The 144,179-nt window shown below is 45.2% G+C and overlaps 3 protein-coding genes across 5 annotated transcripts; 2 read left to right on the forward strand and 1 right to left on the reverse strand.

Annotated features, from left to right (window-relative positions):
* The first annotated feature begins 4,741 nt into the window (after window positions 1-4,741).
* LOC143942432 (olfactory receptor 2K2-like) lies at window positions 4,742-12,459 on the forward strand. Its single transcript, XM_077463730.1, has 2 exons — window positions 4,742-4,787; window positions 10,698-12,459. The coding sequence occupies exon 2, from the start codon at window positions 10,699-10,701 to the stop codon at window positions 11,626-11,628; it is 930 nt and encodes a 309-aa protein (XP_077319856.1). The 5' UTR covers window positions 4,742-4,787; window position 10,698; the 3' UTR covers window positions 11,629-12,459.
* A 9,574-nt stretch (window positions 12,460-22,033) lies between these two features.
* Window positions 22,034-45,836, reverse strand: RAG2 (recombination activating 2). Of its 2 annotated transcripts, none has more exons than XM_077463156.1 (3): window positions 45,614-45,836; window positions 26,190-27,685; window positions 22,034-22,179 (listed from the first exon to the last, which is right to left on the reverse strand). In XM_077463156.1, the coding sequence occupies exons 2-3, from the start codon at window positions 27,678-27,680 to the stop codon at window positions 22,156-22,158; spliced, it is 1,515 nt and encodes a 504-aa protein (XP_077319282.1). In that variant the 5' UTR covers window positions 27,681-27,685; window positions 45,614-45,836; the 3' UTR covers window positions 22,034-22,155. The 2 variants fall into 2 exon arrangements, with proteins under 2 accessions (XP_077319282.1, XP_077319273.1); XM_077463147.1 differs by having other exon boundaries at window positions 26,102-27,685.
* IFTAP (intraflagellar transport associated protein) lies at window positions 32,896-107,816 on the forward strand. 2 transcript variants are annotated; one of them, XM_077463169.1, is made up of 8 exons: window positions 32,896-33,002; window positions 56,334-56,482; window positions 73,442-73,566; window positions 76,229-76,294; window positions 83,563-83,632; window positions 96,397-96,509; window positions 96,667-96,738; window positions 107,511-107,816. In XM_077463169.1, exons 2-8 carry the CDS (start codon window positions 56,350-56,352, stop codon window positions 107,676-107,678), a joined length of 747 nt encoding a protein of 248 aa, XP_077319295.1. In that variant the 5' UTR covers window positions 32,896-33,002; window positions 56,334-56,349; the 3' UTR covers window positions 107,679-107,816. The 2 variants fall into 2 exon arrangements, with proteins under 2 accessions (XP_077319295.1, XP_077319305.1); XM_077463179.1 differs by lacking the exon at window positions 96,667-96,738.
* Window positions 107,817-144,179: the final 36,363 nt, after the last annotated feature.

The following is a 144,179-nucleotide window of genomic DNA, read 5'->3' on the forward strand; positions in this document are numbered from 1 at the left end:
AAAGGTGATGGACTGGCCAAGCATGTCTCCAGAACTAATCCCTACTGAGCATCTGAGGGGCAGCCTCAAATGGAAGGTGGAGGAGTGCAAGGTCTCTAACATCCATCAGCTCCGTGATGTCGTCATGGAGGCGTGGAAGAAGACTCCAGTGGCAACCTGTGAAGCTCTGGTGACCTCCATGCCCTAGAGGGTTAAGGCAGTGCTTTGGGTCCAATCTGGACATTTTCACTTAGGGGTGTACTCACTTTTGTTGCCAGCGGTTATGACATTAATGGCTGTGTGATGAGTTATTTTGAGTGGACAGCAAATTTACACTGTTATGCCGCGTACACACGGGCGGACTGTATGGCCTACTTAGTCCGCCGAAACACATTTCAGCGGACAGTCCGCTCGTGTGTGGGCTTCAGCGGACTTTTTCAGAGTGCAGTCTGGCGTACTAAGTATTTCGGAATTTCCGTAATTCTGTCCGTCATACTTTGGTTTCAGCGTACAATACGGTCGTCAGTGTGCTAGTTGGACGGACTAAGAATGGCGCATGCCCAGAAAGGATTTACACGGCGGAAGGGTGCTTTGCTGTGTATTGGACTTCCTATTTCTAGTCCCGTCGTACGTGATGTACACATCATCGCGCAAGCTTTCGAGGGACTGTTCGTGTATCCGTGTGTGGTCAAGTCCGTTCAGTGGAAAGTATGACGGACTGTCTGTCGGATTGTATGACGGACTAAGTACGCCATACAGTCCGCTCGTGTGTACGCGGCATAATACAATCTGTACACTCTACTTTACATTGTAGCAAAGTGTTATTTGTCACATGAAAAGATAAACTATAATATTTACAAAAATGTGAGGGTGTACTTACTTTTGTTACATACTGTCTATATATTTTTTATTGATTTTATACACACAAGACAGCGCATATCTTTTATATTTTTAGTACAGTGTACAATGGCAGCCTATATTTAGTGGGATTGTTTTTGGTTCACGCACAGCAGCAGTAATCCAATCATCACATCAGCAATTCTACATTTCAGTTTGGGGAAAAAAAGCGTTTTTTAGGTATCTTCAGCAGCGACACATTGAGTGATGAAAGGCCCAGTTTGACCAGTAGTGCATTGAGGCTATCCCTCTTTCCAATGATGCAAATCTTTCTTGCTGCTGGTCAATCGTTATCAAACTTTCACTGAGAATTAAGAGAACATGAATTATACCACAGTGTAAAATTGGCCAGCAGCAGGACATTTTTAGTGAGGGAGAATCTAGCAAAATGTACTAGAAAATAGGAATACAGGCAGAGCTACAAGAATTCAAATACCAGAGATGACACAGAAGTGTCAGGTAATAGAAAACAAAGGAGAAGATTTGATTTATTTATTTTATTATATTACATGGCCTCAAAAAAAGTAATGTAGCCCTGACCCCCGAAGGAGCTGCTGGTTTTATTGGGCTTACCGTTACCTTCTTGACTGCTTCTCCGTCTAGGGGTTCCCGTGGTAGATGGCCCAAAGAAATGTGTAAACTGACACTGAATCTTCTTTTGGGTTATTTATTTGAAACAGAAACAGAGTCTCGCAGGTTAGGGTTGAGGGTTAGGAGTAAGTTCAGGTACTTTAGACTGCAAAAAATGGAAAGTCTCTTATAGGAAAAAATCTAGAGAATAAAGAGCGTTTCACAACTGGATTTTACAACCCCCGGATAGACCTTCTCTCACCAGGCCTAGCAGCCGGTAGGGTGTTTGACCAAGTCTCTGCCACAGACTTGTGATGAACACTTGAGCATTACTGAGGGGCGTAGACAAATTTAAAGAGCTATCATACTGTACCGGTATCTCTCAGCCGATCCGGCGATATTGTTTGAGTGTTGATCCAGGTATTGTCCTCCAATATAGCCTCCAGGCTTCTTCAGAGAAGCCAGCCTTGCGCACGACCTTCTCCTGAAGAGTCCTCCCCTCCCCTGGGGTTTTCCAGTTGCTGAGCCTCTCCCTTCAGTTGAGGCGGCACTGGACCACCTTTGGATCAATAGGCCCCGAACTCCATTCAGGCCTGTCCCTGCAGTTGCGTCACCTCGGGCTAGCCAGCCCCGAGACTTGGAATGCATGGTTCTGCACCCCAGGCCAAGAGGGTCATGGAGCTGGGTCAGGAGGACCACCCAAACCGAACAGGCAGAAAATCTCCTCCGGAACAGACCCCTAGACATGTGATGTCGGTACCTTAAATAACACCCCCCCCAGCATGCACAGCAGGAGAACACTCCCACTGGGCTGGTTCAGAGGGAATCAGTGGCATTCAATACACCCAGCTAGACTGCGCTTCTAACCTTGCTGGCAGTGACAGCGACACCTGCGGTCAAGGAGAACCCAGTGCAACCCAGCTGGACTGGTACTGAAACCAGAAATTTAAAAAATTAGCCTCAAAACCCAACTGTGGTTTCAGGAAAATTTACTTTGAAAAAAACCCATAGCGCCTGCTCGTCAGGAGCCAGCGCTACATACTCCCCCTCCCATTTAGACGATGTCCTCATCGACTAGGAAGAAAAAAACAAAAACTTTTAGTCCCGAAAGTCGAGTACCTGAACTTAAAATTTGGGAATGGGGAACGGAAAGGAAAAACAAAAAAAAGAACATGTAATACATTAACAGTTGACATAAAACAAATCACATTATGCACAAACCCCAATGCCTGACTATCTACACCACCTATTCTCCGGTAGCTTGATAGGTGATCATGGTGATTCCTGAAAAGAAAATGCACAAAAAGAACAACAAAGAACAACACATACTATGTGTACAATCCTAGGAGGCAAAATCCCATTCTCAGCAGAAAATGAGACTCGCTCTCCAATGCTGTTGACCTACATGTCTGCGTGTAATAGTCCAAGTGTTTGTGCAGACTCCCACCACCTAGTGGTAAAAGTAACAAAACGCAAGTCCTTTCATACAAGTGCTATGGCTGGTAGTTGACCTTGACACTGAGCTCTCATCCTGTAGACCTAATACTTGCTAACTAGCCCCACAGTCCTTGCACTTGTTGCAGGGCATTCCCAGCTCCTCGACATCTCCTGCCTGCGGTCTCAGGCGAATTCCTGTATCTGTGAGTAAAGTCCCAGGCAGTCTCACACTTGTGGGGTTTGCCACTGAAGGCATCCTGGGTCCCATGATGGACGATGTTCCTGGAATCCGGAACATTTTCTTTTCTTTGGCAAAGAAAACAACCTCTTTCTTCTTTCTCCTATGACACACTCACGCGTTGCCTCCTTGCAGGCAAAAGAAACAGACAAGACTCCTCCCACTGGTTCCTCCGGTCATGCAACTCGCTGGCTTTTTACGATTCCACCCACAGTTTACGCGCCAAACAGTGACCGTCAATCACTCCTTGTAAAATGGAGCAGTCGAAAAAACGAAACCCTCTACCATACAAATTCCACATAGGCAATTCTCCTTAGTTGCAAGAGGTAACGGAAAATCCCGGACTCGAGCCCCCATATGTAGCACTGAGCCCCAAAGGAGCTGCTGGTTTTATTGGGCTTACCGTTACCTTCTTGACTGCTTCTCCATCTAGGGGTTCCCGTGGTAGATGGCCCAAAGAAATGTGGAAACTAACACTGAATCTTCTTTTGGGTTATTTATTTGAAACAGAAACAGAGTCTCTCAGATTAGGGTAGAGGGTTAGGAGTAGGTTCAGGTACTTTAGACTGCAAAAAATGGAAAGTCTCTTATAGGAAAAAATCCAGAGAATAAAGAGTGTATCACAACTGGATTTTACAACCCCCGGATAGACCTTCTCTCACCAGGCCTAGCAGCCGGTAGGGTGTTTGACCAAGTCTCTGCCACAGACTTGTGATGAACACTTGAGCATAGGATGTTTGACCAAGTCTCTGCCACAGACTTGTGATGAACACTTGAGCATTACTGAGGGTCATAGCTATCATATGGTACCAGTATCTCTCAGCCGATTCGGCGATACCGTATGAGTGTTGATCCAGGTAGCGTCCTTCAACCTAGCCTCCAGGCTCCTTCAGAGAAGCCAGCCTTGAGCACGGCCTTCTCCTGAAGAGTCTTCCCCTCCCCTGGGGTTTTCCAGTTGCTTAGCCTCTCCCTTCAGATGGGACGGCACCAAACCATCTTTGGATCAATAGGCCCCAAACTCCATTCAGGCCTGTCCCTGCAGTTGCGTTGCCTCGGGCTAGCCAGCCTCGAGACTTGGAATGCATGGTTTCACACCTCAGAGCAGGAGGGTCATGGGGCTGGGTTAGGAGGACCACCCGAACCGAACAGGCAGAAGATCTCCGGAACAGACCCCGCGACACGTGATGTTGGTACCTTAAATAGTACTCCCCAGCAAGCACACCAGGAGAACACTCCCACTGGTCTGGTTCCTGAGGGAATCAGTGGCATTCAATACACCCAACTAGACTGCACTTCTAACCTTGCTGGCCGTGACAGCGACACCTGCGGTCAAGGAGAACCCAGTGCAATCCAACTGGACTAGTACTGAAACCAGAAATTTTGAAAATTAGCCCCAAAACCCAACTGTGGTTAACTATGAAAAAACCATACTGCCTGCTCATCAGGAGCCAGCGCTACAGCAATACTAGATAATTTAGAGGTTTGTAAGTAATTTCTGGCACCTGATAAATAATTAGTTCAAAGTGGAATTATTCATTTGGGACATACAATCCCAAGGAATTAGCTATTCTTGTTTTAATGCAGCTACATAAAACAAAATATCGCTTTAAAACAGCCCATTGATCTTTGAGGCATGCCATATTCCTGAAAGTTGCTTACCTTTTTGGTTTGTTAACATTTACATTAAATGAATATGTTTTCATAATGATGTAATTGGAATTGTTCATTATTTAATATGTGATTTTAAATGCCATTTTAGTATAAAGAATTTATTGGCTAGAGGGTTGATAATCTGCATTATAGTTTATTTTTTTCTTCTCTTGTAACTACGGTAGTTGTTTGTGATTGTCTACTACTGAATGCATACATCTTTCATTTTTTATGTTTTGTTAGTGTCAGTGTGTTTTAGGTAAGATAAAAAAATCAAAATGAACACCATTGTTTCTGGGCCATACTATGGGTACAAACAACAAATAACATACACATATGTGGTATTGCTGTGATCAGCAGGAGCAGGATAATTTATTTTTGGCTTTTCTTTGGTGGAAGATTATGGTAGTAGCAAGAAATATACAGCTAAATTATTATTATTATTTATTTTTTTACTATTTTAGGCCAATTTTCCTTTGATAATAGAAAACTGTCAGGAGATATCCTTTACCATTTTCCATCAAATGAAAGCCCAATTTGTCCTGAAAAAAAAAAAAAAACAAGGTATAATCTACCTCGATGCACAAAGTAGATGTGATGATATATACGGTTTTACTAGCACATGTCAAAGTTTTAAAATTGTGTTTAAGCATTAAGATTTGTTTTATCCTTAGGTGGGAAGGGGTTAAATAGCAAGGCTAGGCCTAAACTTACAAGAAACAAAGAGCACAGGCTGGGGAATGAAGATACTGTAGAGGATAGAGGAGTCTAAATGTGGCCAGCAGCAAGACTATTTTAATCATGGATATTAGGTCTAACTGGTGTGAGCCTAACTTCTCTTTTATTTATGAAAATAGAGAGCTGTGGTGGATTTGACTGATATAAAGTGGTTTTGGTGCACACTGATCTTACAGTTTTATTTTCTTGCAAATGATGCAGCCGTGTTCTGTGACAAAAGGCTGCACAGCCTGCTCCAAAAACGGATGGTCAATTTGAGAACCCCATGCTTAAAAAAGGCCCTATCAAAAAATAAATAAAATAAAACCCTGAAAATAGCACCCCTAAAAAAAAATTCCAATTTTTTAAAAAAGGAAACCCTGCTGCAAAAAATATCCAAAAAAAATTGGCCCTATCAACAAATACGAATAAACCCTGCAAATACTGTAAATGAAAGCCCCCAAAAAGCCCATTTTTGTTTTAAGAGAATCCTACTTCACATCTAACCCATGGTAATGGTAAACCTGGGTTTTAAGCTAAAGCTTTAATAACCTGATATAGGTGTAAAAGGTTTCATAGGAAATACAAAACGAAGGATAATTTATTTATTTAATTTAAATCATTATGTTACAGGGTCTCAATAAAGAATATTGCTAGATAATTTAGATGTTTGTAAGTAATTCCTGGCACCTGCTCAGATAATTAATTTGCTCAAAGCTTAAATTATTCATTTGGGACATACAACCCCAAGGTATTAGCTATTCTTGTTTTAATGCAGCTAGATAAAAAAAAAATATCAGTTTAAAACAGCCCATTGATCTTTGAGGCATTCCATATTCCTGAAAATTGCTTACCTTTTTTTTTTTTTTTTTTTTTTTAACATTTCCATTAAATGAATATGTTTTTATAATGATGTTATTGGAATTGTTCATCATTTAATATGTGATGTTACATGCCATTTTAGTATAACAAATTTATTGGCTGGAGGGTTGATAATCTGCTATTGCATTATAGGTTTTTTTTTTAATGCCTTGAAAAAGTATTCATACCCCTTGAAATTTTCCACATTTTGTCATGTTACTACCAAAAACGTAAATGCATTTTATTGGGATTTTATGTGATAGACCAACACAAAGTGGCATATAATTGTGATTTAAAGAAATAAATATATAAAAAGTGTGGGGTACACTGAGTCAATACTTTGTAGAACCTCCTTTCGCTACAATTACAGCTGCAAGTCTTTTTGGGGATGTCTCTACAAGTTTTGCACATCTAGAGAGTGAAATTTTTGCCCATTCTTCTTTGCAAAATATCTCAAGCTCTGACTGAAATCTATGAATAAATTAGATTTTTAAAATTCTTATTGGATTTGTTTTGTAGCAAAAAGTAAAAAAATTGTTTGTTTGTTCAAAAATGTTGGTCTTTTTTCACTTATAGCACAGAAAATAAAAAAACGCAGAGGTGATCAACTATCACCAAAAGAAAGCTCTATTTGTGTAAAAAAATTATATACATTTTATTTGGGTACAGTATATAGTTTTGAAATTTTGCTTCACCGATGATAGAGTACACATGTACGAGTGACGGTGGTTGGACAGGGGAGATTTAAAACAAAAAAGGAGGGGTGCCAATTAGGAGATCATGGCAGTCACAGTCTTGAGACACAAAGCACTCAGCAGGAGACCTGGGCAAATGCAGCCCCTTAACAGAAGTTTGTGCATATACTGTATGTACAAACTAGACTGATTTACTAAAGTCTGAGATGAAGTGAATCTTGGTCTTCTTTACATTAACCACGTAAGCTCCAGAAGGTTTTACCCCCTTCATGTTCAGGGCATTTTTTTCTATTCAGCACTGTGCTACTTTATTTGGCAATTGCACGGTCATGCAACACTATATGCAAATTATTTTTTTTCACACAAATAGAGATTTCTTTTTGATCCCCACTGGATTTTTTATTTTTTTTCTGATATAAATGAAAAAATACTATACATTTTTTTAAAAAAAAGGATATTTTTAACATTCTGTCATTAAACATATTCAATAAAATCAAATGTTCTCATGAATTTGGGCCAAAATGTATTTTGGTACAATTCTGTGGTAAAAAAAATCCCAATCAATGTATATTATTTAGTTTGTAGAAAAGCTATAGCAAACACAAACTACTGTATGGTATACACAGTATATTATAAAAATTATCCACCCTGATGTACTGTTTCTTTATACCCTCAAAATGCCAGGACAGTACAAATACAGCCCAAATTATCCCTTTTTGGAAAGTAGACAATCCAAGGTATTTAGTAAGAGACATGCCAAGTTTTTGGAAGTTGTCTTTTTTGTCACAATTTTTTCGGTAAATTATTAAATTAACCACTTAACGACCGCCAATACACTGCAGCAGGGCAGCCGTTCTGCACTGGTTTATGTACCTGGTCACACAACTGGGTAGGCTCAGGGCACCATGCTCTGCTCCCCCGAGCCCACCCTTTTTGAAGGCAATTAGAGCCTCAGGCTCTAATCACATGCTTCAAAAAAAAAAAAATGTTGAAATCGATGCATCCGGCGCCCTGCATATAGATTAGGGGCCAGGTACATGGATTAGAGGGGTGGCGCCCCTGCACCCTGTATGGACGGGTTGCCACTATGTATATCACAGAATGGGTAGGCTGGGTCTAAAAAGCCCGGGAACAGAAAAAAATGAATTTACCCCCTTTCCCAGCATGGGCAGAAGTCTGCCTAGCTTCCTAATATAGGCAACCTCCCTACACACAGCGTAGCCGACAGGTATTGCAAATTGCAAAAAACTGAAGGTTTATATAAAACAGTATGTTAAAGCGGGGTTCCACCCTAAAGTGGAACTTCCGCTGATCGGAAACCCTCCCCCCCTCCGGTGTCACAATTGGCACCTTTCAGGGGGGAGGGGGGTGCAGATACCTGTCAAAGACAGGTATTTGCACCCACTTCCGGGCATAGACTCCCACGAGAGTCTATGCCTCTTCCTGACCCTGCGCGCTGTCTGCTGGGACACACACGGGTCCCAGAGACAGCGCGGACAATTCCTATTGCGCTGCGCGACTCGCGCATGCGCAGTAGGGAACCGGGAAGTGAAGCCGCTTCGCTTCACTTCCTGATTCCCTCGCCTAGAAGGGTGGTGGCAGCAGCCGAGAGCCGAGCGATCGATCGGCCTCGGCTGCCGGCATCACTGGACCCCAGGACAGGTGAGGGTCCATTTATTAAAAGTCAGCAGCTGCAGTATTTGTAGCTGCTGGCTTTTAATATTTTTTTCCGCAGTGCAGTCCCGCTTTAATTACAGGTTAATTTGGTGATTACCAGCCAAGAATCTATTAGAGGCACTGTGACAGACCCAACTAACTGAGCTCTTGTCTTGCTCTGACCAGAAGAAGCAGATAAAGACCCCAGTCTCTTCATGGCCCATAATCAGAGAGTAGGAGGCTTGCCCCTAGTCCCCTCCAAAAGCCCTTGTCCCGGTTGGGTCTGTTACTAGACATGTGCATTCGTTTTCGTCCGAATGCATTTTCATCCAAATTTCAGGTATTTTCGATGTCGTTTTGACAAAGGATAATGAAAGCGCAGAATCCGAAAAATGAAAGATCCGACATAAATAAATGCTTTATTTTCGTTTTCATTGTAACAGTTCGATATAGAATAGGAGATATGATGTGACCCTGACAATAACAATCTGTGTCTATTGAACTTGTATCATTAACAGTCCATTCACACAGGGGCAGCACGACTTCCAGCGTGATTTTGGGAGGCAACTTGGTCACGACTTGAGTGTGAATCACAGCGCGACTTGGGGCGACTTACAACATGACTTTAATTTAAAAAAAAAATGGAGGTTCCCCTTTAAGAGCATACCAGGCCCTTCAGGTCCAATATGGATATTAAGGGGAAAAAAATGGCGTGGGGGTCCCCCTCAAAATCCATACCAGACCCTTCAGGTCTGGCATGGATTTTAAGGGGAACCAAGCACCAAAAAAAATGGCGTGGGGGTCCCCCTTTAAAATCCATACCAGACCCTTATCTGAGCACACAACCTGGCAGGCCACAGAAAAAGAGGGGGGACGACGAGAGAGCGCCCCCCTGAACCGTACCAGGCCACATATAAGAACATATAAGAACTGTCAGAAGAAGAGAAGCGTCACACAGCGGGAGCCTCCCATTGCGCGGAGCGGCCCGAGAACGAAGAAGAGATGCCGCGGATTAAGAAGAAGCGGATCGGAGGAAGAAGAAGATGGAGGAAGAAACCGAAGGATGAAGAAAGGAAGAAGGAAGAAGACCTGAAGAAAGAAGGTGAAAGAAGAGTTTAATAAAGGAATTGTCAAAAACTGTCTCTTGTAATTTTTAACACTTTTGTCACTTTTTTGGTGAAATGGTATTGGTACTTTTTTACCCCCTTACCATTTCACACAGGGGGGGAGGCCGGGATCTGGGGGTCCCCTTGTTAAAGGGAGCTTCCAGATTCTGATAAGCCCCCGCCCACAGACCCCCACAACCACCGGCCACGGTTGTGGGGATGAGGCCCTTGTCCTCATCAACATGGGGACAAGGTGCATTGGGGGGGACCCCAAAGCATCCTCCCAATGTTGAGGGCATGTGGCCTGGTACGGTTCAGGAGGGGGGGCGCTCTCTCGTCCCCCCCCTCTTTTCCTGCAGCCTGCTAGGTTGCGTGCTCGGATAAGGGTCTGGTATGGATTTTGAGGGGGGACCCCCACGCATTTTTTTTTTCTTAATTTTTTTTTTCTTAATTTTTTTTTTCTTAATGCTAATGCTAACATGACCTGTGTGCAATGCAAATAGCCTTAAAAAACCCATAGAAGACGTACAACATTAGAATGCTTGTAGTCAAAATATTCAACCGGGAATGTATGATCGCAGCATCTTACAGTGAGTTTAGCTGCTCCGTCGAATCTTCTTTAAACATTCGACAGACACGATAAGCCTTCAATGACAGATTAATTTCGATTTTTGGACGAATGCAATTTTTTTTTAATGAAAAACAAAATAAATAAAAACAAATTTCGGGAGTAACTAAATAAATGTATTTTTCGGACGAACACGAAATTCCGAAACGAAATATTTCAGTGTGCACATGTCTATCTGTCATAGGCACTAAAAAGTATTAAGGATGCAAAATCTTTGTTGTCCGGTGTAATAAATATTATTTTTGTAACTTTTTGCTTTACAGAATGGCTTGGATAAATGGCACAATCATCAAAGAATTTATCCTTCTTGGACTCTCCAGTAATCCCAATATACAAACCATGTTTTTTCCGATAGTTTTGATCATGTACCTGATCATTTTAATTGCAAATTCTCTTATTATCTTGGCTACGATCACGGACAGCACTCTTCGCACTCCAATGTATTTTTTTCTCACTTATCTATCTATCTTGGATATCTGCTACTCATCCTCACTTATACCACGGATGCTGAGAGATATGTTGTCAGTCAAAAAGATTATTTTGGTTGGAGAATGTGCTACACAAATGTATGTGGCTCTTTCATTGGGGATTACAGAATGTATTCTTTTAGCCATAATGGCCTATGACCGCTATATAGCAATTTGTTATCCTTTACACTATTCTACAATCATCAACAGATCCTTGTGTATAAAGATAGCTGCAGGAGCATTGTTTTTTTCATTTCTCCTATCTAGTCTTCCTGTAACCCTAGCGTTAAATGGGGATCTTTGTGTAAATAATGTAATTGACCATTTTTTGTGTGAACTACCAGGAGTCATATCATTGGGATGCGGGAATGCTAAAATCGTTGAACTTGTGGTTTTTGTTAGTGGTGTCATTATTTTAATTGTACCTATTAATTTTATTATCATTACCTATGTTAAAATACTTAGAGCCATTTTTAGAATAAGCTGTTCTGCGGGACAAAGAAAGGCCTTTTCCACTTGTGGCTCTCATATAACTGTTGTTACCATGTACTTTGGCTCAGCTATGGCCACTTATATGAAACCTCAATCCGAGGTATCTCCTGAGATAATTAAACTTTTTGCTGTCTTTTATGCAATAATTATACCGATGTTGAACCCATTGATTTATACACTACGAAATAAGGAAGTTAAATCATCTCTAAAAAAGGTTTTGTGCAATTGTGTATAGCAGTGCTGGGACAAGGTCATCCAGAGCTCAGGGTGAAGGTGGCAAACTGTGCCTCCTCACCTTTTGGAAGAGGGGATGGGGCTAATAGAGGCAATGCGCTCAGCAATGTATCTGATGTTTTTGGTATCGGCTGAAATAATACCAATGTTTGTGGTAGTGACAAAGAAGAAGCTAACAGTGGTGACAGGGTCGTAGATAATTTTTTTTCCTGGGGGGGGGTTCAGGTCTTTCAAACTCACAGGCATCATTTACACTTTTATGTTGGGGGAGGAATGCTAAAAACATGTGACAGCAAAGTGGGGCCATGAGGCTTTGCAATGCAGCGCAGCAAAAATGATCCCCATTCAACTGAATAGAACGCAATGCACGTAGATGCGGTGTGGTAGTGTACTCATTAGTACAGCTGTAGCCCTAGTTTTTTTTTCCATTCAGCCAACTGGGTTTAACTAAAAAAGACTCACCGTGTGAATCAGGCTTTAGATCTCATTCATATGTTCTAAATGGGCATGGAATGGCAAATATACCATGAATACCTACAGCCAGGATCCCAGATGTTCCAATTTTTGTCAGCTGTTCAGCCTGTTCACCTGAGTGATGGGCTGAAAAGAGCCACTGCTGTTAACATGTATCTGTACATCTAGTGGTCCCCATGTTTAAGCTCCAGGGGACAAAGCAAAACACATTGGGGTGTGGCCTGGCGGGAACCCAGACTGAGGTAGTCTCTCCCATCACTACTACATTACCATAGGACTCCGTGGATGTGTGGCACCAGGGATGTTTTTTTCTCTCTTTCCTTCAGTGACTACAGGAGCTGGGATGAGCTCCATCCCTTGCCAGACACATTTGGTATTATCTACATTACTCTCTACATCAATTGAGCCTGAGCAACACACTAAGAAACCATGGGTCACAGCGGTTACCTGCTGTTGGGGACAAATTTCTGACCCTGGATGCAGAGAGATTTTATCCAAGGGCAAAAATGTATCCCTGTCTGCAGGTAACCACTGGATGTGCAGATACATGTGGATTCATGTTTACAGCAGCAGACGAGATGACCCTTTTCAGCCCATCACTCAGGTGTACAGGCTGAGCAGATATTGGAACATCTGAGATCCCGGGTTCAGGTATTTGCAGTATACTTGCTGCACCATGGTCATGTAGGATGTATGAATGAGACCCAAGACTAGATTTGAGCTAACCTTACTGTGCAAGTTGAGCAGGTACAAGAGACAACATATTGTGGTAGGCAGTAAATTCAGTGATACCTTGCAGTAATTTCTTGCCTTTAAGGGGGACCTCGTATTAAACTGAGGGGATTGGGCACAATAGAAGGGGGACCGGCTGCTGCACTCCGAAACTCTGATTGCTTCTGATTGCTACTGTGCTCTTACTCAGACTAAACAGCAGGGACACTGTCTGGACATTTTGCCAGGATGCTCGGGGGGGGGGGGGGGGGGTTGGGTTTAAACACCCTGACCCCCCTTATCTAAGCCCCTGAGTGGTGAAGGACAAAATGTCCCAGCATCAATGGTGTCACTGAAAGGAAAAATGTCTACATTGTTGGAGTGATTGTAAAAAAAATTCCTGTGTTGGTGGGATCACTGGAAGGAAAAATGTCCCTGTGTTGGTGGTGTTATTAGAAAGAAAAATATCACTATGTTGGTGGTGTCACTAGAATGAAAAATGTCCCTGTGTTGGTGGGGTCACTGGAAGGAAAAGTGTCCCTGTGATGGTGGGGTCACTGGAAGGAAAAATGTCCCTGTGTCGGTGGGGTCACTGGAAGGAAAAATGTCTCTGTGTTGGTGGGGTCACTGGATGGAAAGATGTCTCTGTGTTGGTGGAGTAACTGGAAAAAATGTCTCTGTGTTAGTATAGTAATTGTAAGAAACAAATGTCCCTGTGTTGGTGGTGTCACTAGAAAGAAAAATATCCTTGTGTCGGTGGTGTCACTTAAAGGAAAAATGTCCCTGTGATGGTGGGGTCACTGGAAGGAAAAATGTCCCTGTGTCGGTGGGGTCACTGGAAGGAAAAATGTCTCTGTGTTGGTGGGGTCACTGGAAAAAATGTCTCTGTGTTAGTATAGTAATTGTAAGAAACAAATGTCCCTGTGTTGGTGGTGTCACTAGAAAGAAAAATATCCTTGTGTTGGTGGTGTCACTTGAAGGAAAAATGTCCCTGTGTTGGTGGTGTTATTAGAAAGAAAAATATCACTATGTTGGTGGTGTCACTAGAAGGAAAAATGTCCCTGTGTTGGTGGGGTCACTGGAAGGAAAAGTGTCCCTGTGATGGTGGGGTCACTGGAAGGAAAAATGTCCCTGTGTCGGTGGGGTCACTGGAAGGAAAAATGTCTCTGTGTTGGTGGGGTCACTGGAAGGAAAAATGTCTCTGTGTTGGTGGGGTCACTGGAAGGAAAAATGTCTCTGTGTTGGTGGGGTCACTGGAAGGAAAAATGTCTCTGTGTTGGTGGGGTCACTGGAAGGAAAAATGTCTCTGTGTTGGTGGAGCAACTGGAAAAAATGTCTCTGTGTTAGTATAGTAACTGTAAGAAACAAATGTTGGTGGTGTCACTAGAAAGAAAAATATCCTTGTGCTGGTGGTGTCACTTGAAGGGCAAATGTCCCTGTGTTAGTGGTGTCAATGGAAGGAAAAATGTCCCTATGTTGGTGGAGTAACTGGAAAGAATGTCTCTGTGTTAGTGGAGTCACTGTAAGAAAACAATGCCCCTGTGTTGGTGGTGTCACTAGAAGGAAAAATGTCCCTGTGTTGGTGGTGTCAATAGGGGGAAAGAGGTCCCTGACTTGGTGATGTCAATGGAAGGAAAAAGGTCCCTGTATTGGTGGTGTCAGTGAAGGTAAAAGGTCCCTGTATTGGTGGTCTCAATTGAAGGAAAAAAGTCAATTTGTTGGTGATGTCAATGGAAGGAAAAGGGTCCCAGTGTTGGTGGTGTCAATAGGAGGAAAGAGGTCCCTGATTTGGTGGTGTCAATGGAAGGAAAAAAGTCCCTGTGTTGGTGGTGTCAATAGAAGGAAAAAAGTGCATTGAACTAAAGAAGAGATCTGGGGGTGGGGGCTCTGGGGGGGGGGGGGGTGACAAGCTCTAAGGAAGGGAGGAAGCTAAAGGACTCTTGGAGAGTTCTGAGGAGAAGAGGGGAGGTCTAGGACTGAGTTTCCCATCCCCACTGTGTACTCACAAAACAGAGGTTGGCTCTTTTCTGCCCACAGTAGGCTGCAATTTAAGGTAGAAGAGAGCAGAGTCCAGCAGCTCCAGTAGCTATTAAGCCCCCTGCTCCTTCTGACAGGAGTGACACTGCAGTCACTCCTGTCAATAAAGCTCAGGAGAACAAAGAGTCTGAAGCTCTTATGCCGCGTACACACGGTCGAACTGTTTGACGTACTTAGTCCGTTGAAACACATTTCAACTGACAATCCGCTCGTGTGTGGGCTTCAGTCCGGAGTATTAAGAATTTCGGTTTTCCAAAAATCTGTCCGTCGTGCTTTGGTTTCAGCGGACAATATGGTCGTCAGTATGCTAGTCCAACGGACTAAGAATGGCGCATGCCCAGAACGGATTTACAGGGCTTTGCTGTGTCTTGGACTTCCTATTTCTAGTCCCGTCGTACGTGCTGTACGTCATCGCGCAAGCTTTCGTCGGACTGTTTGGGTATCCGTGTGTGGTCAAGTCCATTCAGGGGAAAGTACGCCGGATTGTACGTCGGATTGTATGACGGACTAAGTACGTCAAACAGTTCGACCGTGTGTACACGGCATTAGTGTATCTCCCTCCACACTGTGCCCAGGGCACATGTCCATTTTGCCCTCCCCACCTCTTGTTTCAGCCCTGGGCCATTGCCAATGATATAACAAGAAAAAAAAAGTCACCATAGTATTGCAAACATAAAAGTTGTCAACATAAGATCATGAAACAGAAATAGTTGTCTGGAATACATCATAGGCTCTTCTACATGGTATCTCACGCATAAAAATTTAATTTTGTCATTGGGAATTAGCTATCATGAAAGCATAGAGTGAGGTGAACTAACTTATGCTAATGAATCAGCCCAGAGATGCAAAAATTGTGACTAAAGGATGGGGCAATCATGTGCTACACAGTGTATTGGTTATGACAGCAAAAGCACAAACAGGTACCACCTATTTTGATGCCAAATCCTCTATATCAGGACAGCTTCTCACTTATACCCTCTCTATCCTATGGGAATCTAAACAGTTCTGAAAATCGAAATAAATACAAAAGTTGTAACCAATAACTCTTGTAATTTTTTATGACCTGCTTTTGTATCAGGTTGAAGAGGCAGATGGTCTATGTTGAATTCACCAATTACCATTGAGGAGCTACAAAATGCAGTGACAGAATCCTCAAATAATAAAGCACCATGGAATGATGGCTTACCGATAGATATCTATTAAAATTATGGAGAAGTTCTGCTCCTGGAGCTGCTCTTTATATTACTGAAGCCAATAAACTAGGGGCACTACCCACCTTCACAAAAGAAAGCCGATGAATGAGACTACAATAACAGTACTACCAAATCCAGAAAAGGACCTATTACTACCCAAATCTTATAGGCTGAATTTACTATTTGCCACATAAGGCCTGCTTCATCCAGGGGAGGCTATCTCAATCTAATGACATAGAGGTTCCGACCAAGGGGGGCACCCGGGTTAGGGATTTGATTGTCCTGTCTTGTGCCAAATTCTAGAGCTGTTTGCATAACCTGGTGAAAGCCTTGACTACCTACAGCAAGATTGTACGTATTATGTTTTTATGCAGCCACAGTGTTTAGTGCTGGGACTTTTGGATATGTGTGCAGGCTTTAGACAGACCAGATCAAGCAAATAGAACAGATTCGAATTGATAACATTGGCTTTTGAGCCATCCTGTCACTACTAGATATCACCAAGGAATGTATTAACATGAATTGGCAAGTTCTCATTGGCTTGTGCCAGAGTGAATAATCTGTCAGAACAACTCTGCTTGCAGGAAGGTACCAGCCAGGGGTGTCTATGACTATTTGACTATTTGCCCTGACAATTGAGAATAAATGGCAGCCCCCGCATCTCTTAAGAGCAGTGCAATTTGGCTGTGGGTGATTGCTGGTGCGTGAACAGATGCAATTCCCACACCCACAACCAGCTTGCACAGTTTGAACCATGGCTTAAAGCGTATTTCTACTTTTGTGGGTAAAAAATAGAAAATTAAAATAAATATATAGCATATACAATTGCTACTCAACCCAAAATGTGATATTAATGATTAGGGATGAGCTGAATGTACCTGGATTTTCTTTGAGGCAGGTTTAGCTAACATTACAAATGTACTAGTACTGAATTTGAACCCCATTAAAGTCAATGAGAGCTGAATGTTAAAAATAAGTCTTGGCCATTTTCTAGGCTAGGGGTCCCAAACTTTCAATTCAAAGGGCCAGTTTACGATCCTTTAGACATTAGGGAGACCGGACAGTGGCCATTGAGCATAGAAAAGGTCCTGATGTTAGTAGGAAAAAACAATGCCCCCTCATTGGAGTCAGTGGAAGGAATTGTGCCCCATCATTGGTGTCATTGGGCCCTATTTTTGGTGTCTAAGGGAGGAATTGGGCCCCATTGTTGATGTCATTGGGCCCTCATTGTTGACCCCAATGGGAGGAATTGGGGCCCATCTTTGGTGTCATTGGGAGAAATTGGACCCCATCATTGGTGTCATTGGGAGGGATTTTGCCCCTTCATTGGTGTCAGTGGTGGGAATTATACCCCACTGTTAGTATCAGTAGCTGAAATAGGGCCCAAGGGCTGGATAAAAGCAAGAAAAGGGCCACATCTGCCCACCCCCCCTCCCCCCGGGCCCCAATTTGGAGACCACTGTTCTAGGCTAATAGGCAAAGAATTGTTAAACAAATTATATGGAAGGGTGGGCACTGCCCTGGGGGTCATGTAACAAAGCACAAAGAAAGATGTAAGAAAAAATTCTGCTTGGTGGGAGCAGTAATTTTAACAATGCTAAAGGTGAAACAATAAAAATGCAAAATTCCTTTAAATATCATGCCTGGGGGATGCCCTTAACCTGTCGGGCTTTGAGCAAGTGCCCCTTCCCAATATTGAAAGGCATGTGGCCTGGTATGGTAGAGCAAGTAAGCACATGCTCTTTGCTCTCTCTTTCCTGGCCACCTGGGCTGCATGGCTACTTTGAATTTTAAGAGAACCCCAAAAATTTTTCCACATTTTTAAAATATGTATTGTTCCTTTTAAAATTTGCTTGGGGTCTCCTTAAAGTTACTAATTTCAAAAAAGATTAAGTTGACCATACTATGATAAAGTCCTTTAATGTAAATAAAATAAAAAAATTCAAAGCCCAATGTCAATTACGAAGGCTTGCCATTTACCAATCCTTCCATGCTGAAAACCAACAATGTTGACACTTATAGATAGGAACTTTGTTACATGTCCTTGTTGCTAGTTTGCTACCTTCACTGAACATGTCATTCATCTTCTGGTTCATTCAGTAGTTACTCTGAACTAGCCCTTTTCATTTTCAAATCAAACCTTCAATTCTCCTTGGTTTCCTGATTGTAAGACCTGTGGCTGCTATGCCTTCTATTACCCCAGCCACTGGCCTTGGCACATCTCTTCTGTAGTTCTTTCTCCAGGAAGTAGTGATGTAATTCAGCCTCGCCTTGCTGTGGTGGGCAGACCGGGACTCTCAGACTCCCTGACGCATTCAACATATGCAGGCCTATTGTACCTGCCCACATTCACTACCAATCCCTGTGGTTGATGGGAACTGTAGTTTTCTTTAGAGGAGAGGATATGATAATCCCTGCTTTTACCGCTCTTCCTTGACAGAGAAAATGCTGTTATCTTTTTAATGTATATACTCGAGTAAAAGCTGAGTTTTTTTAGCCCATTTTTTAGGCTGAAACCCCCCCCCCCTTGGCTTATACTCGAGTGAGGGTGCCCATCTGCAGCCGAACCTTTGATTACTAAAGCAATGGGTGTCTCCTGTTGTGTTATGCAGTCTGTTCGACGGCTGTCCATTGTAACAAAGCCCTGCCTCCTCCTCGTTCGCGATAGAGGAACACTGATACAATGCTGGGAAACTGTATCAGTGTTCCATCTATCATGGACGAGGAGGAGGCGGGACTTTTTTACAATGGACGGCCACCGAACAGACTGCATAACACAGTGGGAGACACCCGCTTTTTTAGTAATCAAAGGTACGGCTGCAGATGGGCACAATGAGGCTTAAAATGGGCACAGTGAGGCTGCAAATGGGCACAATGAGACTGCAAATGGGCACAGTGAGGTTGCAAATGGGCACAATGAGGCTGCAAATGGGCACAGTGAGGCTGCAAATGAGCACAATGAGGCTGCAAATGGGCACAGTGAGGCTGCAAATGGGCACAGCAAGGCTGCAAATGTGAACAATGAGGCTTCAGATGGGCACAGTGAGGCTGCAAATGGGCACATTGAGGCTGCAAATGGGCACAGTGAGGCTGAAAATTAGCAAAATTAGGCTGCAAATGGGCACAGTGAGGCTGCAAATGGGCACAATGAGGTTGCAAATGGGCACAGTGAGACTGCAAATGGGCAAAGTCAGGCTGCAAATGGGAACAATGAGGTTGCAAATGGGCACAGTGAGGCTGCAGATGGGCACAGTGAGGCTACAAATGGGCACAATGAGGTTAAAAATGGGCACAGTGTGGCTGCAGATGGGCACAGAGAGGCTGCAAATGGGCACAATGAGGCTACAAATGGGCACTGTGAGGCTGCAAATGGGCACAGTGAGGCTGCAGATGGGCACAGTGAGGCTGCAAATGGGCACAGTGTGGCTGCAAATGGGCACAGTGTGGCTGCAGATGGGCACAGTGAGGTTGCAAATGGGCACAGTGAGGCTGCAAAAGGGCACAATGAGGCTGCAAAAGGGCACCGTGAGGCTGCAGATGGGCGCAGTGAGACTGGAAATGGGCACAGTGAGGCTGCAGATGGCCATTGTTTACCCAGCAGCTGCTGCATTTTCCCACCCTAGGCTTATACTCGCATCAATACATTTGCCCAGTTTTTTGTGGCAAAATTAGGTGCCTCGGCTTATATTTGAGCCAGCCTATACTCTAGTACATCACAATAATTACAGAGATAAGAGCATAAGAATTCAATTAGACTTTTCCCCTCAATGGTAAGGATTTTCAGCATGAACGGTTTAGAATTTTGTGTACGGGGGTTTGCTATTGGGTGATTTTTTTGCCTATCCTGGAGTTCTTCTATAAGCCTTCTATAAGCCTTTTCTCTCTTGCGTCAGCTCACAAAACATCCCTGCTGCTGGTCATTTTTTTGGCTGCTGTCTCTGGGATGATACACTTACTAGTTTCGCTAAACACCCGCCTTGTTTGTGTGTACACACTTTAGCCTATTCTACCTGGTCACCTCCATGTACTGTTCTGGTGCTGGCAACTTTTTAACCAAACCACATCTAAGGGCTAGAGTTCTGATACTTTTAAAAAATTGGATATATGGGTGTAATATTGGATAAAAAAAAAAATGATGTCATTGCAGCTTGGACATGAGCACAATATGGCCTCTCCAAAATGCAATGGGCTCTGTATTAAGGCCAACATCAAAGAAGACTAGATGAATGTATGAGATCATTATCATTCGACCAGTAGGAATCCTGAAGCTATTCACTGACCCCACACCTGGCCAGCATGTTTCCTGAAGGGGAAAGGATTGGATAGATATCCTGTGTGATCATCTGCTCAAAAGAAACTCAACTCTGTGCAGGGGACAGGAATGAATTTTTGTAACTTTAAGACCGGACAAGGGGTTAGTTGGTGACAGGATGATTGCTAGGGTCACTGTAAATGGGCACTATGATATAAAGGGGACTGCATTTTAAAGAGGAAGTAAACCCTGATGAGTTTACTTCCTCTTTGATTCCCTGCAAAGGTAAAGCATAATCGACTACTATGCATTGCATAGTAGTCCATTATGTGTCACTTACCTGACACAGGAGCCAGCGATGTCACCGCTGTCCCTTGTACTCCAGCGCATCCATCTTCTCGGTGGGTCTCCTGCTCCGCCGCTGTCATTCGGCGAAGCCGCGATGACGTCACTCCCGCGCATTCGCACGGGAGCCGCCACTCGCGGCATATCGCCGTTGACCGCGGCGCGCTCAGTGCTGCAATCATTATATTGCCCCTTTACAGTGCAGTCCCCTTTATATAACCGTGCCCCTTTACATTACAGTCCCCCTAACAATCACACCCCTCATCATAGTGCCCCTAAGTAGCGGCTGGTGGGTTCTTCATTAGGGGGGGCTGCAAACAAATAACACATGCCTCCCCAGCGGTGTGGCACTGACAGCACCTACCCCCCCCCCCCCCCGGACGGTCCAGCACTTACCCACTCATGTGGTGGGGCCGTATTGTCCTCTCTTCCTCAAGCTTGTGCCTTGTGTCTCCACTTCCGCCAAAGCGCTAGGCCTCCAATAGGATTGCCTGACGCTATGGCCAATCGGGACACATGTTTCACGACCTGCCTCCTGACTGGCGGGGAGGAACTTTAGTCTACAAAATAGCGAAAAATTATTTTCTATCATCACACAACAGGGTGGGAACGGAGTGCAATGCTCTGTGCTCCGGAGGCTACCCTTTTTTGAAGCCTATTAGAGCCTCTGGCTCTAAAAAACACCCACTCTGCATTGGAATCTATAGTCCGATGCCCTGATATGTAGATCAGGGGGCCCGACTTATACATAGGGGAGGCGGTGCCCGTGCGCCCTCTAAGGACAAGCCGCCCCTTGCAGTCATGACCCCCCCACCCCCTTTTCTCTCTAATCACAGTGCCCCCTTTTACTCTCTGCCTCACCTGCACAGTCCTACCTTCGACAGGGCAGAGGCAAGATTCAGCCTGTGTGTCCTCTCCAGGGTCCCACTGACTATTTCATCCAATCAGCAGGGCAGGGGGCAGGAGGAGCTGCAGATCTGGATCCTATTATCAAGCGGGTGATTTCCTTTTTGCTAATATGAAAAGACTCCCATTCTCTGTGCAGATCTCCAGTTACTCCCGCCCCCCCCACTCTGCTGATAGGATGACATAGTTGGCAGGAGAGCTGGTGGGAGGAGACACAGGCATAGCCGTATAGTGGGAGGTGAACCTAACAAAGAAGAAGTACTCCAATTATTGGAAAGTAGCTAAGGTGTTGACCACTGGAAGTAGCTAATATGTTGACCACTGAAGTGCTACTAGTTGTTGTAGACAGATATTGGTCTTTCAAGGAATTTTTGGGTTTGCAGGTCCGTTCAAACAGATAGGAAACAAAAATGTACGCTAGTACTGCAATTCAAAAGACTCACTAAGAGTTTAACGTAGTTAACCCTCAAAGGATCCAACACACATAGTATTTTTGTTATTTTTTTTATTGAGTTCTCCTTTAAATCCACTAGAAGATCCCCCGAGACTAGTAGGCTTTGCCAACATTTCGACCCAATCAAAACACAGAAAATCTTGTCGGGATCTGAGGTCAACATTTGCTATTTGTAGAATCCTATAAAATATAAATAAAAGAGAAATGTCACAGTATTCTGTTTACTTAAAAAGTTCATATTATGTCCAATTCAAGTGTCTTATTTTAACCACTTGAGCTCCGGAAGATTTTACCACCTTTATGACTAGGCCATTTTCTGTTATTCGGCACAGCGTTACTTTAACTGGCGATTGCGCGGTCATGCAACGCTGTACGCAAGTGAAAATTATATCATTTTTTTCACACAAATAGAGATTTCATTTGGTGGTATTCGATCACCACTGTTTTTTTGTTTTGTATTTTTTGCACTATAAACAGGATAAGACCAAAAAAACAAACAATATTTTTTACTGTCTGTTATAAAACATATCCAATAAATCATAAATTTTGGCTTAAATGTATTCTGCTACATTTTTGATTGAAAAAAATCTCAATACGTGTATATTGATTGGTTTGCGCCTATAAATTATGGTATATATACTGGAACATTGAAAAAAAATCATACCACTAATGGCAGCGATCAACAACTTATAATGGGACTGCGATATTGCGGTGGACAATCTGACACTAACTGACGCTGGGAGGGGGGACTGACTAACTGCCACTGACATCACCAGTGACATTAATACAGTGATCAGTGATAATACTATACACTGTCACTGAACTAATGACTGACTGGGAAGGGGTTAAAATCTAGGGGTAATCAAGAAATTAAATATGTGCTTAACTATATGTAATGTGTGTACAATGGGCTGATTTTACTAACTGATATTTCAGTTTCTCATCTTTGCCATGCAGGGTGCCCTAAACCCGGAAGTCGGCAACGACATATAGGTACGCTGCTTTGCCTGCAGTAGCCACATACCTCCCAAAGTTTTGAGATGGGAATGAGGGACACCTATTAGCAAAAGTATGTAAGCATAGGACACATACCCTGTCCTGCCCCCTTAAAGGAGAATTATATAAAAAAAAAAATGAATAGTTAAACCCACAAGTTTATGAGCATTTCGCAATACGAGCTATTTAAAAAAAAAAAACTGACTCATTCTGCGAGCACTGTCTCGCAAGACAAGCTGGATTTAATCCATTGGGGTGTGCAGTACCGCATTTGGCCAGAAATGCGGGGGCATCGGTGAAGTGTGTCTCCGATCATCTCTGAGTGCCTCCGAGTGTCTCCGCCACCCCCTGTGACCTTTTGGCTACATGCGGTACTGCATACACCGGTGCCCCCGCACCTCTGGCCACATACAGTACTGCATACACCAGCAGTTACTGTGGAACGAATTATCTGAGTTTCCGTTGATTTCTATGGGGAAACTCGCATTGATATTTGAGTGCTTTGGATTACAAGCATTCTTCTGGAACGGATTATGCTCGTAATCCAAGGTACTACTGTACTGGCTTTTGTCTCTTACAAATGCAGCAATTTAGACATTTAGCACTGAGAAACACTTTTTGATAGTGCATTTTCTATACAACTTTATAGACCAGACCAAAATAAGGGACAAATGAGGAGGAAAGAGGGACAGAAGGACTTTGTTCCAAATCGGGGACAGTCCCGTGAAATCAGGGACAGTTGGGAGCAATGCGGCCACTCGCCCGCAGTACATTGCAGGTGGGCGGTCCACAAGTGGTTAAGTCCTGATGAAGATTGTTTTTTTCCGAAATATGTGGTATTTTTTTAGTGTAAGCCAATAAATACATTTGCACTCTTTTATCCTTTGGTCGGGCATTCCTTCCACAAAGCAAATGAAGTAAATGCTACATCTGCCCTTACTCAAGATGGCCACGGCCAGAAATGCTAGGGAGGTGTTTTTCAAAGAGATTTCTCAACAAAATAAAGCATTGGGACATGTATGGATGGGGGAATTTGCCTTAAATATTAAAAATGAATTAAATAGCTGTTTTGGTTTGTGGTGCTTAGATGCAGTGAAGATCGGCTTTAAGTAAGGCTGGCCATAGATGGGCCATATTTTGGTTGATCGGTCAACTGGCTGATTGAAAAAAAAAAAAAGCAAATAGATTTCCGATTACCCCATCCATGGAAGTGGGGTGGATGGAGGAATCCTTTCCACTGTCCCTTTGTATTTTGATAGTTGAACACACTGATCAGTGGCTGAAGCTGATTGGCTGCAACCACTGATCGACAAAAGATTTCCAACATTCCCATTCTACAAATGTCGACTGTTAGATCGACTTTTATCGAGTTGGAGCAGCCATATATGGATTGAAATTCGATTGGTCCCTGCAGAATTTCAATCCATCTATGGCCAGCTTTAGGGCTCCTTCACACCATACACACATGAAATCTGATGGAAACTGATGGGAAAATCGACATCAGTTTAACATCAGTTTCCATCAGTTTTCATGCACGTCAATTATGTGCCCTATTTACAACAATGTTGATGTCATGTCAGTTTTTTTCCTGTGCAGAAAAAATCTGCATGTGATACTGGTGTTGTAAACAGGGAACATAAAGATCAATTGTTTTTTTGTGCCCTTGCAGAAGGCGTACGGAAAATGGACGTCTCTGCACCATGGTGGGAACGAGGTCTTACACAGGCAGGTCTTGTCCCCAGCCTGTGCCTGGACTGTAAAAGAAGAATGAGTAGACTGATAAGTTCATCTTTCAGTCACTCTGTTCTCTTCTCCTATCAGCATGTCCATTGTAAGCACCCAACTGGTTCCCTCCACAGCCCTCTGCAGTGCACCCAGCCCCCACCACAGCTCCCCAGCCCTAGTCCACCTTCTTACAAATTCACAGCTACAATACTTAAAAAAAACATTAGGGGTTAGCTATGGGGCATGCATACACAGGATTTACACAACTTAGAACTCCTTAGTTTGTATGAAAAATGTAAGTTCTACTGGCTGGAGACTTCATCGGGTAGATGCTCACCTTATTTTGTCTGTATTACCAAGCTACAAGCTACGATAAATTGTTTCTCTATGGAGAGGAGCAAAGCTAGCCTATATAATCAGCGGCGTCACTAGGGTGGGTGTCACCTGGTGCGGTAAAACATGGTGTCACCACTCACCTCAATCATTTTGTTCCCCTATAATATGTAAGAGAGGCCGAGACCTGCAGGTTAAGCTTTACAGGGGAGGGGCTTAAGGGGCATAGTTAAACAAAAGCCAGGTTTTGGATATGTGCTGGGGTGTAATTTTGGGAGGGTAAAGGACTCGTGCTACAATGTGGGGTAGAGTGGGGGACAGATATACACTGGGCGGGGGAGGCACTTTGGGAGGTGAAAGGAGGTGGGGTGGAGGGGTGGTCATATATGTACTGGGGGGTACTTTGGAACGGGAGAGGACTTGTGCTAGAGGGTGGATTGGGGGGGTCGAATATGTGCTGGGGGTGCTCTGTGAGGAGAGAGGACTTGTGCTGGAAGGTGGATTGGGGGTGGAGTATGTGCTGTGGGGTTCTCTGGGAGGGGAGGGGACTTGTGCTAGAAGGTGAGGTGTCGGAGCGGATATATACTTGGGGATGCTTTGGAAGGTGAAAAGACTTGTGCTAGAAGGTGGAGTGGAGGGGATGATATGTACTATGGGGCATGTTGGGATGTTGGGATAGGAGAGGACTTGTAATAGAAGGTGGGTTGCAATAAGGGGGGGAGGTTGCAAATATGAATATGCTGGGGGGGGGGCTCTGGAAATAGAAAAGACTTGTGCTAGAAAGTGTCCCCAGTACATATCCTCTTACCTTCAACCCCCCAGATCACTTGTCCACATGTAAACTGTTTTTTTTACCTGTCCCCCTTCATCCCCCCTTCACCCCCCCAACCCAGTCCGTCCCGGATATAACGCCTCTGGCAGGTGTCACTCAGGTGTGGTCTGTACCCCCATAGTGACGCCACTGTATATAGTCAAGAAAGTATTTACTGTTTTAGTACACTTTCTATACTACCAAATTCCACATTTCAACAAGCTTCTTTCTGATCACCTAGACAGCAAAGACTTTAGTCAAACAAGCGTCTAAGAAAAGATTTCTTCATTGTTGACATTCTGTTGATAGACGCTTTTCGACCTACTTTCTTCATTGATGGCTTCAAGACGGGGACCATCTTTTTGGGAGTTTGCAGACCTCTTTCCAATTTAGCATGGTCATTGCAGAAATACTTGGTATCGTTTTCAGACAGATAGACTAGCATGCTTTCTGAGAGGTCCATACACTGGGCATGGACCCAATGTCCTCCATCTCTGGAGCAGTAGATCATGGCTGGTTTGTTAAGTTCTGTGGAATAATATGGGACCCAGGTGTTTATGTTCAGATCACAACCATCACAGCATGTGATCCAGTAACCCGTCACTGACTCATCTTCTTCGTCATCTTCATTGTAGGTGTCATCATCAAAGGCTCCATCATCTCCTAAGAAGGTGAACTCTTCTGAGTCTTCTAAAGGCATGGAGTCTTCTTGTTCTTCTAAAGACCCTTGGCTGCAGGACTGCATCAAATCTTCTTCTCCACCAAGGTTCAGTACATAAAAGAAGAAGCTACCGTCTGAATTCTGATTCTTGTTGTCTCCTGGAATTCCAAAAAGAACAGCTCCATGTCCCATATCAGCACCAAACCAAGTCTTGCTATGCTTAATATCTCCTGTCCAGTCAGGTGTCTCCACTTCTTGGATGTTTATGGTGTCATTACTTAGGGAGACTTTGTTACAGATCATTCTTTTCTGGCTGTCAGACTCATATCCGCCAACAATCAGGAATTCATCTGGGCAGGTATAAGTCACGATAGCACTTGAGACAGAGAGATGACTTTGTAAAACTGTACAAGTTATGTCTGGGCTTCCAAGTGGGAGGTCCACTTTAACCTTGTAGATGTTTGGAGACCTTATGTTACTTTCAAGGGTATGACCACCTATTATGTAGACTGTATCATTTCTTGATACTGAAACATGAAAACAACGCCCATCTTTTATCTCTTTGATGGTGTAAGCAGTAGAACAGCCAAACTGAAGATCAATAAGGTAAACTGTTGGCTGACAGTCAGTGACACTGTTCCATTTTTCTGTAGTCCTTTGATTCAAAGGTATGAAGGATCTTCCACCAAACAGTACCACAGCAGTTTTGCCTCTGCTGTGGACAACATTTATGGAATGACCATACCTTGCTCCCGGAAGGTCACCAACCAAATCTTTTTCTGAACAGCAAAGTACTGATTTCTTGTTGGCTGACGGAACAATAGACATGACGTACAATTTTTGGGATATTTCATTGTTTGGTGTCTTTCCACCATGGATGAGATATTGACTGACTTCACCTCCTGGATTGTCACGTAAGCTGGTCACAGCTGGGTGTCTCAGCGGAGGGAGGTAACAAGATTCACTGGTGAATGTAGTAGGTCGTAGTTTCAACTCATTTGCTTTCAAGTCCACCAGGAACAGGCCCGTTGGACATACCCTCTTCGGCCAACCTTTCTGACCAAAGAAATAGACATGGCGACCAAACCGAAACAAGGAAAACCCAGGCTGGATTAGAGAAGTGTTAGATGTTGCAACAAGTGTTTGAAGAGTCATCACACCTAAAGACCAGAAGAAAACTTGTTATATGATCATAAATAAGCAATGTTCCTTTATCATTCATAAAACATTTACTGTATGTATTTTAACTTTTTCCTGCAGGGTCCAATTTTTGATCAGTATTCACGTAGTTTCTTTTCGAAATGTTATTTTTTCACAAATACTTTGTAACCCTTGGCAGCTCGCTATACGCCCACTTACATTGTCCTACAGGCAGACGTGGGCTTTCATTGTGACAACAACCTTCCCCGCACATGACACCTCTTATCACTTCAATACAATCCTAAACTCAAGCTATTTCACAATTTTCACTTCCAGCTAAAGTATATATATATAGCTGACACTTTTTTTTTTCTAGTTTTGAATAGAATAGGGGTGGGTTAGAACACTGGTCAGAGCATTTATTGCTTTTTTACACCCCCATGTGTAGATTCACCCTCTCTTTTTGTCCAGACAACCCTAGTCAATAAGACAGAAAGGGATAGGCAATTCAAATATTTTTGATATTTTTGACTTGTCATCCAAGCAGCAAAAGAGGGGAAATCTTCTAATGGGGACTCAGGTTCAGGTGACAACTGTCTAAGCCCCTGTACACACGGTCGGAGATTTCGACAAACAAATCCGTCGGATTTTGTCCGTCGGATCTTGTCCGAAACTGTTGCATACACACGGTCAGACAAAGTTGTCGAAAAATCTGATCTTTCAGAACGTGATGACGTAATTTCGTAATTTCGTTACGATGGGACTACATTCAGCCTTAGTAGCCAATAGCTTTGATGTAGGAATTTGATCTGATGCATGGTCCGATCAATATTCTCTACACATGATCGGAGTATGTCCGATCGGCCCAGGTGGTCGGGAAATATTTCCAACAAGTTGGAAAATTAGGTCCGACGGATATTCCGACGGAATCAGTCCGATACATACCACACACAGTTGGATTATCCGACAACACGGTTCCGAGGTTCCGATAGGACACATTCCGACTGATTCTCCGACCGTGTGTACAAGGGCTTAGACTGGAATTCCTTACTTCAAACCTGAAATCAGAATTCCAGGCTACTGTCTAAGCTTAAACCCACATTGGACATAACGGCTGGTAATCCAGCACGTTGTACAAAGTTGTGGGATTCCTGGAGTTTACGCGGAATTTCAGGCTTTTGCCTAACTATGCTAAAACCTACTCCCACTCCTACCCTTCTAAATCCTATTCTAACTACCCTGTGTAAGGAAGATGTTAATACTTACCTGTTCTCAGGGAGCTTCAGTACGGTCATGTGATCGGCTTCAGAGGAGAAGAGGGACAGCCAACAATGGATGCCCCATAGCAAGCCGATAGGTGATGTGACCGCCCAAGCATTCAATCTGTTGTTGGCAATCTCTCCTTTTCTCTGAAACCGGCTGGTGGGGAGATAGCGTGATCGAACCAGAGCTCCCTCAGAATAGGCAAGTATAAGCAGCTTCCTTTTAAAGGGTAATTAGGAAAAAATTTAGAAGGGGGGTGGGAGTAGGTTTCAGCATAGTTAGGCATTAGCCTGGAATTCCACTTGAACTCCAAGAATTCTGCCACTTTTTACAATGTGCTGGATTACCAGGGGTTAAGTCCAATGAGGTGCATGCAACCTCCTGAAATTATTTCTTTAATTTAAAAATTTTATTTTTACTGAGCACCGGGAACATAGCTATGGCTATTCTTCTGGCGCTCTGATGCTGAACCTTCTGGTCTCAGCTACTGCAGCTGCAGAGTTGAATGCAGCCACTGTACCCATCCCCCTCCTATCTTCTTGCCCAATCACAGAGTGTTTTGTATTATGTAAACCAATGCTGTGAATTAGCAGCAGAGGGGAAGGGAGGACAGACCTGTTGCTGTATGAGAGAGTAGCATCTCTTCTGTCTGAGCCCCAGTAGTATAGTGATAGCTGTACTCCCAGTACTCCGTAAAACTCTCAGTTGTAAATAAAATATATAAATCCATGTGGTGGCATGAACCTCATTGGACTTAACCATAGTATACCAGCAGATTAAAAAAAAAGTGGCTGAATTGCTGAAGTTTAGCTTAAAGTGGTTCAAAAACGTAAAAATGTTTTACCTTAAAGCGGTTGTAAACCTCTGGGTGCATTTTTTATTTACCTGCAAGGTAAAACCATAATGTGCTAGTATGCATACTAGCACATTATGTGAAACGAACCTAAAAATGAAGCATTCCAGCTTGAGGCTGCTTCCATCTTAACCTGTCTTCCTTTCGGGTCCATGTGCGGGAGGGCGGCAATTTACAGCACAGGATTCTAAAGGAACAGCCAATGGGGCCATTCCTTCAGAGAGCATATGCCGATGAGGTCATCAGCTTCATATATAGTAAATATCTCCTAAACAGTGCACATTTAGGAGATTTTTACAGTACCTACAGGTAAGCCTTATTATAGGTTTACCTATAGGTACAAGTACAAGATTAAAGTTTACAACCACTTTAATACATTCCTTGCATTGAGATTAAAAATGATTAGGTGTCAGCATCTCCCCTCGTCCCCCTTTTACATACCCGAGCCCTCATTTAATCCAGCTGTTCTCTCCCCTCACTTCCAGGTTTCGCTGGTTTTACTGGGGCACCGGGAGCCATTAGCTCCCAGTGCTGTCAATCAAAGCCAGTGATGAGTCCCTCTGTGTCAATGGATGCAGAAGCTGGCTTGGGAGCGAGCATGTATGGGTGCCCCCATGGGAAGCGTCCGTGGGTAGGGGATGGAACCAAGGGACAGTGCTCGGAGGTGGGTAGGGGATGGAACTGAGGGACAATGCTCGGAGGTAGGTAGGGGATGGAACCAAGGGACGGTGCACTGAGGTGGGTGGAGGATGGAACCAAGTGACGGTGCTTGGAGGTGGGTAGTGTGGATGGAACCAAGGGATGGTGCTCGGAGGTGGGTGGAGGATGGAACCAAGTGACGGTGCTTGGAGGTGGGTAGTGTGGATGGAACCAAGGGATGGTGCTCGGAGGTAAGTGGAGGATGGAACCAAGTGACGGTGCTTGGAGGTGGGTAGTGTGGATGGAACCAAGGGATGGTGCTCGGAGGTAGGTGGAGGATGGAACCAAGTGACGGTGCTTGGAGGTGGGTAGTGTGGATGGAACCAAGGGATGGTGCTCGGAGGTAGGTGGAGCATGGAACCAAGTGACGGTGCTTGGAGGTGGGTAGTGTGGATGGAACCAAGGGATGGTGCTCGGAGGTGGGTAGGGGGTAGAAGCAAAGGGATGGTGTTCGGAGGTGGGTAGGGGATGAAACCAAGTGAAGGTGCTTGGAGGTGGGTAGGGGGTGAAACCAAGGGATAGTGCTTGGATGTGGGTAGGGGATGGATCCAAGGGATGTGCTCGGAGGTGGGTAGGGGGTGGAACCAAGGGGCGGTGCTCAGAGGTGGGTAGGGGGTGGAACCAAGGAGTGGTGCTCTGAGGTGGGTGGGGGATGGAACCAAATGACGATGCTTAGAGGTGGGTAGTGGATGGAACCAAGGGATGGTGCTCGGAGGTGGGTAGAGGGTGGAACCAATGGACGGTGATCAGAAGTGGGTAGGGGGTGGAACCAAGGGACGGTGCTTGGAGGTGGGTAGGGGGTGGAAGCAAGGGATAGTGCTCGGAGGTGGGTAGGGGATGAAACCAAGTGATGGTGCTTGGAGGTGGGTAGGGGGTGAAACCAAGGGATAGTGCTCGGAGGTGGATAGGGGATGAAACCAACGGATGTGCTTGAAGGTGGGTAGGGGATCGAACCAAGGGACGGTGCTCGGAGGTGGGTAGAGGGGTGGAATCAACAGACATGCTTGGAGGTGAGTAGGGGGTGGAACCAAGGGACGGTGCTTTGAGGTGGGTAAGGGGTGAAACGAAGGGATAGTGCTCGGAGGTGGGTATGGGGTGGAACCAATGGATGTGCTTGGAGGTGGGTAGGGGATCGAACCAAGGGACGGTGCTCGGAGGTGGGTGGAATCAACGGACATGCTTGGAGGTGGGTAGGGGGTGGAACCAAGGGACGGTGCTTTGAGGTGGGTAAGGGGTGAAACCAAGGGATAGTGCTCGGAGGTGGGTATGGGGTGGAACCAACGGATGTGCTTGGAGCTGGGTAGGGGATGGAATCAAGGGACGGTGCTCGGAGGTGGGTAGGGGGGGAATCAATGGACATGCTTGGAGGTGGGTAGGGGGTGGAACCAAGGGACGGTGCTTGGAGGTGGGTAGGGGATGGAACCAAGGGACGGTGCTTGGAGGTGGGTAGGGGATGGATCCAAGTGACAGAGTTTGGAGGTGGGTAGGGGTCAGAAAAAAGGGTGACTTGGAAAGGGGGAAATAGGGGCACCTGTTCTCTGAGATAAAAGCCCTGGTCTTACGTATAGGTAAAAGTCAACAATGTGACTTTACTGCCACATTAACGCCAATGAGGTCTCCTAGCCAACATTCTGTTTCTGTCTGCCTGGGAGTTTTAGGTGGGAGTTTTTAACCAACTGTGTGTGTTTGTTAGCTTTCCTCTGTTGCATTCCCCATCATAGAAAAAAAAAAAAATACATTTTCATTAAGAGAATCCTTGAGAGATTTAAGATTCCACCAGGAGGCTTAACTTTCTGTATCTGCCAACATAATTTATTTGGTTGGGTAGAGTGATCCTTTAACATGATGGCAAAAAAACAAACAAAAAAAAACCCTCATCTCTTTTTTTTTTTTTTCTTCTTTTTTTTTTACTCTAACCAAAAATGTCTTTTAGTTGTACCATAATATTTTTTGAAAAAAAAAAGAAAAAAAGAAGAGCAAAAAAACTAGAATAAATACAATTAAACCAACAGTATACAAATAATCAAATACACAAAAAAGAAAAAAAATATTCTTAGTGTGTATATATATATATATATATATATATATATATATATATATACACTAAGAATATTTTCTTTCTTTTTTGTGTATTTGATTATTTGTATACTGTTGGTTTAATTGTATTTATTTTAGTCTTTTCTCTCTTCTTTTTTTTTTTATATCCAGAATCGTTTTACTCAGCGATGACATCACTGCAGGCTGCACTGCCAAACTATCTGCCCCCCCCCCTCCCCCCTCTGCAGCACTCATGAGGTTAATCCAAGGCTTGGTTGACAATTGTTTCCAAGGCAGCAGAGAGCTGAGCCCCGGAGGTGCGGTGCATCATGGGAGTTGTAGTTTTAGATCCTCTTGCTGCAGTGCAATGCTAACAGGAAGAAACTAAATTTCCCAGCAGCCTTCTCTTCTCCGTCTGTAGGTTTTGTGTTGAGCGGAATATGTTTTGGTGTGGATCTGGTAGCTTCACTGAGGAGGAATTTCAGGTATGATGAATGAGTGTAAATGCAGGTAAATGATGGGTACAAGGGGCTACGATGGAACTACAAGAGCCAGCATGTTGTGTCTGCAGTTGCAAGGCCATGCCTGTTAGCAGGTTCCCCTGGACTTCTCTTGGACAGTCCAATGACTGACTGTCCCATCTAACGATGGCGTTTCAGAATTTCAAATTAACAAAGATATTTAATTTTCAGTTATCTAAACATACAGTTGGGCTCCGTTCACAATGGCGCTGGTTCAAAGTCACGCCGCACAGCGCAACTTCATAGTGGTTTGCATATGACTTCTTTAACCACTTAAAGTGGCTGTGGGCAGAAGTGATGTTTTGACGTCGCTTCCGCCCTGCAATGGTATGGAGACAGGTGGGGCCCATCTTCCCCTCACTCAGCTCCATGCCATGCAGGGGAGAGGACCTGATCGCCTCCACCGCTGCCCGCAGCTTCGGTAAGCAGTAGAGGGAGGGGGCCCTCTCCCACCACAGATAAAAGTGATCTCTCGGCGAATCCGCCGCTCAGACCACTTTTATCTGAAAGCGGACCGCCCGCTGAAGAAGTGGATACCAAGTTATGGCAGCTAGCTGCTGCCCTAACAACGATATTCTGCTTCAAAGTGCCACTGTATAATGACGGCGTGCAGTCCGTAAGCGGTTAACAAAAGTCAATGCAAGTCATCAGGGAAAAAAGTGTGGGAACTCCCACCCAAGATCCACTCCCCCACCTCAGCTAGCTGTGATTGACAGGTAGATCAAAGCAGAAGCTCTCATGGGGCCCCCTACTGGCAATGCCTGAATGGTCAGGTGTGCGGCACTTACTATTGCGAGCTGTGTCGGCGGATGCTGGTGTAGCACCTGCGCACATACTTCAAAGTCTTGCAGGACATGGCTGCTAATGGGAACTGAGTTCCTGTTGTGTAAAAAGTACAGGAACTCCGTTCCCGCAGGACTTGAGCCCTGCAAGTCATTGTGAAGTTGCCCCCATGTAGTGCAGGAACCTCGAGTCACTCCAATTAGAACGGTTCCATTGCACTTAAAGTGGTTGTAAACCCTTACAAATCACTTTGACCTACAGGTAAGCCTAGATTAAGGCTTACCTGTAGGTCCAAGCAATATCTCCTAAACCTATACGGTTTAGGAGATATTTGCCTGAACACAGGCACCGCTGTCTACGGCGCACGCGCCGTAGACAGCGGCGCGCAGGCGCACTGAACGCTGCAGTTCCAAAAATGGAGCTGCCGCATTTGTCGACTCCCGTGCGCATGCGCGGGAGTGACGTCATCGCGGCTTCGCCGAATGACAGCGGCGGAGCTGCGAGACGCCACCAGCAAGATGGATGCGGCGGACTACAGGGGACAGCGCGACTTCGCTGGCTCCTGTGTCAGGTAAGTGACACATAATGAGCTACTATGCGATGCATAGTAGTCCATTATGCTTTACCTTTGCAGGGAAAAAAAGAGGAAGTAAACTCATCAGGGTTTACTTCCTCTTTAATGGCGCGCGACTTCCTGACAAGTCGTACCAGTATGAACCAAGACTAAGGCTGGGTTCACACTTATGCGAATTGGATGTGGGTTTCCTCACATCCAGTTTGCATTTCCAGAGGGTGTGCCCGGCTCTCAAAAGAGCCGGTTCACACAGCTCTGGGGGGGGGGGCTGCGGTTTGCATTTGGAAAGGGTCCTGTGCGTCTTTGGTTTCCGATTCAGGTGCGAATTCAGGCAAAAATTCGGACCTGTTTCGCACCTGAATTGGTGAACTGAATTGGGGACGCATCGGACCCCCTACTGTGAGCCGCAGCATGTGTGAGCCCGGCCTAAAACTCAAAAACAAATAGTTATGCCATTGCAGCTTACCAATTCGTACATGTGATGGCTGCATTGGTTTTCTTATTTAAGCCTCGTACACATGATCAGATTTTCGGACGATCATCCGTCCGTTTTTTTTTTTTTTTTGTTGCATGCTAATCTCATGTCAAAAGTGAAGAGGCCACTCCCCATACGAAAATTCTCATACGACAGAATGCAGCATCAGAAGTGATGTCATGTGTTGAATAGTTTTGTATGTATTCTTTCATTTCTGAGCATGCGTACGTTTTTTTCCGGACGAAAACCATACTAGTTAAATGAAAATCGGGCGTTGAGTTCACATACGTGCAAAAATGTTATCGTCTGCACCAATCACGGCGGTCACGTGATCTTACCCACTTCAATACAGGGCCTATTCTGGCACTTCTCTCCTACATGTAAAAATCATAACTTTTTTTGCTATAAAATTACTCAGAACCCCCAAATATTATATATGTTTTTTTAGCAGACACCCTAGGGAATAAAATGGCGGTCATTGCAACTTTTTATCTCACACGGTATTTACGCAACAATTTTTCAAACATTTTTCTTTGGAATTAACAAAAAACAGTAAAGTTAGCCCAATTTTTTTGTATAATGTGAAAGATGATGTTACGCCGAGTAAATAGATAGCCATGTCACGCTTTAAAATTGTGCACACTTATAGAATGGCGCCAAACTTCCGTACTTAAAAATCTCCATAGGCGACGCTTTGAAAATGTTTACAGGTTACCAGTTTAGAGTTACAGAGTGCTAGAATTAATTGTTTTTTTGTGCGTTGCGCTGCTGGATTATATATGTCCTGGATGGGGGGAGTGAGGAAGGAAAAAAGAGAGGGGGGGGGGGGTTTGGGGGAGGGGGAAAAGGTTTGGGGGAAAAAAACAGCTGAAGTTGATAAATTGGCGTGGCGGATTTAGGGATGTCAAGTCTGCTTATCACAGAGTTTTGCAATCCTTGCTGTGTATGTCAGTAAATGCAGCAGAAGTAATGGATAGCTGGCAGGATCACAAATTATAGTCCACAGTTACTGGTTGTGGAAGATAGCCATAGAAAGGGGATGATTTCTTTAGCACAGGCAGGTAGGCAGCATGTTCAAGGGTAGAAGGTACCTTGTAAAAGACATATAAACAGAAGAAAAAACAGCGCCAATCTAAGTGCAGTATTGTTGAATCAAAGACATTTAATTTGTGAAGTTATGCACTCACACTCTACCAGAAGGTTTCAGGCACATCATGTATCTAGAGGGCATCGGCAGGGCTCTCGAGGAGAAGCGGTAACTCGTTCGGCTGTATCTCTCGTCCGGTGGCGCCGGTGGTTCCCAGCGTCGCACGGCTCGGTGTAACAGCGTCAGGGAGGTCCGTTCGTCCGTTCGTTGTTACGTTGAGGGGCGCACTGCAATGACGTTTCGTTGTGGTTTACGTTGCACGCGTTCGGAGCATGCGTGCTCCTTCATCAGGCATCAGGAGATGCCTGATGAAGGAGCACGTAACAACGAACGGACGAACGGACCTCCCTGACGCTGTTACACCAAGCCGTGCGACACTGGGAACCACCGGCGCCACCGGACGAGAGATACAGCCGAACGAGTTACCGCTTCTCCTCGAGAGCCCTGCGATGCCCTCTAGATACATGATGTGCCTGAAACTTTCTGGTAGAGTGTGAGTGCATAACTTCACAAATTAAATGTCTTTGATTCAACAATACTGCACTTAGATTGGCGCTGTTTTTTCTTCTGTTTATAGAGTGCTAGAATTGCTGCACACGCTCTAACGCACGCGGCGATACCTCACATGTGCGGTTTGAACGGCGTTTACATGTGTGGGCGGGACTTACACATGTGTTCGCTTCTGAATGCGAGCTACCAGGGACAGGGGCATTTTTAGTGGGTTTTTTTGTCTTTTTTTTACTTTAATTTTTTTATTTTTACACTTTTTTTTTTTTTACATTTTTGTTTTTTAATCACTTTTATTCCTATTTACAAGGAATGTAAACATCCCTTGTAATAGGAATCTATTGTGACAGGTCCTCTTTATGGACAGATGCGGGGTCAATAAGACCCCACATCTCATACTTTCCAGCCTGGAGGAGAGATCGAGAAAAAAAATTCACCGATCTCATGCGGACAGCTGCGGTCGTGGCTTTGTTTGCTTCCGGGAACCCAGGCGCAATGTTATGACGTCACACTCGGGCCCCGATGGCCATAGAGATGACTGGTGACCATCTGGTCACCAGAAATCTCTATCGTCGTCATCTGGTGCCGGCCCAATTCTTTCTCGTGGGCCCCCGATGGCACAGGAGAGCCCGGAGAAGCACTGGATGGTGGCGGGAGGGGGGGGGGCATCCACCTCCCGTCACCTATAAGAACGATCAAGTGGCGGAACTGCCGCTATGATCGTTCTTGTCGTGCACAGAATTGCCGGCTGGAAAGAATGATATTTGAGTGATGCCTCTAGCTGCAGGCATCATTCAGATATCACCGCACAAAGTCAAGTACGTCATATGACGCCCTAAGGCATGGTTGCTCGACCTGTGGCCCTCCAGCTGTTGCGAAACTACAAGTCCCATCATGCCTCTGCCTGTGGGAGTCATGCGTGTAACTGCCAGCCTTGCAATGCCTCATGGGACTTGTAGTTTCAAAACAGCTGGAGAGTCACAGATTGAGCAACCATGCCTTAAGGCAGGGGTCTCCAAACTGCGGCCCGAGGGCCAGATGCAGCCCTTTGCTAGCCTCTATCCAGCCCTTGGGGCACTATTCGTCCCACAGATTCCAACAATGGAGCACTATTTCTTACACCAATACTAATGATGGGATACTATTCTTGCTACTAATTAGGGGCAGTACTCCTCCTATTGGCCATATTTATTCTCAGTGATGCCAGGCCCGGTACATTTTCTGTCCCCGCTGGGCACAATCTGGCCCTCCTAAAGTCTGCAGGCCAAAAAAAGGGCCCTTCGTTTGAAAAGTTTGGCGACTTAAGGCAGGGATCTCCAAACTACGGCCCTCCAGCTATTGTGGAACTACACATCCCATGAGGCATTGTAAAACTCTGATATTCACAGACATGACTAGGCATGATGGGAATTGTAGTTCCTGAACAACTGGAGGGCCGTAGTTTGGAGACCCCTGCCTTAAGGCATCATATGATGTCCTTGACTTTGTGCGGTGATATCTGAATGATGCCTGCAGCTAGAGGCATCATTCAGATATCATTGCCCTAAGGTATTGAAGTGGTTAAGCTCCGCCCCACCTCCCGGCATCATAAACCTCTTAAAGGGCCAGGAGACGCCGCCGCGAAGAGGTTAGGATTAAAGTGGCTCCTTTATAACAAACGTCTGAGCGTTCCGACAAGTAAAATATTTTTCAGGTAGACCTCGGCCCTTCTAATTGCTCCAAAACAGCTTTGCCATTTTGGATTGGAATACCTTTTAAATATTAACAGGCTGCTTCCTCCATACCAGACTCCGCCGCTCCATTATCGGCGGCATCAGCCGTTCATTAAATCCCCAAAATAACTTCCACGCCGTATGTACCGGGCGCACATTCTATCTCCTAATTTAATACTTTCCCCACTAATTGCATGTTTGCTCCATGACGGTGCATGGCTTTAAATAGCTGAGCGGTGAGCGGCGTACTGTAAACAGCGGCGGAGCGCTGCGTTTTATGTGAAATGTTATGCCATGAATAATTTATCGGGCCCAATTTACTGCGCTACTGAAATAAATACTCTGAGATAGTGAAAGACAGTGTAGAAAGGTCAGGCGGTTGGTTATGTTGGGTTAGGTTCGCCTTTTTTTCAGGTTCCTAAATAGACGAAAAATTGAGCTGCGTTGGCGTTTCGTCTCCCCATGGTAATGCTACCTCTGGTCACCCGTTGTGTAGCTAAGCTGAAAACAGAGCGCTGTACAGAAGCATGGAGGAGAGGATAACAAGTGTATTAATGGAGAGGAAACTATTCCGGTGACTAAGCAATGGACCATGTACTGGGATATTTAAAAGGACCTCTGCTGGGAATTCCAACTTTTGGTCTTTAACCACTTGTCTACCGGGCACTTTCACCCCCTTCCTGCCCAGGCCAATTTTCAGCTTTCAGCGCTGTCACATTTTGAATGACAATTGCGCGGTCATGCTACACTGTACCCAAATGGCATTTTTATCATTTTTTTTTCACACAAATGGAGTTTTATTTTAATAGTATTTAATCACCACTGGGTTTATCCCTTTCATGACTAAGCCTATTTTTGACATTTGGTGTTTGCAAGTTAAAATCTGTATTTTTTTTCTAGAAAATTACTTAGAACCCCCAAACATAATAAATAAATATATATATATATATATATGTGTGTTTTATTTATAATATTATATATAGTCTCTATATCCATTGCCATTTTTTGTTCTCTAGGTTCTCTGCTAAACTATATATATATATATATATATATATATATATATATATATATATATATATATATACACACAGTGGTGTGAAAAAGTGTTTGCCCCCTTCCTCATTTCCTGTTCCTTTGCATGTTTGTCACACTTAAGTGTTTCGGAACATCAAACCAATTTAAACAATAGTCAAGGACAACACAAGTAAACACAAAATGCAATTTGTAAATGAAGGTGTTTATTATTAAAGGTGAAAAAAAATCCAAACCATCATGGCCCTGTGTGAAAAAGTGATTGCCCCCTAAACCTAATAACTGGTTGGGCCACCCTTAGCAGCAACAACTGCAACCAAGCGTTTGCGATAACGTGCAATGAGGCTTTTACAGCGTCCTGGAGGAATTTTGGCCCACTCATCTTTGCAGAATTGTCCTAATTCAGTTACATTAGAGGGTTTTCGAGCATGAACGGCCTTTTTAAGGTCATACCACAACATCTCAATAGGATTCAGGTCAGGACTTTGGCTAGGCCACTCCAAAGTCTTCATTTTGTTTTTCTTCAGCCATTCGGTGGTGGACTTGCTGGTGTGTTTAGGAGCATTGTCCTGCTGCAGAACCCAAGTTGGTTTCAGCTTGAGTACACGAACAGATGGTCGGACATTCTCCTTCAGGATCTCTTGGTAGACAGCAGAATTCATAGTTCCTTTTATCACGGCAAGTCTTCCAGGTCCTGAAGCAGCAAAACAGCCCCAGACCATCACACTACCACCACCATATTTTACTGTTGGTATAATGTTCTTTTTATGAAATGCAGTGTTCCTTCTACGCCAGATATACTTGGACACACACCTTCCAAAGAGTTCCACTTTTGTCTCATCGGTACACAGAATGTTGTCCCAAAAGTCTTGGGGATCATCAAGATGTGTTGTGGAGAAATTGAGACGAGCTTTGGTGTTCTTTTTGCTCAGCAGTGATTTTCTCCTTGGAACTCTGCCATGCAGGCCATTTTTGCCCAGTCTTTTCCTGATGGTGGAGGCATGAACGCTGACCTTAACTGAGGCAAGTGAGGCCTGCAGTTCCTTGGACGTTGTTGTGGGGTCTTTTGTGACCTCTTGGATGAGTCGTCGCTGCGCTCTTGGGGTAATTTTGGGCGGCCGGCCACTCCTGGGAAGGTTCACCACTGTTCCATGTCTTCACCATTTGTGGATAATGGCTCTCACTGTGGTTCGCTGGATTCCCAAAGCTTTGGAAATGGCTTTATAACCCTTTCCAGACTGATAGATCTCAATTACTTTCTTTCTCAATTGTTCCTGAATTTCTTTGGGTCTCGGCATGATGTGTAGCTTTTAAGGATCTTCTGGTGGACCTTACTGTGTCAAGCAGCTCCTATTTAAGTGATGCCTTGATTGTGAACAGGTGTGGCAATAATCAGGCCTGGGTGTGGCTATAGAAATTGAACTCAGGTGTGAACAACCACAGTTATAGTATGTTTTAACAAGGGGGGCAATCACTTTTTCACACAGGGCCATGATGGTTTGGATTTTTTTTCACCTTTAATAATAAACACCTTCATTTACAAATTGCATTTTGTGTTTACTTGTGTTGTCCTTGACTATTGTTTAAATTGGTTTGATGTTCCGAAACACTTAAGTGTGACAAACATGCAAAGGAACAGGAAATGAGGAAGGGGGCAAACACTTTTTCACACCACTGTATATATATATATATATATATAGTGCCCCGACTTGTTCATGCCCCGACTTAGTTGGGGTAGGCGGAACACTTTGGTGGGGGTGGGTCAGCCTGACCCTTGACCGTTGACCTCTGGGGGACACGCCTGCTGACCTTTGGGGGAGGTCCCTATTCCAATCCCTAAATCCTAACCTTGTTCTTCTAGGGGAAAGCCTAACCCTATTATATATATATATATATATATATATATATATATAAATAGGGTTAGGCTTTCCCCTAGAAGAACAAGGTTAGGATTTAGGGATTGGAATAGGGACCTCCCCCAAAGGTCAGCAGGCGTGTCCCCCAGAGGTCAACGGTCAAGGGTCAGGCTGACCCACCCCCACCAAAGTGTTCCGCCTACCCCAACTAAGTCGGGGCATGAACAAGTCGGGGCACTATATATATATATATATATATGTATGTATATGTATATGTTTGGGGTTCTAAGTAATTCTCTAGAAAAAAACAAGGATTTTGACTTGCAAACACCAAATATCAGAAATAAGCTTAGTCTTGAAAGGGATAAGCCCAGTGGTGGTTAAATACTATTAAAATAAACTCTATTTGTGTGGAAAAAAAATTATAAAAATTTCATTTGGGAAATTTAATTTATAATCCCAAATTTCATTATATATATATATATATATATATATAAATGAAATTTGCCATAGGTGACGCTTTCAATTTTTTTTTTTTTACGGTAACCAGGTTAGAGTTACAGAAGAGGTCTAGTGCTACAATTATTGCTCTCGCTCTGACGATCGCAGTGATACCTCACATGTGGGATTTGAACACAGTTTACATATGCGGGCGCGAGTTCCGTATGCGCTTTCTTTGCTGCACGAGCTCGCGGGGGCGCTTTATAAAAAAAAAAAATTCTTATTTATTTTTACATTATTAAATTTTGTTTAAAAAAAAAAAAAAATTGATCATTTTTATTACTGTCACAAGGAATCCCTTGTGACAGTAATAGGTGGTGACAGGTACTCTTTATGGAGGGATCGGGGGTCTAAAAGACCTTTGATCCCTCTTTTACACTTTAAAGTATTCAGATCGCCGAAAACAGCGATTTTGAATACTGTATATTTTATATATAAATCAAAAGGGATGTCGCTTCCCTGTTTACATTCAGGAGCCAGGAACAAAGCTGTTTATGGCTTCGTTCCAGTCTGTCCCTAGGCGTCGGAAGTGGTGGATCGAGGATCGGGTCTCCCGGTGGGACAGGAGGCCCGGTCAGAGTGGCGGGAGGCGGGTATGTCCCCGTCCGCTCCTCCGGGATAACAGTCGAGCGGCTTTTAGCCGCATCTGTTGTTATGCCTGGAAATCGATCACCCGTTCTAAAGAAATGCCCGCAGCTGTGGGCATCATCACGGTATAACCCCCAAAAGCCGAGGCCGTATATCTGTGTACGCTCGGTGGGAAGGGGTTAATATGGGCGGCACAGTGGTGTAGTGGTTAGCACTCTCGCCTAGCCGTAAGAAGGGTCACTGGTTCAAATCCCAACCACGACACTACCTGCCTGGAGTTTGCATGTTCTCCCTGTGTCTGTGTGGGTTTCCTCCGGGTACTCCGGTTTCCTCCCACATTCCAAAGATGTGTTGGGAGGTTATTTTGGATCCTGTCTAAATTGGCCCTAGTATGTAAGAATGTGAGTTAGGGACCTTAGATTGTAACCTCCTTGAGGGTAGGGACTGGTGTAAATGTATAATATATATGTAAAGCGCTGCGTAAATTGACGGCGCTATACAAGTGCCTGAAATAATAATAATAATAATAATAATATTTTTTGCTAAACAAATGAAAAAAAGACCAAAAATTTTATTTAAAAAAATAAACGAAAAAAAAACATTTTTCATAGTTTTACTATAAAATATTGCAAACAGGTAATTTTTTTTTCCTTCACTGATGGGCACTGATGAAGCAGTACTGATAGGTGGCACTCATGGGGTCTGATGGGTGGCACTGGTAGGTGGCACTGATAGGTAGCACAGATGAGGCTGCACTGATGGGTGGAATTGGTAGGTAACACTGATGGGCACTGATGGGGCAGTACTGATAGGTGGCACTCATGGGCACTGATAGGTGGCATTGGTAGGTAGCACTGATGGTGCAGTACTGATGGGTGGCACTGATGGGCACTGCTAGGTGGCATTGATAGGCACTGATAGGAGGCACTTATTGGCAGCACTGATGGGCACTGATTGGCAGCACTGGTTGGGACTGCACTAATAATCAGGAGACTTATAATCATTGCTCGGATTATTAGTGCCCATGTCCCAATCACACAAGCCGGTTATCGGCTTTCTTCTTCTCTCCTCCGCTGTCAGCATGAGAAGAGAAAATCTGGTAACCAGCTTGTGTTTACTTCCATGATCAGCTGTCATTGGACACAGCTGATCATGTGGTAAAGGGCCGCTGTGATTGGACCTTTACCCTGATCTGTGATCAGCAGACTCAGCAGTCACAGAGCATGCCACAGGGGGTGCGCAGTCAGCGTGATCACAGGAAGACGTCAATAGCCAACCTCCCGGCAAAGGAAGCCCATGCAGTAGCTGTAATTCGGCTATAGCACGGGCGGGAAGGGGTTAAGGACTCGTTCCACCAGAACGTGGTGCTGGAAACTCGCGCCCCTTGAGCATTTACCGCACCGCTTTCAAAATGCACTGCAGTGATCTGCAGCATGTGTTAATAATAAGTTATCTAGGTCTGGACCGCAATGGACAGGCCGCCCATACAGGCAAGACAACGTTCTGGTACATCACTGCCTGTTTTGGTGTTTAGGGCGCCCATACTTTCTATATATGAAGGTAAAAAAACCTTCTGTGTGCTGTTCCCCCAATACTCACCCGAGCCACTTCTCGATCCAGTGATGTGCACGAGAGCCACGGCTGTCCTGGGACTCCCTCTGCTCGGGGTTGGTGGGTCGGAAATCATCTAGCAGAACCAACCAGCAGTACCAGCCCTGGAGGACCTCCAGCAGTGCCAGCCAACAGTACCAGCCAGCAGTACCAGCCGTGGAGGACAGCAGCAGCCAGCGATACCTGCAGGACTCCTGAGGAAGAAGTGAAGATTGAGGTCAGTTAAGGTGCAGGTAAACCGCTGTGCATCAGTGTGAAAGCAGCCTTAGGCCCCTTTCACATGATCGGTCCAATCGGGTCCACCTGTCGGTTTTTCAGGCGAACCCAATCGGACCCTCCATTCACCTCTAAAGAGTGGCAGATGTAAACGGACTTGTGTCCCTATACACCCACCTATCTTCACTCCGGTCCACTTAAAAAAACCAGAAGGGAATTCGTCCCCTTCTGTTTGGGCGGATTGGAGGACCCATAAAGTAGAGGGTGCTGTGTCCGTGTCTGCCCTGCACATGCAGAGCGGATACTGACCTGTCATCCTCCCGCTCTGCTCATTGTGGCCGCTTACCAAGTCGCTTAAATGGCCCTCACTCCTCAAAAGGTTGGGCAGCCCCGGAGCCGGGGCGGGGTCATCTAGAGCCCAGGGCAAACATACCGAAATGCACCCCCCCCTCCAGATGCATGAGCATTATGTGTGTGCAAAAATCCCCCCCCCCCCCAAAAAAAATGGCAACTAATCTGCACGATTACCCACTAAGCAAAAATCCCCCCTCTTCCCAGGACAAATCTGCCTCCCTGCTGAAATTTCCCCTCCCAGAACAAATATTTGTCCCTCTACCCCAAATCCCCCAGCACAAATGCCCTCCCCCCCCCCTAAAAAAAAATTAAAAAAAAATCACCCCTCCTAGCATAAATCCTCGACCGCTAAAATTTCCCCTCCAAGTACACATCCTCTTCCCCCTACTCCAAATCCCCCAATTTCCCTTCCTAGCACAATTCCCCACACCATATCACCTCTTGTAACACAAAACCCCCCAATCTCCCCTCCTAGCACAAATCCACTTCCTCTATCCCCGTCCGTCCCAACACAGATCCCCCTAAATCTCCACTCCTAGCACCTCAAATTTCTCCTCCTAGAACAATTCTTATTGCCTGCCACCCCCTTCAAACAAAAATCCCCCTCTCTCCAATCTCCTCATGGCCCCCTCCCACCTCACATGGTACCAACGTGCCCAGGGTAGCCTCCCCTCCTGCCCACCCCTTGTCCCAGCCATGGGCACCCCTGATGATGATGAAAAGGCAAAAAAAAAAAAAAACTGTTTGCTGTAACTGATTATAAAGTGTGAGCTGGAGATTGGCTTCAATTTGTTAGTGTATCTTAATCTGCTAATACATTTAACACCCCCTCCCCCTCCTACACTAAAAACCCCTGTGCTCATTCCTCTAAAGTTGTATCACTATCTTCTAATACAGGAGGTGTGTTATTGGCCAGATCACCAGGCGAAAACAGAGTGGGGGGGGGGGGGAGACTAAAAAAAGAAAACTAATGCAGCCACCACATCTAATGATTGGTAAGCTGCAATATATAAATTTTTTTTTTTTTTTACAGCTTTAAAATAATGAGCATTTTTACATTTGGAAGCACTGGAATAGGTGATCAGAACATCTGTGTACATGTCCGCCCTGATATGGGGACCGTACTGTTCTATTGGGGGGGGGGATAGAATTCTGTCCTATTATATATGATTATATACACATAGAAATGGGTCTGGTTCTAGAATCAGAGGCCACTTACCTGCCCCCTGTGTGTCCTCCTGCAGGTCCTGTGTCTGGCAGCACTGAGCTCCCTGTATAGTAGTGAAGTTTGTACGATGGCTCTGTGCAGATGTGCCCCAACCCCAGTGCAGTGTGGGTAACCGTCTGTGACCACTTTTACCTCGCTCTGTACTCTGCGACTTACTTAACCCTTTCCAGCCCAGCCTCAGAGAATATCGCAGCTGGGAACCTTCACCACAGAAGAGCCGAGGGGGAAGAGGAAGGAGCCTGTTGTGCATGGGGTTCATGTACTGCCACTGTACAATGATGGCGATTCGCAGGAACGAGCCAACCTGCCGCAGTTCAATGGCGGCGATTTGCAGGAACGTGCCGACCTGCCGCAGTTCAATGACAGCGATTCGCAGGAACGAGCCGACCTGCCGCTGTACAATGATGGCGATTCGCAGGAACAAGCCGACCTGCTGCAGTACAATGACGGCGATTTGCAGGAACGAGCCGACCTGCCGCAGTACAATGACGGCGATTCGCAGGAACGAGACGACCTGCCGCAGTACAATGATGGTGATTCGCAGGAACGAGCCGACCTGCCGCAGTACAATGACGACAATTCGCAGGAACGAGCCGACCTGCCGCAGTACAATGACGGCAATTCACAGGAACGAGCCGACCTGCCGCAGTGCAATGACGGCAATTCGCAGAAACGAGACGACCTGCCGCAGTACAATGACGGCGATTCGCAGGAACGAGCCGACCTGCCGCAGTGCAATGACGGCAATTCGCAGAAACGAGACGACCCACCGCAGTACAATGATGGTGATTCGCGGGAACGAGCCGACCTGCTGCAGTACAATGACGGCGATTCACAGGAACGAGCCGACCCGCCGCAGTGCAATGACGGCGATTCATAGGAACAAGCCGACCCGCCGCAGTACAATGACGGCAATTCGCAGGAACGAGACGACCTGCCGCAGTACAATGACGGCGATTTGCGGAAACGAGCCGACCCACCGCAGTACAATGATGGTGATTCGCAGGAACGAGACGACCTGCTGCAGTACAATGACGACAATTCGCAGGAACGAGCCGACCCGCCGCAGTACAATGACGACAATTCGCAGGAACGAGACGACCTGCCGCAGTACAATGACGACAATTCGCAGGAACGAGACGACCTGCCGCAGTACAATGACGGCAATTCGCAGGAACGAGACGACCTGCCGCAGTACAATGACGGCGATTTGCGGAAACGAGCCGACCCACCGCAGTACAATGATGATGATTCGCAGGAACGAGCCGACCTGCCGCAGTACAATGATGGTGATTCGCAGGAACGAGACGACCTGCCGCAGTACAATGACGGCGATTTGCGGAAACGAGCCGACCCACCGCAGTACAATGATGATGATTCGCAGGAACGAGCCGACCTGCCGCAGTACAATGATGGTGATTCGCAGGAACGAGACGACCTGCTGCAGTACAATGACGACAATTCGCAGGAACGAGCCGACCTGCCGCAGTACAATGACGACAATTCGCAGGAACGAGCCGACCTGCCGCAGTACAATGACGACAATTCGCAGGAACGAGACGACCTGCCGCAGTGCAATGACGACAATTCGCAGGAACGAGCCGACCTGCCGCAGTACAATGACGGCGATTTGCGGAAACGAGCCGACCCACCGCAGTACAATGATGGTGATTCGCGGGAACGAGCCGACCTGCTGCAGTACAATGACGGCGATTCACAGGAACGAGCCGACCCGCCGCAGTACAATGACGGCGATTCATAGGAACAATCCGACCCGCCGCAGTACAATGACGGCAATTCGCAGGAACGAGACGACCTGCCGCAGTACAATGACGGCGATTTGCGGAAACGAGCCGACCCACCGCAGTACAATGACGGCAATTCGCAGGAACGAGACGACCTGCCGCAGTACAATGACGGCGATTTGCGGAAACGAGCCGACCCACCGCAGTACAATGATGGTGATTCGCAGGAACGAGACGACCTGCTGCAGTACAATGACGACAATTCGCAGGAACGAGCCGACCTGCCGCTGTACAATGACGACAATTCGCAGGAATGAGCCGACCTGCCGCAGTACAATGACGGCAATTCGCAGGAACGAGACGACCTGCCGCAGTACAATGACGGCGATTTGCGGAAACGAGCCGACCCACCGCAGTACAATGATGGTGATTCGCAGGAACGAGACGACCTGCTGCAGTACAATGACGACAATTCGCAGGAACGAGCCGACCTGCCGCTGTACAATGACGACAATTCGCAGGAATGAGCCGACCTGCCGCAGTACAATGACGGCAATTCGCAGGAACGAGACGACCTGCCGCAGTACAATGACGGCGATTTGCGGAAACGAGCCGACCCACCGCAGTACAATGATGGTGATTCGCAGGAACGAGCCGACCCGCCGCAGTACAATGACGGCGATTTGCGGAAACGAGCCGACCTGCCGCAGTACAATGACGGCGATTGGTGGGAATGAGTCAACCTGCCGCAGTACAATGATGCCGATTTCGTGGGAAGGGGCCGACCTGCCGCAGTACAATGACGACAATTCGCAGGAACGAGCCGACCTGCCGCAGTACAATGACGACAATTCGCAGGAAGGGGCCGACCTGCCGCAGTACAATGACGACAATTCGCAGGAACGAGCCGACCTGCCGCAGTACAATGACGGCGGCTGGTCGGCAAGTGGATTAAAAATCTGTATTTTTTTTGGTAGAAAATGACTTGGAACCCACAAACATTATGCATATTTTTTTTTTTTTTTTTTTTTTTTTTTTAGCAGAGGCCCTAGAGAATAAAATGGCAGTCATTGCACTTTTTAATGTCACGCGGTATGTGTGCAGCGGTTTTTCAAATGCATTTTTTTTTTTTTTTTTTTTTTAACAAGAAATACACTTAGAAAAAAACACAATATATAACCAATCTTTTTTTGTAACATATAAAAGATATTACGCCGAGTAAATAAATTCCTAACATGTCATGCTTTAAAATTGAGCACGCTCGTGAACTGACGCCAAACTACGGTAAAAAAAATGTGGCTGAACCACTAGGTTTTACCGCCCCCTTCAACCAAGTGAATGAGCCCCAATCATAGATAAATGATTGTATGAGATATAAAAAAGAAAAAGACGTGAGGTCTTTATTACAGTACGTGTATATTTAAAAAAAAAATGACAGTCACGGAGTGTGTCTGTGATTTTTATTTATTTTAAAAAAAAATTATATATATATATATATATATATATATATATATATATATATATATATATATATATATATATATATATATATATATATATATATACATATACATATACATATACATTTTTATTTTTTATTATTACTGAAAATAGAGAACTTTTTAAGAGGTGACGAGGCTTATTTTGAACATTCGGCACTGTTTTTGCTATAGTAGTCGAATAACATCAAAGTGAGCCCTGTGTGTCTGCACAGACGTGTTGTGTTAACCGCTATGAACCGAAACTTGAAAAACAAAAGGAATAAAAACACACATTTCCTTCCTTAAAACACCAAAATTTACATAATAACCACCAAAAATCTGCGGTTAGTGCGGTCTGCATGCTGAAGCCCGGGGGGGACAGCAACTATAAGGCTGCGATCGAATGGAGGATGCCTGGACAGAAGGAAAACACTTCCTGTTGTTGTTTATTGGAAAAAAGGGTAGAAGGCTTTGTTAGGGCTAAAGAGCAACTTTCACCTAAAGGTATATTAAACCTAAAAGCAAATATTTATTATATTGCTGCTTACCAATTTTTAGATAAGAAAAAGAAAATATATTTTTTTTTATTTAATTTTTATTTATTTGTTTCTTATATTGCCGCTTACCAAAAAAAAAAAAAAAATAGCTTTCTCTTTTTATTAATTTTTTTTTTTTAACTCAAAAGCAAACATTTTATTATATTGCTGCTTACCAATTCTTAGATAAATAAAAAAAAAAAATTATTTTCTTTCTTTTTTTTTTTTTTTTAGGCTTTTTTTTTTTTTTTTTTGTCTTATATTGCCGCTTACCAATTCTTTTTTTTTTTCTTATTTTTTTTTAGGCCTTTTTATTTATTTATTTATTTTTCTTTAGGCTTTTTTATTTTTATTTTTTTTTTTTAACCCAAAAGCAAACATTTATTATAATTCCGCTTACCAATTCTTTGAAAAATAAAAAATGTATTTGTTTTTTTTCTTATATTGCCGCTTACCAATTCTTAGATAAGAAGAAAACAATTTTTATTTTTTTGGGCTTTTTTTATTTTTACTTTTTTATATTGCTGCCTACTAATTCTTACATAAGAAAAAAACTATTTTTTTTGTTTTCCTTTTTAGGCTTTTTTTTTCACCTGGTGATCCAGCCAGCGAGTCTGTTGCTTTTCAAAATAACACCTTGTCCTGCAGATGTATCGGTTACAGTGTTTGAGAGAAAGCATTTACCACCGACAGCGGTGCTTACAATGATTAGCTTTTATTTATTCATGATAAACCTTTAACCCAACAGGGAGAAAAACTGTTTGCTGTAACCGCTCATAAAGTATTAGCTGGAGTCTGGCTTCAATTTGTTAGTGTATTTAGAACTGCTAGTACATCTAACACACCCCTTCCCCCTCAGAATGATAATGCTGCTGTCTACTGTGCTCCCCCCCCCCCCCCCCCCCCTGTGCTCCTTCCTCCAGAGTGAAGGAGCTCTAAAACAGGAGGTGTGTTACTGGCCAGATCACCAGGTGAAAATAGAAGGGGAAAAAAAAGCCTTAAAAGAAAACAAAAAAAGAAAACAAATGCAGCCATCACATCTAATGATTGGTAAGTTGCAATATATTAAGTTTTTGGTTTGGGGTTTAATACCGATTTAACCATTTGACCTCTGGAAGGTTTCACCCCCTACTTTCATGACCCGGTCATTTTTTGTGATACGGCATTGCGTTTGTTTAGCTGACAATTACACGGTCGTGCGATGCTGTACCCAAATAACGCTTGTAGTTTTTTCCCCACAAATAGATCTTTCTTTTGCCGGTTTTTATTTTTTGCGCTATAAACAAAAAAAGACTGACAATTTAAAAAAAATATATATATTTTTTTACTTTATGCTATAAAACACATCCAATAAAAAATAAATAAAAATTAAAAAATCTAAGTTCGTCATCAATTTAAGCCAATATGTCTTTGTCTTCTGCTACATGTTTTTGGTAAAAATCCCAATAAGCATATATTGATTGGTTTGCGCAAAAGTTCTACAAACTATAGGATAGATTTATGGATTTTTTTTTTTTTTTTTTTAACATTTAATAATGGCGAACAGCGCCTTATAGTGTGACTGCGATATTGCGGCGGACATATCAGATACTGACCCTTTCACACTTTTTTTTTGGGGACCAGTGACACTAATACAGTGATCAGTGCTAAAAATATGTACTGTCACTGTACTAATAACACGGGCAGGGAAGGGGTTAACCATAGCTCCCAACTGTCCCTGATTTGGAGCAATGTCCCTCATTCCTCCTCATTCGTTCCTCATTTTGGTCTGATCTATATAGTTGTATATAAAATGCACTTTTTATGTATCAAAAAGTGTTTCCCAGTGCTAAACCTTTCATCTGATTTCTAAATTGCTGCATTTGTAAATTCCAAAAGCCAATATAAAGGAATAGTAGTGGTAAAAAAAGCACTTTTGGGTTTAAAGAGGGAGTCCCCCGAGACTCCGCGCTTTTTTTTTTTTTTTTTTTTTAAAAGCCAGCAGCTACAAATACTGCAGCTGCTGACTTTTAAAATAGTGACACTTACCTGCCCAGCGCGCCCGCGATGTCGGCACCCGAAGCCGATCTCTAGGTCGCCTGTCGGGTGCTGCCGCCGCCATCTTGGGTATGGGAATCAGGAAGTGGAGCCTTTCGGCTTCATTTCCCGGTTCCCTACTGCGCATGCGCGAGCTGCGCTGCGCAATAAGGACGCTCCCCGCTGCCTCTGGGATCTGTGTGTTTCCCAGCAGGCAGCGGGGCACTTGTGGAAAGGGGCGTAATCTACGCCCCTTTCCGCAGAGAGTTATCCCGAAGTGGGTGCAGAATACCTGTACTGTACAGGTATCTGCACCCCCCTCCCCCCTGAAAGGTGCCAATTGTAGCGCCGGAGGGGGGGAGGGTTCCGATGAGCGGAAGGTCCACTTTAGGGTGGACCTCCGCTTTAACCAATCTTTTTTTATTTATTTTTTAACAATTCTCCTTAAAAGGGGGCGTGGCAAGGGGTGTGTCTGTGCCTGCATAATTTTGCTGATAGGTGTCCCTCATTCCCATCTCAAAAAAGTTGGGAGGTGTGGGTTAACACCAGGGGCGATCAAAGGGTTAAAGGTGTTCCCTGTGATTGCTTGCTAACTGTGGCGGAGGTGCCTGTACTGTGGGAAGGCAGAGATCCATGTTTTTTTGCTTTCCAGGAACACAGGATCACTACCTTCCCTAATAACAGAACGGTGATCTGCCTTGTTTACATAGGCAGACGCCGTTCTGCTTCTCTCGGGAACGATCGGTGGGTCCAGCTGGGCATTGAGTCCGCCGGACCCACCGATTGGCTCCCGTTGTTTCCAATCACAGCTGGAGCGGGTTGCCGGGCACAGAAGTGCAGGAACAGGTACGGGATTCTGCACAGGAGAGCCGCCGCCGCCCTGCAATTGGTTAAGCCTTGAGGTTCAAGTAGCGGTGAGGGCCTACTGTACCTGTTCAATATTTCTGATTTTCAGCCAGGCATATATGTAGATTCCCAGACCACATGCCTAATAAAGTAGATATAATCCATATCTGAATGATTTGTAGGGGTCTATTAACCACTTGCCGCCCGCCCTATAGGGAATTGACGGCGGCAAAGTGGTTTCATAATCCTAACCGGACGTCATATGACGTGATTAGAATTATGAGCCGCTGCGCGCCCCCGGGGGCGCGCATCGCGGCGATCGTTGTTGCGGGGTGTCAGTCTGACACCCGGCAACTACGATCTCGGTAAAGAGTCTCCGACGGAGACTCTTTACCACGTGATCAGCCATGTCCAATCACGGCTGATCACAGTGTAAATGGGAAGAGCCGGTGATCGGCTTTCCCTCACTCGCGTCTGTCAGACGCGAGTAGAGGAGAGCCGATCGGCTGCTCCTCTGACGGGGGGGTCTGTGCTGATCGATTATCAGCACAGCCCCCCGAGGATGCCCACACTGGACCACCAGGGACACCACTAGACCACCAGGGAAAAGGTAATAAAATCCATAATCCTCCCTAGACCACCAGGGATGCCAGTCGGCACAATGGGTGCCAATCAGTGCCCATAATGGGCATCACTGATTGGCATGCATTATTGTTTGGCACTGATTGGCATCCATTACTATAACACCGATGCCGCCTATGAGTGCCCACCTGTGCCGCCTATGAGTGCCCACCTGTGCCGCCTATGAGTGCCCACCTGTGCCGCCTATCCATGCCCACCTGTGCCGCCTATCCATGCCCACCTGTGCCGCCTATCCATGCCCACCCGTGCCGCCCATCCGTGCCAGCTATCAGTGCCAATTTGTGCCACCTATCAGTGTCCGTCCGTGTTGCCCATCCGTGTCGCCCATCCGTGTCGCCCATCCGTGTCGCCCATCCGTGTCGCCCATCAGTGCCGCCTATCAGTGCCACTTCATTGGTGCCACATTGGTGCCCATCAGTGCCACCTTATCAGTGCCCATCAGTGTAGCCCCATCAGTGCCCATCAGTGAAGGAGAAAACGTACTTATTTACAAAGTTTTGAAACTGAAACAAAAAAAAACATTTTTTTTTTCAAAATTTTCGGTATTTTTTTATTTGTAGCGCAAAAAATAAAAACCGTAGAGGTGATCAAATACCACCAAAATAAAGCTCTATTTGTGGGAAAAAAATGATAAAAATGTCATTTGGGTACAGTGTAGCATGACCGCGCAATTGTCATTCAAAGTGCGACAGCGCTGAAAGCTCAAAATTGGTCTGGGCAGGAAGGTGTTTAAGTGCCCGGTATTGAAGTGGTTAAAAAAAAAAATAGTCATTTATCCAAATTATTATTATTATTATAATACAGTATTTATATAGTGCCAACATTTTGTGCTGCGCTTTACAACATGAGGGCAGACAGTACAGTTACAATACAATTCAATACAGGAGGAATCAGAGAGCCTTGCTCATTAGAGTTTACAATCTAAGAGGATCAAGTGATACAAAGGCAAAAAAAAAAAAATTTTGTGTTCCATAGGATAGGAGAGGCTCTGGAGAAGTCCTGGAGGCGAGGGACGAGAGGAGGTGACGAGGGAACTAGAGAAGCAGTAGACATGTGCAATTTGTTTAGTTCCGAATTATTATTTTTTTAACGAATGTTGACAAATTTGTTAACTGCAAAATTTCAAAATTTTTAAAAATTCGAAATTTTCGGAAATTCTGAATTTCAGAAATTCGAAATTTCCGAAATTGGAAAATTCAAAATGAGGAAATTCAAACACTGGAAATTTCATAAATTTGAAAATTCAAAAGTTTGGAAATTTGAAAATCCTAAAATGAAAACCTGAAAATCTGAAATAATAACTAATAATAAATATTTTATAGGTATTGGAATTTCCTTTCAAATTTGGCTGTTAGTGACTATAACGAATACGAATTTATCCGAAGTTACGAATTATCTGAAATAAAAAATTCTGCATCAAATAATAATAATAATAATAATATTAACAATAATAATATTATAATAATAATAATAACGATAAAACCTTTTTATTATTATTATTATTTATTATTAATTTGTTCCATTCCATTTGTTTAGAGGCGGCATTCGTTATTTTGGATAATTTGTAACTTCAGATAACTTTGTATTCGTTACATTCACAAACAGACAAATTTGAAAGGAAATTCCAATGCCTATAATTTAATAGTTAGTTATTATTTCGAATTTTACAGATTTTTTATTTTTTTTATTTATTTTTTTTTCAGATTTTCGAACTTCGGAAATTTGAAAATCTGAATTTTTGGATTCCAAATTTTCGGATTTCCGAATTTTCAAATTTTCGAAAAAAGCAAAAAAAAACAAATGAAACAAAAACTAACACATTTTTTGTCACTGTACATGTCTAAGCCCTTGTACACACGGTCGGAGATTCCGACGGAAAATGTCCGATCGGACCGTGTTGTCAGATAATCCGACTGTGTGTTGGCTCCATCGGACTGTTTCCGTCTGAATATCCGACGGACAAAGTTTTAGAGCTGGACTATAAAACTTTCCGACAACATGATCCGATCGGACTTTGTCCGATTGTGTGTAGAGAATTCCGATCGGACAAAGTGCCACGCATGCTCAGATCAAATTCCTAGACCAAAGCTATTGGCTACTAGACTGAACAAAGTCACGTCATAACGAAATAACGTCATCACGTTACGTACGATCGGATTTTCCGACAACTTTGTCCGACCATGTGTATGCAACACAAGTTTCGGACAAAATCCGACGGATTTTGTTGTCGGAATGTCCGACCGTGTGTACAAGGGCTTAGAAGGAGGTTTTGGGAGGAATGAAGAGAATGAGTAGGTTGGTATTTTGAGACAAGGTTAGTGATATGGGGGGGGGGGGGGGGGGGGGGGGCTGAGTTGTGGATGGCTTTGTAAGTTATTGTTAGTATTTTGAATTGAATTAGTTGGGTGAGCGGAAGCCAGTGGAGGGATTGGCACAGAGGGGTAGCAGAATGTGAGCAGTTGGTAAGATGGATGTGCCTGGCAGCAGCATTCATGATGGTCTGAAGTGGGTAAAGCCTATATAAAGGTAATCCCGTGAGGATCGAGTCTGCATGTACTTTCATTGTGTGCGAATTGGGCACAAAAGTAATTTGCTTTAGGATATTTTCTTTTCTGAACAAACATGGGTATTAGTAAAATACCTCATTATAGCCACTAGATGGAGCTGAGAAGCATATTAAATTCATATAAGAGCTACAATTTAAAGCGGAAGTCCACCCTAAAGTGGACCTTCCGCTCATCGGAACCCTCCCCCCCTCCGGTGCCACAATCGGCACCTTTCAGGGGGGAGGGGGGTGCAGTTACCTGGATAATCCAGGTAACTGCACCCACTTCCGGGATAGCTCTCTGCGGAAAGGGGCGTAACTTGCGCCCCTTTCCGCAAGTGCCCGCCCCTTCCCGCAAGTGCCCCGCTGCCTGCTGGGAAACACACAGATCCCAGAGGCAGCGGGGAGCGTCCTTATTGCGCAGCGCGATTCGCGAATGCGCAGTAGGGAACCGGGAAATGAAGCCGAAAGGCTCCATTTCCTGATTCCCATACCTAAGATGGCGGCGGCAGGACCCGACAGACGACCTAGAGATCGGCTTCGGGTGCCGACATCGCGGGTGCGCTGGACAGGTAAGTGTCACTATTTTAAAAGTCAGCAGCTGCAGTATTTGTAGCTGCTGGCTTTTAAAAAAAAAAAACGCGGTGGACTCCCGCTTTAACAATTCTAGAGAACGCTAGAGGGAATTGGCTTTATTTATTTGTTAACTCCCTCTAGCAATCTATAGAATTGCTACATTGTATCTCTTGTTGCAAAGGCCTTAATCCTACACTTCATTGATCTCAATCCTAACAGAATGCTATTGACAAGAGCTTTGGTTTTTTGCTTCAGTTTGCAAATATTGCTGTTTGCATTGATATGATTTGTTCTAGAAATGAACATATTTTTGTTTTTGGTTAGACCTGCAGTTGAGGCAATGCCGAGTTCTTGTGACGAACGCCCTGCGGTGACAGATGAGGAGATGGCCTGCACTGTTCTTAATAGGTTTGTCGGCATCCCAGAGCAGACCTATGAAGACTTCCTAACCACATTCACCTATCTTCCCCAAGGTGAGCGTCATTCACATCAAAGTGAGATTTCGAGATCATTTATTAGTGTTAAATTGCTGCCATTTTTTTATTTATTTTTTGATTTGGTTAGAGTGGGGAGCGAGAAATAAAAAAACAGCAGAGCTAAGATATCATAGACTCATATGTAACAGCCAATCACAATCGTCAGTAAATAGTAGGTCATTCCCAAATGTCTGTATGAGCCAATGGCCTAAGCCTTCATTAGAACCTTTTGGATAGATTACTGTCGTCATCCCAGTTATCAGATCTGCCCACTATATTGTCAGAAGTACTGGGACACTTACCTTTACACGCACATGAACTTTAATGGCATCCCAGTCTTATTCCGTAGGGTTCAATATTGAGTTGGCCCACCCATTGCAGCTATAACAGCTTCAACTCTTCTGGAAAGGCCGTCCACAAGGTTTAGGAGTGTGTCTATGGGAATGTTTGACCATTCTTCCAGAAGTGCATTTGTGAGGTCAGACACTGATGTTGGATGAGAAGGTCTGGCTCGAAGTCTCCACTCGAATTCATCCCAAAGGTGATCGGGTTGAGGTCAGGACTCCGTGCAGGCCAGTCAAGTTCCTCCACCCCAAACTCGCTCATCCATGTCTTTATGGACCTTGCTTTGTGCACTGGTCCAAATCATTTGGTGGAGGGGGGATTATGGTGTGGGGTTGTTTTTTTAGGGGTTGGGTTTGGCCTCTTAGTTCCAGTAATGGGAACTCTTAGCCCTTGTACACATGGTCGGACATTCCGACAGAAAATGTCCGATCGGACCGTGTTGTTGGATATTCCGACCATGTGTGGGCTTCATCGGACTGTTTCTGTCGGAATATCTGACGGACAAAGTTTTAGAGTTGGGCTATAAAATTTTCTGACAACATGGTCTGATCGGACTTTGTCCGATCGTTTGTAGGGAATTCCGATCAGACAAAGTGCCACGCATGCCCAGATCAAATTACGAGACCAAAGCTATTGGCTACTAGCCGCAACGTAGTCCTGCCGTAACGAAATAATGTCATCGCGTTACGCACTATCGGATTGTCCGACCGTGTGTATGCAACACAAGTTTCGGACAAAAAAGATTTTGTTGTTGGAATGTCTGACCGTGTGTACAAGGGCTTAAAGTGTTACTAAACTCAAAATATTTTTTTAAATGAAAATAACTAACATTTTATACTTACCCACTCTGTGCACTGGTATTGCTCAGAGTGGCCCGATCCTCCTCTTCTGGGGTTCCTGGCAGCGATGTTGCCTCCTCCTCTCCTTCTCCGGGACTACAATAGCCAGCCGCTGGCTATGGGAGAGGTAGTCCCCGCGCTCCCAAGCTGTGTATCTACGGAGCCGCACTCCATATATTTACACAGCGGGACTTAAGCCTGCCCCTCACTTCCTCTGACAGCAGCAAAATGGCTCCTGCTGCTGCTCGAATGCAGTGTAGAGAGGCAAGGGGAGAAAAGATGCAGCCCTGCACAGCGCTGATCTCTTCTCCCCTCTCTTCCCCTTCAAACAGGAAGAGGGGGCACAGGGACACTGAAAATGTTTTTTACCTTTAGGGCCGGTTCACACTGCGGGCGATGCGAGGCGACACGACTCGCCTCGCCGCTATCTTACAAGTCGCCCCCGTTCTGTACAATGGAACCGTTCTGAGAGGAGCGACTCGAGCCGCTCCGACTCAGAAAAAAGGTTCCTGTACTACTTTCGGGCGACCTCGGGGCGACTTGCATTGACTTCTATACAGAAGTCATCTGCAAGTTGCCGCTGAGGTCGCGGCAGGTCGCGGCGAGGCAAGTCGGTGTCACCTCGCATCGCCTGCAGTGTGAACCGGCCCTTAATGTAAGCAATGCATTGAGGTATACAATGTTTCTAATTTAAGTAACATTAAAGGTGTCAGCATACCAAGCTTTTTGGACAATTTCCTGCTCTCAACTTTGTGGGAACAGTTTGGGGATGGCCCCTTCCTGTTCCAAGATGACTGCACACCAGTGCACAAAGCAAGGTCCTTAAAGACATGGAGTTTGGGGTGGAGAAACTTGACTGGCCTGCACAGAGTCCTGACCTGGAAAAATTGTCAAACATTCCCATAGATACACTCCCTTTTACATCAGAGGGCCAGATTTGGCTTGCTTGCCAGAGTTTGGAGACCCCTGCTTTAAAAGATAGGAGGGTTTAATTCCGCTTCAGTGGACAGTGGAACAGCAGTTGGAAGGCTTTACTACAAAGTATTAATTGGACTATTGCCATTGATTTAGGATTATGGATAACCCATTGCAAGGAGCCTGACACCATCATGTACACTATATTACCAAAAGTATTGGGACACCTGCCTTTACACACACGTGAACTTTCATATTATCCCAGTCATAGTCCCTAGGGTTCAATATTGAGTTGGCCCACCCTTTGCAGCTATAACAGCTTTAACTCTTCTGGGAAGGTTTAGGAGTGTGTCTATGGGAATGTTTAACCATTCTTCCAGAAGCACATTTGTGAGGTTCCTCCACCCCAAACCTGCTGATCCATGCCTTTATGGAACTTGCTTTGTGCACTGGTTCAAATCATTTGGTGGAGGGGGGATTATGGTGTGAGGTTGTTTTTCAGGGGTTGGGCTTGGCCCCTTAGTTCCAGTCAAGGGAACTCTAAAGGCATCAGCATACCAAGACCTTTTGAACAATTTCATGCTCCCAACTTTGTGGGAACAGTTTGGGGATGGCCCCTTCCTGTTCCAACATGACTGTGCACCAGTGCACGAAGGTCCATGAAGACATGGATGAGCGAGTTTGGGGTGAAGGAACTTGACTGGCCTTCACAGAGTTCTGACTTCACCCCGATAGAACATCTTCGGGATGAATTGGATCCGAGACTGCAAGCCAGGCCTTCTCAGTGCCTGACCTCACAAATGCCCTTCTGGAAGAATGGTCAAACATTCCCATAGACACACTCCTAAACCTTGTGGACGGCCTTTCCAGAAGAGTTGAAGCTGTTATAGCTGCAAAGGGTGGGCCAACTCCATATTGAACACTACGGAATAAGACTGGGATGCCATTAAAATTTATGTGCGTGTAAAGGCAGGCGTCCCAATACTTTTTGATAATGTAGAGACAGGAATATGAAATGTTGGGGCAACATATTATTTATTGCATGGAATACCGGTATTTAAACATTTACCGTATTTATCGTTGTATAACACGCGGCGGCGTATAACACGCACCCCAAGTTTAGGAGGGAATTTTAAGGAAAAAAAACATACCTTTAAATGCCCATCAATGCAGCCTTATCAGTGTCCATCTGAAGCCTTGTCAGTGTCATTTGCAGCCTTGTCCATCATTGCACCCTTGTCCATCATTGCAGCCTTGTCAGTGTCATATGCAGCTTTGTCATGCAGCCTTGCCCACTATTGCAGCCTTGCCCACCATTGCAGCCTTGCCCACCATTGCAGCCTTGCCCACCATTGCAGCCTTGTCCACCATTGCAGCCTTGTCCACCATTGCAGCCTTGTCCACCATTGCAGCCTTGTCCACCATTGCAGCCTTGTCCACCATTGCAGCCTTGTCCATCATTGCAGCCTTGTCCATCATTGCAGCCTTGTCCATCATTGCAGCCTTGTCAGTGTCATATGCAGCTTTGTCATGCAGCCTTGCCCACTATTGCAGCCTTGTCCATCATTGCAGCCTTGTCCATCATTGCAGCCTTGTCCATCATTGCAGCCTTGTCCATCATTGCAGCCTTGTCCATCATTGCAGCCTTGTCCATCATTGCAGCCTTGTCCATCATTGCAGCCTTGTCCATCATTGCAGCCTTGTCCATCATTGCAGCCTTGTCAGTGTCATATGCAGCTTTGTCATGCAGCCTTGCCCACTATTGCAGCCTTGTCCATCAATGCAGCCTTGTCCATCATTGCAGCCTTGTCCCCTTGTCAGTGTCATTTTCAGCCTTGTCAGTTTTATTTTTAGCTTTTATTTTTAAAAATGGCGCCGCTGAGATGTCCTGTGTATCGGCGGCGCTCGGTAGTTCCCGGCCACCTTCGGCCCTTCTCGTCGGCTTTCGGCCGTTCTCGGCTGTATTCGGCCACCAAGAAGGGCTGAAGGCGGCCAAAAGCCGACGAGAAGGGCTGAAAGCCGCTGAGAAGGGGCGAAGGAGGCTGAAAGCCACCCAGAGGCTCCAAAATGGTGAAGGATCGGCGTATAAAACGCACCCGCGATTTTCCCCCGATTTTATGGGGAAAAAAGTGCGTGTTATAAGCCGATAAATACGGTATATTAAAGTAAAACATGTCCTGCCTTTGTAACCAGGAGACGGCAGCATTGAACGTTGTAACCTGCAAATGCTGGGGTAAGAATTTGACCAAATACTTTACTGGGTGGATGTTTATTATATTATTCTCAATGTGTTAAACTGAAAAAACTAAAAAGGGGGTTTAATACGACTTTAAGGCCAGTTCTTGGAATGCATGGAATGGAGAACAGCAGGTAGAAAGTTGTGGTTTCATTGTCTGATCATGCGGAGTCTCCTGAGAATATTTAAAGCTGTTTTTTAGTTTTTGGTTTACAGCCCACTAGATAACATCTGCTCCTTCTAGCTCCGCATGTTATTGTTTTGTCAAGCATGCATAAAAGTACTGGAAAGGCTGTGTTGTTCAAAAGTACAAAAACATCTTTGAAACTGCAGAACATTACATGAAAAACGGAATGGCCGACTCCGAAGATTAGCCGTGGTGCAGGAAATGAAAACAAAAAATGTAGAATGTTCAAGAAAAAAAATGTATATAGACAATTTGGTTATTACCGAAATGTTTGTTAAAATATAAAGCGATATACTAGCAGAATTTTGTTTATGGAAAATTTGTTCGACTTTCTAATAGTTATAGAATTTTTTTTCTTGAACAAATGAAATTCTTGGAATGTGGATTTCATTTGGGCACAAAACTGTACATATTGTAATGTATATGTTCTAGGTACAAAAGATACACTTCGGGGTGTATTTACTAAAGCCAAATCCACTTTGCACTACACGTGCACTTGGAAGTGCAGTCATTGTAGATCTGAGGAGGACCTGCAAGGACCTCCTCATAAAAAACAACATTTTTGCTTGTGCATGATTGGATGACAAAATCAGCAGAGTTTCCCCTCATTTCATTTCAGATCTAAAGCGACTGCACTTCCAAGCTGTAGTGTATTTAGGTTTTGTGCTGCCCTAGGCCTAACTAAACTTGTGCACCCTCTAATTTAAATAAGACCCACCCCTTCCTGTCAAGACCACACCCCTTGCTGTTTAAGACCCGCCCTGAAATTTTCAAGTGCGGACACTAGTTCTGAGGGCCTGGGGGGCCAACGGATTCCCTTAATTTGCACAGATTTCCTCTCACTTCCTGTTTGGCTATGGGGCAGGAAGTGAAGGAAAATCTCTGCTATGGGACAGGGATGGTAAAAAAATAAGCTGACAGGGGCTATAACCCTCCCTTATTCTATCGAAAATGGAAAAAAAAAAAAGTGTTGCCTATAGTTCTACTTTAAGCACAAATTTCTGATCATTTTATGGAAAGAACTAAGAAGATATAACAGAAGATATAACCATGCCAATGGTGCAGCAGAAAACATATAGCACAGTGAGGAAGGTTTGTGGTCCAGGATGATAGGTCAAAATTAGAAGCAGCCCCCCCCCCCCCTACAGTTGCGGAATGCCGGCCGCCCGCATACCAGAAGCAGTGCGGCTGCTAGACTAATTTGCCTCTCAGCCCAGTCCGCCCCATAAGACTCTAACAGTGTAGCGCAAGCCGGCGGGGACTCTTTCCATGCTGCCCCCCTGCAAAGTGCTGCCCTAGGCCTGGGCCTTGTCAGCCTAGGCCAGGATACAGCGTTGCTTCCAAGTGCACTTGTAGTGCAAAGTGGATTTGTCCTTAGTAAACCAACCCCTATATTGCCAAAAGTATTGGGTCATCCCTCCAAATCATTGGATTCCGGTGTTCCAATTGCCTCAAGGGCCACAGATGTATAAAATCAATCACCGAGGCACAAACATTTGCAAAAGAATTGGTCACTCTAAAGCCGCGTACACACGGGCGGACTGTCTGGCCAACTAAGTCCGTCAGACAATCCGACGGACAGTCCGTCCTACTTTTGAATGAACAGACTTGACCACACACGATGAACAGACAGTCCGTTGAAAGCTTGCGCGATGACGTGTACAGCACGTACGACGGGACTAGAAATAGGATGTCCAATACACAGCAATGCAACCTTCCGCCGTGTAAATCCTTTCTGAGCATGCGCCATACTTAGTCCGTCCAACTAGCCTACTCACGAGCAGACTGTCCGCTGAAACCAAAGTTGGACGGACAATATTACGGAAATTCCGAAATAATTAGTCCGCCAGACTGCACGCTGAAAAAGTCCGCTGAAGCCCACACACGAGCGGACTGTCCGCTGAAATGTGTTTCGGCGGACTAAGTTGGACAGACAGTCCGCCCGTGTGTACGCGGCTTTAGACCCCTTTCACACTGGGGTGGATTTCAGGCACTTTAGCGCTGGAAATGGCCTCTGATATGCGCCTGAAAACTGACTCCCATTCATTCCAGTGTAACTTTTCACACCCAGGCAGTGCGCTTGCAGGACATTAAGAAAAGTCCTGCAAGCAGCATCTTTGGGTGGGTTGTGAGCGCTGTATTTATCGTTCCCAAAAATAAATAAATAAAGAAAAGCGGTTTGAAAGCGCCGCAAAATGGGAGTTTTGAACCCCTTTTTTGGGATTAAAAGCACTCCGCTAGTGGACAAAAACAGCGCAAAAGTGCTGCTAAAACGAGTAAGCGCTGTACCGCGAATGCGGCCATGGCCCCAGTGACAAAGGGGTCTTAGGATCTCAGTAAATTCAAGCCTGGTATGGTTATAGGTTGCCACCTGTGCAAGAAGTCCATCCATGAAATTTCCTTGCTAATAAATATTCCATGGCCAACTGTTAGTGGTATTATAACAAAGTGGAAGCAACTGGGAACAGCAACTTGGCCACAAAGTGGTAGGACACCTAAAATGACAGAGTGGGGTCAGCGTATCCTGAAGCTCACAGTGTGCAGAAGTCGCCAACTGTCTGCAGAGAATAGCTACAGACCTCCAAACTACGTGTGGCCTTCAAATTAGCACAACCGTCCGTAGAGCTCTCCATGTAATGGCTGAGAAGCTGCATCCAAGCCTTACATCACCAAGTGCAATTCAAAGCGTTGGATGCAGTGGTGTAAAGCATGCCATCACTGGACTCTAGAGCAGTGGAGATGTGTGCTCTGGAGTGACAAATCGCACTTCTTTGTCTGGCAATCTGATGGACATGTCTGAATTTGGCGTTTGCCACGAGGGCGGTACTTGCCTGACTGCATTGTGGCAAGTGTAAAGTTTGGTAGAGGGGCTGTCTTTCAGGGGTTGGACTTGGCCCCTTGGTCTTAAAGCGTTGGCATACCAAGACATTTTGGACAATTTCATGCTCCCAACTTTGTGGGAACAGTTTGGGGATGGCCCCTTACTATTTCAACATGACTGAGCACCAGTGCACAAAGCAAGGTCCATAAGGACATGGATGAGCGAGTTTGGGGTGGAGGCACCTGACTGGCCTTCACAGAGTCTTGACCTCAACCCGATAGAACACCTTTGGGATGGATTAGAGCGGAGACTGTGAGCCAGGTCTTCTCGTCCAATATCAGTGCCTGACCTCACAAATGCGCTTCTGGAAGAATGGTCAAACATTCCCATAGACACAAATCCTAAACCTTGTGGACAGCCTTCCCAGAAGAGTATGGCTGCAAAGGGTGGGCCAACTCAATATTGAACCCTACAGACTAAGACTGGTATGCCATTAAAGTCCATGTGCGTGTAAAGGCATCTGTCGCAATACTTTTGGCAATATAGTGTATTTGTACAAAGTATAACTAAAGGCAAAACTTTTTTTTTTCTTTTGGATAGAGTGAAGAGGGATTAGAACCCCTGTTGTTATGGCTATCTCTGTGTATGTTAAGTAGATTCACCCTCTCTCTTTGTTATGTTTGCGGTCAACACCAGAAGACAAGGCAAATCACAAATTTTGGGTTGTCAGCAGGATCAAGAATGGGGATGGGCATTTCTAATGGTTCTGGTGACAGCCCAGGATTCCCTCACTTTCAAGATCTTTCCTCTCATTTCCTGATTTGGCTATGTGATAGGAAGTGACTGGAAATCTCCACAATGGGACACCGATGGCAAAAATAAACCTGGTGTTATACCCCTTCTTTACTCTATTCAAAATTTAAAAAAGGTTTTGCCTTTTAGTTCTGCTTTAATAAATCTGGAATTCCATTATAGTAGCAGGTTTGAACAAATTGTAAGGGCTTTCCTATACAATTAGTTGACTTGATGGTAAATTTAAATGCTCCTGACGATGCTCACAATTTCTATAGGAATGTTTGAACAAAATTCTACTGGTCTATAGCCAACTTAACTCTGGGCATTTCCAAAGTAAATAAACATGCCACCCCATCAACTGATGTTTCTGTTGCTTGCTTTGTCTAAAGCTGTGTTAATCAACTCCAGTCCTCAAGGTGCCCCAACAGGTCATGTTTTCAGACCTTCCATTATTTTGCACAGGTGATTTGATCAGTTTCACTACCTTAGTAATTACCACAGCTGTTTCATCTGAGGGAAATCCTGAAAACATGACCTGTTGGGGCACCTTGAGGACTGGAGTTGAGAAACATTGGTCTAAAGCAGTGGTCTCAATGCCGGGGGCCAAAGGCATTCCTTTGCTTGCCTTTATCGACTCTTGAGGCACTATTCCTTCCACTGACATCAACGATGAGGCAATGTTATTCCTACTGATACCAGCAATGGAGCACTATTCCTCCCACTGACACCAACGATGGATCACTGTTCCTTCCACTGACACCAATGATGGATCACTGTTCCTTCCACTGACACCAATGATGGATCACTGTTCCTTCCACTGACACCAATGATGGATCACTGTTCCTTCCACTGACACCAATGATGGATCACTGTTCCTTCCACTGACACCAATGATGGATCACTGTTCCTTCCACTGACACCAATGATGGATCACTGTGCATACCAATGATGGAGCACTATTCCTCTCACTGACACCAATGATGGGGCACTATTCTTGCCACTGACACCAACAATGGGGTACAATTCTTCCCACTGACACCAACAATGGGGCACTGTTCATCTCACTGACAGCAGCGATGGGGCACTAATTCCAAAGATAAGGCATTGTTTACTCCCACTGATTTGAGGACATTTTCTACTTCCGCTGGCCATGCTTCGCGCCTTTAAATTCTGAAGGACAGTAAACTTGGCCCTTTGATTAGAAAGTTTGAAGACCCCTGGTTTAGAGGATTGGAGTATTATCTTAATCCACATTCTGATGGTTTTCCTTACTGCTGATTCCAACTGAGATGACCGATCGAACCCCTGAAGCCACTCTTTCTGCTGGTCATCATGTACGTTGCAAGACCAGTGGCCTTCTGACCTCCTGGGTTTTTACCAGCAGCGATTCCCAGTTTTGTTTTTTTACGAGTCTTATTTGCTTTCAACCTTAGTCTGTGCCCGCACCATCATTTTTCATAAGTGCTGCCTGTTGCTCGTTTTTATAAATTTTCGAGTAGACCTGTCACCACATATATTATACATATATTAGTAAACCCAACAATAACTTAAATTCAGTAACTTTTTGATCTGTAATCTTCATTCCCCGTATACTCGTTGTATGGCACTGTGCATAAAAATTATCAAAATGCTACCAGCACCAACCTCTTCCTGTCTTATCATGGGAACTCTAGGAATGGGATGTTTTCTACGGTATCATTGTCCTGATATGTGCTCTTCGTGATTGAACCTACAGATGCCACGATGATGCATGGTGCCCTGTAGAACACGTTTGTGTGATTACAGAAAGCCATGCCTCTTGTCCAGCCCATAGCTGTTATTTGACAGCTACTCCTGTAGAAAGTATCTGTATGACGGAGCATTATTTCTAGTCTAAATCCAATGGAAAAAGGCTGAAATTAAAGTGAGTGGTTTTGCTGTGAAGGATTACACCACAGTGCCTACAGCTACAGAGGTCAGTGAATTTTTTTTTTTTTAAACTCATATACTGCCTGGTACAAAAAATCTGCATACTTTGGACCTTCTTTGAAGTTCTGCTTGAACCACCTCCATATTGTTAACAACAGTGGGGAGGTGGACATGTATTTCTGCTGTGTTGTTGTGCTTCATAAAACACTTTTGGGCACCAATGCACCCATGAATTCCTGGTTGGTCTGCTAGGGTCTCCCTTTCCCTTTTAGAACAGGGTATATACAATCGCCGGCCACTTTATTAGGTAAATCTTGCTAGTACTGGGTTGGACCCCCTTTTGCTTTCAGAACTGCCTTAATTCTTCATGGCATAGATTTGACAAGGTGTTGGAAACATTCCTCAGAGATTTTGGTTGGTTGCTGCAGATTTGTCGGCTGCACATCCATGATGCAAATCTCCCCTTCGACCACATCCCAAAGGTTCTCTATTGGATTGAGATCTGGTGACTGTGGAGGCCATTGGTGTACAGTGACCCATTGTCATGTTCAGGAAAGCAGTGGTGAGATGATTTGAGCTTTGTGACTTGGTGTATTATCCTGCTGGAAGGAACCATCAGAAGATGGGTACACTGTAGTCATAAAGGGATGGACGTGGTCAGCAGCAATACTCAGTACCAAATGAGCATTGTTTAAATGCCAACAACCTTCCTAAGGGGCCCAAACTGTTCCAAAAAAATATCCCCCACACCATTACACCACCACCAGCCTGAACCATTGATACAAGGCAGGATGAATCCATGCTTTCATGTTTATGCCAAATTCTTACCCTACTATCTGAATGTCGCAGCTGAAATCAAGACTCCTCAGACCAGGTAATGTTTTCCCAATCTTCTATTGTCCAATTTTGGTGAGCCTGTGCAAATTGTAGGCTGTTCTTAGCTGACAGGAGTGGCACCCGGTGTGGTCTTCTGCTGGTGTAGCCCATCTGCTTCAAGTATCGATGTGTTGTGTGTTCAGAGATGGTATTCTGCATACCTTGGTTGTAACGACTTTGTATTTGAGTATTTGATTGGGTATTTGAGTTACTGTTGCCTTTCTATCCTCTTGAATCAGTTTGCCCATTCTCCAAGGCATTTCCTCTACACAACTGCTGCTCACTGGATATTTTCTCTTTTTTGGATCCTATAGATAGTTGTGCATTAAAATCCCAGGAGATTAACAGTTTTTGAAATATTCAGACCAACCTGTCTGGCACCACCAACCATGCCACTTCCAAAGTCACTTAAATGCCCTTTCTTCCCTATTCTAATGCTCAGTTTGAACTTCAGCAAGTTGTCTTTACCACATATAGATGCTTAAATACATTGAGTTGCTGCTATGTGATGATTGGCTGATGAGCAATTTGTGTTACCAAGCAATTGAACAGGTGTACTAAAGTGACCGGTGAGTGTATAAACCTGTTACTGTGGGTAACTGAGCTGGAGAGGAGTATTTCAGCCAGCTGCTTTTTCATTGATTATAACTCCAGATGAACCCCCCCTTTTTTTTAAAATGATAAAGTTGCCTGAAGTTGAATTTTTATTTAATTTGAAAAAGTTATTCTCAATAATTTTCCATTAGGTTCCTTCCTCCCCTGCATTGGACGGTCTCTCTTCAGGAGAGCTCCCCACCGAGGAACTCATTGACTTTAGCTAATCATGAGGAGAGGGGTCCACAGGGCCTTTTGGCTAGGTGGACTCGACTATATCTTACACCCATCAGGGGCCTTGCACCCTTGGGGGGTTCAGGGAAGGGTCTTTCCTTTTTTGGGAGGGGACTATATGACATACGCAAAGTGCACTTTTGGACAGCCAATGTACCCATGAATACCTGTTGATCCGCTAGGGTTTGCCTTTCCCTTTTAGAACAAGGTATATAAAGAGCTACCCAGGATAGAGGAGGGAAGGTTGGAGGAATGAATGCACCTTGATGGCAAGGGAGTGCATTGTATCTGTTATGGCCCCCATGGGATTGCTTTTTCTGCCAGATGTAGCAGCTCCAGATAAAGACTCGTCAAGAGTATCCTGAAAATGGACAAAAGTTGGACACTGTGGTTTGGTGAAGGATATTATCGAAAGTTTATTGGACAATTGAAATATTTCCAGTTATGCTTTAGTGAAAGACAGTAAAAAGGAAAGACTTGGACTTGTCTCTTCTTTTTCACTTTGTGTGAGCCTATACCTAGAGGAGTGATCATTCACTTGGCTCAGCCAGGAAGGGGCAAGTATATGTGGGAATGAGAACGAACAGCCCAACAGCCATTGTTACTGGGGTATGCTTTCTGTACCTAACCCCCCCCCCATGGCTTAGAGGTTGGATGTGTAAGATGGCCATGAGAACTGTTTTGAGTAGTTGCTCCTTATGGGAGTGTGGGTCTATGCCAGCTTAGTGGAGGCCTAAAGCCTTCTAGTGGTGCTCAAATCCAAAGTTTGATAATTCTGTGTTCAGTAAGCCCATCTTACATACTTTTACTCAAGATGTTTATCTTTATAAGCATAGGCTGGTGACTCTTTGGGTGATTTTTCTCTTTCTGGTCACACAGCAAGTCGATACATATGCATGTCATCCTTTGCAACTGGTAGAACCACCATTGTGGTGCATTTGCCATGCTTTATGCCTCAGTAAAACTTTTTTTGCTGTTCTGTAAACCTAATGCCACATACACACGACCGGACTTTTAGAAGGACTAGGTCCGACGGTCTTTCTGACTGACTTTCGGCGGAGTTCCGACGGACTTTCCGAATGAACGGACTCGGCCACACACAATCACACCAAAGTCCGACGGATTCAAACGTGATGACGTACGACTGGACTAGAATAAGAAGTTCATAGCCAGTAGCCAATAGCTGCCCTAGTGTCAGTTTTTGTCCGTCGGACTAGCATACACATGAACGGATTTCTTGGTCTGGCGGAGTTCCGGTGGAAAAATGTAAAACATGTTCTATTTCTAAAGTCCGCCGGATTTTTGGCAAGCAAAGGTCTGATGGAGCCCACACACGATCGAATTGTCCGACGGACTCGCTCCGTCGGACCTTTGCTGTCCAAAAGTCCGGTCGTCTGTACGTGGCATAAGAGTGTTAATCTTCCACTTTTCCTGCCAGCCCAGCAAACAAATTCCCTTTCGATGGGCTGCAGAAACTGCTGTTTTGTCTTATTCACAGTGGGCATAGAAAATTAATTTTTCCCCAAACGTTCTGCTGTAGAAGAGAAGAGTTTTTATTTTTTTATTTTTTATTTTTTTAGTAACGGGACCCCATGTTGGGTATAAAGAGTTATACAGATATTCTAAAACTAAAGGAACGAGATTCCTTTCACGGTAGAAGAAAAATGACTGTTGTAAGATCCTTAACAAACCTTTTGTTTCACGGATGAGCTCGGAAGGAGCCTATCTCTCTTGGGTTCCTCTTTCTATCCCCTTCTGCAAAGCTTCATGGGGTGATAACCAAAAAGGGTATTCTATCTGCCTTTGTGCACTTATAGGAGAAACAGGCTCCACATGAAAAGTAGGTGAAGAGGGCACCTAGGAAAATAAAAGCATCAGCCGACATAAAGAGATAGAAGAGAGCCATCACCGGCTCAGCCGGCGACTAACGATTGATGTTGGCGTGAGGCATCGGGATTGAGGCAATGAGCTTCAGAATTGTCTCTATTCCAGGGACGCCATACACCTCATTTGAATTAAAGATTCCCTTTTATTGTTTGATGTAAAGAGCTAAATTTAAAGACCGCAGGATTTTTTTTTTTGTCTCCCATTCAATCTTCAGAGGAATATTATTTTCATACCTGATTCATATCCGACTGTGAAGGGCTAGCGCTGACCAGATGTCTCTTTGTCTTCACGAAAAGAGCTGAAGCAAGGATGAAAGTTTTATGAGGATCTTGGCAGAAGGGAACAAGCAGCGCTAGAGCACAGGGGGCCCCCGGGGCTGGGGGTTGGGGAGATCTCACAGGAGCGTGAAACATTTATCACTGCCTTTGTGTCCTACCTGGTGTCATCCCCTCTGTGGTTAATTCTAGCGGTTGTTTGATCAAGCACTCCGTGGATGTAGCATGAAAGCATTGAGAAAAAAAAAAACTGTCAGTTATGGGTTGTGGCCGCGTGAAGTTATTGGAGAGTCAGTCCATTGCCAACTGGCGTAAGATGTCTCTGAATGAGCATATGCAGCATGTTCAGCTGTTGGAGGTAAAATATTGTTGATGGGCAAAGCTGAGGTTTGCAAAATGTGTTTACATATGCATATAACAATCACTAAAATTGCACAAAAGTGTTAATATGTTAAAGAGCAACATTGGGCTCATTCTTTCAATCACCCTTACTACACATCACTCCCCTTTTTTATGCTTATTTTTTGAATTACTTGCTTCATCCAAAAGGTCTTCTGTCCTGTCCTGTGATCTGCAAGGTCACCTTCCTCTTTAGATCTTATTCAAACAGTGCAATCACATCCATTAAATGCAAATATAGGGCGTTGGGGTGATGCACCCTTGGGGTCGGTCCATGACACCCTGAACTCAAAAGGTGTCCTTAGTTCTTTGCTGAATGACTAATGCCCTGTACACACGGTCGGACTTTCCGACGACAAAATCAGTTGGATTTTTTTTCCGACGGATTTTGGCCCTAACTTGTCTTGCATACACACGGTCACACAAAGTTGTCGGAAAATCTGATCGTTCTGAACGCGGTGGCGTAAAACACATACGACGGGACTATAAACGGGCCAGTAGCCAATGGCTTTCGTCTCATAATTTATTCTGAGCATGCGTGGCACTTTGTCCGTCGGAATTGTCTACACACGATCGGAATTTAAACGATCGCATTTTGTTGTCGGAAAATTTTAGATCCAGCTCTCAAACTTTGTGTGTTGAAAATTCCGACGGAAAAAGTCAGATGGAGCCCACACTCGATAGTTTTTTCCGACAACGCGATCCGATCGCACATTTTCAGTCACAAAGTACGACCATGTGTACAGGGCATTAGACTGAGAACATCTAGTGGTGGAAAGCTGTTACTGTGGGTGAAGGGCTGTCTTTAGGGCAGGGCATCTGCCCAGGGCCCCATCATTGTTGTGGGTCCCAAAGCAGCTGCCTCATACTTGCCAACTATCCCAGTTCAAATTCCCTTGTTCCTTGCAGTTTTTGTCCCATGCTGTGTCCCGATATCTCAGTGTGAAGTTCATTTACTAATGCTTCTCGGCTCTGCCTATTGTGTACAGATGACTCACTATCAGACCCTGTGTTTTACATGTAAATTACCTGCATTCATACGTAAATAGCAGCATCAGTAATATGTAAATAGCTGTGGATCGGCTGCATTGACATGTAAATAGAGGTGGCATTCATATGTATATCAGGCCCCCCCGAGGTCATATTCACCATCACTTCTGTTGAATTCTGCCCACTGGCGAGGTAAAGGGGCATGCTTAAAAGTCCTGCCTACAACTGTGTTCATTAAGCCTAACATCAGCCTGTTTCCGCAAAGGTAAGCAAATTGGAGGTGGAACCCTTTTTCAAAATAACATAGTGCCACACCACCGTGAATTGTGGTGCATGTGAATACGCATATCTCAGCAGATGTGTAAGGGTGTCATTAAGAATGGCCCTGCTGTGTATCTGCTAAAGGGCAGCATGTTTCTGTGTCAGGAAAACACACACAAATGTGAAAGCAGGCTAAATGTCTCAGTTACATTGGTCAGTATAAATCTTCTCATTACATTGGGGCTTGGTGTACATTCCTTTCATTCACACTAGTGGCCAGTGTGCCCCCCCCCCTTATATTGGTGATCAGTGTAAATCCCTCCTTACATTAGTGGTTCCTGTGAATGCTCCTATTACGTTAGTGGTCAGTGTAAATCCCCATTACATTAGTGGTCAGTGTAAATCCCCATTACATTAGTGGTCAATGTGAATCCCCATTACATTAAAGTTTTCTATCTATTGATGGGTCCCCTCACTTCCCCAGTCCATGGTGTGCAGGCAGTGAGGAGACTATGTGCACTAACCTCTTGCAACCAATTGATGAGTGGTAAAGAATGTCCAGTAACCTCTAGCAACCAATCAGTGAGCAGTAGTGCTGTACAGTAATCTCTAGCAACCAATCAACAAGCAGAAGTCATGTGCTATAATCTCTAGCAAATAAGTGAGCCATAATGTGTGCTGTAACCTCTAGCAGCCAGTCAGTGAGTGGTAATGGTACGCTGTAACCTCTGGCAACCAATCACAATCGCGGCCTGATCTGATTCAGTAAACTGATTTTGAGTCTTACTGCTACTTATTGTAGACTCAGCAGGTGGAGAGCGAAAATGTCTTCCCAAGGTCCAATCAATATTAAAGATGGCCCTGTGTTGGTGACAAAGCTGGGGAGGAGGTGGGTATTTCAGCCAGATCTGCTTTTTAAATGTATTTATAGATTTTTTTTTTTGATACAGCTCCAGAAGTCCCCTTTTAAAAAATTTAAAGTAGCCTGGAGTCAGATTTTAATGTCATTACAAAGTCATTCTCAATATTTTTCCAGTAGGTTCCTCCCCTACATTGAGGGTGTCTCTCTTTTGGGAGAGCAACCCACCTAGTACTCATTGGTGGACTTTGGCTGATCATGAGGAGAGGGATCAGGGAGGGACACTATTCTGACCACTGACACCAATGATGAGACCCTATTCCTCTCACTGGCACCAACAATTGAGTGCTATTTCTCCCATTGGCACCGATCCGGCATTATTCCACCAACTGACATCAACATCCGGCCACCCTAAAGTCTGAAGGACAGTAAACTGTTTAGAAAATTTGGAGACCCCTGATATAGGTATACCTTAGTCCAGGCCAATTTCACTTTAGTGATCCCAGATCTTTTCATGTGATTTTTGCTTTGACAGAGAAACAAGATTGTCAGATCCAGAGTGATGACCCTCAAAATCTTTGTTCAGTTTTTGAACACGCCCCAGCTAGGAAAAAGCGTGAGGTCAGTGCTGATATGCAAAAAGAGGAGGAACTGGAGCAGGTATGGTTCACATGTCCTCATTGTCTTTTCATGCTCTTCCATCAAATTCAATGTAATCTGATTTCTCAAATTAGCAAGGTAAAGCTCTATCCTGCAAAGAAGAAGCCATATCTGAACATGACACAGAGATGCGGCCGTCTTCTCTGGGCCATTTAAAATGGTCTGTTGCAAAGTGGAAAGCTGTTCCATGGTCAGACTAATTGAATTTTTTTTTTTTGGCAACTATGGCAGCTGCATCCTCTCGTGGTGACTGGTGCTCCATCGATCAGGGGGGGGGGGGGGGCAGATGGACCTGGCTATGACCCCCCATCGCTCCAACCCACACTGCACTCACGCTCCCCTGTCGGCTCACTTAGTGTACATGGCTCACTCACCTCTCCTCTGCAGTAGTCTTCTGGTGGGGATCTTCTGCCTATGGGCACCCCAAGATCAGGACACACAACCCTCTTGCCCTGATGGGATCTAACCCCCGATGGGTGACAGCAGGAGTGGGTGTCTCCCCTGGAGAGGATTTGACGCTATTGTCACACAACTGGGTGGGCTTGGAGCACAGTGCTCTGCACCCCAAGCCCATCCCTTTTTTGAAGACTATTTGAAGCCTATTAGAGCCTCTGGTTCTAATTACATGCTTTCAAACCCCCTCCCCCCATTGGAATCCACAGTCCGGTGCCCTGCATGTAGATCAGGGGGCCAAACGCATGTATGGGGGGGAGTTACTACCCCTGTGCCCCTAGTGGACGGGCCGCCACTGAGAGAGTCCTTCTGGCTGGCTATCGGCGCTCGGTTCCAGCCTGCATCTCTGTTGGTATGGGGGTGCATTTGTGTGTATAGAATGGGTAGCATGCACATCTGGAAATGCACCATCAATGCTGAAAGATATATCTCGCTTACAGAGCAGAATATGCTTGCATCCAGATGATGCCTAATTCAGGGAAGGCCTTGCATATTTCAGCAGCTAAATCGCATTCTGAATCTATGACAACAGCATGGCTTTCTAGTAGATGAGTCTGGGTGCTTAAAGAGGGATTCCACCTACAAAAAAAATATTTAAAGCCAGCAGCTATAAATACTACAGCTGCTGACTTTTAATAAATGGACACTCACCTGTCCCGGGTTCCAGCGATGCCGAGGCCGATCGATCGCTCGGCTCTCGGCTGCTGCCGCCATTCTAGGTGAGGGAATCAGGAAGTGAAGCGAATCGACTTCACTTCCCGGTTCCCTACTGCGCATGCGCGAGTCGCGCAGCGCAATAGGAATTGTCCCCGCTGTCTCTGAGACCCGTGTGTGTCCCAGCAGACAGCGCGGCAGGACAGGAAATGGCGTGGACTCCCACGGGAGTCTATGCGCGGAAGTGGGTGTAAATACCTGTCTTTGACAGGTATCTCCACCCCCCTCCCCCCTGAAAGGTGGCAATTGTGACACCGGAGGGGGGGGGGGAGTTCCGATCAGCGGAAGTTCCACTTTAGGGTGGAACCCCGCTTTAACTGGCCTGCCTGCAGTCCAGACCTTTCACATATTTATCGCATCTTGGAATGAAAAATACGACAGACGACCCAGGACTGTTGAGCAGTTAGAATCCTATATCAAGCAAGAATGGGACAACGTTCCTTTCCCAAAACTCCAGCAACCGGTCTCCTCAGTTCTTGGGACATTCAGCCCTGGTTCACATTGGTGCGATTTGGCATGTGATTTGGCATGTCAAATCAGCAGCAATTGCAGTCAGTGGCACTGTCCTAATCGGTGCGACCCTGCATTTGCGGCACCGCACCGATTTCCAAAAGTAGTTTCTGTACTACTTTTGGCGATTTTTGGGGTGAGAATTCCATTGACATCTGTGCAGGAACCCACACAGATGTCTCTGAAATCGCCCCGAAATCAGAACTGACATGCGGGAATGAAATTGTGCGAGTTCAGCTTAACTCTCACTATTTCATTCCCACAGTCAGTGTGAACCTGTCCTTAAAGTGGTTGTAAACCCTTTACAACCACTTTAAACTACAGGCAAGCCTATAACTAGGCTTGCCTGTGGCTGCACTGGATATCTCCTAAACCTGCACAGTTTAGGAGATATCCCTGTATTTGCATGTGCCGACGTCATGTGGCACATGCGCACTTAAGCCAACTGAAGCAATGGCAGTATGTGCCAACACTTCAGTTGTACTGTGCCGCTCGCGGTGGCTCCCGTGCGCATGCGGATGCAACGTCATTGCGGCTCTGGCCAATCGCAGCGCCGGAGCCGTGATACCCGGAAGCAAGCCACCGGGTGACCTGTCGGCGGCCTGAGGGGGAGATGAGGACGGCTGCGGGGGATTCGTTCTCGGGTAAGCAATTCATAATGCCTTTATCTTGCAGGGTGTGTTTTTTTTATTTTTATTTTTTTGCAGGAGTGTTTACTTCCTCTTTAAAGAGTGTTGTTAAAAGAAGAGGGGATGCTACACACCGTGGTGAACATGTCTCTGTCCCAACCTGTTTGGAATGGGTGTTGTACTTTGCCAGCTTTTTGTTGACTTTTTTGAGACATGTTGCTGCCATGAATTTCCTTATTTTTTTCTTAAAACTGCATTTTCTCAGTTTTAACTTTTGATATATTTTCTATTATGAATAAAATCTGGATTTATGAGATTTGCAAATCATTGCACTCCTTTTTTATACCTTTTTACAGCTGATGATCAGTGAAGGAGAACATGTAGGATGTTGTCACAGCCTTACGCACTCTGGAAGAGTCCAGGTAAATCGCTCATCTATTTGATATATCGACTAAAGCATCATCATGTTCAGGCACTTCCTGGTATGGGGTGACAACACTTTTTTATCCTTGCCTCTCAATTGTGTTCCTGCGTTGTCACCCCAGCATCCGATGGAGATGACCATCGTCAACACGTATTACAAAGACATTGTTTGCTGTTGTCACCATCAGGAAACACATCTTGAAAAACGGCATGCAGCCATTGCTGGAGTGCATGTAAACAAGGCGGGAAGTGGTTGCAAAGTGGCTGTAGGAGATGCAACAAATGGCGGAAAAGGGTGAAAACCGTACATTGTATTTTAGTTTTGACATTTTTTTTTACTTTAGCGTAGTAAATCTCATCCACTTAAGGTTTAGAGTTGCTTTTAATGTATATCTAAGCCCTAACTGGATGTCATTTATATTTCTAAAGTACTGTGCATCATAAATATCTACCATTTTAAAAAACAAATCTGTTAATTTTTAATTTTTTGCATTAGATTTCTCAGTTCTGATGATATTTTCCAGCCTTTCTGCCACTTCTGGTTTGCATGCACCTGACTCAACGTTAGCTGCGTATACAGTAATACCTTGGATTACGAGCATAATTCGTTCCAGAAGAATGCTTGTAATCCAAACCGCTTGTATATCAAAGCGAGTTTCCCCATAGGAAATAATGGCAACTCGGATAATCCGTTGCACAGGCAGTGCTTGTCTATGCAGTACTGCATGTGGCCAGAGGTGCAGGGAGTGCTGGAGGCGATTGGAGACACTCAGAGACACTCGGGAATGGATCGTTTCTGAGTATCTCTGAACGTCACCATCGCCCCACGCACCTCTGGTACTGCACACCCCAGCGGCTCGAATCCTGCTTGTTTTGCAAGACGATGCTCGCAAAGCAAGTCAGGATTTTAAAAATAAAATAGCTTGTATTGCGCAACGCTCGTAAACCGTGTTACTCGCAATCTGAGGTTCCACTGTATATATGCTCTAGATCGGCTTACTGATAGTAACAACAGTGGAGCATGTGTGTTGGCAAAGACATTTTATTGTCTTTACTAGGGGAGCATGTGACTGGGCGACAACACAGTAGCAAAGTTGAAAAACAGTGGTCATCCTATAAAAGGAGAGATATAGGAAAGATATATCTATTGATCCATCAGAGATCTGGTTGGCCGATAATTCCACATGCTGACTGTTAACAGTTACACTGTTCCAAGCTATCTATCTAAAAACACCTCCCCCTATGTTATGAAGAAGAGGAGACATGGAGGTGTTTTGTAGTCCTATCCTAGTAGGATAGCGCCCTTTAACCATAGGTACAGTACAGTGACTAAGCATTGTCACCATAGGACAGGAAGTGTGTTACTGGCAGGATCACCTAAAATAAAATAAATAAAGCTTTAAAAAAAGAAAACTAATGCAGCTACTACATATAAGGATTTTCACCTTTAGTGAAATAATAATAAATGCACCTGATTTTATAGCCTGCAAACACACTGTCCTGCCGACACTGCCGGCAGCTCTCTGTTTGTATCTTTTGTATGGGGGAAACGGACTACATTCACACCACAAATTTACACCGGTGTGAACTGCAGCGGCAGGAAATTTCTGATTCCTGCTGCGGATGTGAGCGGCCGGGTGCGGCTGCTGGCCCCGTTCACTATAATGACAGTGTGACGGAAACGCTTAGCAACCCGCTTCGGTACTTCCGCCAAACAGTGACTCCCGCCCTCCAAACCATTCCAGCAACCAAGAGCTAATACTGTACCAGCCCTTTTACCCCCAGCATCCGACACTGACAAGATGTTGGGGTAGAACCAAGGGGATGACTGTTTATTGAACAGAAATACAGGTTTTTATGCACTTCAAAAGTAGGTCAGTCACAACATGAACAATAAAACCAAATATTACCCACAACTTCAAACAATGGTTAGATAACTAGGTAGAGTTAACACAAGACTAGTCGCATCATGTAGGAACCTCCAAGAGCTAGCCAAATTAGCCAAACAGACAGAAACAATAGGTGACTCAATTAACTCAAGTAAGAACGGGAATGCACACCTAAGAGGCACACAATGAGACAAAGATTCGCACATAACAAACGGTGATCCCACCGCACCTCAGTCTGTCTGGCAAAAGTCTACAAAGGTCTATGAGACAAAACTCCATACAATGTTTCAGCAGTCTGAAGTTAGTAGTTTTATCTTCATCGATTTCTTGAGGGATAGAGTTAATTAATACATTTCTGTCCCAAGTGAAGGAGCCTCTCCAAACCAGTCTGCAGGAGGGCCACCATATTTCCTCTGACCATTAACCACTTGCCGACAGCTGCATGCCGATATAAGTTGGCACAATGGCAGCGTTGGGCAAATGGGCGTACCTGTACGTCCCCTTTAATTGGCGAGGCTAGTGGGTGCGTGCGCACCCCCGCCACGTACAGCATGACCGTGCCGCGTGGACTCGTTGTCCACCAGGTGCCAGCAGTCGTGTCATGGAGCTGGAGAAAGGGGAGATGCCTATGTAAACAAGGCATTTCACTCTGCCCCCCCCCCCCCCCCCCCCGGAGCTTTGCCATGGTGATCATGACTAAGTCCTGGTTAGTTAGGTTGCCGGTGGCCGCAGCTATTTGCGGCTGTCCACACAGCCAGTAATTACTTGTGGTGATAGCCGCTATACAGTGCATCCAGCTGTGTGGAGAGTTGGAGAGTCGCGTATATCTGCAGCCGCCAGCAACCTGTCATTGTAGTGAACGGGGATGGCGGCCACACCTAGCCGCTCACAGCCGCAGCAGGAACCGGAGGAGATTCCTGAAGCTACAGTTTGCGCCGGCCTAAATCATTGGCGTGAATGCAGCCGTACTGAGCTGCAGAAATTGTTGGTGAACTGTTAGGGCGCCCTGCAAAGCCGCACCAATTTTGACATGCGTCCACCCTAGTGGGGGGCTGGGGAACCCAGATGTCCCAAGGAAGTGAGGATGGGGGTGTGAAGTGGGGGGTGCTGAAACTGTAACATCTTACACTCTAAATATGGGTATAAGATATAACATAACATGTTCAGAAGGTAAATCTATTCTTGAAAAACGACACCAAACTCTGGTTTAACTGCTTCAGCCCCGGAAGATTTTACCCGCTTCCTGACCAGAGCACTTTTTGCGATTCGGCACTGCGTCGCTTTACCTGACAATTGCGCGGTTGTACGACGTTGCACCCAAACAAAATTGACGTCCTTTTCCCCCCACAAATAGAGCTTTCTTTTGGTGGTATTTGATCACCTCTGCAAAAAAAAAAAAAAAAAAAAGAGCGTCAGTTTTGAAAAAAACACATTATTTTGTACTTTTTGCTATAATAAATATCCCCTTTTTCTAAAAAAAAAAAAAGTTAATTTCTTCTATAGGCCGATATGTATTCTTCTACATATTTTTGGTAAAAAAAAAAAAATGCAATAAGCGTATATATTTATTGGTTTGCGCAAAAGTTATAGCGTCTACAAAATAGGGGATAGATTCATAGCATTTTTTATTATTATTATTATTTTATTTTTACTAGTAATGACAGCGATCTGCGATTTTTATCATGACTACGACATTATGGTGGACACATTGGACAATTTTGACACATATTTGGAACCATTGGCATTAATACAGCAATCACTGCTATAAAAATGCATTGATTACTGTAAAAATGTCACTATCAGTGAAGCAGTTAACACTAGGGGGCAGTGAAGGGGAGTAACTGTGTTCCCTGGGAGGTGATTCTAACTGAAGGGGGAGGGGCTAACTACAGGAAGTGACGGATTGTGGTTCCTAGCTAATAGGAACACACAATCTGTCACTCCTGTCAGAATAGATCAGGGAAGTGTGTGTTTAAACACTCGTCCCTGTTCTGTGTCTCCTGCTCACGATCGCTCGTGGCCGGCGGCAATCGTGACTGTCGGCCACGAGCATCGGCATCCCAGCTGCGCAGTGGGCACGCGCCTGCTATCCTGACCCTGCGAGCTGACATACAGCTACGACGGCTCGCGCAGGGGAGCCAACCTGCCACAGTATAACTGCGGCGGTTGGTCGAGAAACGGTTAAAACTCAAAGAAAAAAGTCCTCTCTATTGCTCTCAGCCTCCTCCAAATTCCTTTTATTTTACTTATTTTATTTTTTGCTGCTGTGATGTCACTTCCTGTTAAAGGGTGTCTATATTCTTTCTCCATGGTCCCACTGTATGTAGGGACATAGCCACCCTCTACTGCTCGTTCCTGAGATGGACTATGGACTATAGGATTTGTTGTGTACATAGAGCAGTGCAGATAACCACAACTACAGTGCTTTGAAAAAGTATTCATACCCCTTGACACTTTTCCACATTTTGTCATGTTACAACCAAAAACCTAAATATATTTTATTGGGATTTTATGTGATGGACCAACAAAAGTGGCACATAATTGTGAAGTGGAAGGAAAATGATAAATGGTTTTCAATTTTTTTTTTTTTTACAAATAAATATTTGAAATGTGTGCCGTGCATTTGTATTCAGCCCCCTTTAGGCCTCATGCACACGAGACGCAGATGAAACCTCTGTTAAAAAAAAGCTGAAACGCGCGTTTAGAAACGCGCGTTTTGCCGCGTTTGCATGCCGCGTTTAGACGCGTTTAGACACGTTTGCGTTTAAACGCGTTTATAAAGATAACATCATGTAGACCCTCCCCAAGCTCTCAAAGCATTTTTTTTAACTATTTCTGCTATTTTGATCAGAGTGAGCAGCAGCAGCATAGAGAGCAGTTGTACACTTGCATTTGCCGTGTCACTTGCCACGGCACCTGCCACAAGTTGTGGATTGTCCACTTGCCACCTCACTTGCCACAAGTTGAGGATTGTCCACTTGCCACATCACCTGCCACGTCACCTGCCACAAATTGTGAATTGTCCACTTGCCACGTCACTTGCCACATCACCTGCCACGTCACTTGCCACGAGATGTGGATTGTCCACTTTCCACGTCATCTGCCATGCCACCTGCCACAAGCTGTGGATTGTCCACTTGCCACGTCACCAGCCACATCACCTGCCACAAGTTGTGGATTGTCCGCTTGCCACGTCACTTGCCACATCACCTGCCACGTCACTTGCCACGAGATGTGGATTGTCCACTTTCCACGTCATCTGCCATGCCACCTGCCACAAGCTGTGGATTGTCCACTTGCCACGTCACCAGCCACATCACCTGCCACAAGTTGTGGATTGTCCACTTGCCACGTGACTTGCCACATCACCTGCCACGTCACATGCCACATCACCTGCCACAAGTTGTGGATTGTCTACTTGCCGCGTCACTTGCCGCGTCACTTGCCACATCACCTGCCACGTCACTTGCCACATCACCTGCCATGTCACCTGCCACAAGTTGTGGATTGTCCACTTGCCACGTCACTTGCCACAAGCTGTGGATTGTCCACTTGCCACATCACTTGCCACGTCACCTGCCACGTCACTTGCCACATCACCTGCCACGTCACCTGCCACAAGTTGTGGATTGTCCACTTGCCACGTCACTTGCCACATCACCTGCCACGTCACTTGCCACGAGATGTGGATTGTCCACTTGCCATGTCACTTGCCACGTCACCTGCCACGTCACTTGCCACATCAGCTGCCACGTCACTTGCCACAAGATGTGGATTGTCCACTTGTCACATCACCTGCCACATCACTTGCCACATCACCTGCCACGTCACCTGCCACAAGTTGTGGATTGTCCACTTGCCACGTCACTTGCCACATCACCTGCCACGTCACTTGCCACAAGATGTGGATTGTCCACTTTCCACGTCACCTGCCACGTCACCTGCCACAAGATGTGGATTGTCCACTTGCCACGTCACCAGCCACATCACCTGCCACAAGTTGTGGATTTTCCACTTGCCACATCCCTTGCCACGTCCCCTGCCACGTCACCTGCCACAAGTGTATTGTCCACTTGCCACGTCACCTGACACAAGTTGTGGATTGTCCACTTGCCACGTCACCTGACACAAGTTGTGGATTGTCCACTCGCCACGTCACTTGCCACATCCCCTGCCACAAGTGGATTGCCCACTTGCCACATCACTTGCCCCATCACCTGCCACAAGTTGTGGATTGTCCACTTGCCACGTCACCTGACACAAGTTGTGGATTGTCCACTCGCCACGTCACTTGCCACATCACCTGCCACAAGTGGATTGTCCACTTGCCACGTCACTTGCCACGTCCCCTGCCACAAGTGGATTGTCCACTTGCCACGTCACTTGCCACAAGTTATGGATTGTCCACTTGCCACATCACATGCCAGTCACCTGCCACAAGTTGTTGATTTTCCACTTGCCACGTCACCTGCCAAGTCACTTGCCGCGTCACCTGCCAGGTCACTTGCCACGTCACCTGCCACAAGTTGTGGATTGTCCACTTTCCACGTCACTTGCCACTTCACCTGCCACGTCACTTGCCACAAGTTGTGGATTGTCCACTTGCCACATCACTTGCCACCTGCCATGTCACTTGCCACAAGTTGTGGATTGTCCACTTGCCACGTCACTTGCCACAAGTTGTGGATTGTCCACTTGCAATTGCAATTGTTTAAAATATTTTTCTAATGGTTTTTCATCATTTGCAATCATTTTTGAGATTTTTAATGTAAAAAAAAGGTCACCTTTAAAAACGCATATAAACGCAAACGCGGCTAAACGCGGGTGCCGCGTTTAGCCGCGTTTAGCCGCATTTTGCGTCTGAAACGCAGAAATTTTTGTTTCCGAAGGCATTTTTTTGCTTCTGGAAAAACGAGATTAAACGCAACTGCATATAAACGGAAAAAAACGAGACTGTGTGCATGGACACATAGGATAACATTGAATGAGTTCAAGTGCAGTTGAAAAAACTGTCCAACTGCATCTGAACGCGCGTTTAACTGCGTCTCGTGTGCATGAGGCCTTACTATGATACCCCTTACTAAAATCTAGTGGAACCAATTGCTTTTAGAAGTCACCTAATTAGTAAATAGAGTCCACCTGTGTGTAATTTAATCTCTGTATAAATAGAGTTGTTCTGTGAAGCCCTCAGAGGTTTGTCAGAAAACCTTAGAAAAGTAGATTACAGGGCCATTAAGTAGTGGATGTGTGCATTATTTTCAGAGAATAAGGATATTGTTTAGTGTCACTTTAAGGTTGTTTAAAGATTATTTAACTTTAGTTTACTTTAGAATAATATATGTTTAGAAGTCATCGTGTTTTTTTTCTTTGTTTCCCAGGTTGATAATTTCCTCAATACATCTGACATTGACGCTCTCTCTGATGATGAGGAGACAAGGCCACATTTCTGTATGTTTTTATTGTTATATTATACTGCATCTTTAAATGTCTCCTTCTATACCTAGGGGAAAAAATACAATCCTAATATTAGAAATATTTTAGAGTCTTTTATATGTTTTTTTTTTCTGTTAAATTATATGCATTTAAAATGAAGAGTGTCTGTTAAAATAAAACTGAATCAATAATGTTATGTTTTGTAATTAACCACTTGACCTCTGGAAGGTTTACCCTCCATGACCAGGCCATTTTTTGCAATACGGCACTGTGTTACCTGACAATTGCAGTTGTGCGACACTGTACAGAAATTAAATCTATGTCCTTTTCCCCCACAAATAGAGCTTTCTTTTGGTGGTATTTGATCGCCTCTCCATTTTTAATTTTTTTTTAAGTGCTATAAACCAATATAAGACTGGTGATTTTGAAAAAAAAAAAATACTTTTTTTTTTTTTTTACTTTCTGCTCAAAAACATATCCAATAAAAAATAAATCGAATTTCTTCATTAATTTTGGCCAATATGTATTCTACATATATTTGGTAAAAATAATCCTAATAAGCGTATACAGATTGGTTTGCGCAAAAGTTCTAGAGTCTACAAACTATGGGATATGTACTGGATTTAAAAAAAAAAGTTATAATAGTAATGGCGGCGATCAGCGACCTATAGTGGCACTGTGATATTACGGCGGGCAGTTTGACACTTTGTGGGAACCAGTGACCCTAATACAGTGATCAGTGCTAAAAATATGCACCATCACCGTATTAATGACACTGGCTGGGAAGGGGTTAAATGTGTACCTGACCAGTGTTTGTGTGTACTGTGAGGTGCTTTCACTAAAGGGATATGCTTTGCAGGCAAACAAAATCCAGCACATCTCCACTGACAGGGCAGAGCACTCTGTCCTGTCTTCTTCCTCACCGATCAGTGAGTGCCGGCAGACATCCATTGGCTGGCACACACTGATTGGCTTGTGCTGTGACTAATGACAGCACAAGCGGCATGTGTACTCATTGTAATTTATATATATATATATATATATATATATATATATATATATATATATATATATATAGGGCAGGACTTGGGGTGGTAGGGGCCCCTGGGCTTGATTCACTTTGGGGCCCTACCTTCTATACTTTACCGTATTTATTGGTGTATAACACGCGCCGGCATATAACACGCACACCAAGTTTAGAAGGGAAGTTTAAGGAACAAACTTACATGTAAATGCCCATCAATGCAGCCTTATCAGTGTCCATCTGCAGCTTTTCCCATCCATCTGCAGCCTTGTCCAGTGTCATTACAGCCTTGTCAGTGTAGCCTTGTCATTTGCAGCCTTGCCCCAGTGTCATTTGCAGCCTTGTCATTGCAGTCTTGAAGTTTAAAAATGGCGCCGTCGAGATACAGAGTCTTTTTGTATCTCGGCGGCTCTCAGGTCCTCTCGCAGTCCCGAGCCGAGCCGAGAGTAGCTGAGTGTACTCGGCTCAGCTCACAGTCACGCCCAGTCCCTGTGTTATGTCCATCATAGGGTGGGACTGGGCATGACTGTGAGCGGAGCCGAGTCGAGTACACTTGGCTATGTATCTTGGCGGGGCCCATGGGCTTGAGCCCAGTCAAGCCCAATGATAAGTCCGGCCTTGTGTGTATGTATATGTATATGTGTATATGTGTATATATATATATATATATATATACACAGTGGTGAGAAAAAGTGTTTGCCCCCTTCCTCATTTCCTGTTCCTTTGCATGTTTGTCACACTTAAGTGTTTCGGAACATCAAACCAATTTAAACAATAGTCAAGGACAACACAAGTAAACACAAAATGCAATTTGTAAATGAAGGTGTTTATTATTAAAGGTGAAAAAAAATCCAAACCATCATGGCCCTGTGTGAAAAAGTGATTGCCCCCCCTTGTTAAAACATACTATAACTGTGGTTGTCCACACCTGAGTTCAATTTCTCTAGCCACACCCAGGTCTGATTATTGCCACACCTGTTCACAATCAAGGCATCACTTAAATAGGAGCTGCTTGACACAGTAAGGTCCACCAGAAGATCCTTAAAAGCTACACATCATGCCGAGACCCAAAGAAATTCAGGAACAATTGAGAAAGAAAGTAATTGAGATCTATCAGTCTGGAAAGGGTTATAAAGCCATTTCCAAAGCTTTGGGAATCCAGCGAACCACAGTGAGAGCCATTATCCACAAATGGTGAAGACATGGAACAGTGGTGAACCTTCCCAGGAGTGGCCGGCCGCCCAAAATTACCCCAAGAGCGCAGCGACGACTCATCCAAGAGATCACAAAAGACCCCACAACAACGTCCAAGGAACTGCAGGCCTCACTTGCCTCAGTTAAGGTCAGCGTTCATGCCTCCACCATCAGGAAAAGACTGGGCAAAAATGGCCTGCATGGCAGAGTTCCAAGGAGAAAACCACTGCTGAGCAAAAAGAACATCAAAGCTCGTCTCAATTTCTCCACAACACATCTTGATGATCCCCAAGACTTTTGGGACAACATTCTGTGGACCGATGAGACAAAAGTGGAACTCTTTGGAAGGTGTGTGTCCAAGTATATCTGGCGTAGAAGGAACACTGCATTTCATAAGAAGAACATTATACCAACAGTAAAATATGGTGGTGGTAGTGTGATGGTCTGGGGCTGTTTTGCTGCTTCAGGACCTGGAAGACTTGCCGTGATAAAAGGAACTATGAATTCTGCTGTCTACCAAGAGATCCTGAAGGAGAATGTCCGACCATCTGTTCGTGTACTCAAGCTGAAACGAACTTGGGTTCTGCAGCAGGACAATGATCCTAAACACACCAGCAAGTCCACCACCGAATGGCTGAAGAAAAACAAAATGAAGACTTTGGAGTGGCCTAGCCAAAGTCCTGACCTGAATCCTATTGAGATGTTGTGGTATGACCTTAAAAAGGCCGTTCATGCTCAAACCCTCTAATGTAACTGAATTAGGACAATTCTGCAAAGATGAGTGGGCCAAAATTCCTCCAGGACGCTGTAAAAGCCTCATTGCACGTTATCGCAAACGCTTGGTTGCAGTTGTTGCTGCTAAGGGTGGCCCAACCAGTTATTAGGTTTAGGGGGCAATCACTTTTTCACACAGGGCCATGATGGTTTGGATTTTTTTTCACCTTTAATAATAAACACCTTCATTTACAAATTGCATTTTGTGTTTACTTGTGTTGTCCTTGACTATTGTTTAAATTGGTTTGATGTTCCGAAACACTTAAGTGTGACAAACATGCAAAGGAACAGGAAATGAGGAAGGGGGCAAACACTTTTTCACACCACTGTGTATATATATATATATTTATTATAATATAATTTTATATGTGTAATTCTGCAGAGTCTGAGGCACTGTCGCAGTAGATGTACAGTGAGTGGCAGGCAAGTGGTTAAGCAGAGAGTTTTTTTATTTTCATTTTATTTTTTATTTTCGGCATGCAGTGTGAATGGGAATGAATAACAAACATATAGTGGGATTTTCTCAAATTTGACTGCAAAAGCGAAACTACGCTTTAAACAGGAATATCTTTCCATAAGAACAATTAAGACAGGGTGGGGGGGGCCACAATAAACTTTTGGGTTCCCCCCCAACTGCAAATTTAATAGAGCCATTGCTCTCCTGAGGCCTCTATAAGGCACACTGATCCGCTGCGGTTTACCCATACCCCGGGTACAGCGCAGTGCACCAGCAGCTTGCCTGCTGTTTAGATGCACTTTGCCATAGAATTCTATTACATCTTGAGGGTGTGGTGCACTTTCAGAAAGCACGCCAAACCAGCAGGATATAATAGAAGTATATGGCTCAGTGCAGGTAACCCTCAGGAAAGCCGCTGGTGCACTGCGCTGCACCTCTGGATCCGTGTGAAAGCAGCCTAATAGTTGTAAACCCTTTTATAGGTGATAATATGCCCAATGCAAAAGCTATTATGCCCAGTGTATGTTGTTTGATACACTGAGCTTTTCCTTTTGCCGCTGCTGCTGACATTGCTCTCCAGGCTGCATGAAAGGATTAGAGGTGGAATGCACTTGGTGTCACTCCGCCTGGGACAGGAGCCAGAACTACAAAGGAAGCATTGGCTGATGCGGCTCATGCTCCCTCCGCTCTCTTTGCTGGTGGTGCTGGCTCACTGGATTTTGATGCTATGGGGTGGCGGATCAGCAAGCCCAGATCGTGATCAATGGGTTGCCGACCCTGGGCATGCGCTTCCCTCGTTTGAGGTCACAGGCCCCATCAGAGGACTCCGTGGGCCAAATGTGTCCTGTGGGCCATGGGTTGAGCACCCCTGAACTAAGAGATACCATATATGGCCAAAATATGTTGTACACCTGCTGATCACACCTACACTGAATGGCCCAAAGCTTCTCAGCCTTTTGGCTAAGATCAAACAAAAGAAGTTTGATCGTAGAAGATCATAGAAGAAGTGTTAACTAAAGAAGAGTAGAACTATCTAAATGTGAATTACTAGAGCAACATCAAAACGAAATGTTTTATATTTTAGTCACTACAGTGCAACAGTGGGCGCAGTTTTGTAAAGTGGCAGTTGGGCATTTAGTCACACACATAGTGCAGGTGCCATAACAAATACCTTTAGGATCAAATGTACTATCAGTGTCCAGTAGGATGCTCCACCTTCCTTCTGGCTGGAATGGCTGGCTGTATAGTATCCCTGCTGGTATGATGGGGGTCCTGAGGGATCTTCCCCATGGGAGAGAACCCAAATTAAGTGTCCACTGGGTAAAGTGGGGGTCTGGAGTATTTTCCTAGTGTGGAGGATCCTGAGGGTCCCAGTGTCCCTTGATTTGAGTGGTGATACATTGTCTGGCTGCGGGACAGGAAGGCAGAGAACCCCACGGTGTTGAGCACTCCCTGGGAATGGCAACCTGTGGGGATCTGTAGTAACACTATAGGTTTGAGACCCCACTGAGTGTCCTTTGACCAGGACACCTGCAGAAAGAAGGACACCAAATGCTTTTTTTTTTCCCAGGTAAATGGCTAGGCCTTTTATTTGAGACTGGGGTAATTTTTCTTACAAGGCCTGGCCATTGTATTAGCCATTGGAACTGCATATTTATTTGATGCACATGTTTATTACTGCACTTATTTTTATGTCTTTTTTTTTTTTTTTACTCCACAAGGATGGTAGGGTGTGGATCTTTGGGCCTACCCTGAACTCTAGAGGGAGAATGTGTGGCCATGAGGTTCTTTCTTCCCTTGCCTTGGCAGTCTCTTCTTAGGAGAATCCCTAAACTAGTACTTGGGTGGTCATCTTTGGCTGATCAGGAGGTGAGGGGTCCACCAGGCCTTTTGGCTAGGTGGACCAGACTGTCCTTGCCCTGGTCAGGAGTCTTGCATGCTTGTGGGGAGTTAGGGAAGAGTCCTTCCTCTTCATGAGGGGACCATATGGCACACCCTAGTGAACTTTTTATGTGTGTGTTCACATTTTCCTTTTTTTCCACTTTGGTGTTTAGTTTTTGTGCACAGTGCCACAGGATCAAAAAATATAAATAAGAAAAAACGTTTTGTTTGGAACCTCCTCCATGTATTGAGTTCAGGTATTTCCAGTAAAGGGTACTGTTGGGCTCCATTCCCACTAGTGCGACTCCAAAGTCGTGTGATTTTGAGTGAGACTTTGAAGCGACTTTACACTCTCCACCACTCAAGTTGCAAGAAAGTTGCAACAAAGTAGTACAGGAACCTTTTCCAACTTTTAATCACATTGATAGGAATGGGTGGCATTGAAATCGGACCGGAAAAGCTGCACTAGTGGGAACAGAGCCTTAGGCCGCGTACACACGAGAGGATTGTCCGTCCAACTTAGTCCGCTGAAACGTGTTTCAGTGGACAATCCGCTCGTGTGTGGGCTTCAGCGGACTTTTTCAGCGGACAGTCTGGCGGACTAAGTCTTTCGGAATTTCCGTAATTTTGTCCGTCCAAACTTGGTTTCAGCGGACAGTCCGCTCGTGAGTAGGCAAGTTGGACGGACTAAGTATGGCGCATGCTCAGAAAGGATTTACACGGTGAAAGGTTGCATTGCAGTGTATTGGACGTCGTATTTCTAGTCCCGTCGTACGTGCTGTACACGTCATCGCGCAAACTTTCAGCGGACTGTCTGTTCGTCGTGTGGGGTCAAGTCCGTTCATTTAAAAGTTGGACGGACTGTCTGTCGGATTGTCTGACGAACTTAGTTGGGCAGACAATCCGCCCATGTGTACGCGGCCTTAATGCTACATCATGGATAAAAAGAAAATGCTGTCTGTGCCCTTATGGTGCCATACCAGATACGGTCCACACCTTGCTTTCCTCCTGTCCTGCATCTCCCAAGCATGGTCACCGAGACTTCTAAGCTCATCTGAGTCAGGAACGTGAAAAATAATTAAAAGATTGTGTCTAGAACAGGGCTCGACAAAACCCGGGCGCCCGGTCGCATTTGCGACTAGAATTCCAGACCTGGCGCCTGGGGCAGCACAGCTGGGGGGCTGGGGGTATGCTGTCTCCGCGGCCCCCCCCCGGCGCGATCGCGTCGGGCCGCGCCGCCGCCGGCCGGTAATTTAGCCCCCGGCTTTGAGGCCTTCTACGATCCTATGGTTCCTTCTGTAATCTGGCGCCCTCTTGTGGTGGCCGTTGGAATTACAACCAGCAATGCTAATGGATGCAATGCTAATTTTCCCTGCCTGCCAGCCTATCTTCCTTCCCTTTACTCAGAACCCCTAAAAATTATATATATATTTTATTCTAACACCCTAGAGAATAAAATGGTGGTCGTTGCAATACTGTCTGTCACACCGTATTTGCACAGCGGACTTACAAGCGCACTTTTTTGGGGAAAATGTATTTAATAAAAAAAATAAAATAAGACAACAGTAAAGTTAGCCCAATTTTTTTTAATATTGTGAAAGATAATGTTGCGTAGAGTAAATCGATACCAAACATGTCATGCTTCAAAATTGCGCCCGCTCATCGAATGGCGACAAACTTTTACCCTTTAAAATCTCCATAGGCGACATTTAAAAAATTCTACAGGTTGCACTTTTTAAGTTACAGAGGAGGTCTCTGTATTTTTTTTTTATTTTAACTTTTATTTTTATTTTTTTCACTGTTCTTTAAAAAAAAAAAATGTGTCACTTTTGTTCCTATTACAAGGAATGTAAAAATCCCTTGTAATAGAAAAAAGCATGACAGGTCCTCTTGTATATGAGATCTGGGGTCAGAGAGACCTCACATCTCAATTTACACTAAAATGCAATTTAAAAAAAAAATTGTCATTTGAAAAAAATAAATAAAATGTCCCTCTAAGAGCTATGGGGGGCAATGACTTGGAGACAGGTGAGGGGCTTGGGGCTATCTTCCCCTCACTTGTCTCCATGTCAGGCCAGGGACAGGTCCAGATCGCCGTCACGGACCCGGCTCCTAACTTTTTTAGCTGGCTCCTAGATTCCAAGCAAATTTGTCAACCCCTGGTCTAGAATGACATGTCAATACTTGCTCAATTATCTCCATCTCATTGGCAACGGGCACTGCATTCCTATTGCTCATTAATCACCTCCACTGAGAATGTAATTAGCAGCTTAATTAGGATCATCACGGCCTTGTGCGGCAGAAGCACCAACAGCCAACTTCACGGGGCAGATACATCTGATGTAACCCCCCACCCGCCGCCCACTCGCCCCAAGCTGCTGCCCCGCAGAGGTTATGAGGATGAAATTGTACGGATTGGTAGAGATGAACAGGAAAAATTCAGGTCGGTCTAGCAGAGATCTCAGCAGGAGTCGGGATCAAATATTCACAAAGACTAGAGGAGCTCACAGCACGTGGAGATAAGGGAGAGCCACGAGGAACTGCACATATTTGGTTCCTAGTAATTAGATTGCATAATGAACGAATGCCAATTAATTTAGTTGGCAGCTGGACGATTGTTTATTTGGCACATATAACCTGACTTGCCTCTCTGGTTAAGGGAGGTTTCTTTCAAAGGAGTTGAAGAAGTCATGATGAGACATCCTGTATATAAGATCTATTCTTTTACTATGCATTGTTTGTTTGAACTTGGTGGAAGTGTATCATTTAAGCCCAACTGGGCTTTTTAGGTAAAAAAATAAATAAAAAAATACCCCATGCACTGCAAAGGTTAAAGAAGATATATCATTCATTTCTTTCACTGTTTTGACCCTCATGGGACTCATGTTGCTAGACGCTTCCTAAGCCTAGCTATGAGGATGGAGCCTTGCCCCGCAGCTGTCCAACAACGGAGCTAGAAAGGAGATGGCGGCTTCATAAGTGCACTTACCCAAGACAAGTGGCAGCAAAAGTAATGCAGGGGAATGGGAGGCTGACACATCCCCTCTCCCTCCTGCATTCATCTTGTGAGCAGGGCCGTTTTTAAAGCAGGGCAAAAGGGGCAGCTGCCCTGGGCCCTGTCATTGTTGTGGGGCCCAAAGCAGCTGCCTCACACTTGCCAACTATCCTGGTTTAAATTCCCTTGTCCCTTGAGATTTTAGTCCCGTGCTGTGTCCCGATATCTCAGTGTGAAGTGCTGCTACTAATGCTGCCCAACTCTGCCCTATTGTTGTGTACAGATGTCTCACCTGCAGACCCTGTGTTTACATGTAAATTACTGGCATTCATATGTAAATAGCAGCGAGATTCATATGTAAATAGCGGCGACCGGCGGCATTGATATGTATATCTCTCCCCCTGAGGTCATATCCACAGTAATCTCTAGCAACCAATCAACAAGCAGAAATCATGTGCTGTAACCTCTAGGAACTAATCAGTGAGTCGTGGTGTGTGCTGCAACCTCTAGCAACCAGTCAGTGAGCGGTAATGATACACTGTAACCTCTGGCAACCAATCGCAATAGCTGCCTGATCTGATTCAGTAAACTGATTTTGAGTCTAGCTGCTATTTATATTTTGTAGCACCGATCGCTGTATAAATGCCAATGGTCCCAAAAAATTGTCAAAAGTCTCCGATCTGTCCGTCACAGTACTGCTAAAAATCGCAGATCACCGTCATTACTAGTAAAAAAAAAAAAAGAATTAAATAATAAAAATGCCATACATCTTTCCCATAGTTTGCAGATGCTATAACTTTTGTGCAAACCAATCAATATACTCTTATTGCAATTTTTATTTTATTTTTTTTACCAAAAATATGTAGAAGAATATATATTGGCCTAAACTGATGAAGAAATTTGTTTTTTAAAAAAACTTTTGGGGATATTTATTATAGCAAAAAGTAGCTTTTTTTTTTTTTTTTTTTCAAAATTGACGCTCTTTTTTTGTGTATAGCGCAAAAAATAAAAACCACAGAGGTGATCAAATACCACCAAAATAAATCTCTATTTGTGGGGAAAAAAAAGTCGCAAATTTTGTTCGAGTACAGCGTCGAACGACCTCGCAATTGTCAGTTAAAGCGACGCAATGCCAAAATGTAAAAAGTGCTCTGGTCAGGAAGGGGGTAAAATCTTCCGGGGCTGAAGTGGTTAACTGTTCGTTTAATTCTAGGGTTAGAGGAATAGGTGTAATAGTTACCCCAGCTCTCGCTCCAGCACCGATCCCTATAAATCTGTTTTTATGAGCGGTTCCCCTAAACCTTAAAGTGGTTAACCTTAAATTGTTTTACGGGTAAAAAGCTTGGGAAGTGCTGATTTATAATACTACCCTTTGATCCTTTCTAACTGCTATGTAAAAGGTTATATAGGGAGGTTAAGGGAGGGGCAGATTAACAGGGCCAGCACAGAGTGAATTTTTCTGTATTTTTGTCAAAAATTTTCTGCGTTGGTGACGGGGTCTCTTTAGGGGTTTCTCAGATGTTTTCAACTATTCTCAATTTCTCAACCAAATAAGGAGCTGTACTATTACAGCTGCAGTACCTTATCTTCCAGCGTGACCCACCTCATAGTGGCCATTAACTTCTCTTAGTAAACTCTGGAGGATATAGCAGTGTTCCTCTACAATTTATCAGCCCTTTAAAAGGATGCAAAATCTCAAGGGACACCGGGTTAAAATGTAAAAACCATAAATGTTACTTATCAATGGGAAAACTGAGGCTGGGAAAATGCACACAACTGCCTTGAGGAAATTAACTTCACATCAAAAGCACTCTTTACATCAGAGGCCCCCTCATCACATCGGAGGTTCCTCCCTTTACATCAGAGTTTCCTCCCAATACATCAGAGGTCCTCCCATTACATCAGGGGTTATTACCAATACCTCAGAGGTGCTCCCTTCACACCAGAGGTTCCTTCCATCACGTCAGAGGTCCTCCAATCACGTCAGAGGTCCTCCAATCACATCAGAGGTCCTCCAATCACATCAGAGGTCCTCCAATCACATCAGAGGTCCTCCAATCACATCAGAGGTCCTCCAATCACATCAGAGGTCCTCCAATCACATCAGGTTTTCCTCTCATCACATCAGGTTTTCCTCTCATCACATCAGGTTTTCCTCTCATCACATCAGGGTTTCCCCTCATCACATCAGAGGTCCCCTCATCACATCAGAGGTCCCCTCATCACATCAGGGTTTCCCCTCATCACATCAGGGTTTCCTCTCATCGCATCAGAGCTTCCTCCATCGCATCAGAGGTCCCCTCATCATATCAGAGGTCCCCTCATCACATCAGAGGTCCTACCATTACTTTAGAGGTTCCTCCATAAAATCAGAGGTTCCTCCATCACATCAGAGGTCTCCCTTTTATATTTTTTCCTTTACTGCACCTTCATACATTCATGTCAGAGTTTCCACTGTACATCAGAGGCCACCTACGTGAGTCCCCCCCCCCCCCCCATTACATCCCAACCCCAATCAGAGCCTCCCGCCATCACACAGTACGCCTATCGAAAAACCTCCACTCACACCCCATTGTGCTGTGGCACCTTGGTTGAGAAACACTTGGATTATACCATGGGAATATAGCATTTGGTGCTTTATGAACGTGATAATTTTGGAAGGTCATCAGTATTCGGTAAAGAGCTGCACATTACCATTTAACCATGCAATCTGTGTACAATCAACTCTAGATCTACCAAAATAATGCAATGCGAGAACCTATATAAAATATCCAATGTATCCAACTGGTATTCAATAAGGCAGGCACTTGCACTACATACTTGTTGGTAGATCGAAAGGGGATTGTACAATCGGATTGTAGCATCTAAGGTAAGCTTAAAACAGGTTATATGTTGCAGACCAGTTGTAGTCAACTGGGGTTTGATGATGGACGTTTCCAATACAAATAATCTTCAGCGTTGATGCATCCATACCTTGGTCTGTCTTCCCCGTGGCGCATCCCTCCTCCTGATTTGTGCTGTCAGGGACATTTTGCATGTGAAGAAGATGCTTGATTAAACATTACCAGTCAGAGTGAAGGCTGCAGATTACACACTTTCATTTATTGTCACACCGGCTAAATTTAGAGCTGCGATGTTCCCTGTCTGACACATCTTCCCGGTAAACACAGACTGATTGCTCCGCTCTTGTGGCCGTGACTGGCGCTAATCGCAAACATGTTTATTTTCTCTGATTCGACTTCAAAAATAGCCCTGCTACTTTCCCATGGAGCTGCCGGACAGAATTTGATGTGCAGCATTTCTGATTTCTTCATTTTGCCAATACGTTCCTGGTGAAATTCTTTATTAGTATGCACTGCCGACTGTCTCTTGTTTTAGCTCTTTGCAGGAAGATTTGTCATATACCTTTTTTTTTTTTTTTTTCTGATAAATTGATTTTCAAAGTCGACTAGTTCTAGACTGTCTTCCTGATATTTTTGAGTCTCTTGTGCAGTGGCTGGGTCTACCAGTGTTGAGGGGCTTCATATATAAGTGTGTTCCTCTGACGGTATATTAATGTGGAAAGGGGAGCCAATTCACAGGGGAGCTACCATGTATAGAACAATAAAGAAAGCCCTTTCCAAGGTTTCTGAGACTTATGCCTCTTACACACGATCGGAAATTCCCCCCCAGCAAAAGTCCGATGTGAGCTTTTGGTCGGAAATTCCGACTGTGTGTATGGTGTATTGTGCTGGTGAAATTCCCGCCAGCAAAAGATTGAGCGCAGGTTCTCTATTTTTGGGTCAAAAAAAGTTCCTGACAGAAATTCCGATCGTCTGTAAAATTCTGATGCGCAAAGTTCTTACGTATGCTCAGAAACAATTCGCGGAGCATTGAACTTCATTTTCTCGGCTCGTCGTAGTGTTGTACATCACCGTGTTCTTGATGGTCAAAAGTTCTGAGAACTTTTGTGTGACATCATTCAAGACGAACTCTATACTGATAACCTGTAAAGGCTTTTAAAGCGTCACCTACGAATAATTTTAGGTACCGCCGTTTGTTGCTGTTTTTCGGGTGCATGCAATTTTTAGTCTAGACATGTTTGATATCTATTTACTCAAAGCAACCTCAACTTATCTTTTATATTTTACCAAATTGGGTATTATATTGTGCTTGTGTGCACTAAAATTAATTTTTGTGTATTTTTTTTATTTTCCTGAAAAATGTATGATAAACAGCTGCACAAATATTGCGTGACATATAAAATTGCCACAGTCACTATTTTATTCTTCAGGGCCCTTGCTTTCGAAAAATATATAATGTTTGGGTGTTCTAAATTTATTTTCTAGCAAAAAAATGCTGATTTTTATGAGATTCAGGAAAAAAAAGCTTGCGCAAACAGAATCTGTAATTGCAATTTAAATATACACAATGACAGAGTATATACCTGTTCACTGAAGTTTTATCTTTCCTAGTATTATATCCAGGGGAAGCAGACACAGAAACGTCACTTAATGATAAGCCCATCATGAGAAGTACGTGTTTGGACATTCAGACATCCTTCCAGCGGCAGACTATACCTGATGAGGTATGCAGAAAAATGTATTTGTTTCATCATGATGTTTGAGGAAAATCCTAGTTTCTTTTAGTAAAGGAAGGCTAGAACTTCTGGCAAATTTCTGCTGATGTTTCTGTCCTTGCTATAGAGTTTTATTTACTTACTGCGGCATTCCCTTAATTTGCAGGGATTTACCCTCACATCCTGTTTTGGCTATGGGACCGGAAGTGAAGGTAGATTTCCCAAATGGGGCACAGAGGTTAGTTACTCTATCCCAAAATGAAAAAAGAAAAAGTTTTGCCTATAGCTCTACTTTAAGATTTTCTTGGATAAGTTTTCTTTTTTTTATATAAAAAAAAAAATATGTATGTATATGTGTGTGTGTGTGTGTGTGTATATAATATATATGTAATATATATATACACACACGCGCGGAAAGTATTTAGACTCCCTTACATTTTTCACACTTTGTTATATTGCAGCCATTTATTTTTTCCTCATTAATGTACACACAGCACCCCATATTGACAGAAAAACACAGAATTGTTGACATTTTTGCAGATTTATTAAAAAAGAAAAACTGAAATATCACATGGTCCTAAGTATTCAGACCCTTTGCTGTGACACTCATATATTTAACTCCGGTGCTGTCCATTTCTTCTGATCATCCTTGAGATGGTTCTACGCCTTCATTTGAGTCCAGCTGTGTTTGATTATACTGATTGGACTTGATTAGGAAAGCCACACACCTGTCTATATATAAGACCTTACAGCTCACAGTGCATGTCAGAACAAATGAGAATCATGAGGTCAAAGGAACTGCCTGAAGAGCTCAGAGACAGAATTGTGGCAATGCACAGATCTGGCCAAGGTTACAAAAAAATGTCTGCTGTACTTAAGGTTCCCAAGAGCACAGTGGCCTCCATAATCCTTAAATGGAAGACTTTTGGGACAACCAGAACCCTTGCTAGAACTGGCCGTCCGGCTAAACTGAGCTATCGGGGGAGAAGAGCCTTGGTGTGAGAGGTAAAGAAGAACCCAAAGATCACTGTGGCTGAGCTCCAGAGATGCAGTAGGGAGATGGGAGAAAGTTATAGAAAGTCAACCATCACTGCAGCCCTCCACCAGTCGGGGCTTTATGGCAGAGTGGCCCGACGGAAGCCTCTCCTCAGTGCAAGACACATAAAAGCCCACATGGAGTTTGCTTAAAAAAAACACCTGAAGGACTCCAAGATGGTAAGAAATAAGATTCTTTGGTCTGATGAGACCAAGATAGAACTTTTTGGCCTTCATTCTAAGCGGTATGTGTGGAGAAAACCAGGCACTGCTCATCACCTGTCCAATACAGTCCCAACAGTGAAGCATGGTGGTGGCAGCATCATGCTGTGGGGGTGTCTTTCACATACAGGGACAGGACGACTGGTTGCAATTGAGGGAAAGATGAATGCGGCCAAATACAGGGATATCCTGGACAAAAACCTTCTCCAGAGTGCTCAGGACCAACAAGACAATGACCCTAAGAACACAGCTAAAATAACAAAGAAATGGCTTCACAACAACACTGTGACTGTTCTTGAAATGCCCAGCCAGAGTCCTGACTTAAACCCAATTGGGCATCTCTGGAGAGACCTAAAAATGGCTGTCCACCAACGTTTACCATCCAACCTGACAAAACTGGAGAGGATCTGCAAGGAGGAATGGCACTCATAGCTGTATTAGATCAAAAGGGTGCTTCTACTAAATACTGAGCAAAGGGTCTGAATACTTAGGACCATGTGATATTTCAGTTTTTCTTTTTTAATAAATCTGCAAAAATGTCAACAATTCTGTGTTTTCCTGCCAATATGGGGTGCTGTGTGTACATTAATGAGGAAAAAAAATGAACTTAAATGATTTTAGCAAATGGCTGCAATATAACAGAGTGAAAAATTTGAAGGGGGTTTGAATACTTTCCATCACCACTGTATGTATGTATGTGTATGTGTGTATGTATATGTGTGTATATATGTGTGTGTGTGTGTGTATGTATGTATGTATGTATGTGTATATATATATATATATATATATATATATATATATATATATATATATATATATATATATATATATATATATATATATATATATATATTGTAATATCGGTGTGCATTCTCTGCACTGACATTTTACCATTCTTCCATGGAACCCGTTGAAGGTGAGTCATAATCACAGAGGATGAACCTCTTTAAAGCTAATAACTGGACAGATCTGAAGGAACTCAGAGGGCATTTGTTACACACAGAGTGATATATTTCGAGGATTTCTTTCTTTTAATTGTGATGATTATTACATACCACTAGTGAAAACTCAAAATTCAGTATCTCAGAAAATTAGAAGATTGTGAAAAAGTTCAATATTGTAGACTCATGGTGTCACGCTCTAATTCGCTAACTAACTCAAAACATCTGTAAAGATTTCCTGAGCCGTTAAATGGTCTCTGTCTGGCTTGGTAGGTTACACAATCATGGGGAAGACTGCTGACTTGACAGCCATCCGGCTGTCCAGAAGACAATCATTGACAGCCCCCACAAGGAGGGTAAGTCACAAAAAGTCATTTCTAAAGAAGTTGGCTGTTCACAGAGTGTTGTATCCAAGCATATTATATTGGAAAGTTGAGTGGAAGGAAAAAGTGTGGTAGAAAAAGGTGCACAAGCAACTGAGATAACCACAACTTTGAGAGGATTGTGAAGCAAAGGTCATTCAAGAATTTGGGGGAGATTTACAAGGAGTGGACTACAGCTGGTGTCAGTGCTTCAAGAGCCACCACACACAAAGGTATCCAGGACATGGGCTACAACTGTCAAGCCACTCCTGAACCAGAGACCTTGTCAGAAGCGTCTTACCTGGGCTAAGGAGAAAAAGCACTGGACTGTTGCTCAGTGGTCCAAAGTCCCCTTTTCGGATTAAAGTACATTTTGCATTTCATATGGAAATCAAGGTCCCAGAGGCTGGAGGAAGAGCAGAGAGGCACAAAATCCAAGTTGCATGAGGTCTGGTGCTGGTGTTGGCCCCCACTACTAAAGTCAGCACAACCCTCTACTAGGAAATTCTAGAGTACTTTATGCTTCCCTCTGCTGACCAGCTTTATGGAGATGCTGATTTAATTTTCCAGCAGGACCTGGCACCTGCCCACACTGCCAAAAGTACCAAAATCTGGTTTAAAGGGGAAGTCTACCCTAACACTAAAATCGATACATCTACGATATAAGCCTTACTTAGCTAGCCCTATAAATAAGAAATCAGTATACATACCTTTTTTGAAGCCGATCCGGTCTGGTCTGCAGCAGCAGAAGCTCTGCAGAGGACACAGTCGTCAATGGCTGTGAAATTAATGGGAAATGATGTCCCCCATAGACTTACTATGGGGCTTCTGTTGTCAAATGCTTCCTCTGCACCCGCCTCTACAGCGAAGCCACCGCTGACAGCTCAGCGTGGGATCAGGTTGGATCGACTTCAAAAAAGGTATGTATAGCAATTTCTTCTTTACAGGGTTAGATAGGTTAGTGTTAGATTGTGTATATGTCTGTATATGTAGAGATTTTAGTGTTAGGGTGGACTTATTTAATGATCATGGTATTGTCACGGAACTGCTTCCCACACTCTGCTTGAGTGCATTCATCATATACTGCTTCCTCCAGTCTGAATATAGATATTAGATATTACTGCCACGTATTACAACCAAGAACTAGGCAGGACTCTTTTGGCTGCAAAGCTGGAACATGAACTGTTTATTTGAACAAAGGCACACAGATATACACTTAGGGGACAATTCCCCCTTCTTTGCATAATGACACAGGGCAGGGTAGACTTTACCTCCACCAGTAGCATGACACAGGTGTATTCAAGCTTCTCATCAGTAGACTGTCTTTGGTAGGGACTGCTTTAGAAATCCCCCCTCTCCCACAGCTAATCCACAGCAACATATACATCCCATAATAGGATATAATATAAATATATATATATATATATATATATATATATATATATATATATATATATATATTCCAGTGTGGTTGTACGGTGAGTCTTGACTAGTGCAGATCAGACTGGGGTTCTCGGTCACCCTGTGCCCCTAATAGACACAGGGTAACTTACACTTAGGAGGGGGAACTGCACAAGGATATTCAAGTGCTCTCCAAGCTAAGCTGGATTCCACGAGACCCCCTACCCAAAGTGACTTCCTTCACAGGTATCACGGTGCTTGATTGGCTATCTGTGGGGTATTGTCAAGAGGAAAATGAGAGACACCAGACCCAACAATACAGATGAGCTTAAGTCCACTATTAAACCAACCTGGGCTTCCCTAACTCCTCAGCAGAGCCACAGACTGATCCCCTTCATGCCATGCCACATTGATGCAGTAATTCATGCAAAAGGAGCCCCGACCAAGTATTGTGAGCATACTATACTGTACATGGACATACATTTCACTAAGCCACCATTTCTGTATTAAAAATCCTTTTTGTATTGGTGTTATGTAATCAAATTTTCCAAGATACTGAATTTTGGGTTTTCTTCACTAGCTGTAAGCCATAATCATCAAAATTAAAAGAAAGAAATGCTTGAAATGTATCCGTGTGTGTGTGTGTGTGTGTGTGTGTGTGTGTGTGTGTAATGTATCTATTTAATATGAGTTTCACTTTTTGAATTGAATTACTGAAATTAACTTTTTGATGATCTTCTAATTTTTTGAGATGCACCTGTATATTACTGTGGAGCCCAACCAGAATTTGTTCCAAGGATATCACTGTGAGAAGGCAAGCCACTGGAAAGGGTGGTGACTGTTCTCTTTGTCTTACAGTGGATGGGCTGTATACACGGACACCATTCACTCCCTAATCACATCTCTAAAACTTCAGTTACTTAGTGTAGCGGTACCCTCGTAAGAGCTACTGAGTGTTGTGGTCTGTCTGTCACCCTGCCCAGCCAGACACACAATTTCAAGCATTTAGAGACACAAAACAGTCCTTGCACTTGTTTTTGTATTTTTATTGAGGGGAATTAACTTGGATAGGGATAGGGAAATCATGAGATTCCCAGATGATTGAAAGTCAATGTTGGGACTGAAACTATACACTCACGGTATATACAATCTCCTCTCTTCCTCCAGCACATCACTTGCTTGCAGACTATCTCTCCTCAACACCTCCAGCACATAACTTGCTTGCACTTCACGGACCAGCTATTACTGATTTATGGGCATGACACTGGCTCAGCCAGCCCTTAGCAAATGCCCTTTGCAGGCAAGGAACGCGGGCCCCTATAGTGTGGCAGAAAATATGGTAGTTCTTGGTGCTAGCTGTACATGTGGCTACTGAGCCCAGTACCACATCTTCAGGCCCTGCCAGCCCTCCTGGCTGCAGCTGCCTTTCTCTCCACTACCCATAAAACCACAGTCCACTCTACTGTCTCTCCACCCATCTCAGACTGCAATCTCGCAGTCCTCTCAGGTGTGCCTCCCCAGTTCTCCTGACTGTGTGTTGCACTCACCAGCCCTCCTGGTTGTGACTTGTGGTTCCTCCCTGGAGAATTGCCCAGCAGTGCTTCTCTCCCATTGTTCTCCCCTTGCTCCTCCTGTGTCTCCTGGCCAGGACACCTCCGCGTGTTCTCAGAGGGACCTGTCTCCTGGTCACTCCCCCCAGACTTGCAAGCTTGGACAAAGGCCACAACAGCCTAGCACTTCATCTCCAGCTTCCATCCAATACAACTCCCCAGCTGGGCTGACCCTAGGTATTTAAGGAGGCCTGCCACCCCCCAATCCAGATTGGGGATTGGTCAGGGCTCCTTAAAACAACCCAAACAGCACCACCTCCCCTCTCTTCTTTTCCAGAAAACACTATAACATTCTGAAAAGAAGTGGGCGATCTTGGTGATGCTGCCTGTGAGTCACCCAGCTCTACTCTGATTCACTCCCAAACCAGATCAAAACACACACAGGCCTGGCTGCCAGCCAAGCCTGGAAATTTACCTACACAAAAAAGACATGCCCTATCCAGACTGGCCCCCTTGACCTCCGTGTGTGCGTGTGTGTACACTCTCCCAGGAGAACTTTCCAAGAAAAATATTTGCAAGTCAAAGGAACAAACATGGCTATAAAATATTAACACTCCAGAGTGGGACTATCCATGCAGTGTTGTGTACTCTATGCTCTGGTCATGCTTCATTAAGCGAGATATTTCCCACTGGGGGCTGAGCTGTATTCGGGGTTCATATTTTATGGAGTTGCTGAAAACTGATGCTACCCTATCTCTGCCGATGAATTCAACAAAATATTTATAATATTTGGACTTTGTGCGGTGGAAGAAAGATACGTACCTGTCTTTGAGCCTATCCAGTCCGGTCATGTGATCGATTCCATGCGTCAGCTAGCGGCTGCTTCAGGGGAGAGGAGGGAGCGCCAACGAAGGATGGACCCTAGTAAGCCTATAAGTGATGTCACTGCTTAGACATTCCATCTGTTGTTAGAGCTCTCTCTCATCTCCCCTGTAGCCGGTGTTCTGTCAAAAACTGTCCGGCCATCGGATAGTGTCTTCCCTGTACTGCGCAGCGCTTGCGCAGCATGGAGGATAAGGAGACTCCGAACGTCTCCGAAGAAGAACGGGCGCCTGCGCACTGAGTCCAGGTTCAAGCCCCACCATCAAAGTGGACATTCGGTAGCACATAGTAACAGGGCCCCTCGCGGGCTCGATTCGCTCGCCACGCTTTGGGCACGGCCTCGCTTCGCTCTGCTATTTTTTATTCTAACTCTATGTCCACTTGGATGGTGGGGCTTGAATCTGGACTCACTGAGCAGGCACGGTTCATCTTCGGAGACCTTCAGCGTCTTCTTGTCCTTCATACTGCACAAGCGCAGTACAGGGCGGACACTATCCGACAGGGGACAGTATTTGACACATCACTGGCGCTGGCTGACACAGGGGAGATCACTAGACCGGACCAACCTTCGGATTAGGTAAGCTTATGCATCTTTCCTCCACAGGGTAGTTAGTATAAAGTATAAAGTAGGTGTCAGAAAGGGGGTCCAGTTTTAGAAATAGTTATTTCCCAGGAATCCATTTTAAGTACATAGAAGGCTTTTATTTGGTACACTATTTAAACAACTATTTTATATCAACGTAGTCATCAGGAAAAAGAAGCAGCTGGCAACTCCCAATCATCAAGCGTATTTATTGTAAAGCCCTCACAGTGCATACAGTGAGCGGCAAATGCTCTAATAGGCTTCAAAATGGGGTGGACTTGGGGCACAGAGAATGCGCTCACTGCCCACCCAGGTGTGTTAGAATAGCAAATAAATATTTGCTATTCTAAAACTGATCCTTCTTCCAGCCAATCAGGAAGCGGGTATGAGACCCGTCACCCGATTGGCTGAAAGGATAGTCAATCGTATTGGACGCCTAGGGGAGGAGACGCGCAGCCCCTGTGATGGAGGAAAGGGACACAGAAGCCACTGTCTGATGTCCGATGCCCAATGCCTGCTGTCCGCTGCTTAGGTGGGGTAAGGGCCAGACCGACTGCCCGTAAGTACCAGACCAACCCACCAGCGCCACTGCTTATCAGTGCCGCCTATCAGTACCTTTCAGTGCAGCCTCATCAGTGCCACCTTATCAGTACCAACACAACAGTGCCCATCAATGCAGCCTTATCAGCGTACATCAGTGAAGGAGATATATTACTTGTTTGCAAATTTTTATAACAAACTATAAAAAATGTTTTCATTTTTTTTCACATTTTTTTAGGTTTTTTATTTTTTGTTTGTTTAGCAAAAAATAAACCAGAGGTGATTAAATATTACCATAAACAAGCTCTATTTGTGTGGGGAAAAAAGATAAAAATGTAATTTGGGTACAGTGTAGCATGACCGCGCAATTGTCATTCAAAGTGCGACAGCGCTGAAAGCTGAAAGTTGGCCTGGGCAGGAAGGGGTTAAAAGAGCTCAGTTGGAAAGTGGTTAATGCAGCTTAAAAGTAAAATGCGGGTCAGAAGAAGGTGCCCTTACCCATTGACACATAACCTAATAGCAAAGGTGCAAAATAAGACGAGAGGAGTAAGTAGTAACTGGGCCAGGTAGCAGTTTGTCATTTTACAGAAAAGTTTGCTGTTCTGTAACGATGGCAACTGTGCTTTTTTTTTATTTTTTGCACCGTTATTATTTTATTGTGCTAAATCAGCCTACCGAAAACCAACATTTTGAAGCAGAACAATAAAAATGATGTTGCCATATAGAATTATGCACACAATATCAGACAATGAGCCCTTTTTGAGTTTTTAATGTAGGAGCTTTTAAATAACGCAACAGGGCGTCGATCAAAGTGCAGCCTAAAAACGTTTATAAAATGCAGTAAAATGTCACAAGCCGTACATCTGTACTGGTAAAGGAAACCAAAGGCCAGTCCACCCGGGAGACCTAAGCAGCAGCAGCTACCAGCGGTGTTAGGAGCCAGGACACAGTGTTTGGCCAGACCCGGAATTAAAGGCAAAGATGTGGATTGGCAAGCTATGATGGATCTTTTGACCCTGTCGGATGATTTTTTTTTCTTTAAACAGGTGACAGCTCTCTAAGACCATTATGCATTCAGAACAGTTGTGTGCCTCTTCCGTTTGCTGTTATACCCTATATGATATCATCACTTCACACTGTAGACCAAGTTGGCACAGCAAACAAACATTGCCGTACATACTACCGACCTCTGCCCACTGCCTTACATACTACCGACCTCTGCCCACTGCCGTATGTATTACTAACCTCTGCCCACTGCCGTATGTATTACTAACCTCTGGCCACTGCCGTACATACTACCGACCTCTGGCCACTGCCGTACATACTACTGACCTCTGCCCACTGCCGTACATACTACTGACCTCTGCCCACTGCCGTACATACTACCGACCTCTGCCCACTGCCGTATGTATTACTAACCTCTGCGCACTGCCGTACATACTACCGACCTCTGCCCACTGCCGTACATACTACTGACCTCTGCCCACTGCCATACATACTACCGACCTCTGCCCACTGCCGTATGTATTACTAACCTCTGCCCACTGCTTACATACTACCGACCTCTGCCCACTGCCGTACATACTACTGACCTCTGCCCACTGCTGTACACACTACTGACCTCTGCCCACTTCTGTACACACTACTGACCTCTGCCCACTTCTGTACACACTACTGACCTCTGCCCACTTCTGTACACACTACTGACCTCTGCCCACTTCTGTACACACTACTGACCTCTGCCCACTGGCGTACACACTACTGACCTCTGCCCACTGGCGTACACACTACTGACCTCTGCCCACTGGTGTACACACTACTGACCTCTGCCCACTGGCGTACACACTACTGACCTCTGCCCACTGCCGTACATACTACTGACCTCTGCACTCTGCCTCACATACTACTGACCTCTGCCCACTGGCGTACACACTACTGACCTCTGCCCACTGGCATACATACTACTGACCTCTGCCCACTGCCGTACATACTACTGGCCTAAGCCTACTAGCATACATACTACTGACCTCTGCACTCTGCCTCACATACTACTGATCTCTGCACACTGGCGTACATACTATTGATCTCTGCCCACTAGCATACATACTACTGACCTCTGCACTCTGCCCTGCCTACTACTTGCCTCTGTCCACTGCCCTATATACTACTGGCCTCTGTCCAGTGTCTACTGCCGTACATACTATTTACCTCTGCCCACTGTCATACATACTACTGACCTCTGCACACTTCCCTACATACTACTGACCTCTGTACACTGCCCTACATACTACTGACCTATGCACATTGCCTCACATACTACTGACCTCTGCACACTTCATTACATACTACTGAGGTCTGCACACTTCCTTACATACTACTGACCTCAGCAAACTTCCCTGCATACTATTGACCTCTGCAAACTTCGCTACATACCACTGACCTCTGCACATTGCGCTACATACTACTGATCTCTGCACACTTCCCTACATACCACTGACCTCTGCACACTGCCCTACATACTACTAACCTATGCACATTGCCCCACATACTACTGACTTCTGCACACTTCCCTGCATACTACTGACCTCTGCACACTTCCCTGCATGCTACTGACCTTTGCACACTGCCCTGCATGTTACTGACCTCTGTACACTGCCCTGCATGCTACTGACCTTTGCACATTGCTCTACATGCTACTGACATCTGCACACTGTCCTGCATGCTACTGACCTCTGCACACTTCCCTGCATGCTACTGACCTCTGCACTCTGTCCTACACACTACTGACCTTTGGATTGATAGTTGTCTGTCACACCTAACTCACCTATGGCTTAACCTTACTACATTGACGTGGGGCCATCCAGCATGAAAATGCTCTGGACTAGAACAGTTCTATTCATTTATAAGTGAAATCTGGTAGACTATTACAGCCACAACAGGACGCAGGAAGAAATGCATCATACCAAGGGGAATCACAGCTATCTCCAGAACTGGGGTTCTCATTGGAAGATTTCCCTGCATCAACGTTTTCTGTGACCACTTTAAAAATGTTCATTTCTGTACTGGTAACAATAATCACCAAGACCTAGAATAGAATAGACACCGAGAGCAATAAACACCTAACAGGGCTTTGAACTTCTCCCCATTCTATCTTGGCTTTACTTCCACCATAATGAGCTTATTTTATGTCTCCAGTGTCATGCAGCAAGATCTCCCCAATGGAGATCCTTTCTTTTTCTGCCCTCTTCTAAGGAGTCTCATTCCTCTTGCAGCAGTAGTTGCCATTTCACACCTCCGTCTGCCTTATCTACCTTTTTAAAAGCAAAATCCATCATGCTGTATGTTGATCACTAATGGTGCTGAGACCCCCAACCACGAGCCGAGTCCAGCAACCATAGATGAAGTTGCTCTGGGCTACAAGGGTTTACCTAACCCTGTGTGTGATATAATAGTGGAATTCAGCTACCTTTTCACCCTCGCTTCTTCCTCCTCAGCATCTAGATGATGAGATCCAACCGTTCGTTCTGGACCAAAGCTTTGATTACGACAGCGTGGCACTGACCCCGAAACTTTCCGCGGTGGAGTTGGACTTCTTGAAAGACCGGGGGCATCAAAAGATGGAAGACAAAGTCACAGAGGAGCAAAACCTGACTGCTTCATGACGGGTTTCTATTTCAGAGGGAAGAACTGGATGTTGTTTTAAAGCTGAAATCCAAGGCAGCTGTGTAAAAAAAAAAAAAAAAAAACACACTCACGCAGCTCTCTAATCATTATTGCATCATTAAATTTTTTTAAATGCATGAAGTGCAAGTACCTTTATTTGGCTTATCAGCCTTTTCTAGTAGGGCTTAGAAGGAGGAGGGAGAAGCAGCACAAGGAGCCTATTGGGTGTATTGAAGTGGAAGGTACTGCATAGTTGGCAACATCCTCCAAAAATGTTTAGGGACGCTTTTTTAATGTAGACAGAACATTATTTTAATTAGGGGTGGGGCATTCATGTGTGGGCGTGGCCTAGCAGGATAGAAAAATAACGGGTGTAGTTTTAAATTACGCTAAATATTGGGCAGGGCTTAAAGGGGTGTGGTTAAATAGAGTCAGAGGTGCCTTACCTAGTGGAGAATGTGGTAATACATAGGGAAAGAAAAAAGAGAGGGATGATGGGAGAGAGAGGGTAGGAGAAAGAAAGAGGGATGGAGGGGAGAGAAAGAGAGAGGGATGGAAGGAGAGAGAGCGTGGGAGAAAGAAAGAGAGAGGGATGGAAGGAGAGAGAGCGTGGGAGAAAGAAAGAGAGAGGGATGGATGGAGAGAGAGCGTGGGAGAAGGAAGGAGAGAGAGCGTGGGAGAAAGAAAGAGAGAGGGATGGAAGGAGAGAGAGCGTGGGAGAAAGAGAGAGGGATGGATGGAGAGAGAGCGTGGGAGAAAGAAAGAGAGAGGGATGGATGGAGAGAGAGCGTGGGAGAAGGAAGGAGAGAGAGCGTGGGAGAAAGAAAGAGAGAGGGATGGAAGGAGAGAGAACGTGGGAGAAAGAGAGAGGGATGGATGGAGAGAGAGCGTGGGAGAAAGAAAGAGAGAGGGATGGAAGGAGAGAGAGCGTGGGAGAAAGAGGGATGGAGGAAGAGAAAGAGAGAGAGGGATGGAGGAAGAGAGCGCAAGGGAGGGAGGGAGAAAGCAAAAAAAGAGGGGTGGAGGGAGAGAGAGGGTGGGAGAAAGAAAGAGGGAAGGAGGGGTAGAGAAAGAGAGAGTAATGGAGGAAGAGAGGAGGAGGAAGGGAGGGAGAGGAAGGGAGGGAGAAAGTGAAAAAAGAGAGAGAGGGTGGGAGAAAGAAAGAGGGATGGAGGGGGAGAGAGGGTGGGAGAAAGAAAGGGGGGTGGAGGGGGAGAGAGGGTGGGAGAAAAAGAGAAAGCGGGAGGGAGGGAGAAAGCAAAAAAGAAAGGGATGGAGGGAGAGAGAGGTTGGGATAAAGAAAGAGGGATGGAGGGAGAGAGAGGGTGGGAGAAAGAAAGGGGGGTGGAGGGGGAGAGAAAGAAAGAAGGATGGAGGAAGAGAGAAAGCGTGAGGGAGAGAGAAAGCAAAAAAAGAGAGGGATGGAGGAAAAAAGAAAGCAAAAAAGAGAGATGGAGGGAGCGAGAAAGAAAGAAAAAAAGAGATGGAGGGAGAGAGAGGGAAGGAGACAGAAAAAAAAGGGAGGGAGGGGGAGCCAAAAAAATTAAGAGAAAGGGGGATGGAGGGGGAGAGAGAAATAAAGGGAGAAAGGAAAAAAAAGAGGTGTAGTGGTACCCCCGTAGGGGCTGCTGAAATTTTGGATTGTCTGTCACCCTGCCCAGCCCGGCATTCACCTCTCAAACACTCAGAGACAAAGAATAGTCCATATGCTTTTTTTTGTTGTTGTTTTATTGAGGGGATTGAACTTGGATGGGGTAAAGGAAATATGGGATGCCCAGTAGAATTGTTAGAACTTGTTTGGGACAACTATATACAGTCTAGTGTATATACTCCCTATTTCTGCTGCACATCACTTTCTCTTTAATCTTCACTCTTTTCTCCTCCAGGACATTGCTTCTTCTCTAATCTTCAGGCACAGCTAGTACAGAGTCGATAGGCCTGACACTGGCTCAGCCAGACCTTTAACAACTGCCCTTTGCAGGCAGGGACCATGGGCCCCTATTGTGTAGCAAAATACTGTAGAAAGTCTCTGGTGCTAGCTGTCCCCACACTCGGCTACTGAGCCCAGTAAGCCATCTTCAGGCCCTGCCAGCCCTCCTGGCTGCAGCTGCCTCTCTCCACTGCCCCTTTCACCAGATTCTTCTGGTTCTGCACCAATCTCAGTCTGCAAGCTCCCAGTCCTCTCGACTGTGCCTCACTCACCAGCCCTCTTGGCTGCGACCAACTGTCCTCCCTGGAGTCTCTTAGCAGTGTTCTCTCCCGCTGCCCTCTCCTTGTTCTCTCTTATGCCTCCAGTCCAGGACCTCTTCACGTGTTTTTGAAGGTGGTCTCGACTGCATCTGAGCTCAGGCCCAAGGTCACCCCCCCAGACTGGGGAGCTCCCCCAAAGGCCCCGACAGCCTCCACACTCTCTCACTCCAGCTCTTCCACCCGTCAACTCCTCCCCAGTTGGGCTGACCCAGGTATTTAAGGAGGCCTGCCCCCTACCAATCTAGGTTGAGGGTTGGTCAGGGCTCCCTAAAACACCCCAGGCAGATCCACCTCTCCTCCATCCTCTCTTTCCAGAACGTTCCAGCAAATTCTAGAAAGAAGAGGGAGGTCTCAGTGATGCTGCCTGTGAGTCACCAGCTACCTACCCTGAGCCACTCCCAGCCCAGACCAAAAGGAACTCAAAGAGTACGTTATCCTTAAACACTAAAGGTTTATTAAAAAGGTTCAAGGTACAAATACAAAAATATAAAAAGATTTTGCCGGCAGTCGAAATCTAAAGCGAACACCCGTGCTTCCGGGGTCACATAAAACGCGGTGACATCAATGCGTAGCTCCGCCCTCTTTTTATATTTTTGTATTTGTACCTTGAACCTTTTTAACCACTTCCCGACCAGCGCACGAAGATGTATGTCAACAGAATGGCACGGGCAGGCATATTGGCGTACAGGTACGTCCAATATTCAATGCCGCCCTGCCATCGGGTCTCACGGAGCGGCCGAATGGAGGAAATGCTGTGTAAACAACATTTCTCCATTCTGCCTAGCAACTAGTGACGCTGATCTCTGCTCCATGTGATTGGAGCAGAGATCAGTGTTCACTAAATGAAAGCCCAACCCCCCCACAGTTAGTAACACACCCCTAGGAACACTTAACCCCTACACTGCCACCCACTGGTTAACCCTTTCACTGCCAGTGTCATTTACACAGGAATCACTGCATTTATATAGCAGTGATTACTGTATAAATGACAATGGTCCCAAAAATGTGTCAAAAATGTCCGATGGGTCCCCCACAATGTCGCAGTCAAAATAAAAATCGCTGATCGCCGCCATTACTAGTAAAAAAAATAATAATAAAAAATTATTAATAAAAATGCTATAAAACTATCCCTATTTTGTAAACGCTATAACTTTTGCGCAAACCAATCAATAATCGCTTATTGCGATTTTTTTTACCAAAAATATGTAGAAGAATACGTATCGGCCTAAACTGAGGGAAAAAAATGTTTTTTTATATATTTTTGGGGGATATTTATTATAACAAAAAGTAAAAAATAATGCGTTTTTTTCAAAATTGTCGCTCTATTTTTGGTTATAGCGCAAAAAATAAAAACCGCAGGGGTGATCAAATACCACCAAAAGAAAGCTCTATTTGTGAGAAAAAAAGGACGTCAATTTTGTTTGGGAGCCACGTCGCATGACCGCGCAATTGTCAGTTAAAGCGACGCAGTGCCGAATCGCAAAAAGTGGTCTGGTCTTTGACCAGCAAGATGGTCCGGTCTGCAAGTGGTTAATAAACCTTTTAGTGTTTAAGGATAATGCACTATTGGAGTTCCTTTTTATTTTTATACGGCTCGTTCCGGCCCGGGAGAGTGTGTTGGTACCCACTAGAGGGAGAGTTTCCTACATACACTGGACAGTGAAAGGACGTACGGGGGAGGACGCTGGGAGTCTGGAAGTTCGGGCATCTTGGACTGATCAGAGACCCCGCAGAGGATTGTATCTGCAAGCAATAACGACCTCGCTTCTGATAGGAGGTCCACTACATCTTCTTTTGGTGCATTGTTCTAGGAGAGGCTTGCTCCTCATCCTTCCAGTGGTGGTGGAAACAACCTGTAGTCTCCATCCTTCAGTGTCTTCTCTCCTGCTTCCCTGGCCTTTCTTTTCACATTTGGGAAGTGGACTCAGCGTTCACTATAATTGAACTATACACTTAATTGTTTTTTGGACTTTAATATTTTGGGGGAATAATATATACTTGAACTATATACTTAATTGTTTTATTATTTGCACTGTAATAATTTTTGTGAATTATATATACATTGTTTTATACACAGGTCATTTTTGCACTATATGAATCTATATGAATTTTTTTTCAATTGCCCTTCTCCCGTTTTCCCTTGCCCTAATTAGCGCGGCCATGTAAACTTATGAGCACAACTGTAAGTAAAACAAAATAAAGTCTTTTGCGTCAGCAACTCCGCTCTAAATGGTTGGTTGTGTAATGAAGTTTTTGCTTCCTAAAGCAGACCTTGGCATATAGGCGGTGAACAAGAGCGTGTCTTCTATGTTCATTGATATACAAATCTATCCTACCTTGTACATATTGTGAACTTGCGTACATTTGTATTCATGTTATGGCCCCTGCGTGGGCGTTTTTATGCATTTTTTTTTTTTCCTTTTTAGTTAAAACCCAATAAAGATATTGAAACAGAAAACAGTCTTTGGCATATTAATGAATAAATGGGTTTCATTGAAAATTCGGAAAGAATAGGTTTGACCTTGATCAAACACATCTACAAATATGAGAATAAGTAATATCTTAAAAATGAAGCACAGTGCAGGAAATTATGGGGTGGATTTCCTAAACCATCACTCATAAAAAGCAATAGGAAATATAGCAGTTTCTTTTTAAACAAGTTTTGCAAAAAATTTAATGTTTGATGACATTCATTCCATGGAAATGGGCTATTGGATTGGGTGGACCACTGGCTGAGCAAAAACCAACTCGCTGTATCTTTGGACAGAGCTATGGCAATGATGTGGCCTTCACTTGGTGGTCTAGAAAGGCTTTTTAAAGTGGATCTCAAGCCAAATGCCTCATTCACATGTGTACCTATCATCATACCTATGCAAAGGACCATCTTCAGCAAGTTGTCTTCTCTAAACGTGTACCAGACTGCATATCCGTGCCAGTCTGGTGCATGGTGCAGAACACATGTCCTTGGAGATACATGGAGCCTGCATGGGTCGGCTTGACACACCTGGGCATCCTGTGTGGATGAAGATAGCCCTTCTCAAAGGTGTATGGGTAGGTACACCTGTGTGAATGAGGCTGAAGGGTTACAACCTCAGTTGGTGGGAACAGTTTGGGGGTGGCCCCTTCCTGTTCCAACATGACTGCGCACCAGTGGACAAAGCAAGGACCACAAAGACATGGATGAAAGAGTTTGGGATGGAGGAACTTGATTGGCCTGCACAGAGTCCTGACCTCAGCCCGATTAGAAAACCTATAGATTGAATTGGAGCAGATACTGTGAGCCAGGCCTTCTCGTCCAACATAAGTGCCTGACCTCACAAATGCACTTCTGGAAGAATGGTCAAACATTCCAATAGACACACTCCTAAACCTTGTGGACAGCCTTACTAGAAGAGCTGAAGCTATTATAGCTGCAAAGGGTGGACCAACTCAATATTAAACCCTACGGACTAAGACTGGAATGCCATGAAAGTTCATGTGCGTGTTAAGGCAGGTGTCCCAATATAGTTTATGTTAAATAATCCCTGGGCACCATAGTTTGGTTTAGCAGCTCTCACAATATAGGTGTACCCCATTAGAAGGGGGAATGGTGAGTTGAGAATCAATAATAATATTCTCTGATTGGACAAAGTGCGGAAGCCAGAGCGTCACAATCTTCATCTCATGCAACTGGATAACATTTTACATTCACCAAAAAAATAGAACATGTTCTCTGAATTGTGACCGTGCCAAGTATGTGGCCCCCTGTGTTCAGTAAGCAACAAAGCAGCCACCAGGCATTGGACCGGGAAGCCTAAGTGAGACATCAGTGTCTTCCCAATGGCTCCTTATAGTATTTTTCCCCAGGGGCAGAGCCCCCCACAAAGAGGTCTCCTTCAGCAGGACTGAACCCAGGAACTTTGCAGCTGCTGCCTCATGCCTCAGGCGATTTAAGGGCTCTCAAACCACCTACTGGGCACTCCTCCCCAGGGATTGGCTGGAGCCCCGTAAATATTCTGGCTGCATACTCTGTCCTTCCTCTCACTATACGTCTACAATCAGAGCAGCAGCCTGTGAGACACCGAGCAGCCTTAAGTAATCAACCCCTGATCCTCTGATTACAATGGAGCCAACTAACGTTACCTGCCAACCTACACTACACTAGCAGGGTGCTACAGGATAAAGAATTGTTTCAGGGAAAAGGGGCTGCCATGTGTTTTTTTTTTTTTTTTTTTGGCCATCCATTTTTTGGAAGTCTCACCCATTACAAGCAGGAGGTGACAGGTAGGGTTGGGATCTATGCTGAAAGCCTTTGTTTCCTGCTTTTCATTCCTTCTAGCCCAGGTTGCTTGTCTGAAAGCTGCCAAGTAAGTAGCGGAGTCCTTTTAAAGCAGGTCTTTTTTACAGATGTCAGGAATACAGACACACCATGCACACGCAGCCTGTGTTTTTAGAAGAATCTGCTAAAACAGATTAAAGGTAATTAGGGAGCCGTAGATTGATAGCGAGATTTACACCGCATCCAGTTCATGTGATGTAATTAGTAGCTGGCGCCTTCTCAGCTTGCGTGATGTTTAGCAGACGTCCTCGATTCAGGTTGTCAGGTGTATGTAGAAAATGCTCTGTTTGTGTTGGATTCACGCTGTTTCGTCTGACTCCTTCTCCAGTGCCGTGAGTGATTTTGTTTTCGTTGTGTGTATGGGTCTCATACGGGAAAAGCCAGCGGGAACGCCGTCTGCTGGAGCAAACAGTGGAGTGCACGCAGGAGCTAAGTCACAGGCTGGTAAGTTGGAAACTGTTGTTGACAGTCAGCTCTATTTAAACTGAATCTCTAAAGCGTATGCTTGGTTACAGTTAAAGAAATGCATCAGACAGCTAGGAGTTGATTTACTAAAACTGGAGAGTGCAAAACCTGGGCATGGTAGCCATGGTGGCTACTAACTTCAACTTATTCAATTAAAGAGGAGGGCCGGTTTAAAAAATAAATAAATTAAAAGTCAGCAGCCGCAAACACTGTAGCTGCTGACTTTTAATAAGCACACTTACCTGTCCAGGGCGCCCGCGATGTCGGCCGCCCGAGGCTGACCCGTCCCTCGGCTCTCGGGTCCCGGCGCCGCCATTTTGGCTAAGGGAAACCGGCAGTGGAGCCTTGTGGCTTCACTGCCCGTTTCCTACTGCGCATGCGCGAGTCGCGCAACGCTTTGTGAATGGGGCACGCTGCGTTCTGGGACACACAGTTCCCAGAACACAGCGCGACCCATTACCCAGAAGACGCCGCACGGAGGAGAGAAGACCAGAAGATCTCCGCGGAGGAGGAAGAGGCAGATTAGGATGATGTGCCTAGCAACAGGCATTTCTGGTAAGTTGAAAAAAAAAATGTTTTAATTTTTTTTTTCTGATTTTTTTCAAATTTTTAATGTAGTTTTTTTTGCAGGGTGGCCCTCCACTTTAAGCTTTGCCAAAAAAAAAAACTGGAAGCGAATTTTCTGGTTTATATGCAGAACTGCACCAGATTTTGCACTCTCCAGTTTTAATAAATCAACCCACTAGTGTTTTCCAAAATACTTACAATCTAGGTGTGCTTTTTTTAAAGGCCCCTGTAATAGAAGAGATTCATACTCAACTCCTCTGTAAACTCCCCCCCCCCCCCATTCTAGCCCCGCAGCTCTCAAAAGACTATTTGGCATTCAATAATTCTAGGAGTGTAGCATGACCCTGTCCACCTACTTGTTGTGACGTTCCATCCTCTGACTCCTATGTCTCTGAGTAGCAATGTTTTCTATAGGTCTAAGCAGTGGTGCTCCATTGGTCTTGGCGGCAAGCAAGCCTGAGACATCTATTCTACCCCCCTCCCATACGCTACAGCCCACCACCCCACACCAACACCCCCCCCCCCATCAACGGCTCACTCGGTAATTGATCAGTACTTGCCCCATCCAGGTCACGGCTGCGGCTTCCCCCCTCTGTCTCCTCCATGTCCCGGCGCTTGCTGCTTCTTCTCCCGGTCAATGGGGTCTTCGAATTCCCTGCTAATGTGGTCTTAGGGCTCCTGGCCAATGGGGTCTCTGGACCCGCTTCCTTATTGGCCGGGAGGAGAAACTGGAAGACATTAGTGAATATGAACTTGTTAATGCCACACAACTGGGTGGGTTTAGGGTGCAGTGCTCTGCCCCCCAAGCCCACCCTTTTTAATCATGTGCTTCAAAAAAAAAAAAAAAACCCTTGAAACCCATGCATCCGGCACCCTGCATGTAGATTAGGGGCAGAGGGGGGATGAATTAGGGGGGAGGCGCCCCTGCACCCCTAATTGACAGGCCGCCACTGGGTCTAAGGTCTGCACAGGAAGTTTGTCTGCCCATAATTTTGGATATATATAACACCCGGTAAAGGGGGTAGTTATTGTTGGGAAAGTAAATTGGAGCATGGGACCCTAAAGTTTTTCTGCAGGAATGGAGACTGGAGACAAGAACCATGTAAAGGTCTGAGAGTATCACTGTCACTTACCCCTCCTAGATATCCAGAGGGTGAGTTACATCCATAAAGAATGAAGACAGTAAAATACAGGCGCTTATAGCACTTAAGTTATGGACTCAAGTAAAATTTATTAACATGTGGATGCCCTGGCCTCCTCCTCCTCCTCCTCCTGTTGTATGTTAATGCACCATGAAGCGTTACTTAACCACTTGAGATCTGCGCTATAGCCAAATGACGGCTACAGCGCGGATCTCCTTTTCCGGGACTACGTCTATTGACGTAGTCCCGTGCACGAGCGGCCTGTGCGCCCTGTGATCGGCGAGTCCATGAGACTCGCCTGATCACCGATCCGTGCAAAGGGGTCGATCCCGACCCCTTATCACGTGATCAGCTGTCAGCCAATGACAGCTGATCATGTGATATAACGGAGCCGGTAATCGGCTATTATTCCTCCTCGCGCTGTCAGCGCGAGGAGAAAAAAAAAAAGCCGATCACCGGCGGCCGTGATCGGGACATCAGTCCCGATCACGGCCAGCCCTGCTAGTGCCCACCTGCCCCCTGCCAGTGCCCACCTGCCCCATGCAGTGCCAAATGTATTAAAAGTAAGTGCCCCCGTCAGTGCCACTCAGCAGTGCCCATAGTGCCACCCAGCAGTGCCCATAGTGCCACCCAGCAGTGCCCACAGTGCCACCCACAGTTCCACCCAGCAGTGCCCACAATCTGCCTCAAAGGTGCTGCACCCCAGTGCCACATCCGTGCCCATCAGTGTCATCTACCAGTGCCCAGCAGTGCCGCCCAGCAGTGCCACCTATCAGAGCCACCTATCAGTGCCACCTATCAGTGCCCATCAGTCCCATCTATCAGTGGTACCTATCAGTGCCCATCCGTGCCACCCATCCGTGCCACCCATCCGTGCCCATCTTTGCCCATCAGTGCCGCCTTATCTGTGCCCATCGGTGCCGCCTTATCTGTGCCTATTAGTGCCGCCTTAACTATGCCTATCAGTGCCCACCAGTGCAGCCCATCAGTGCCCACCAATGCAGCCCATCAGGGCCCACCAGTGCAGCCTATCAGTGCCGCCTAATCAGCGCACTTCAATGAAGGAGAAAAATGACCCGTTTGCAAAATTTTATAACAAACTATTAAACATGATTTTTTTTTTTTGCATTTTTTTTTGTTTGTTTAGCAAAAAATAAAACTCTGAGCTGTAACTAAATACCACCAAAAGAAAGCTCTATTTGTGGGAAAAAAATGATAAAAATTTCATTTGGGTACAGTGTTGTATGACCGGGAAATTGTCATTCAAAATGCATCAGCGCTGAAAGCTGAAAATTGGTCTGGGACTGAGGGGGGTTTAAGTCCCCCGTAAGCAAGTGGTTAAAGTGTTACTTAACCTCCCTGGTATGATTATTTCGGATTTTAGGTGCTGAAAGCGGTACAATTACTTTGCATGAAAATTTGGCGTTTTATATTGTAGTCCTGTAATTCTTAAGAATAACTCACTTAAATCTGTCCAAGCCAGAGTCTAGTAGACATCCCGGGTATGATAAAGTTTGAAAAATTTAATCATAAATTATAATATAATAAATAACTATAAATAATTATACCAAATAATAATATAACAATAATAAAAATGATTCAATAATGTAATCAAATCAAAAACACTGAAATTTGTTCAGTTGCAGAATTGTCACTGTCATTACTCTTCAGTATTTGATGACAGATCTCCCCACAAATCGCTATCCCTCAATTCTGCGAGTGATTCTAATTAAGGCCGCGTACACACGGGCGGACTGTTCGCCCAACCTTGTCCGCTGAACAGTGTTTGGGCGGACAGTCCGCTCGTGTGTGGGCTTTCAGCGGACAGTTTCAGCGGACAGTTGGACGGACAAAGTCTTTCGGAAATTCCGAAAAACTGTCCGCTGAAACTGTGTTTGAGCGAACAGTCCGCCCGTGTGTGGGCCTGTCCGCTGTACTTTCGAAATGAGCGGACTGTTCCCGCTCGGAAAGTCCGCCCATTTCGAGCGCGTGTACAGGTAGGCGGGGCCCGCGAAGGAGACGTCGCGGGCTCCGCCGCCTGGAATGGGCTTAAAGGGGAACCCCAACGCCGAAAAAAATCGGCGTGGGGGTTCCCCCAAAGTCCACACCAGACCCTTGTCCGAGCACGCTACCCGGCCGGCCAGGAAAGGGGGGCGAGCGAGCGCGCCCCCCCTCCTGAGCCGTACCAGGCCGCGTGCCCTCAACATGGGGGGGTGCCTTGGGGAAGGGGGGGCCGCGCCGCCCCCCCACCCCAAAGCACCTTGTCCCCATGTTGATGAGGACAAGGGCCTCTTCCCGAGAACCCTGGCCGTTGGTTGTCGGGGTCTGCGGGCGGGGGGCTTATCGGAATCCGGGAGCCCCCTTTAAGAAGGGGGCCCCCGGATACCGGCCCCCCACCCTATGTGAATGAGTATGGGGTACAATGTACCCCTACCCATTCACCTGTGAAATAAAGTACAAAAAAAAACACAACACAGGGGAAAAAATATTTTATTGCACAGCTCCGGGGGTCTTCCGTCTTCGGGGGTCTTCTCGCCGGACTCCTCCGCTATGTGTGTAGCTCTTTTGCTAGCGGAGGAGTCCGGCTTTCTTCCTCCCCGCCGCCGGCCTCTTCTCCCAACTTCGGGGGTCTTGTCCCCCTCTTCGGTTCTTCTGCCGGGCCACCGCGCCTTCTTGTAGCTCTTTTGCAGGCGGTGGCCCGGTCTTCTGTCGCCGCTGCCTTCCGTTCTTCTGTCGCCGCCTTCGGTTCTTCTGCCGGGCCACCGCGCCTTCTTGTAGCTCTTTTACAGGCGGTGGCCCGGTCTTCTGTCGCCGCTGTCGCTGTCGCCGCCTTCCGTTCTTGTTCTTCTTCTTGTTCTTCTTCTTCTTCTCCAGGCGATGTTGACACGTCGCTCCCTCCGGCCGGAATGCCAGGGACAAGCTCCGCTGCCACTTATATAGTGACAATGGGGCGGTGTCACATGGTATATGTCACATGGGTTGGTCACATGGTGACCCCGCCCCCTTACGATGTCATAGTCCCCATGTGACATCAACCCATGTGACCAACCCATGTGACATATACCATGTGACCCCGCCCCATTGTCACTATATAAGTGACCGCACAGCGCGGCTCTGGCATTCCGGCCGGAGGGAGCGACGTGTCAACATCGCCTGGAGAAGAAGAAGAAGAAGAAGAAGAAGAACAAGAACGGAAGGCGGCGACAGCGACAGCGGCGACAGAAGACCGGGCCACCGCCTGTAAAAGAGCTACAAGAAGGCGTGGTGGCCCGGCAGAAGAACCGAAGGCGGCGACAGAAGAACGGAAGGCAGCGGCGACAGAAGACCGGGCCACTGCCTGCAAAAGAGCTACAAGAAGGCGCGGTGGCCCGGCAGAAGAACCGAAGAGGGGGACAAGACCCCCGAAGTCGGGAGAAGAGGCCGGCGGCGGGGAGGAAGAAAGCCGGACTCCTCCGCTAGCAAAAGAGCTACACACACATAGCGGAGGAGTCCGGCGAGAAGACCCCCGAAGACGGAAGACCCCCGGAGCTGTGCAATAAAATATTTTTTCCCCTGTGTTGTGTTTTTTTTTGTACTTTATTTCACAGGTGAATGGGTAGGGGTACATTGTACCCCATACTCATTCACATAGGGTGGGGGGCCGGTATCCGGGGGCCCCCTTCTTAAAGGGGGCTCCCGGATTCCGATAAGCCCCCCGCCCGCAGACCGCGACAACCAACGGCCAGGGTTGTCGGGAAGAGGCCCTTGTCCTCATCAACATGGGGACAAGGTGCTTTGGGGTGGGGGGGCCGCGCGGCCCCCCCTTCCCCAAGGCACCCCCCCATGTTGAGGGCACGCGGCCTGGTACGGCTCAGGAGGGGGGGCGCGCTCGCTCGCCCCCCTTTCCTGGCCGGCCGGGTAGCGTGCTCGGACAAGGGTCTGGTGTGGACTTTGGGGGAACCCCCACGCCGATTTTTTTCGGCGTTGGGGTTCCCCTTTAAGCCCATTCCAGGCGGCGGAGCCCGCAACGTCTCCTTCGCGGGCCCCGCCTACCTGTACACGCGCTCGAAATGGGCGGATTTGCCTCCGCCTTACGTGGGCGAGCCCGTTCATTTCAAAAGTTGAGCGGACTGTTTGGCAAACAGTTCGTTGAAACAGTCCGCTCGTGTGTGGGCAAGTCCGCTCATGCAAATTTTGAGCGGACTGTTTGCCGAAACTGTTTGACGAACAAGGTTGGGCAAACAGTCCGCGCGTGTGTACGCGGCCTTATTGAGCAAACAAGCAGGACAAAACTCTGGATAGCCGCACACTGGAGAAAGACTTGAAATCCCATCTTTAATTGAAACAACGTGGGTCACATCAAAATAGATTCAAAAAATCCACAGCAAAAGAATAACAGGGTACAGGAAAATACTGACGAGTTTCGCACCGCAATCAGTGCTTAGTCAAAGCTATGAGTAAGCACTGATTGCGGTGCGAAATGCGTCAGTTTTCTTGTACCCTGTTATTCTTTTTCTGTGTTTTTTTTTATCCTATTTTGATGTGACCCACGCTGTTTCAATTAAAGATGGGATTTCAAGTCTTTCTCCAGTGTGTGGCTATCCAGAGTTTTGTCCTGCTTGTTTGCTCATGGTGTGTCTAATGGTCAGCACCTGGGGCTCATCAATAGGAGACAGAGCTTCAGTCCTCGAGGATTACTTTGGAGCGGTGGTTCATCCTTCCCGATTCTAATTTATTATTGCTGTTTTCTAGCTGGTCTAAAACCTCTTTTGATGTAAAGGGACAGTTTTGGTTGCTATGGACAATCTCCAGTTTCCAGGCAGAAAGAACAGTTTTTATATTATAAAACTGCATGCAGGACACTGGGCAGACCACTAGGGACAAAGGAGATGTGAAATGATTACATACAGCAATGTAATCGGTAAGATTACATTATACTGTATGTAATGTGTGTGTTTTACTTTTTGAATTTGGCGCCGTTCTCCGTCCCTGTGCGTCGCAACGCTCGCAGGGTAGGTCAGATTTTCCGGGACACAAAGTTTGAGAACAGGATCTAAAATTTTCCGACAACAAAATCCGATCGCATAAATTCCGATCGTGTGTAGACAATTCCGACGGACAGAGTGCCACGCATGCTCAGAATAAACAAAGAGATGAAAGCTATTGGCTACTGGCCCGTTTATAGTCCCGATGTACGTGTTTGACGTCACCTCGTTCAGAACGATTGGATTTTCCGACAACTTTGTGCGACCGTGTGTATGCAACACAAGTTTCGGACAAAATCTATCGGAATAAATCTGACGGATTTTATGGTTGGAATGTCCGACCGTGTGTACAGGGCATAAGTCTTCCTTTCTATTTTAGGCCATTCCTATGATTGTGAGTTGTGGAAGATGTCTGCTAATGGAGTAATTCCTGAAGAGAGATCTGAATTGCGTTGCCATATATGGTTAAGCTGTTTTGATCTCTAAGCCCTTGTACACACAGTCGGAGATTCCGACGGAATGTGTCCGATCGGACCGTTTTGTCAGATATTCCGACTGTGTGTGGTCTACATCAGACTGTTTCCGTCGGAGTATCCGACGGACCAAGTTTTCCAACTTATTGGTAAAATTTTCCGACAAAATGCTCCGATCGGACATACTCCGATCATGTGTAGAGAATTCCAATCGGACAAAGTGCCACGCATGCTCAGATCAAATTCCTACACCAAAGCTATTGGCTACTAGCCTGAACGTAGTCCCGTCGTCACAAAATAACATCATCACGTCGGATTTTACGACAACTTTGTCCGACCGTGTGTATGCAACAGTTTCGGACAAAATCCGACGGATTTGGTTGTCGGAATCTCCGACCGTGTGTACAAGGGCTTAGAAAACTTTGAGGTCCAAGACAGAGATGGGCAGATCCACATAACTCTGGGTGAAGTGTATGTTACTTCCAGAGGACAGTCATCACCTACATTATCACAGCAGATTTTGGCACATTGCACTAGGGAAGATTTTTTGTTTTGGATTCTTTATATTCACTTTTGGCTTTTGCATGGTGTGTGAGGACACTTAGGTGTTTTCCTTATAACTTGTGGGGGTCTATACTGATTTATGCACTTTTCGTTCATGTTTTATTTTATTGCATGTGAATATTCAGTATTACATTAGATGTAAATTCATATACCGTATTTTTCGGACTATAAGGCGCACGTAAAAGCCTAAATTTTCTCCCAAAAACGACCGTGCGCCTTATAATCCGGTGCGCCTTATATATGACCTGTTGACATCGCTGGAGTTCTTTGTTAACAGTATCTGTCAGATGGGCGCGCATGGAGTCACAGATCAATAGGGATGGAGATTCGTGGAAAAAGCCACCCGGTCTCTTGACGTAAACCTTCGGACTATAAGGCGCACGTAAAAGCCTAAATTTTCTCACAAAATCGACCGTGCGCCTTATAGTCCGATGCGCCTTATATATGGAAATATCCATTTTATCAGCCGGTCGTTGCTAGTGCGCCTTATAATCCGGTGCGCCTTATAGTCCGAAAAATACGGTATATGATATATCTCGGGTAGCATTGTACTGTTTTATGTTTTATCATGGGGCTTTTATTGCCTGAACTCCAAAAGGGAAAACAATAATACTCTAATACTCTAATAATACTCTAAAAAAATACTTTGTTCATTGCTGCCACTTAAATCACTCCATGAAGATCAATAAATTATATTATATTCAACCTTACTAACTATATAACTATGTATATTACATAAACAATACATGGAAATGAGCACTTTGCCTATACTGTACCTGAAGTGTTTCAGTGGTATGCTAGTAGCCAATAGCTTTGGTGTAGGAATTTGATCTGAGCATGCGTGGCACTTTATCCGATCGGAATTCTCTACACATGATCGGAGTATGTCCGATCGGAGCATTTTGTCGGAAAATGTTACCAACAAGTTAGAAAATTTGGTCCGTCGGATACTCTGATGGAAACAGTCCGATGTAGACCACACACAGTCGGAATATCCGACAAAACGGTCCGATCGGACACATTCTGTCGGAATCTCCGACCGTGTGTACAAGGGCTAACTCTAACCTGGTAACCGGAATTTTTTTTGAAAGCGTCGCCAATTGAGATTTTTAGGTACCGTACTTTGTTGTCATTCCACAAGTGCGTGCAATTATAAAGTGTGACATGTTTGGTATCTATTTACTCTGCGTAACATTATCTTTCACAGTATGCAAAAAAATTGGGCTAATTTTACTGTTTCGTTTTTTTCATGAAAAGTGTCCCTTTTCCCAAAAAGTTGCGTTTAAAACACTGCTGCGCAAATACCGTGTGACATAAAATATTTCAACAATCGCCGTTTTATTCTCGAGAGTCTCTGCTAAAAAAAAAAAAAAAAAAAAAAATATATATATATATATATATATATATATAATATATATATATATATATAATGTTTGGGGGTTCTAAGTAATTTTCTAGGAAAAAATATGGATTTTAACTTGTAAACACCAAATGTCAAAAATAGGCTTAGTCATGAAAGGGTTAAGTGTGTTCCTCTGATGGTATATTAATGTGGAAGGTGAGGCAATTCACGTGGGAGCTACCATGTATGGAAGAATATAGAAAGCCCTTTCCGAGGATTCAGAGGCCGAGAAGAACTAGCTCTGGGGGCAGACTAGAGCCGCGCTACATTGCTGTGTCCGGTAGTGACGTACAGGTTTGTGGATGGAACCACGAGACCTGGTGGGGGGACACACATCATCCAACAATCCGGGAGGCCACAGGGCTGGGATAGAAGAGGTAGGAGACATGGATAGGTGAGTATAATATTGCTTTGACCTTTCATCTGGATTTTTGTTAACCCAACAAGGTCACTTTAAATATCAGTCATGTTTTCTGGTGCCTTTAAAGGTCTTGTTCATTTTTGTCATTCTCTGACATACTGTAGGCCTGCACATAAGATGGATAAGGCATAGGAATGGTGGAATCTGTGCAGGGCTGGCTGGTGATGAATAAAGTTCTTTCCTACACAAGCACCCCCCTTCCTTATCAATTTTATGTAAGCCCCACCCTAGGGCAACTATACAGAGTGATGGTTGAAGTCAACTCTACACCTGCACTATATAGCTCTCTCATTGTATAGTCAGGTGGTGGGTAGAGATGGCTTAACTCAATGGTAGACTTGTGCACAATGGAAAATTTCATTTAGTTTCGGTTCGTTGTCATTCGTAAAATACATAATTTTGTTCTGTTATATTCTTTATGGTATGTTAATAAGTTTTCGGATAATTCGTTATTATTCGTAGAGTGTCGAATTCATTCGTTCGTATTCGTTGAAATTCGCTATTCATGTATGTATAGACATTCGTGATAATGATTCGTAGTTTGGAAAATCGTTTGTTTATTGAATCTTTTAACACACACAATGACAACGTCTCTTCTCCTCGGCTCAAATACAATACAAAACCCTTCTAACTCAGTTCTCAGGAATGCACTTTGCCAGTAATCCATCCTCCAGCACAAAATTAATTAGCTGATTGGACTATAAGATTTACTTTGAGATGACCTTTTGTTTCATTAGATCTTTAAAGAATTACTGAATCATGTCGAATTCATTCAAATTCATTCGTTATATTTCTTTCGTATTCGTTGTTATTCGTTATTATTTTATTCGGACATTCGGATGCATCCGAATGTCCGAAAAAGGCAAAATTCATCCGAATTTCGATTCGTTACGAAACGAATTGCACAAGCCTACTCAATGGAGCTTGTTTTTAGCCCCAAAGTTAACGTAATCAATCCCTTAATTTACACTGAGCAAAATTATAAACGCAAAACTTTTGGGTTTTCCCCTATTTATCACCAGTTGAACGCAAAGATCTGTGACTTTTTCTATGTACACAAAAGGCCTATTTCTCTCAAATATTGTTCACAAATCTGTCTAAATCTGTGTTAGTGAGCACCTCTCCTTTGTCGAGATAATCCATCCACCTCACAGGTGTGGCATATCTTGATGCTGATTAGACAGCATGATTATTGCACAGGTGTGCCTTAGGATGGCCACAATAAAAGGCCACTCTGAACTGTGCAGTTTTATCACACAGCACAATGCCACCGATGTCGCAAGTTTTGAGGGAGCGTGCAATTGGCATGTTGACTGCAGGAATGTCCACCAGAGCTGTTGCCCTTGAATTGAATGTTCATTTCTCTACCATAAGTCGTCTCCAAAGGCGTTTCAAGCAATTTGGCAGTACATCCAACCAGCCTCATTACCGCAGACCATGTGTAACCACACCAACCCAGGACCTCCACATCCAGCATCTTCAAATCCAAGATCATCTGAGACCAGCCACCCGGACAGCTGCTGCAATAATCGGTTTGCATAACCAAAGAATTTCTGCGCAAACTGTCAGGGAAGCTCATCGGCATGCTCATCGTCCTCATTTGGCATTTTGAATGCACAGAGATACCGTGAGGAGACCCTGAGGGCCATTGTTGTGCCATTCATCCACGACCATCACCTCATGTTCCAGCATGATAATGCACGATCCCATGCTGCAAGTATCTGTACACGATTCCTGGAAGCTGAAAAAATCCCAGTTCTTGCATGGCCAGCATACTCACCAGACATGTCACCCATTGAGCATGTTTGGGATGCTCTGGATCAGCATATACGACAGCCTGTCCCAACTCCTGCCAATATCCAGCAACTTCGCTCAGCCATTGAAGAGGAATGGACCAACATTCCACAGGCCTCAATCAACAACCTGATCAACTCTATGCGAAGAAGATGTGCGGCAAATAGTGGTCACACCAGATACTGACTGGTTTTCAGGCCCCTGGAGCCCCCCCCCCCCCCCCAATAGAGTATAACTGCACATTTTAGAGTGGCCTTTTATTATGGACAACCTAAGGCACACCTGTACAATAATCATGCTGTCTAGTCAGCATCTGGATATTCCACACCTGTGAGGTGGATGGATTATCTCAGCAAAGGAGAAGTGCTCACTAAGGCTGGATTCACACCTATGCATTTTTTTTGCATTTTTTGCAAATTTGCACTACAGAACGTGTTCCATAGGAAACTATGTTAAATGGACTGTAGTCCAAATCTGCAAAATGCAAAAAGCACTAAAACTGCATAGGTGTGAATCCAGCCTAAGGCTCCATGCACACTGAAGCTCAAATAAGCTATTTCTGGACGCCAGATTGCTGGCAGAAAACGCTGGTTGAAAAACCTGCTTTTAACAGCGTTTTATACTAGCGTTAATGAGCGTTTTACAGCGTTAGCGTTAATGGGCGTTTTTTATAAAAATACACAGAGGACACTCCAAAAATCCCACAATGCATTGAAAAATAGAATGCCGAACACTAATGAACGAGCGTTAATGAGCGTTTGTCGTTTTTTGCCGCTGAAAAACGGCACTTTGAACGCGAATTTCTGGCGTTCAGAAAAAAGCCCATAAACTCCACTGCTCATTAAAGCTGAAAAACGTCCATGTGTGCATGGACACATAGGCTAACATAGAGTGGAGTTTATGGGCTTTTACAAAAAACACCCAAACTCCAATAAACTGCAGTTTATCAGCTTCAGTGTGCATGGAGCCTAACACAGATTTAGACAGATTTCTAAACAATATTTGAGAGATATAGGCCTTTTGTGTACATAGAAAAAGTCATAGCTCTTTGAGTTCAGCTCATGATAACTACGGGCAAACACAAAAGTGTTGCGTTTAGTGGTTTAGTGGTTGCTACAATCAGATAATGGGGGAGATTTACTAAAACCGGAGCATACAAAACCTGGTGCAACCAATCATCTTCCAGGTTTTATTGTCAAAACTTAATTGAACAATCTGAAGTTAGAAGTCTATTGGCTACCATGCACATCCGCACCAGATTCTGAGTGTTCCAGTTTTAATAAATCTCCCCCAATGTTTATCTGAAAGTCCCCCCCCCCTCCAATAAAATAAAGTTTTTAACTTTTTTGTCCTTGCATTTAATCTCAGTGTTGATCTCCTCCAACCTCTTTCAGGTTCTTCCTGCCTACATGCACTCATTCCAGCAATAGTAGGAACTGAAACTGCAAATGTGGAAAAGGTTGTTGGCTCCTGAAAAAAAAAAAATGAAAAAAGGTAAGTGTTCCTCTACTTTGCACATCTCTAGACTAAATCAGCTATTAAACCTTTCTTTCCAGGGCATCCCCGCGATCGTCTCACGGAGCGGCCGAATGGAGGAAATGCCGTGTAAACAACATTTCTCCATTCTGCCTAGCAACTAGTGACGCTGATCTCTGCTCCATGTGATTGGAGCAGAGATCAGTGTTCACTAAATGAAAGCCCAACCCCCCCACAGTTGGTAACACACCCCTAGGAACACTTAACCCCTACACTGCCACCCACTGGTTAACCCTTTCACTGCCAGTGTCATTTACACAGGAATCACTGCATTTATATAGCAGTGATTACTGTATAAATGACAATGGACCCAAAAATGTGTCAAAAATGTCCGATGGGTCCCCCACAATGTCGCAGTCACAATAAAAATCGCTGATCGCCGCCATTACTAGTAAAAAAAAAAATAATAAAAAATTATTAATAAAAATGCTATAAAACTATCCCTATTTTGTAAACGCTATAACTTTTGCGCAAACCAATCAATAATCGCTTATTGCGATTTTTTTACCAAAAATATGTAGAAGAATACGTATTGGCCTAAACTGAGGGAAAAAAATATTTTTTTATATATTTTTGAGGGATATTTATAATAACAAAAAGTAAAAAATAATGCGTTTTTTTCAAAATTGTCGCTCTATTTTTGTTTACAGCGCAAAAAATAAAAACCGCAGAGGTGATCAAATACCACCAAAAGAAAGCTCTATTTGTGGGAAAAAAAGGACGTCAATTTTGTTTGGGAGCCACGTCGCACGACCGCGCAATTGTCAGTTAAAACGACGCAGTGCCGAATCGCAAAAAGTGGTCTGGTCTTTGACCAGCAAAATGGTCCGGTCTGCAAGTGGTTAAAGTGGTTGTAAACCCTTACAACACACTTTGACCTACAGGTAAGCCTAGATTAAGGCTTACCTGTAGGTCCAAGAAATATCTCCTAAACCTACACGGTTTAGGAGATATTTGCCGAAAGACAGGCACCGCTGTCTACGGCGCATGCGCAGGCACACTGAGCGCGGCGCGGTCAACGGCGATATGCCGCGAGTGGCGACTCCCATGCGCATCGCGGCTTCGCCGAATGACATCGGCGGAGCAGCAAGACCCACCAAGAAGATGGATGCGCCGGACTACAGGGTCCTGTGTCAGGTAAGTGACACATAATGGACTACTATGTGATGCATAGTAGTCCATTATGCTTTACCTTTGCAGGGAATGAAAGAGGAAGTAAACCCATCAGGGTTTACTTCCTCTTTAAGTGATTGCATTGAGGTCTACTTTAAAGCATCCAGGAGGCCCACAGAGGTTTCTTCTCTAATAAAGGTAATAGGAGGCATCCTGTGGTTCCATATAGTAAGTAATGTAAATTAGGCATAGAGCTATAAAATATATCAGTACATTTTTTGATGCGCAAAAGAGAACACTTGAACAATATTATGTAGTGGTGGGCCCAGGGGAGCCCTGGTGACTGTACCACATCCTTTGGCATTGAGTCACAGACAAGAGCTGTTCTTGCAGAAAGTGACGAGATTAATGCTGAATCTCTCGGGACACTAAAAAAATAATACAAGTTGCACCAACTGACCTGCAATATGAGATAAAATCAGCCAAACGTTAAATGTAGAAAGAGTTCCCATTCTGCTTTATATATCAAAAAAGTTACTTTTAAGGCTTCAGCTTTTTTTTTGGGGGGGGGTGGGGGGGGGGTTCTACAAGTGGCATATTTGTTGTGGAATCTTCTTCTTCCTTCCTCCATATCAAATTGTGCTAAATACCATATCACAGGGGTATGCAATTAGCGGACCTCCAGCTGTTGCAAAACTACAAGTCCCATCATGCCTCTGCCTCTGGGTGTCATGGTTGTGGTTGTCAGAGTCTCGCTATGCCTCATGGGACTTGTAGTTCTGCAACAGCTGGAGGTCCGCTAATTGCATATCCCTGCGCATATCACATAATGTGAGTATCGCCTCAGATTCACGAGAATTAACGTTAAATAAATGTACCTTCATCCAGAGTTCATAGTATAGGAGAATTGGCTGGTATGAAGGTGCCAGGGCAGCTGCTCATACTGACCCTCATGCAACTACACCCAGTGGGATTATAATTGGACTATACCGGTACTTGATAATCAGGAAACCGATAATAATTTAAATTGTATAGAGTTTAATAGGGACAAAAAACAATTACACAACCAATAGTACATTAAAACGGTATATAGTGTACACTACAATTGATGAACTACTGACGGGTTTCCCCAAAGAGTTTCAAGAAGTATACACAGATCCCTCAACTAGTTTTGTGGGAAACCCGCTTCATCAGGAGGATAATCTATTAATACATTTGAATAAAGCATAACAGAAAAGAGCAATATGATTACAGACAATATGATCATATAGAAATAAGGAGATCAGCTCACCCCCCACCACCTGATCTCCTTATTTCTATATGATCATATTGTCTGTAATCATATTGCTCTGTTCTGCTATGCTTTATTCAAATGTATTTATAGATTATCCTCCTGATGAAGCGGGTTTCCCCGCAAAATTAGTTGAGGGATCTGTGTATACTTCTTGAAACTCTTTGGGGGAACCCTCCAGTAGTTCATCTTGGTGTATATTATTTGGTCTTTGTGGTCATTTAACTTTTATTTATTTTAGTTTGACACTTTTTTCCCAAAAATAATTTTTGATCACTTTTATTCCTATTACAAGAAATGTTAACATCCCTTGTAATAGGAATATGGCATGACAGGTCCTCTTTACAGTGAGATATGGGGTCAGTAAGACCCCACATCTCACCTCTAGGCTGGAAAGTCTGAAATAAAAATAAAAAATAAAAAACTATCCTGGCTTCGATCGTAGCGGTGAGTCGGTAGAAGCACCGGAGGGAGGCGGGGGGGGGTGTCCCCTCTCGACTCCCATAAGAAAGATCAAGCAGCGGAACTGCTGTTATGATCATTCTTATGGTGTAGGGAATCACTGGCTGAAAAAGGTGATATCTGAATGATGCCTGTAGCTGCACCCATCATTCAGATATCCCTGCAAGTCAAGGACGTCATATGACGACGGGCGGGAAGTGGTTAAAACGCATTTTTTTTAACACAAAGTTGTCCATTTATACAATATTTCTAACACATAGCATGTACATACCAAAAATGACATCCCAAAATAGATTCTCCTACTCCTCCTGAGTACAGCGATACCACATGTGTGAGACTTCCACAGCCTGGCCACATACAGAGGCTGAGTACAGCCGAGTATGGCTAAGCATGGCTGGGTATGGCTGGGTATCGCCGAGTATGGCTGGGTATCACCGAATATTGCAGAGTATGGTTGAGTATTGCAGAGTATGTTTGGGTGTTGCAGAGTATAGCTGGGTATCACTGAGTATTGCAGAATATGGCTGGGTATTGCAGAGCATGGCTGGGTATTGCAGGGTATGGCTGGGTATTGCAGGGTATGGCTGGGTATTGCAGGGTATGGCAGGGTATTGCAGAGTATGCCAGGGTATTGCAGGGTATGGCAGAGTATTACAGGGTATTGCAGGGTATTGCAGGGTATGGCAGGGTATGGAAGGGGATTACAGGGTATGGCAGAGTATGGCAGGGTATGGCAGGGTATGGCAGGGTATGGCAGGGTATGGCAGGGTATGGTAGGGTATGGAAGGGTATGGCAGGGGATTACAGAGTATGGCAGGGTATGGCTGAGCATGGATGGATGGATGGCTGGATGTGTCTGCAATTGTCACAGAGCAGCGCTGAAGGCACTACAGATCCAGCCCACATGGCTGCTGCCAACCGATCTCTCCCCCTCTCCTCTCACACTGTACCGATCGGTACACAGAGAGGTGAGAGGAACAGGTGTCATGACATGACGCTGGTTTGTTTACAAGTGAAATGCTCCGTCATTTGACGGAGCGATCACGTGGTAAACGGCCACGATCAGCGGCCGTTTACTTGGATCCGTGATTCGTCAGGGATGTTGTCGGGTGCGCGCCCCAAGGAGCGCATGAGAGCGAAATTCTGGGAGGACGTCATAGTACGCCCTCCCAGAGTTAAGCAACCGCCCTGTAGCTGTTATTCGGCTATGGGCCAGTTGCTAAATGGTTAAACACTAAATTTGTAAACAAAAAGTGTGTCACGACCACTCGGGCACTCCGATCGTGTTCAAGAGACTCACCCGTAGAGATCCGTCGTGGAGAACTCGTCGTTTCCCGTTGACGCGCGCTAAAGCCAACGAGCGCATTCGCGTCAACACGAACGCACGCGCACACGCACGTAGGTCACGAACGGAGGCACGTCTACGTGTGAGGGCGCGCTGACCCGTCGTACGTCTGATTGGCGCCCTAAGGCCTTCTTAAGTCACGAGCTCCCTTCCATCCGTGCTGTCCAGTCTACAGCGTGTCCGTGATCCGTGCTATTCGTAAACCTGAACCTGTTATCTGATTCCCGACTTCCGGCTTGTTCTCTGACTCTGATTGACTGCTGCCTGCCCACGACTCCTGCTTGTTTGACTACGTTTTTGCCTTATCCTTCTGTACCACGCTGATCGTATCCTGCTGACCTGGCCTGTATCTGACTACCGCAGTTCCTGCTACCTACCTGAGTTCCTGCTCTACGGGACGTCTATCCACCAGCCAGTCCCCGCACAAGTGCTTACCTCCTACCATCAAGCTTCGTTCACTGTTCCAGCCTGTTCTCTGTGCCAGCTGACCAACTGGACCTATACCACCTGCCAGGCACTTGTGCCCCCTGAACTGTTGAAATACCTGTTCCCATCTCCAGGGGTTCAATAGCCAGGGGATACGAGGGGCCGCTCCCTGCATTCCGGGCTCCATCACCAGGTACGTGACAGTACTGGACAGCCATGTCCGAGCCCGCGCAGGGAGCCTCCCCCATGGACGAGCTCTGCCATCATCTGGCCGGCCTTACGCAAGCAGTTAAGAGTTTGCAGGAGGGCTACGGAAGACTGGAGGAACAAGTCCAGGCACTATCTGCTTCAGCACCGGCCGCTCCAGGGGCCCATGCTTCGCCCTCGGTAGTTATGTTACCACCGGAACCCAGGGTGCCAACTCCGGAACGATTTACGGGAGTCCGAAGCAAGTTTAGGGCCTTCCGCAATTCCTGCGAGCTGTATTTTGCTTTGCAACCCCGGACCTTTTCTCTTGAAGCAACGAAGGTGGGATTCATCATTTCCTTGCTGACAGATGAACCTCAGACCTGGGCACACCGTCTGTTAGAGCGTAAAGACCCTTCTCTTGACTCCATGGATACCTTCTTTCAGGCTATGTCTAAGCTCTATGAGGATCCCCAACTAGCTGCTACCGCAGAAGCAGCCCTACGTGCCCTGCAGCAGGGTCGTAGACCAGTGGAGGACTATGTCTCGGAATTCCGGCGTTGGAGTGCAGACACGGAATGGAACAACGCGGCCCTGCGTTTTCAGTTCCGCTTGGGCCTTTCCGAGGCCTTGAAAGATGAGTTGGCCCGTGTAGGCATCCCCGGGACATTAGAAGCTCTAATAGACACCTCCATCCAGATCGACAGACGCCTGAGAGAACGCCGCCAGGAACGCTCTTCTTCGGCTACCCGTCCAATCTGGATGCTACCACGGGTGCCTAGTCACCCTACTCCCCCTGCTCCATCTGCATCCACGTTGGACACCCCAGAGCCCATGCAATTGGGCCTCCTGCGCCCGTCTCTGACACCAGAAGAGCGCCAACGTCGCCGGACCAATAACCTGTGCCTGTATTGCGGAGAACCAGGACATTTTGTTCATGCCTGCCCAGCCAAGATACGTAAGTGTCTTCCTGTTCCTCCTGTTCCCTCACCTATGCTGCCTGATAACACTTCTCATCTAGCTGTTCCTGTCCTTTTGCAGCTCCCAGGAAGGACTATCCAAACCCACGCGGTTATTGATTCCGGTGCTTGCAGTGGCTTCCTCGACTCATCCTTCGCCCAAAGACATAGGATCCCCCTCAGACCAAGGGAAAAGGGACTCTCCGTATACTTGGCTGACGGATCTACCTTAGGCTCAGGACCGGTGACTTTGGAAACTAGTCCTCTACCTGCTGTCATTGCCGGGACTCATCAAGAACTTCTGTGCCTGGATGTTATTCAGTCCCCGCTATTTCCAATCATCCTCGGCATGCCCTGGTTGAAGGCACACAATCCGCGGATTGATTGGACCACCGGGACCATCGAGTTCCCCTCGGACTACTGTCATCAGCATTGCTGCCAGAACCCTGACGGGGACTCCTCAATCCTCCTCTGTTCCGAATCTGATGATGATGATATTCGACTAGCGGTACCCAAGCAATACCACGCCTTCTTAGACGTTTTCAGTAAAAAGGGTGCAGAGACCCTGCCTCCTCATAGGCCATATGATTGTCCTATAGAACTACTCCCGGGGGCAGAAATCCCCTTCGGAAGAATCTTCCCTCTTTCTGAGACTGAGCTGAGTGCCCTGAAATCTTACCTAGATGACAGTTTGGAGAAGGGGTTTATTCGGCCGTCCACCTCTCCGGCAGGCGCTGGCATCTTCTTTGTCGAAAAAAAAGACCACTCGCTACGCCCTTGTGTGGACTACCGGGCCCTGAATAAGATTACCATCAAAAACCGCTATCCCCTGCCATTGGTACCTGAACTCTTCCAAAGACTGGGATCTGCTAGGTTTTTCTCGAAGTTAGATCTTCGGGGTGCCTATAATCTTGTACGCATCCGGAAGGGTGACGAGTGGAAGACTGCCTTCCGTACCCGCTTTGGGCATTACGAATATTTGGTGATGCCTTTTGGATTATGCAATGCCCCGGCCACCTTCCAACATTTCGTTAATGATATTTTTAGGGACTATCTAGATTTGTTTGTTATAATTTACTTGGATGATATTTTGATTTTCTCCTCCACTCTAGCCATTCATCGGGAACACGTGAAGAAGGTACTGACCCGTCTCCGTCTCCACGGTCTGTATGCCAAACCAGAAAAATGTACCTTTGAACAGCAGAGCATTCAGTTCCTTGGCTTGGTCATCTCGGTAAGAGGAGTAGAGATGGACTCACAGAAGATCTCAGCCATCCAAGATTGGCCTGCTCCTTCAGATAAAAAGGGAGTCCAGCGTTTCATAGGCTTTGCTAATTTTTACCGCAAATTCATTAAAGATTTTTCTGCTATCATCGCTCCCATCACTGGACTGACTAAACAGAACCAAAGGTTCCAGTGGACCCCTGAAGCACAAAAAGCCTTCCAGTCACTGAAGGACCTATTCGTCTCTGCACCGGTCTTGAAACATCCCGATCCTGCTCTGCCATATATCCTTGAGGTGGACGCCTCGGAAATAGCTGTAGGAGCAATACTGTCCCAAAGGCAGGGACCCAAGTCCTTACTCCACCCAGTCGCCTTTTTCTCCCGCAAATTATCAGAGGCCGAAAGAAATTATGATGTTGGAGACCGTGAGCTCTTAGCTATCAAGTCCGCCCTTGAAGAGTGGCGTTATTTACTAGAAGGGGCTACTCATCCAATTTTGATCTACACAGATCATAAAAACCTGGAGTATCTGAAGTCAGCCAAGAGACTCAAACCTCGTCAGGCCAGGTGGGCACTCTTCTTTTCCCGATTCGTATTCCACATAACGTACCGTCCTGGATCCAAAAATACTAAGCCGGACGCTCTGTCCCGTATGTTCAGTCAGCCGGAGAACTTACCATCTTCTGACACCATTCTCCCGGCGGGGAACTTCCTTCTTCTTCAAGGAGACGTGATCTCTCAGCTCAAGCAGGCGTCCCTAGGCACCATTCCTCCAGCTGGCACTCCGTTATCTTCCAGTGATGGCCTTCTTTGGCATGAAAGCAAGATTTTCGTCCCCCAGGCAGCCCGAACTCTGGTTCTGGCCTCCTGTCATGACCACCCCTTGGCTGGCCACTTCGGATCATTCAAGACACTGGAACTACTTAGACGCACCTTCTGGTGGCCACGGATGAAGGACGACTGTAAAAAGTACGTACAAGCCTGCACCACTTGCATCCGAAGCAAGGGCGACAAATTAAAGACCTGGGGCCTTCTGAAACCACTACCCGTCCCCGACAGACCATGGAGAATGATCTCCATGGACTTCATTGTGGAACTCCCTCCTTCAGAGAACCATTCCACGATTTTCGTTGTGGTCGACCGACTCACCAAGATGGCGCACTTCTTGCCCATGAAGGGCACCCCTTCAGCCGCGGAGACAGCCAACATTTTTATAAGAGAAATTGTGAGGCTTCACGGCATTCCTGCCAACATCACTTCCGACAGGGGGGTGCAGTTTACCTCAAGATTTTGGAAGGCGCTATGCGAAGCTTTGAAGATTGACCTTCGCCTATCCTCAGCCTACCACCCGCAGACCAACGGTCAGACCGAACGAACAAACCAAACATTGGAACAATATCTTCGCTGCTTTTCGTCCTTCTCCCAAGACGACTGGGCTTCTCTACTACCAATGGCGGAGTTCGCATATAATAATACTGTTCATTCGGCCACCCAGCAATCCCCGTTCTACGCAAACTTTGGGTTTCACCCGTTGTTCCTGTCTGGTGACCTTCCCGAGTGCTCCGTACCAGCGGTCCAGAGAAACCTGAATTTCTTCGAGGAGAACAACAAGCTTCTGCAGGAAACCCTGGCCAAGTCACAGGAACATAATAAGGTTGTATTTGATCGCAAAAGAAGAGGGGAGCTGGACCTTAAGGTTGGAGACCGGGTCTGGCTGTCTACCCGGAACCTTAAACTCTCTTGCCCTTCTAAAAAGCTGGGCCCCAAGTTCATAGGTCCTTTTCCAATCAAGAGGAAACTCAACGATGTGGCCTTCGAACTCAAACTCCCAGAGTCCTTCCGAATCCACCCAGTTTTTCATGTCTCACTCCTCAAACCCACCGTCACGGACCTCTTCACCGACAGAATCTCTAACCCTCCGGAACCCGTACTGGTCAATGGGGAAATGGAGTTCGAGGTAGAGGCTATTCTGGATTGCAGGAAGAGGCAAAACCAGACTCAATTCTTAGTCAAATGGAAAGGGTATGGACCTGAAGAAAACTCCTGGGAGCCGGAAACCAATATCCACGCCAAAAGACTTATCCGCGCCTTCAAGAGGTCCTACCCGAATAAGGTGGCTCGTTTGGGCATCCGGAGGCTGCCCCTTGGGGGGGGGCAATGTCACGACCACTCGGGCACTCCGATCGTGTTCAAGAGACTCACCCGTAGAGATCCGTCGTGGAGAACTCGTCGTTTCCCGTTGACGCGCGCTAAAGCCAACGAGCGCATTCGCGTCAACACGAACGCACGCGCACACGCACGTAGGTCACGAACGGAGGCACGTCTACGTGTGAGGGCGCGCTGACCCGTCGTACGTCTGATTGGCGCCCTAAGGCCTTCTTAAGTCACGAGCTCCCTTCCATCCGTGCTGTCCAGTCTACAGCGTGTCCGTGATCCGTGCTATTCGTAAACCTGAACCTGTTATCTGATTCCCGACTTCCGGCTTGTTCTCTGACTCTGATTGACTGCTGCCTGCCCACGACTCCTGCTTGTTTGACTACGTTTTTGCCTTATCCTTCTGTACCACGCTGATCGTATCCTGCTGACCCGGCCTGTATCTGACTACCGCAGTTCCTGCTACCTACCTGAGTTCCTGCTCTACGGGACGTCTATCCACCAGCCAGTCCCCGCACAAGTGCTTACCTCCTACCATCAAGCTTCGTTCACTGTTCCAGCCTGTTCTCTGTGCCAGCTGACCAACTGGACCTATACCACCTGCCAGGCACTTGTGCCCCCTGAACTGTTGAAATACCTGTTCCCATCTCCAGGGGTTCAATAGCCAGGGGATACGAGGGGCCGCTCCCTGCATTCCGGGCTCCATCACCAGGTACGTGACAAAGTGCCAGAAAAGGCCTTGTCTTCAAGCGGTTAAAGGGGTTGTAAACTCTCATCCTATGCATTAAAGCGGTAGTAAACCCTACTATATGTTTTAAACAAAGACCATATTTCTAATTAGCGAGACAATTTAAATCTATTTATCTAGACGGTTTTATCTAAAATGTTCTTCTTACTTTATATTCCGAGTTGTTTCAATATCGTTTTTCTAGCACTAACTCAGCGCCATCTCTGTTGTGGTTCTTCCTTGTTTTCTCCTATTATCATTTCCGCCCACAGTTCGTGCTGTGCTCTGTAATCAAGCGCGTGCGCATTACGGGCACAATATCCAAGCCTCATTTTCGTTTCCTCTGTTAGAAAAAAAAGATGAGCAATGATCGCGGGATGTCGGGGCTGATGTCTACAACAGGAATTGACGCACCCCTGACATAAACAAGAATCTTTCCGGCTGGGGCTCGGGCTGCCGGATTTCTGAGCTATTACTGCGCATGCGCGTTGACGTCACTACTCGCAAATACAGCGATAGTACAGGAAGGAAGCAGGTAGGAAAAAAATTATTACTGCAAATCGATTGGGGATGATTGAAGGAAAATATTACTAGAAAGTAAAATTTTTGAGTATACAACCACTTTAAGGTGAAAAAAACTTCTGTCACTTACAATCACTTTATTGGCGCCCCCTTGTGCTTTTTCTTTGTAGTTCAGAGAGTGATTCCAGTCTCTTTGGTGGAGCTGCCTACTGTCTGCAAAACCATCTTTGTATTTTTACTGGACTTATTTGATTGTAATGGTCTACCATGGACTTTTTAACATTTTTCCAGTGTTTATTTGCTGTCATGTTTCCCTTTATAGTTTACAGTTTATAGTGGGTTGGTTATACTGGGCGACCCCCCTTTTTGGGCCATGCTATATATTTTTAGTTTGCACAATACTATAGAACACTACAGCAAGCTAAATGTCATTCAGCCAAGGTTTACATGACGAGGCACGGGTCCCGACAGATGTCACAAGGTTGCACTTTGATTATATCATTCCCTGTGCAGTCATTTATGAGAAGAACCTCGCATTCCAGGGGCCAAATATGTTTGAACACAGCCCTAGAGAATAACTACAGAGGCCACAAGGGTGCAGCTGCTTGTGGATGAATGAGGTCAGGCAACCTAACTGTAACTGCTCTTCTTGTATCTGCTTTTCTTCCTTCAGTACCAGCTGTGCGCTCACATCACACGTTGTGCAGCATTATACGGCATTTCCTTCTTTGATATCCCTTGTTTCATTGCCTTACCTGCTGTTTCTAGTACAGCCTTTCTCAACCTTTTAAATATTGAGGAACCCTTAAAATAACTTTCCAGTCTAATGGACAGGGCTGGACTGGGACAAAAATTTGGCCCTGGACTTCATTCAGACCAGCCCACTTAAATTTTGCAAACAAGCACAAAAACAGTATATAAAACTATACGTAATTGTGCAAAAAAACATAAGTAGCATAACATAAGGAGTCCTCACTAACCTCTTTTATTATTTCACTTATTCTCCTCTGTATTTTTCTCATCTTTCTCACATCACTGCGTGAAGTTGAGGGCAAGCCACGCAGCCATTACTTTGTCACTGAAACCGGCCCACTGAGCCATCGGCCCACCGGGAAACTCCCTGTAGTCCCAATGGCCAGTACATGCCTGCTCATGGAACCCCTTCAAAATAGGACTAGATCTACAACTCATGATACATTATTGTGATGGTCAGTGGGAAGAATTACTGCCTTACAGATAGCTAAGAAGATCAATGGTGTCAGTGGGAAGTTATCCTTAGCCTTAACTTATAGGCAGAAATTGCTCATTGCTCAAGGAACCCCTAGCAACCGCTGGAGGAACCCTAGTGTTCGATGGAACCCTGGTTGAGAAACCATGGTTTAGTAAGTCTCTATAAAATTAGGTGACCAGATTTTTTAAAATGAAATCCGGGGACATCTTTTTTTTATACTAGTAATGGCGGCAATTAGCGACTCTCTGCCCGTCACCGCCCGCCCGCCTCACAGTCTATCAAGCCTTACTCTCTGGGCACTACTGGGTGAGGAGCAGAGGAAGATCACTCCGCCAGGGAAGGCAAGGAGATGGGCCGGGTCTTGAGCCAAGCCAGAAGAACATATGAGCAGGAGCAGAACGGGCATGCACCCGAAACTGAAGAAATATTCTCTCCGCTCTGACCAGCACATGATCATCAGAAAGGGGCAAAGAATGACTAACATAATTCTAGTAGTACTAAAGCTAGTAGGGGCGGCAGAGTGTGTGTGTGTGTGTGTGTGTGTGTGTGTGTGTGTGTGTGTGTGTGTGTGTGTGTGTGTGTGTGTGTGTGTGTGTGTGTGTGTGTGTGTGTGTGTGTGTGTGTGTGTGTGTGTGTGTGTGTGTGTGTGTGTGTGGTGTAATTCAGATTTTTTTATTTTATTTTAATTCTGCACTGACTGTCTTTGAAATTGCCCCAGCCCCTGTCCAAATCCAATCCGGGGACAGACTTGGTTCGGGGACAGTGTCCTCAATCCGGGGACTGTCCCGGAAGCCGGGGATGTCTGGTCACCCTACTATAAAAGGACAAAGTTTACCTTGTTCTGTTAGACAGGTCTGCTGAAAGTTGTCCTTCTGTAACTGAAGGCACCAATAATTACCTTTATTGCGTAGTTATGAGCATGTGCAGAGTGCCTCCAAAGGCTCTCTCTTATCAGGAGACGGTTAGGGGACAGTGGTAGGGGATGGCAGGAATTATCTTTATTGCATATTTAGTTACATTGGTTCAGCTTGGCACAATGTAAATTAGGCATACCTCATACCTAGGGTTGCCACCTTTTCTTCAAGTCAAACCCGTACACTTTAGAAGCGCACAGCAATTTTGTTTTGTAATATAAACTATACATATATTTTGCTATTAAAGCGGGAGTCCGCCGGGAGTCCACCGTTTTTTCTTTTTAAAAGCCAGCAGCTATAAATACTGCAGCTGTTGACTTTTAAAATAATGACACTTACCTGCCCAGTGCGCCCGCGATGTCGGCACCCGAAGCCGATCTCTCGATCGTCTCTCGGGTGCTGCCGCTGCCATCTTCGGTATGGGAATCAGGAAGTGGAGCCATGCGGCTTCATTTCCCGGTTCCCTACTGCGCATGTGCAAGTCGCGCTGCGCAATAAGGATGGTCCCCGCTCTCTCTGGGATCCATGTGTTTCCCAGCAGGCAGCGGGGGACCTTCGGAAAGGGGCGTAGCTTCTGCAGAATCTACACCGGAAGTGGGTGCAGATACCTGTACCGTACAGGTACCTGCACCCCCCTCCCCCCTGAAAGGTGCCAATTGTGGCGCCAGAGGGGGGGAGGGCTCCAATGAGCGGAAGCTCCACTTTAGGATGGAGCTCCGCTTTAAATAATATTTCTAATCATATGAAGTTAATCGCAAGAGTCCCCCTTTAAATCAGAGTCCACAGAGTTCCCCTTTTTACATCTGAAATCGCAGAGTTCACATTCACTGTAAGGGGGGACTCTGCAGACTCTGATGTAAGGGAGATCTCTGAGGACTCTAACATAAGGGATGCTCTGGGAACCCTGATTTAAGAGAGAACACTGAGAACTCTGATGTACGGTGAGGACTCTGATTGAAGGGGGAACACCCGTGGCCTCTGGTGTAAAGAGGAACTCTGATGTAAGGGGTGCTCTGAGAACCCTGATTTACCTTCGTGTACTCACTCAGAGGCAGGAGAGAGAAGGGGGGGGGAGACTTCAGTCACAGACAGGGATAGATGGTGAGCTCACTCACCCCTTGGCAGTCAGCACCTCTCATCCAGATGTATCTGAGGCTCCTGGACTCCAAATTTCCAGCCCGCACTTTCCTTTTCTAAGGAGTGTAACACAGAGGGGTAGGGCCGAGAGGAAGAGGTGCAGATCAAGCCCTCTCTCCTCTCCCGTCTGTGTGGGGGGAGGGGGAATTGTTAGTGCTGGCTTTGGGCAGCATGAAAGAGAGTGTAACAGACACTCTCAGCTTAGACGACTGCAGCCAGCAACCCCGCTGGGAAGCCATAGTCCAGTCTGAATAATGTGTCTGGGTTTCAGGCAGTCTGAAACCCGGACGCATGATTCCGAACTCGAACTGTCTGGGTGAATCCTGCACAGGTGGCAACACTACTCATACCTAATGGGCAGCTGGGAAAAGCTGGAAATCACTGTAGTAGACGGCGCTACTACAGTGATAGCCGTAATGTTCCAGGTACTGCTGGGGTCCTGTGTACGAAAGCTTCTCCCCTGCTCACTGAACACGCTCCAAGTTGCTCGCTTGCCACGTCCAATGTTCTATTTGAAATGCTGCTTCTGCATGGACATACTTCCTTAGACCCAGTCTGTCTGGATCGTAGGGTCACTTGCTGAATTGGCAACATCCACAGGCAGCTTAAGGCCGGGTTCACACCGCTGCGATGCGGGAACGCCGCGAATCCGCGGCGTTTTCCCGCATCGCATTACTCCCGCCGGCAGTTCACACTGCCCTATGCGGACGGCTGGGAGTGTCAATGATATGTTAATGACACCCCCAGATCCGTCCGCATATCGCAGTGCGATCTGCCGACTCGCACAGGAATCGGATCGCATGGTGTGAACACCCATGCGATCCGATTCTGTTGCGGACCAAAAAAAGGGTCCCGTGCGAGTTTGCTGCGGGAGCGATGCGAATTCAGCCATACTATCTGTATGGCTGAACTCGCATCGCTACGGAGATCGGATGTGATTTGCGGTACGAATCACATCCGGATCTCCCCCCGCAGCAGTGTGAACCCAGCCTAAATCTTCAAAAGGGCACAGAAGTTAAAGCGGTATTCCACCCACTTTTGAGCGGTGGTCTTAAACGAAAGACCACCTCTTCACCCCTCGTTTTTGGCTAGTAATTTTTTTTTATTTTAACTTACCTTTTTATGAAGTACAGCCTGTATTTCCGATCCATCCGGTCCGCAGAGCAGGAAGTCATATCCTCTTTTTCAGCAAGCCCCCCTCCCACTGTCTTCTGGGACCTGTGCGTGTCCCAGAAGACAGCCTGCCATTCACAAAGTGCTGAGCGACTTGTGCATGCGCAGTAGGAAACGGGCAGTGAAGCTGCAATGCTCCACTGCCGGTATCCCTTAATTAGAATGACGGCGATGGGACCCGATCGGATGGATGGACCAGCCTTCGGGGGGGGTGACATTGCGGGCTCCCTGGACAGGTAAGTGTCCTTATTAAAAGTCAGCAGCTACAGTGTTTGTAGCTGCTGACTTTAAAAAGAAAAAAAAATTGCGGGTGGAACACTGCTTTATAGTGTTACTAATCCCAGACCCCTGCATTCACTATATCTGGTCTCAAGAATGGTGAAACGTGTCAAGGAAGGTTGTCTTTGGGTTGGAGACAACAATGTATGTAGTAAATTATATTGTGTTTGGTCTTTACCACTTCGGAATTTCATTTCCTGCAATAAATATTATGTTGTTTGCCTGCACAGAGTCCTGAACTCAAACCAATAGAACACCTGTGGGATGAATTTGAGCAAAGACTGCCATCCAGGCCTTCTTGCCCAGCATCAGTGCCTGAACCTAACAAATGTGCTTCTGGAAGAATGGTCAAACATTACCATAGACACACTCCTAAACCTTGTGGATGGCCTCCCCAGAAGAGTTGAAGCTGTTATAGCTGCAAAGGGTGGGCCAACTCAATATTGAACCCTACGGACTAAGACTGGGATGCCATTAAAGTTCATGTAAAGGCAGGTGTCCCAATACTTTTGACAATATAGTGTTCATTGTGTCAAGCTGAACCAAGGTGAGTAGGCAATACGGATAATTCCTGGAGTTCAGCTTTGAAGCAGTTGTAAAACCCTTACATATACCCAATGAAGTGAGTGGAATCAGGTGATACACAGAGATGAAGCAAATCCCCCTAAATACGTTGTTTATCTGCAACGCTCTCTCCTCTACATCACCTTAAGTCCAGAATTTATAAAGCTTGCCTGAGCTGTAAGAAAAAAAAGAGGTGGAGAGCTGAAATGACACACAGCAGCGCTTAGTCAGGAGAGCTCTGAGAGCTGATTGGAGGGAAGGGACACACCCATCTTTGCACTGCACACAGAGCTGAGGCTGTCAACCACAGGCTGTGTGCTGGAGCTCTTTCCGTCACCTTTTTTTCTCATAGTATCAGGAAAACCTGTCATGCTGCATACACACAACCTGTTTTCCCGTCGGAATAAACTGTGAAGGTTTTCCCGACGGAGTTCCGACTGAGTTCCCGCTGAAACTGTCGTGCGTACACACGATCACACCAAAGTCCGATCGATAAGAACACGGTGACGTACAACACATACAACGAAACTAGAAAAAGGAAGTTCAATAGCCGATAGCCTCCGTCTCCTACTTGCTTCAGAGCATGCCTCGTTTTTGGTTTGTCGGAACAGCATACAGATGAAAGGTTTTCCCGATAGGAATTGGTCCCGTCGGAAATCTTTAAAACATGTTCTATTTCTAGGTCCGTCAGACTTTTCGTAAAAAAAAAAAAAAAAAAAAAAAAAAAGAAAGTCCGATGGGGCATACACGCGATCAGAATATACGATGAAAAGCTTCAGTCTGACTTTTTCTGTCAGACTTTCCGCTCGTGTGTACGCGGCATCAGAAGTGACTCATAGTGATAGCAGAGGAATGGAGCAGCAGACAGAAATGACACTTAGTGCTTTGAATAGAGAC

This window comes from Lithobates pipiens, unplaced genomic scaffold, assembly GCF_037356315.1.
Source record: "Lithobates pipiens isolate NorthernLeopardFrog02 unplaced genomic scaffold, aLitPip1_a1.2 Scaffold_10, whole genome shotgun sequence".
In the NCBI taxonomy this organism is placed as follows: domain Eukaryota; kingdom Metazoa; phylum Chordata; class Amphibia; order Anura; family Ranidae; genus Lithobates; species Lithobates pipiens.

Coding starts and splice junctions, on each gene's coding strand:
- LOC143942432 (XM_077463730.1), top strand. CDS start 10,699: ATGGCTTGGATAAATGGCACAATCATCAAAGAATTTATCCTTCTTGGA.
- RAG2 (XM_077463147.1), bottom strand. CDS start 27,680: ATGACTCTTCAAACACTTGTTGCAACATCTAACACTTCTCTAATCCAG.
- IFTAP (XM_077463169.1), top strand. CDS start 56,350: ATGCCGAGTTCTTGTGACGAACGCCCTGCGGTGACAGATGAGGAGATG. Junction 73,567..76,228: donor AAGAGGAGGAACTGGAGCAG/GTATGGTTCACA, acceptor ACCTTTTTACAG/CTGATGATCAGTGAAGGAGA. Junction 76,295..83,562: donor CGCACTCTGGAAGAGTCCAG/GTAAATCGCTCA, acceptor TTTGTTTCCCAG/GTTGATAATTTCCTCAATAC.